At 35.4% G+C, this 144,179-nt stretch overlaps 4 protein-coding genes and 12 non-coding genes across 20 annotated transcripts; 2 read left to right on the plus strand and 14 right to left on the minus strand.

Annotated features, from left to right (window-relative positions):
- Positions 1-543: 543 nt before the first annotated feature.
- Positions 544-8,931, minus strand: LOC123528853 (protein transport protein Sec61 subunit alpha). The gene is made up of 12 exons (XM_053521669.1): positions 8,775-8,931; positions 8,352-8,419; positions 7,315-7,459; positions 6,795-6,926; positions 6,310-6,419; positions 5,941-6,094; positions 5,093-5,253; positions 4,557-4,697; positions 4,020-4,076; positions 3,356-3,547; positions 2,484-2,631; positions 544-2,048 (listed from the first exon to the last, which is right to left on the minus strand). The coding sequence occupies exons 1-12, from the start codon at positions 8,779-8,781 to the stop codon at positions 1,933-1,935; spliced, it is 1,431 nt and encodes a 476-aa protein (XP_053377644.1). The 5' UTR covers positions 8,782-8,931; the 3' UTR covers positions 544-1,932.
- Positions 8,932-13,857: 4,926 nt separating this feature from the next.
- Positions 13,858-31,249, plus strand: LOC123528538 (DNA-binding protein P3A2-like). Of its 3 annotated transcripts, XR_006681995.2 has the most exons (10): positions 13,858-13,996; positions 15,530-15,698; positions 18,216-18,330; positions 19,239-19,371; positions 20,138-20,287; positions 21,453-21,611; positions 22,942-23,226; positions 24,453-24,687; positions 26,718-27,173; positions 30,707-31,249. XR_006681995.2 is itself a non-coding variant. In XM_045308304.2 (9 exons), the coding sequence occupies exons 2-9, from the start codon at positions 15,548-15,550 to the stop codon at positions 27,008-27,010; spliced, it is 1,521 nt and encodes a 506-aa protein (XP_045164239.1). In that variant the 5' UTR covers positions 13,858-13,996; positions 15,530-15,547; the 3' UTR covers positions 27,011-31,249. The 3 variants fall into 3 exon arrangements, 2 of the variants coding, with proteins under 2 accessions (XP_045164239.1, XP_045164240.1); XM_045308304.2 differs by having other exon boundaries at positions 26,718-31,249; XM_045308305.2 differs by lacking the exon at positions 13,858-13,996 and adding an exon at positions 14,200-14,377 and having other exon boundaries at positions 26,718-31,249.
- Positions 31,250-34,332: 3,083 nt separating this feature from the next.
- Positions 34,333-34,404, minus strand: Trnam-cau (transfer RNA methionine (anticodon CAU)). The gene has a single exon. It is a non-coding gene; the product is annotated as a tRNA-Met (tRNA).
- Positions 34,405-34,811: 407 nt separating this feature from the next.
- On the minus strand, positions 34,812-34,883 carry Trnam-cau (transfer RNA methionine (anticodon CAU)). Its single transcript has one exon. It is a non-coding gene; the product is annotated as a tRNA-Met (tRNA).
- A 927-nt stretch (positions 34,884-35,810) lies between these two features.
- On the minus strand, positions 35,811-35,882 carry Trnam-cau (transfer RNA methionine (anticodon CAU)). Its single transcript has one exon. It is a non-coding gene; the product is annotated as a tRNA-Met (tRNA).
- A 523-nt stretch (positions 35,883-36,405) lies between these two features.
- Trnam-cau (transfer RNA methionine (anticodon CAU)) lies at positions 36,406-36,477 on the minus strand. The gene has a single exon. It is a non-coding gene; the product is annotated as a tRNA-Met (tRNA).
- A 422-nt stretch (positions 36,478-36,899) lies between these two features.
- Trnam-cau (transfer RNA methionine (anticodon CAU)) lies at positions 36,900-36,971 on the minus strand. Its single transcript has one exon. It is a non-coding gene; the product is annotated as a tRNA-Met (tRNA).
- A 927-nt stretch (positions 36,972-37,898) lies between these two features.
- Trnam-cau (transfer RNA methionine (anticodon CAU)) lies at positions 37,899-37,970 on the minus strand. The gene has a single exon. It is a non-coding gene; the product is annotated as a tRNA-Met (tRNA).
- Positions 37,971-38,492: 522 nt separating this feature from the next.
- On the minus strand, positions 38,493-38,564 carry Trnam-cau (transfer RNA methionine (anticodon CAU)). The gene has a single exon. It is a non-coding gene; the product is annotated as a tRNA-Met (tRNA).
- Positions 38,565-38,986: 422 nt separating this feature from the next.
- Trnam-cau (transfer RNA methionine (anticodon CAU)) lies at positions 38,987-39,058 on the minus strand. Its single transcript has one exon. It is a non-coding gene; the product is annotated as a tRNA-Met (tRNA).
- Positions 39,059-39,986: 928 nt separating this feature from the next.
- Trnam-cau (transfer RNA methionine (anticodon CAU)) lies at positions 39,987-40,058 on the minus strand. The gene has a single exon. It is a non-coding gene; the product is annotated as a tRNA-Met (tRNA).
- Positions 40,059-40,584: 526 nt separating this feature from the next.
- Trnam-cau (transfer RNA methionine (anticodon CAU)) lies at positions 40,585-40,656 on the minus strand. The gene has a single exon. It is a non-coding gene; the product is annotated as a tRNA-Met (tRNA).
- A 415-nt stretch (positions 40,657-41,071) lies between these two features.
- Positions 41,072-41,143, minus strand: Trnam-cau (transfer RNA methionine (anticodon CAU)). Its single transcript has one exon. It is a non-coding gene; the product is annotated as a tRNA-Met (tRNA).
- A 925-nt stretch (positions 41,144-42,068) lies between these two features.
- Positions 42,069-42,140, minus strand: Trnam-cau (transfer RNA methionine (anticodon CAU)). Its single transcript has one exon. It is a non-coding gene; the product is annotated as a tRNA-Met (tRNA).
- Positions 42,141-51,295: 9,155 nt separating this feature from the next.
- Positions 51,296-61,642, plus strand: LOC123528931 (uncharacterized). Of its 3 annotated transcripts, none has more exons than XM_045309008.2 (2): positions 51,296-51,425; positions 56,372-61,642. In XM_045309008.2, the coding sequence occupies exon 2, from the start codon at positions 57,039-57,041 to the stop codon at positions 59,442-59,444; it is 2,406 nt and encodes an 801-aa protein (XP_045164943.2). In that variant the 5' UTR covers positions 51,296-51,425; positions 56,372-57,038; the 3' UTR covers positions 59,445-61,642. The 3 variants fall into 3 exon arrangements, with proteins under 3 accessions (XP_045164943.2, XP_045164945.2, XP_045164944.2); XM_045309010.2 differs by lacking the exon at positions 51,296-51,425 and adding an exon at positions 51,519-51,670; XM_045309009.2 differs by lacking the exon at positions 51,296-51,425 and adding an exon at positions 56,135-56,250.
- Positions 61,643-77,580: 15,938 nt separating this feature from the next.
- Positions 77,581-121,453, minus strand: LOC123528936 (zinc finger protein 277-like). The gene is made up of 12 exons (XM_045309017.2): positions 121,424-121,453; positions 112,671-112,899; positions 108,371-108,456; positions 107,242-107,318; positions 104,192-104,283; positions 101,309-101,373; positions 100,262-100,307; positions 99,445-99,577; positions 97,307-97,386; positions 86,261-86,453; positions 85,385-85,509; positions 77,581-77,904 (listed from the first exon to the last, which is right to left on the minus strand). The coding sequence occupies exons 1-12, from the start codon at positions 121,443-121,445 to the stop codon at positions 77,739-77,741; spliced, it is 1,314 nt and encodes a 437-aa protein (XP_045164952.2). The 5' UTR covers positions 121,446-121,453; the 3' UTR covers positions 77,581-77,738.
- Between the last annotated feature and the right edge of the window lie 22,726 nt (positions 121,454-144,179).

A 144,179-nucleotide genomic window follows, 5' to 3' on the forward strand; every position in this document is an offset into this window, starting at 1 on the left:
CGGGGACAGCGGGTCCCCCAGACGACATCCACGGTGAATATGGTACCAATCTGAAAGATGACCGTTTATAATAACACAGAATTGAGTATCATTCTAGAAAAGCTCAATCCACTTGATAAAATATTCACCAAAATTAAATAATTTCAGAGTTTTATACATGTATGACCATGACAGAGAGTCAAAAGCGGTAGCAAAATCCAGTAGTAAAAGCATGCCAGGTATATTATTTTTTTCTGTAAAGTACATTATGGCATAGATTAACCTTATGTTGTCTCCTATATACCTGCCTGGTAAAAAGCCTGTCTGGTCTTCACTAATCAATTTATGTAACACTAGTTTTAAACGTTGGGCAATACTTGCGGATGCAATTTTATACTATACATTCAATAGTGATATTGGACGCCAATTTTTTATATATTGTTTGTCTTTATTTCCTTTTGGAATACAGGTGATGACCCCTTGTTTTAAAGTGACTGATAGTTCACCTGTACCAAAAGCATGGTTTACTGACTAATACATATAGAGTTAATAACAAGATAATAGTTTATTTTAACAATTTTATTTAATTTTTTTTCACTAATATTGTATAAAACCAGTACCATTTTCAGGACTTTATTACACGATAAAACATTTACCTATACACGAAACATTTACTGAACTGCTGTTAACAGATAAACACATTCTAATAAATATATCTGTTTCATCTTTTCAACTATCTCTTGATAAACATCTAAACCTACTGACTACTATAAATGACCAAAGATCAATTTAACCTGTCAAATTCGACAGTGCCCCTTAGGGACTAAAAGGGGTTTCATGACAGGAAAACAATGATTGTGAACCAGATCTGTCAATGAGTTTTTGAATGTATTACCGACTTCAAAGACTGCTAAGGGCCATTTAAAAAGCAGTATTTCCTCTTAATTTGGATTTGGGGTAAAATGTCAACAGTTGCGAAAATTTATGACTTAATACTTGTCAAACACTTGATAAAAGATAAAATCTGTAACCATTTAAGAAATGTTGACTAGATTTATCTTGTGATAGCAAATTCACAATGAATTTTCTGTGATCTTCATGATCAGCCTACATTTGTCACACTTTTGATTCAAATCAATATAGGTACTTCCTTGTCATAAACATTAGGAAAATAAATAGCACAAATAAATGGAATGAAAACATCTTCATAAAGTTTTCTTGACAATCTAAATGTGTTTTAACAATGGCAATAAATAGTCATTTCGCATTCTGAGGTGGTTTCAAAGTGAATATATTCTTAAAAATTTCTGAACAGTGTAAATTCAATTCATTACATTTGGCAATTAGCTGTCTTTCATAATAAATTCATATATACATATACTCTAATTCTCAATTTAAAACATTCATGAGTGTGTGTAAATGATGCTGGAAATTGTGACATAAACATCCATTCTGCCAATCAACATAAATGATTTCATTACCATAGATTTATCAGTACAATTTAATTTTGCAGCTACTCCCATTAAAAGGAATCTCCAAAGTTATTCGGCAAAATATTCATTTGCCCGGTTAACCCTCCATTGTGGACTCAAATTTCTGCTAAATCACTTTTAATTCAGTCCTTATTGTAGAGAAATGCAAACTTACACCATGTAGTTGAATATACTGAAGAAACGTTGTACAGTATTTTACATGCTCAATGTGGATACAAGGACAAAATGGTCTATTTATAGATGCATATAATGAGAAATAACCAAAAATTTATAGAGTAATGAAAACACTGGCATTAATTCATACACCGACAACCTTATCAACACCATTCTGTAAAACATTTTTTCTAACAACCAGCCAAGCCTTTTCAAGATGAAGACATATTCCTCAGATACACAAACATCTGCAATTTCTACACAATTTCCGCATGTATACTGCACATATTTTCTACAACTGTCATGTTTAAAAGAGAAGGGTGCTCATTCCTCCCATTTCACTCTGTTCTTTCACAAAGATTTCGAAGTATTGGTAGATGATGGTTACAGCCAGTAAAATTCCTGTACCACTGCCAATAGCACCTGAAAATAGTAGAACAAGAAATGTCTTTAGTTGCCCATTCATCATACATCTCAAGTCTCCTCTCTGTTTTTAGCTCAAAATCAAACTAGTACTTAGGAGTAATTTACAAATATATATTTTCAGATTTCTTTCACAGCTTTGTTTCAGGCAAAAAAAAAATCCCCGGTTTATAACTACTGTTCTAATAAACTTCCTGATCCTCAAGACCGATTTGTTTTTCTTGAAGAATATGTTGACTTTCAAGAAACACGTGTCAAAAATAATACAATTTCAAACAAATTCTTAAGCTCTTGACTGAATAGGGAAAAGCCTCCCAATTCAGCCATCAAGACCGGTGCAATTTCGGATTCACAAAACAGATCTTTTTTTGTACATTTTATTATTATCATAGCATTTTTTTCAAGAAATTTCACTCATTTACGTAAATTACATACCCATAAAGTCAGCCATGACAGAGAGAGCTCCTATACAAAGACCACCAAAAGCTGCAGCAGTAGGGATATAACGATTCAACTCTTTGATCATTGAGGTTTCTCTGTGACCCCTCATCACCATCTGCTGATCTTTGAGCTGTTTTGCTACCTGAAATTAAACATAAAATGTTTAAATATATAAAAACTTGAGATCTTTACACATAAAAATTTAATGCCCAAGTTTAAACTGCATGTTTCAGGTATATTGTTTAAGAATATGTATGTTTTTGAAAATCTTTAGTAAAATGATGTTGCTCAACTCCTATCTAAGATATATGTTCAAAATGAATACCTATGAATTCAAAAGTGGACAAAGATGGCCATAAATGTTGAGCAAAATTCACAAAAAGTTGTTTGTTTTTTTTATGCTAGTATATGAAACACGAAGTTCAGAACAGATGTTTTTCTTGAAAAAATTACCTTTTTTCTCTCTATTTTTAAGAAGGACATCCTTTTCCTTTAGTTATTAAAACTGCCATACATTTTTAACAGCCAAAAACAGTATATGAAAATTATGAAACTCTATATAGATCGGATGGTCTGTTTACGAAAAACAACTGAATCACAAAGCCAGGGAAAGGATTTAACATTTAACGCCGTTTTAAACAGTTTTAGTTATGTAACCAGAATCAGTTTTCCTGGATTCAGTACCAGTACTGGTTCGTTCTCTGCATGTAACTGGCAACTGCCCACATGACTGGTGGATAATGACTATTAACTTCAGACAAATTTTCAGGGAAATACTATATGCCACATTCAAAACTCTAGATCTGTTGATTACCTACTGAGCTTATCAGATGGGCATGTTTTTTTAACTAAAACAAAGTACTTACATCCTTTGCACTGGAACCGGACACTTCAATCCAGGTCTTTGAGAAGAATGCACAAGATCCCAACATAAATATGATATAGAGTACAGCGTGTATAGGATCTTCTGCTACATGTCCTAACGTTTCCGGAGGTGACAAATAGTAACAAAGACCACCAACAGGGTAAGATCTTGCTGGGCCTCCACTGTTTACATCCTGTAAATATAATACAAACATTTATACTCCCCGAGCTTCTGTACCACAAGACAGTTTTCTGTTCTTTTTGTTGTGTTTTTGAGTCATACCAACTGAGTTTACATCATATAGCAGGTTTCCTACTTAATAGTACAGGAAGACTATAGCTTGCAAGCCTTGCATTATTTCAGACATGGAAGGGCACATGATAAGAACGACCGGCATTCCAAAAGCCAGCTGGAGGACTGGTTCAGGAGAAATTTTGATTACCACAACACAACAGTTTAGGGCAGTTCGAACCATGGTGATTCATGCGAAGTTTCCTAGCAATCAAAACATATTCAACAATGCAAGAGCAAAAAGAATATTTATCGTTTCAAATAGTTTCATACTTTAAACCTTGATAAATACAAGCCGAGGCCTAAAGCCAGCTATTTGCAAAGCAAATATAAAGCTTCAACTATTAAAGCATATATGAACAATAGATACTTACAGCCCAAACTCCTAACAAGTTTATGAAGAAATTTCCATGGAATTTTGTGGCTAACATCTGAAAAGAAAAATTTATATGTTAATATACTACAGACAAATAACAGAACTGACTGCATAAACCATCTTGGTGCCTTAATGTGGCTAAATCCTTTTTTTGCAATGTATGAAACAAAATAGGAGTATATCCAAACAAATTATTTCGAATATCTAAAGTTAGATTATGTTTAACTAGTGTTTTTTCTCAATAGTATTTAAGATACACAAAGGTGTTCAGTCAACTTAAGATGGTTTCCCTGAATTCTTTACCTGTAGGTACTGACTTGTTCTCTGCAAGTAACTGACAACTTCTCTTTAGGACTAAGAGTTGAGGAAAAATGACTTCAGACAAACTACCGGTATGCTCTGTCAAATCGTCATTAAAAACATATAAAGCTCAGGGATTCAATCTTCAGCCTATCTATTCATAGCCTTGTACTTTACCCAGTACTGCTAATGAATAAAATTTCAAAATTTTCATCATATAAAGAATCTATCTTACCTGTGAAATAACGTATAAGTTTGAGACAAGTGCACTCTGTAGAATAATTGGTATGTTTGATGTATAGAACAGTTTGATAGGGTACGAGCTGTACTGTCCACGGTAGCGAGCTGATTTGATTGGAAGATCCACACGGAATCCCTACAACACAAAAGAAATGCATCTTTGAGTAAATTCAACTTTGTTTATTCATGAGCATTGCATAAAGCAGTAATTAATCCATGTTCAATGTAGTATTTCTTCAACATCCCTTTTCTTACCTAAAGGGATAGTAAAGTCAAATGGCTTTTTATTTCACTTTCATTAACATTTTTGCATTCTGGCTTTACCAGCACATATAACTTAACATATTTTATTTCAATTCCAAACACCCTGGTATAATAGTTGTCTCTAAATCAACTTTCAACCTGTATAAAGAGGTTTTCAACAAATAAATGCATCTTAAAGTTTGACTCAATACAAAGTTTTCAGTATCGATTCTTCTCAACAATCACTCTTACCACAACAAAAAAAGGACGAAATGGGTAAGACTTTACCTGGAAGTATATGACGACCCCAAACACAAACACTGTAGCAAGAAGGTTCATCAAGTTGGGCAGGTTCTGTCTGTAGAAAGCCTCTCTTAAACCTCGGACCTTGTCTTGCTTGGTTGCCAACAGATGGAACAATGCTATGATGGCTCCTTCGAACTCCGTTCCTGAAAAATTCAATTCATGAAGACTTGATGCTCAACTGGACTACCTCATTGTTGTATGAAATACACCATTCATTGTAAACCTTAGTTTTGAAAAAAATAGTCAAACATAAATTTACCAACTGCTTTAATTTTTTTTGTTTTTATCAGGTTTAACGTCACCAAACAAAGTTATGTCACACTGTTGCCCTTTTGTTTGAGAAAAAACAAGCACAATTCTGGTTCTAATCAGCACAATCATTTATGTTTTGAAGATTTTTGTATTTGAACTGTGGAAATATTTTTCTTTTAAATAACCTTTTAGATCGTTTTCTGGTAGTCAGACTGGCAAAACATTTAATTTTTAACTGTTGATTCACTAAATCATATTGGAAGTGAATGCAAAGCACCATAATCGCAGAAAATCTCATTGCCACATGCAGATACTATGAAATCATCAATTCAAATCATTGGATTCTGTGGACGAGTCAATCTGATTTCTGTGGTTTTTTTCAGTAGTGAAGTGGTTGTTTTTTAATTGTAATATAGCTATTTTATAATTGTGAAGAAGCCTTATCTGCCTTTGCTATATAGTGAAAAAGCTCTGCATTGTACCAAAATGCAGTATTATAAAGAATCAAATTGTTTTAAACATTACAGAAACCCAGAGAAAATGATGACTCGGCATATATATTGAAATGAATGACCTACCTCTTCCTGTGTTAACTGTTGCAGGACTAAATGCTTTCCAGACAATGGTCTCACAGATGTTTGTAGCTATAAACAGTGAGATACCAGAGCCTAGACCGTAACCTTTTTGTAACAGTTCATCTAACAGCAACACGATCAATCCTGCCACAAACAACTGCAATATAGAATTGTATTAATGTATTAAAAACCTGGTGTTAAAATATACATTTCAAGACTTGCAATTTTCTAACCATACCATGAAATCTTTTTTGCCAGCAAAAAATATCACGACAGGAATTCATGGATTTAAAATTTTGATCTTGAAATTAATAAAATCTACCATTTAACACAAAAATTCCACCTCTTCGGAATTAAATTAAAACTATCTACCTGAATGATGATGAGAAGACAGACACCAGCTCCAACCTCTGCTGGGTCTCCATACATGCCAGTCATCACATATACAATAGACTGACCAACTGTGATCACCATACCAAACACTGAAAATAAGATATTTTTTGTATTTTCTGTATTTGCAATGTATAGGCATCTTAGCAACATTTTTATCAGATAGTATGGGGTCATTTAAATATAATGTAGCTACTTAAGACGATATCCTTTACGACAAGCAAGGGAATAAAAAAATATGAACAACCCAATTCACGTCGAAGCAAGCAACTTAAAGTAGCGCTCTACATATATGGTTAAACCTCTTTACAACACCTCTACATACATCTCTAGTGAATACTTTCCTACAACAGAAGATATTTTATTTCCCATTAAATCTAAGTTTAAGTCAATTAACTTCTTAAGAGCAACAGCATTTTTATAACACATTTTGGCCATTCCACTAGCATTATACTATTTATACTTACATTTCTGTGCACCATTGAAGAGAGCTCTGTCTTTTGGGGTATCGCCAACTTCAATAATTTTAGCACCAGCAAGCAACTGCATGATAAGCCCTGATGTTACGATAGGAGAGATACCAAGCTCCATCAATGTTCCTAAACAAGAAAATAAAATCCATTAATAGTGGGAATGCAATTTCAATGTTTTGACAAAAACAGAAGTTTTTGTGTGTCCATGAACTTCAAAATGGACTGGAATTTTAATGGTTTGTTGGGATTATATTTTTCGGATTTATCAAACAATAAAATCCAAGAAAACTAGTCCCAAACAAATACTGATGATTTTACAGTGATTGACTTGGACCGTGAAGAAATGTACAGTATATATTAATGTTTCAAGTCAACATATCACATAAATTTAATATATACTATTATTATCAAGCCTAAGATTTTAACAAACCACACAAAATCTTGTTTTCTAACAAGCCAAAGGGTCTAGAGTACTTGCAAAGGCTCAACTTAAATTTAAAAGAATATGTATTACCTCTACTTGAAGCAAGGATAACTCTCTGCCAGTAGAAAGGATCTGCTGAGTCCGAGGACATGATACCAAACAACGGTATCTGACAACATACCAGGAAAATAAATAAAGTTATAGCTGTCCATAATACTTTCTCTCTGAACTGGATCTGAAATCAGATTATATATAATTCAATACCATTGAACTTTTAAAGCAAACAAAGTGTATTAAGTTTTACCTCCTTAATATATATGATATTGAGTTTTTTTTCAGCTTTTCACTTTATCCTGTAGGGTGTAGGTCAAAACATGCCCAAACCAAAAAGTACCTTGGAGACATTTAGTGTCCGTTGTTATGTGAATAATTTTTATTCAAAAGACATTCCCAATAAAAAACCTTGAAAGAACATTAAAAGTTACAGCGAAGTGAGCAGAAATTAAACTTTTCTTATTGTTTCTTTACTGCGCATGACAGAAATGGTTGAAGCACTGTTCAATGAAAGGAGTGTTCCAATTATTTCCCGTCTATGTAACTGTATACATTACTGCCTCTTGTCAGCCACTTAAAAAGATTTTTAACTGTTGCATTTCAAAATCAGTTTCTGCCTTAAAACACATATTACATATTCTGCCTTTCAGAAGTTAAGAGAGTTTGGCGAATATGAACATATATAAATTTTAATCCCTGTTAGTGTAATATTCAATTTCATTGAATATAGGTAACTTTCTTCACATACAATGTTATCATATTAGATGATGTTTTTTTATTGATTAAATCTTCTTCACCCTACTTTGAAATTACTGGAGTATGTTTCCTCATTAAACTTAAAGTTGTTAAGGTATACATACTTCACAAATTATCACCATAACAGATTTAACACATTTAATAGGGAATGATTTCAAAACATATATGCTTTAAATTTAATATTCTTGTATGTTTCTATGTATAATGTTAGCATTATCAGTCATAAATTGTGCACCAAAACATATACCCTACAATTTCTGATCGTGATACAGTATCAAGTGAATATTATGACCTTATGTATTGAAAATCCATTATACCTTTCTGTCTGGTTTAGCGATTTCTGGCAGCACTGCACAGAATGGCTTGATAAACTCTAAAAATTTGACTGAAATGAAAAGAATTGGTTTTCCATCACAACCTCATCAATAAAGTAATGTTAAACAATACTGAAATATGAATCAACATTCATTTTTTCGATGTATCATCTTGTGTTAACATAAAATAAACCTTAGAATTTTTTTGTCGTAGTATTGAACCACTATTAAACATACAAATCAATATTCTGATCTGATGATCTTGCTGAATTTTCATTCAAAATCTACAATTTACTGTCACCCCACCCACTTGATTCTCCAAGGTAAATGGCCGACGTGGCACCCGGTGCATTTGAAACTGTCATTCAAAAGCAAATTTATTGAAAAAAACATGCAAATACTGACTTAAATAAATAAAATACTTACTTCCCATCTTGTTAATAGGGGTTTACCCCTTATTCAATTAAATTTTCAGTCACAAACTTAGCTAAAACTTATTGTGCTTGTCCTGCCGGCAGTGTAGACGGAAGTGTCTCTTTTGAAGGAAAGATCACGTGACCAAATACGTGTAAGCCGAAAATGAAAAAGATAGTTGTTTTTTTTTTTGTAAATATATGCTTAGTAGAAGCACCCTATATAAAAACTTTCAACATATGGGATGTATTTTACAATTTTATATAAATTATACAAAAAATAAAATAACCACGCTGGACAAGAGTTGCATTAAGTTATAAAATTAATTGTAAACGAATTTCATGCAGCTACAATTACCTCCCTTCGTTAAGACATACATGCTCTACATGCATGTTTGTTTAATAATCTTACCATATATTTATGTCTACAGCACATATTTTAACCATACTAAAAGGCAAAAACTATAAGCTGTTCATAAAAGTGTACATTTGACCTACTTGGCTATGTTTTCAAGAAGAATTAATAAACATCTAGTCTAGCTACATCTACTGTGTACTGCCCAACAATCAATTCTGATTATAATTTGGAGGCGCTTGTCTGGGACAGATTGTTAAAAGATGAGTAAGCTCATTAGGTGCAAAGTTAAAAAGAACTACAATAGAATTTATTTTTAAAAATATAATAAGGGAATTTTTGATGCGGCGTTGTTCAAGGGATTGCCAGTTGAGATCTTAAAAAAAATTAAGCATTTAGGTAACACTGCTTGTTTGACCATAGTTGTTACATACGTATCGAGCTGCAGATCGTTGTACACGTATCTATTGATTCTTTCATGTTCCAAATATTTTAAATGTTTATGTTTGTTTTGTTTTTGTGTTGTTGTTGTTTTTTTTGGGGAAAAAATGAGAACAGAAATGAGGATAAAAAAATTCACTTTAGTTGGCCAAAATATATAAGATGGATGAGCGATCCTACATTTTTACTTGCTATGACAGTACTAACTGGTTATGTCCATTCCAAATGACGCCTGTATCTGTCTTGGGAAATACGAAAAAAATGAAAATAAAATCCGCGCAGGAAAAAGTTATGATATTCATAACGTCTTTTTCATAACAAAACGCAATATAGAAATACATTTAATTCTTTTTCACATATGAAGACTTTCACATATGAAGACCGGCGTAAACATGGAACCGTTTTACTAAAGTATATTTTATTAGATCATCAACTGTTAAAGGAGCGGGACAAGAATTTTGTTACGTGCTGTTTCATCAAAAACTATATTCTGTATCATGTTCAACCTTTATACGTATGGTGTCCATACAAGAATACATTCCCAATACACATACACATAAAAAACGGTATCATGATTAATGTTCTTTTAGAAGACCTTGTGATCCTGAACAAATAAATACATTCACTTGTGACAAATCAAACAAGAGGATTTTTCTGTAAAATTCGATGTTTACAAACTTATGAGTGAATTCGTGAACAAGCTTGACAGAACTTACGAATGTAATTCATTACAACTGAGATTTTTCTGATTTGATTTTGATTTTGCAGCTCACCAACACAGTGCAGGTTATATGGCTCTAAACAAGACAAAAAGTTACGACTTCAAACCTTGTTCAACTGGAAATAAAAAATATGTGGCATGTAATCAAAAATTTTATACATGGTAGAATCACAGAGATACGACAAAGCAGAGTGGGGACCCTGTTAGTAGTCTCTTACGATCATATAAGGGTAAGACAATGATTCCAAATCTTTTCATACGCAGTTTGTCCCAGAACTACATGAAACTTGATTTTCGTAGGAATCTTAGCAAAAACTAATGATCTTCTAATGTGATGTGCTGATCCTAATATATTCAGAGAACACCGCGGATCAGACTCGAAAATATGCGGAACAATCAGTCACCGTAGTTTGATAATATTATATAGGTGGGAGTGGGGAGGTGTGAAGAGGCGAGACGTTAGTCGAGTGTCCATATTTATCTTGCTGACTCCACATATTTCCGTTGGAGGTAGAGGCGTGGGCACTAACAAATTCAATAACTGATTTGTTTTACTGACCACTTAATTTTTAGCCAAAGCCGACATGAAAATCTACCGAGCCTTCAAAGAAATATACGGAGGCACAATGTGACCACCTTTTTACCGATAAAAATTCTATAATCTTGTGGGTGACAAAAAGTAACGCAATGAGGATTCCGGTGGTACATTTTTTATTGTGAAAAGGACAGCCGTAAGCTAATTAGATTTCTGTCCAATTACCGTATCACAGTTATTGTATATTATTCATGTAATGACTTGAACAAATAAAATATGTTTAAACCAACAACCAAGAGGTCCAGATGCTGCCCCGCTGCCCAATTATAAACCCGCAGTATGGTACAGATTTTGACACTTTTATTCCACAAATCGTCGCCAGTTCTCTTATAAGGAAAATTCATATTTTATTAAAACAATGGTGCCAGTGAGTTTTGTTGTTGTTGTTGCTTTTCCAAACAAGTTTTTTTTGTTGCTGTTGCGGGGGGCGTGGGGAGGGATACATTACTGGCACAATGTCTCGAAAAGCACTCAGTGTGAATTTACTAGATGAAAATTAAAACTGAGAAGTAACAGAATAACATACTGAGATTTGCTGATTGTTTAGGGAACATAGGTACTTAACCATTGTTGCGAGTTCCATTGCACAATCGGCCTAATAATATACTAGTATAAATATACTGGCCATTCTTTATATTGTTCCTGTACGAATGCTAAAATAAAATAACGAGAGTTGAGACGGGTCTTCTTTTCATTTTGCAATGTCTTAACAATGTGAATGTTTTGTTCAAAATTTCTGAGTGAACTATTTTGCCCCATACTGATCATCAATAATATTATCAAAATCATTACGACCTAACCCGCAAACGCAGGATTGAATTTCTTTGTTACCAATGGATCTTGTTCGGCTTATCTTGGCCTTTCTTGGGTCGGCATTTTTCTCTTTCATAATTATGAATAACTTTGTTTAATATGTTGTTGTCATTCTTTTAAAAACATCATTAATAATTTATTAGGTAGTGTAATAAAGCGAATTTGAAAGGATTAATATGCTTGATTAAACATTATAGAGTGCAACATTTCCATAATTTTTTACTTCAAATTAACTCAGTTTTATTTTGTTGTAATGAGCAATTAATGCCGCTGAAGAAGTCATAGGCGTAGTACCCTAGCTGGTTGCCGGCGTGTACTGATAGTCCACCACTTTACGTAGCAGTATAGGGGCAGGTAATTCAGACTAGCGGGGCAACGGAGGGGGCTGGGTTCGCCTCAACTTTGAGAATGGTGCAGTGTATGCTTTGCGAATTCCCAACTCCCCTTCCCCGAGTTTTGGCAAAAAAATCTGATTTTAAAAGTCTATTGTTTTCGCAGAAATAATAATAAAGGGGGTAAAGCCAATTTGAAAGAGCATTTTGATCTAGAGGTAAGGATTTTATACGACGATTATTGTTACGAACGGCTGTTTCTGGTTATCCATTTTTTGTGTGAAAATATGTGCTTAATTAAGGTAGTTCTGCACTTTTGGATCGAAATTTTTTCTACAATGTAGAAATTGATTAAACTCTGATTTTTCAAAACTTCAGAATATACATAGAAAATTCAGCAAATAAAAAAGATAGGGCCGTGTGCTTGATTTTTTGCTAGACTGATTTGAAAAGTTTGAACCTCACGCAATATTTCGTAATGGGAGTCAATGAGAAAATCATAACTTTCATAACATTTTCGCGAACAGAAATTTTTCTACAATGTAGATTTTGATGAAACTTCTCATAGTTTTAAATAAACACATGGTCTATGATTTGGTGAAATAAAATGTACAGGTCCGTGTGCTTATTTTTGAGATATTGGACCATAATTAAAGTAAACCGGACGTTTCACGCTAATTTTAAGACATTATTTTGAATTTTTAACGTATCATATGTTTCAATATCATATTTTGACTTTAGAAATATATCAATAGTGCTATTGTAATAAATTCTAACACGATCCGCAGCAGTTGCTATATAAACATATAGCGAAATCGCCTATACATGAATCTACGATAAAATATAGCTCTTCCATTCCGCCCTACGACTGTAACACGACTGAGATTCTACTCTGCTTCCGTTATATACCGACTAAATACTCGACTTTTTCAGTGTTATGTAGTAGTAACAAAAAGTACATCAAATTTTCTGAAACAAACAATATCTAACTGATGAATTTATTTGTTTATATTTTACCGTAAGAATATGTTTCAGCCCGGTAAGTTTCAACTTCAACACCAGTGCATCTATGTCTGGTCGTGTGTGTAGTTTACAATTTCTGCGTTGTAGGCACCACAAATGTCAACTAGATTCTACTTTGACAGTAAATAAATTATAATTAATTTTCCAATCTTCCAGACTCAAGTTTTTACGTGTTTATATGCCGCCGCAATGTTCTGGCGTGTATGTTTCAGTGCCATCATGTAGGTGACGTGTACTATTTTTAGAAACTGCATATATAAACCTTGAATTATTTACCTCTGATTTCTATATCCGACCTTTGATGTTATTGAAAATAACATTTTCACGGCAATAACTACTTAATACTTTAATTAAAATTTACTGAATATCGGAAAATTCCGTTTGATGCAACGCTTTCCAATCGTGGGGAGGTTTTTATAATAGCATATGGCAAGCCGAATGACAATCGCGCTAAAATGTAGTGCTGTAAAATGCGAAGAATTTACGTGGTTAGAATCGAAATAATAAATATGTTCCAATAATTTTATCAGTTAATAAAATATGGGCAATCGTTCGGATGCGAATATTAAATCACTCGTGCTACGCACTCGTGATTTAATTATTACGCATCCGAACTCCTGCCCATATTTTATTAACTGATAAAATATAGGCACATATTTATTATTTCTTAATTTACCAACAGGTTTCGATTAAATCATAAAATTATTTTCATTTCCGTACGCCGAATACAGGTTTTATTCTACGTTTTCCGGGTAAATGACGTTACGCCATCACTTCCGGTTTATCAAATGTGCAGAATTACTTTAAATTTACGCGCGCTTTTAAAAAGGTCACGATCCATTTCGCGCATGCGCACATGACACACAAAGACTGTATACATGTAGAAAATGGCTGCAGAGTTTCAACTTGAAAATTTCGGCCGATTTCTAAAGCTTATGGGACCGTTAAGAATTTGGTAGGGCATAGTTTTGATAAGAATCATAACTGATTACATATGAACGACTTGATCTGCACCGGTTCTACTTTCGTTTAGTGGGACTCCACTGCGCAAGTCCCAGGCAGGCGGGACGCGCGCAGGTCCAAGCGCAGCCGCAAAACCTGGGACGTTTGCTGCGCATGTATGCAGTTGTAGCAGCGGCTGCTAATTACGCGCGCAAATGTCATTAATGTAGAAATGTTTTAAAAGCATTATAACATTAATTTCAACAAAATGGCTACATAATTTACTTTGAAAGGTCATTTTATCAATGTATTCAAGATGGCGCATTGATAGACGGAGTTCTGTCCCCTTAAGTCTGGAAGATGAGAAAAGCCAACATAATAAATCAATTCACATGTATCTTTCACAATTTTATTTTCATATCTAACGCATTTTGTTTTATATTACTTAATTAAAAAGGATGTTCTTCATTGACATTGGAATCTTCAGAAACAAATATAGAATTTATAAATATCCATAGCAACTGTATATATATTTTCCTGTTTGATCCAACTTTCATGTAACAAGGTTATATTCCTTGATAGAATTTTCTATAAATATAAGACAATACCATTGAGACCATACATCTTTTGAAAGAACTACGAGGGTGGTTATAGGATTTTTTCGAATTCTCTGAATATCTTGATTAATTTCAAATTTCTCATCAAAACAGATTTTGATTGGTATTTTTCATTGTAAATTTTGGACACGCGTAAAAACGTAAAAATCCAAATTTTTGGTTTTAGTTTTTGATGGAGTGTTATAAAAATTTATAAAGCAAACATTTTGTAAACATTCTATTTTGTAAACTTCTATTGACATTGTGACTTTGCCCAACAGGAAAAATTACCTTTTGCATGGCCATAGACTTTACATTCTTAAAGATATTCTGAAAACTTAAAAACAGTGGCGGCCATATATATATAATGACATATATTTTATAACTTCATTTTGAAAAATAAATCCAATTCACAAAACCTATAGTTAGAATTAGGTGAATACAGTACTTATAGAACATTTCATACAACTATGGCAGCTATGCTTGTTTGTTTATCATTGTCTATAACACTCCATCTTCAAGAACACAATATCATATGAACTCCTTTTTTCCCCCGTAACATAGATGTTATGTTTTTAACAACTGCCCCGACCTCCCAGTTATGATCAGAAATTGATTGTTGGGAGTATCCTCGTAGATGTAGATGTAAATGTCAGTAACTTTATTTTTTTCAGGTTCATTCATTAACTATTTTTGAAAAACCATGGTTTACTGTATATTGTAATGTATTAAATAATCATTATTTGTACTGACAAATTTCTCCCAGACAAACTTCAGCCAGAGTTTGAATGGATTTGGGGATTTTTCCTTCTTGGTAGTGTACATGTTCTTGAAATCTATACAATTTAAGCAAGTTTGTTCTATAATGTTTAATTTTTCAGTGTTATTGAATCAGCTACTATCAGGCAATACTTTAACTTGGGTCATATTTCTGTTTAATAAATTTATAGATCTTCATACAAGAGAAGATGGATTCTACAGTACCAGTTACTGTGAACACGGCTCATGAGATGATGAGTGATCTCAGTGAGCCGAGTTCTCCAGAAAGTGAGATGTATGACACGTCGGAGCTACTTGGTAGTGTCAGTGATGATGTAACCAATCAGCTCGCAGCTGCAGGTAATATACACTTTTCTTGCCTCAACAAGGATATTCCAGTAGAAGATCACCTTATTTTTTCCCTAGTGAAAAGATGATTTTATATTATACAATATATCTTTTAAAAGTTTGCAATGGTACACAAGAAAAATGATCTTACATGTCTGCCTGTGTCAGACAGGTGTGTAAGATCCATATAGTCTTACTTGCTTGGATTATCACGATTTGCTTGTTATACGCCCGAAGGGACGTATTATGTTATGACGCCGGTGTCCGTCCGTCTGTCCATCCGTCCGCCCATCCGTCCGAGCTCACATTTTGCATACTTAGGTGGCTATAGGAACAATAGGTAACTGCACTTTTTCTTTGATGTCATTCACTCCGGCTTTTATGTGGCTATTTTTCTCTTACGTGGCTAAAAGAACAATAGAGAGAACAAAAGAGTAGCCACATAAATATCCATATGTAGGAACGTCTGTTAGTCTGTCTGTCCGTTAGCAATTTCGTGTCCGCTCTGTAACTCTTGAACCCCCTGAAGGATTTCAAAGAAACTTGACACAAATGTTCACCACACGGAGACAACGTGCAGAGCGCTTGTTTCAAGGTTAAGGTCACACGTAGGGGTGAAAGGTCATATGAGTGTGTTTCGTGTCCGCTCTGTAACTCTTGAACTGCTTGAAGGATTTCAAAGAAACTTGGCACAAATGTTCACCACATTGAGACGACATGCAGAGCGCTTGTTTCGGATGATCACAAATGTTCACCACACTGAGACGACGTGCAGAGCGCTTGTTTCGGATGACTAGCTTGAAGGTCAAGGTCACACTTAGGAGTGAAAGGTCAAATATGACTTTGCTGTGTCCGCTCTGTAACTCTTGAACTGCTTGAAGGATTTCAAAGAAACTTGGCACAAATGTTCACCACACTGAGGCAACGTGCAGAGCGCATGTTTTGGATGACTCACTTCAAGGTCAAGGTCACACTTAGGGGTCAAAGGTCATATATGACTGCTTTGTGTATATTGCTCTGCATTGCAGTGCTCCTGTTTTTATTTGGCAGATCCCTTTTTTGTTCTCTTACAATAATTACTTCCCTTTTTTGATACTATAAATAGCTTATTTTGAAACTTTTTTATTATTGGCCGTAGGGAAAAACCGAGATTACTTTTCTCTGGTAAAACATGGATGGTACATCCAATTTTTAGATGTATTTTGACATAACTTTACCTGGTAAGAATTTTTTTTGGAATTTCTTCTTTTTGTTGTTCCTGTCCTTTGGGCTTAAACAGTCAAGTTCTTTAAATTTTGCTCCCATCCTCTGGTGTAACCCTTCGGGCGAATATTGCCCGCTTGGCGGCGCTCTTGTTTTATAATCAGCTTCTAAAATTATTTACATCACTGAGCTCATCTACATCTACATTTTACTGCCCAACAATCAATACTGATTATAACTGGGAGGCGCTTTGTCTGGGACGGACTGTTAAAAGATGAGCAAGCTCATTAGGTGCAAAGTTAAAAAGAACTACAATTACTAAGATAAAAACATAGATAGAGATTAGAAAGTTACAGTTGCCAGCCTCTCAATGGATAGAATCAAACTGGGGCTGGACTGTATATGTAGTGGGAGACCATTCCTGGAACAAATTGTTCTTGGAAAAAAAGGAGTTTGAATGGTATTGCGTGTGAGATTGTGGGATCAAGTACCGGGTAGTTCAGGTTCCTTGTAGGTGTGAGGTGGTTATGGTCAACCGCAATAAGACTGTACCTTATTTTAAAAAAATATAATAAGGGAATTTTTAATGCGGCGTTGTTCAAGGGATTGCCAGTTGAGATTATTTAGCATTTGGGTGACACTGCTTGTTTGACCATAGTTGTTACATACGTATCGAGCTTCAGATGGTTGTACTTGTTCAATTTTGTATGTTAGGGATTTTTGCCAAGGGTGCCATATAGTGGAACAGTATTCAAGCTGTGGGCGGACATAGGTGTTGTAAGCTGTTTCTTTTACTTTTCGGTTGTTTGTTTTGACATTTCTTTTGGTGAATCTAAGTGAATTATTTGCTTTCGATGTGATGTTATCAATGTTTTGACCAGCTGAGATCTTTACTTAGTGTAACGCCCAGGTATTTAGCAGCTTCTGTAGTTTTTAGTGATATATTATGGAGTGTATAGTTGAAGATGATAGGTTTTTTCTTTCGAGTAATCCTCAACACCTCACACTTATCTGTAGTATGCTGAACTAGCACTGTTGTTACATGAGGCGATACTCTTGTTACGTCTCCAGTAGGGTTCGAATCCATGACCTCTTAGTGGGGCAGCTGACACCTTAAGCACTAGACCACTGCTCCATTTTCCATCAAGAAAGTTGACAGAGGTTAAAATTTATGTGATTAATACTATCTAAAACTGTTCTAGACATCAAGGTTTGATTGTTTATGACAAAGACAGTCAGTCTTGAATACATTGTATATCAGCAAAAGATTTTGTCAGTCATATATAGATAATAGCCTCACTGTCTGGTTTAATATTTTATATTCAGGTCCAGTAGGGGTAGCAGCAGCAGCAGCAGTATTATCTACAAGGAAGAGAAAACATCCACACCATTTTGAAACCAACCCAGCTAGGCGGAAAAGACAACAGACAAGATTATTGAGGTTTTAATTTAGTTTAGTTTAAACCTGTTTAGTAAATATTGATCATAGAGAAAGCTCTTACATCTTAAGTTAACTATATGCTCAGTGACTGCTCCATAGGTTTCTTGCCAGTTCTTGTACTTTGCCTTTGGTAAGGATTACTAGGATTTGAACCTGGAAATTCAGGGTCAGGAGTCTCACGCTCTACTCTACCTTCGCGCCTTTGTGTCTCACTTTTAGGTTATATTTGTATAAATTTGCAATGTTCTGGTGTACGGTTGACATAAAAAATTGATTTTAATCAAGGCCTTATGAAAGACAGGATTTTCTAGATTTGCTTTCATTTATGGTTAAGGAATTTAACACTGGTCAGTTAAAAATGGTTGCATGTCATTAATATCTTACCAGTTATTCTGTTTGGAAAAACGGTTGCTGGATGTTTTAAGTAATATCTGAAATGATTCTATATTGTTAAAGTATACCAATAAAGATTTAATTTTTCTTATTCAGAAAGAACATACAGGTACAGTGGAACTTGTACTTATGGCCACCTCTGAATACAGACCCTTAGAATAGAGGCCTGTTTCAAAATGTCTCCATTTTCTTTTTTCTTATTCGAGAGTCAATTTTCCAAGGGTGGTCTCAGCAGACAGGTTTGAATGTACAATAAAACTTTTCTGTGAAAGACCATATTTGGAGGAATCAAGAATAAGACATTATTTCCAAAAATTAATGGTTTGCATAATACTTTTTTCAACTGCCTAAATTTGCTGCAAATGTTAGAATTTAGAAGTAAAACTAGTTGTATTTAGAGGGAAGTAATTTAACTGTTGGCATGTTGCCATTAGCATAGATCTGGCTGTTCTAGTTTTAATTGTAATTATTTTTTATACAAGTCCAATTTATTGTAATTAATCCTTTTCATACAGGAAGTTGCGACACACCATTGAAGAGTATTCAACAAGAGTTGGGCAGCAAGCAGTAGTCTTATGTTGTACGCCAAATGTTAGCCAGTCCATGCAAATGTATAAAGTATTCGGCTCACAACCATTAGAAAATGTGGTAAGTTTGATATTCTGAAGTAATCAAGGTGCTAACATAATAAGTTTAATGTTCTGAAAAAAATAAGGTGCTACTATACATATTATGATGTTCTGAAGTAATTAAGGTGCTACCATACATAGTTTCATGTTCTGAAGTAATTAAGGTGCTACTACACATAGTTTCATGTTCTGAAGAAATTAAGGTGCTACTACACATAGTTTCATGTTCTGAAGTAATAAAGGTGCTACTACACATAATTTCATGTTCTGAAGAAATTAAGGTGCTGTCATACATAATTTTGTAGCAGAATTTGAAGGGATATACCTTCACATGCACATTACAATGTTAAAATTTGTAAAGGAGATAGAGATGTTTTCTGTCAAGGGGTTTTAATTACGGAGATTTTATTTCTACAATATGCTCAGATTTTAAAATCAGCAAACTCAAAAACGATGATTTCATGTAAGTTGGGAAGTACAAATGTACTTTAAGTTTCTTGTATCTTCTGTTTCTTGTAGTATACTTACCTACTCCCCCACACCCAGGTTTAGTTTCCTAGCAATGTAGATATATTGAAGGTTTAATTAGTCTTATGTTTTCAACAAGTAACGTATGATTATTCAGAGACACTACGTGGGGGCATGTTCCATGACATATCTAGTTTATCTATAGAATTACCAAGAGAAAGAAATTTCTTTCTCAGTGATTAGAGATTGAAGTGCCTAGGCATGATAAATATTGTTTGAACCAGGAATGGATTTAGTAAATAAATCAATCTTCCCAGGTTCGGAACAACAAACAGCAAATTTTACAAGACCTTGAGCAGTCACTGCAAGAACAAACGCCACCAACCCAACAAGACAACTCTGGATTACATGAGTTACCACCCCTCGTTATAGATGGGATACCGACCCAAGTAGATAAAATGACACAAGTAGGTTTCACTGGTTATGTAGACTGGATGTCAATTTATGATGGTTCACAGTCTACTGTTTATCTAATTTATTATCAATATTATCATACCGTTTTTATATAGCAATCTTCAGGGTTGCCACTTACTTTGAAAAGTCAGGGGAAAATGATTTTTTTTAATGTTGGTGAATTGTCTGGGAAATCTTGATAAAGGTCAATGAAAAATGAAATTTTAGAAAAGTCAGGGAAAAGTCGGGGGAAAATGAAATTCTGGGTCGATGTTTAAAATGTTCATTGGCTATAGCAGTCTTCAGGCAGTATTTATAAGTATTTCCAAACACAATTTGGTGTCATTGTGTATAAACATAATTTAAATGTGTTTGAATCAATTTCGTTTTTATGTTAACTTTGGAATTTTGAAGACTGAAAGGCTTTGCCACCCTTGCCTCCAGAGCAGACAGGGTGGATTGGACGTCTGTTTGGGAGGAGGCGGCCGAAAAAATATGGTGGTATTGGTCAGTGAAAAGTATGGTTTAGTCAGGGAAAAGTCAGGGAATTTCATTTTCTCAACTAAGTGGCAATCCTGAATTTTCATGAAATACAACACATGTAAAAGTGCTCTATGGCAGATATTGAAAACAATTACAAATCTAAGAATTGCTACAAGAGAAGTACAGGTATAAATAAAACAAAACAAAAACTGTCAACCATAAAAGCAAAATTATTTGTTCAGTTTGTGAAATGTTGTACAATGAATGGGTTTTAACAGATGCTTTAAAGTTACTTAGTCAATGTATTGGCCTCCCTAATTGTGATTCGGAGTGCATTCTATAGTCTGGGAGCAGTGTATGCAAAGGTCAGGCTGCCATGCATGAAGTTTTTCATAGAATTTAACTATGCTAGAGCAAAAGGAAGTTTTAGCATTTTGAAGTCTTAAAATGTTGTTTAATATATACTCTGTTTTAAGTCTGAAATTTATACTCAGATGTTAAAATGCTATTTTTTGTTGTTTTCTCTGTTGATATATAAGCACATTGTGATGAAACACCCTCTGCATCTACAGACATCTCAGCCAAATTTCAGCATCCTAAGTTTGCTTTAAGCAAAGTAATGGCAAATTGATTATTTGGTTATATTTGGTCTGTAAATTTCAGACTCTACAGATCCAACTGTTTATTAATTTTTAGGCACAGTTGAGAAATTTCATCCCAGAAATGTTAAAGTATTCAACAGGTCGAAGTAAGCCTGGCTGGGGAAGGACAGAAAGCCGTCCTGTTTGGTGGCCAAGTGATTTACCGTGGGCAAATGTACGAAGTGATGTTCGTACTGAAGAAGATAAGAAAAGGGTATGGTTCAAGTTCATATGTACCTTGCATTAATGTTTTAAACAGTTATGTTTATAATTTAGTAATCAAATATTTAGCCTTGTCCAGTGCATCCTAATCACCCTGATTGAACCTGTATCTGTTTTAAATTAACCAAACAATGCTGTGAAATCATAAATTTTTAGCTCGACTACTCACCACGGCGTCGGCGTCACACCTTGGTTAAGTTTTTTGTACCAGTCCACATTTTGACAATGTCTTTTGAGATAAAGCTTTGAAACTTTCAACACTTGTTTACCATCATCGTGGCCAGTTATAGGCAAGAGCACATAACTCCATCAAGGATTTTGGCTGAATTATTGCCCCTTTTGACTTAGAAATCATGGTTAAGTTTTTCGTACCAGTTCATATTTAGACAAAGTCTTTTGAGATAAAGCTTTGAAACTTTCAACACTTGTTTACCATCACCATGTCCACTTATAGGCAAGAGCACATAACTCCATCAAGGGTTTTGGCTGAATTATGGCCCTTTTTGACTTACAAATCTGGGTTAATATTTCGTACCAGTTCATATTTTGACAAAGTCTTTTGAGATAAAGCTTTGAAACTTTTAACACCTGTTTACCATCACCATGTCCAGTAATAGGCAAGAGTACATAACTCCATCAAGGATTTTGGCTGAATTATGGCCCCTTTTGACTTAGAAATCTTGGTTAAGTTTTTCGTACCAGTTCATATTTTTTGAGAAGTGTTTGACATATGGCTTTGAAACTTTTATCACTTGTTTAGTATAATAGTCTCTATCTGTAGGAAAGAGAACATAACTCTGTCATCTATTTTGGCTGAATTATGGCCCTTTTTGGACTTTGAAATTGGTTCTGTTTTCATACAAGTCCATGTTTTGTCAAAACTATTTAAACACTTGTTTATCATTATGATTTCCATCTGTAGGCAAGAGTACATAACTATTTTGTCTGAATTATGGCCCTTTTTGGACTTTGAAATTGGCTCATATATTGCCATTTAGTGCAAGACTTATAGAAATCAAAGTAATACAGGAACATTGTTTGTCTAATCTATTTATTTCTTTTGTCTGAATATCCGTGGAAATATTTTGACCCCATTCTTCAATCAATTCTTCGAATAGTCAAGCACGCTGTCATCAGACAGCTCTTGTTGTGCTCTTTGTGGACACATCTATCCCAAACTTAAATACTCAACAATATAATATGGCATAAAACCACAATATCATCTGCTAATGAAAAAAACATTTTGGCAGAAAGAACAAAATTTCATGCCTATTAAATTAAACATTTACAGAATCTTAACTTGAGTTGTTTTTAAAATTTAGGTACCTTGGACGGAAGCGTTGCGTCAAATTGTCAAAAACTGTTACATGCATCATGGACGCCAAGACCTGTTACAAGTTTTCAAAGATGAGCCAGTGTCAAGTGTAACAGTTCAGACGCAGCAGCCGTTTGCTGGTACCATGATGCAGACTATAAATAACCCAGACGGTTCCGTGTCAATTATACAAATAGACCCTGGACCAAACAGAGTATTAAGTCTACCAGAAATCGGTCAAAACCAAGTGGTTACACTTCCAGATGGTACACAGGCTACAGTAGTTCACGCAGTATGTATTTAGGAAAATATTCTTTTTAAATGTAAACATTTTTTGAAAGAATTCTACTATGTGGCTTTCCAGGTGAACGCAGACAATTTTATATATCTACCCACTCTATATGATCCCAGCTAATAAAAGTTATTGTTTGATTCAATTCATTTTTTGTATACACAAGTTTTTCTTGTTAATACAGGTAAATCTTTGCAATGAGATTTCATGTTTACTGTTTTTAAGGAAAATGAGGATAATACAAAATTCAAATGGTGTTGAAAAAATGGTGAAAGGAAGAAATATCTGGGCGTAGTTGGAATATAGGGAAAATCAAATCTTTTAATGATTATGTTTAATTTATTCATCACTTTGGAAAGAAATGGTATCATATTTATGCCTAGCTTCAATGAAATGGGGGCATATTGTTTTGCTCATTGTCTTTCTGTTGGTCCGTCCGTCTGTTCGTAGACCATTTGGCTTTCAGTCAATAACCAGTGAATGCTTGGTATCACAATGATGAAACTTCATAGGATGATTGCCTGTGGACAGTACAGCTGCATGGTTTTGGAGATCTTAAAGATTAAGGTCACAGTGACTTAGAGTGAAAACAGTTTCTGCTCAATATCTTAAGAATGCTTTATCCTAAGGCCGTCAAACTTCATAGGATGATTGCCTTTGGTCAGTAGATGATTCCTATTGTTTCAGGGGTCAGTAGGTCAAAAGTTAAGGTCACAGTGACCTTGAGACTGTAAATGGTTTCCGCTCAGACTACTGTCAAACTTCATTGGATGATTGCCTGTGGTCATTAGATAGATAAAATATTAGGGACTACTGTTTTAAGGGTCATAAGGTCGAAAGGGTACAGTGCCCTCTAGACTGAAAATGGTTTCAGCTCAATAATTAAAGAATGCTTTGGCTGTCAAACATCTTAAGATGTTTTTGAGGCAATTTAGTCAGAGGTGAAGGTCATAGCATAGAAAAATTACATACCTACTTGTGTCCGACAGGCATCATGTGGGGTATATGTGTTTTACGAACAGCTCTTGTTCATAAAAGACATTAACATAGTACAATATCTGCCTTTGTTATTCTCTATAGATATAGAGCCTTCTTTATGGATATTAATAGTTCTTACACAAACATTTAAATTTATGCTTTTATATGTAAAACAATTGCCTACTGGTTCCTAGATGTTCGTATGAAAACACATAATGTGTATTAGGGTACATTTTATATTTTAACAGATCCAAGACACAAGTCTCCAACAACAACAACAACAGCAACCTCAGCAGGAGGTCCAGATCTCACAGAACTTGCCACAGTTTGCTGAGATAAGTGCCAATGGTAACCAGGTGGTCAGTACACAAGAACTGAGCGTGGTCACAGGTTCTCAGCAGGCGGCTATCAGTGCACTGCAAGCATCCATCAACAGTGCAGGCCAGATCATTTTGACCGGAGCTGATGCTTCGCAACTTGGTGGTGAGTTCATACAAAGATTTGTAGAACGATCTGTATCTGAAACTCTTACCAGAGCATAGAATAAAGTCTTGCAACCACTAGATCACATGACCACTGAAACGAGATCTTATTTATCGATGATGATGGTATTTAAATGTTTTTAGCTCACCTGTCACAAAGTGATAAGGTGAGCTTTTGTGATCGCGTGGCGTCCGTCGTCCATGCGTAAACTTTTGCTTGTGACCATTCTAGAGGTCACATTTTTCATGGGATCTTTATGAAATTTTGTCAGAATGTTCATCTTGATGATATCTAGGTCAAGTTCGAAACTGGGTCACGTGCGGTCAAAAACTAGGTCAGTAGATCTAAAAATAGAAAAACCTTGTGACCTCTCTAGAGGCCATATTTTTCATGAGATCTTCATGAAAATTGGTCAGCATGTTCACCTTGATGATATCTAGGTCAAGTTCGAAACTGGGTCATGTGGGGTCAAAAACTAGGTCAGTAGGTCTAAAAATAGAAAAACCTTGTGACCTCTCTAGAGGCCATATTTTACATGAGATCTTCATGAATATTGGTCAGAATGTTCACCTTGATGATATCTAGGTCAAGTTCGAAACTGAGTCAAGTGGGGTCAAAAACTAGGTCAGTAGGTCTAAAAATAGAAAAACCTTGTGACCTCTTTAGAGGCCATATTTCTCAATGGGTCTTCATGAAAATTGGTCAGAATGTTCACCTTGATGATATCTAGATCAAGTTTGAAACTGGGTCACGTGGGGTTAAAAACTAGGTCAGTAGTTCTAAAAATAGAAAAACCTTGTGACCTCTCTAGAGGCCATATTTTTCATGAGATCTTCATGAATATTGTGCAGAATGTTCATCTTGATGATATCTAGGTCAAAATCGAAACTGGGTCACGTGGGGTCAAAAACTAGGTCAGTAGGTCTAAAAATAGAAAAACCTTGTGACCTCTCTAGAGGCAATATTTCTCAATGGATCTTCATGAAAATTGGTGAGAATGTTCAGCTTGATGATATCTAGGTCAGATTCGTAACTGGGTCATGTGCGGTGAAAAACTAGGTCAGTAGGTCGAAAAATAGAAAAACCTTGTGACCTCTCTAGAGGCCATATTTTTCATGAGATCTTCATGAAAATTGGTGAGAATGTTCACCTTGATGATATCTAGGTCAAGTTTAAAAGTGGGTCACGTGCCTTCAAAAACTAGGTCATTAGGTCAAATAATAGAAAAACCTTGTGACCTCTCTAGAGGCCATATTTTTCAATGGATCTTCATGAAAATTGGTCAGAATTTTTTATCTTGATGATATCTAGGTCAGATGTGCTCAAAAACTAGGTCACTATGTCAAATAATAGAAATAACGACGTCATACTCAGTTCAACACTTGGTCATGTGGGGATAGGTGAGCGATTCAGGACCATCATGGTCCTCTTGTATTTTATAAGCATCTGGACAAATATTAATGTAAATAACCATTTCATTAATTTATCAGGGTGATACATGATTAAAGGTGGAAACTGCCAATTGCGATTTTGTCTTTTATTAATTATTTTGTTTATATTATACTAATTTATCTCATTGTCATTGTACTCTTAAATATATTTCTCTGTTTAGACTGTTGAGATCTCTCGATCAAGTAGCTGTCGCTTTATCAACAAAACCATTTCTCTCCTTTGGTGTCCCTATTAGCTATTACATTACATTTATCTAAGTCTATGAAACTTTAAAGTACTGTGTTGCTGCTGTCAGATCAGTTTCCAGTGAAAAACCAGGGGTCAAGGGAATTGAACAGTAGATTTATGAAATTTGATCCCAATTAGCAAAGAAGCATTATTTTGCAAATCAGCAAATTCTTGTCACCACAAAATAATTATTTTGATGAAACCAAATTTTTATGCCCACAAAATACAGTAATTTCACACTGTACCATAAACATGTGAACATGGATTCAGATCAAAATCATGCAAAGCATATTTGTCAAAAAATAGGCCATATTTATACAGTATCAAGTTATTTTTATTTATTTTTGTAGGCATAATGACAGTGTTGCCTGTATCAATGTATCAACCAGTACAAACTGTTCAGCAGATACCTGCAAATTTAAATTTCCAACTACAACAACCAGCCAATCAGGCGGTGGAGATCCCCATGGTAACTGTTGCCGGGGGTGATGCAGCCTCAGCTTCATTACAAGGAGAAGATAACTCTAGTATGGAAGTGAAAGAAGAGACAAGTTTAGAAGAAGGTTCAGTAGAAGACAGTGGACAGTTGAATATGCAAGATACTGATGATACTTCTCCTTCAGAACTACAAATTTTGCCCTGAAAATACCTTTTAACGTGTGCTAAAGACCACCTTGGTCTCTAAAAGACCACATGTTTCATTTCTCATTTAAACACACATACAGCATGTTAACCTGTGAATAAAGACCACCTGCAGATGATAAAGATCATATTTTAGCTCTCTCAGTGGAGGTCTATATCAACAGGTATTACTGTAATGACCTATTTATGCTTAGAATGTTCAGAAAGACATGAATCATGGATGACTCTTGTAAGCCAGAACCTCTTTGATGTAGAAACATCTCCATGCTGTAGAATTTTCATGGTCTGGAATATGTTTCCACTGTTCAAAAAGTAATCTCTAGCCTGGAAATCTCTCAAGCACTAGTTTTTCCTTTGGCTTAGAGGCTTTTCTATATAGTTGTTCTGTACATTTTTTCAGTATTTTATCAGCAGTATCACTATTTTATGCCAATAAGCTAAGGTTACACAGAGCTCTGTAACATTACTGAAATTATGTTGAAAAATGGTGCTGTAATCTGGATCAGCCAAAAACATGTTGATTCATTCATACCAGTAAAACTAAACTTTAAATGAAGTAAAATATGCTTATATTCAGTTCTGTGAAAGTTTTAATCAGAATTTTATTTTGATATATTGTAAATTTTACAAAGTTAGGTCGTAGCTATAGAGATTTACATTATGATTATTCGTAAATGACAGGGGTCTAGCTAGGTCCAATTTTTTGGGAGAAGCTTCTCCCTCCAGCTGATTTAGGGAGAAGTGGGGAGACTTCAGGGAGAAATGGGAAGACTTTTCCTACCGCAATGCTGTTGAGTGATACAAAAGGTGGCTGTAACTTTCTTGTTTCTATATAAAAAACATTGAAGTGACCATTCATTTTCTTAGTAATAGGTCATTTCCCATACAGTGGTTATTGTTCCATTACAAAATTCTGAAAAAAAGTCGTTTTCAAAATTCAAGCCGATGCTGTTAATCTAACCCACCAATTTTTCATGATTATTTATTATTAACACTGAGCCGCCACCTCGGTGAACAATATCTCGCTCATATAAAACTGAAAGTAAACTGTGTAAACTAGAAATACATATTCAAATCAATTCATCGATGGAAGTCAATTTAACGTAGTTAATACATTACATGTCATTCTTTTATCATAGATAACAAATAGATTACAAATAATTGTGTACAAAATTCCAATTAATCGCATGGATAATCAGCAATTTCTTTATAAACGCAAAGTGTCAAAGACGCAACCGCTAATTATGCTATCGGTGTGTGTCTCTGTGTATTCAACACTCATTTAGACACCATGCAAATTGTCAAGGTAATTAGCAAATGCGGATATCAAAGAAAATCGGGCGACTTGCATTTCGCTTTGAGGTTAGTTTTGAGCGAAGTTTGAAGTTCCAAAATGCCTATTTCGCTCAAGTCGCCCACTCGCGAGAGCCCTGAATGAGATATGAATTCCAGTTGTCAGACATGTGAATTTCTTATAACATTTCATATTAGTAAAATTGAAGGCAGTGGCTAGAGAACCGGAATCCATTTCCTAGACTGCGAACTTATTCGTCCGGAACCAGTTCTCTAAGCAAAATACTGTGCATAGGCTTTGAGATTCAGTCTTTGCAAAAGCCATAAATTTTTCCATAAAAGTAGTGAACATTATTGTTTTCATAGGGACAAATTTACATGAATTATCCAAAAAAGACATAATTAGCAAAAAAAATAATCCCACACACATATGATTTTAAGGTTATTTGACAGAACAAGTGTCATGTCATCAGTATTATCATTAAATTTGAAAAATGAAGAATTTAATTTTTGTAGTCTTTTTAAGAAGTATAATGTTCTTTTTTTTCTGAGAGTCCTTTTTACATACCTTTTATCCCCAGGTAGTGGTGCAGGAAGATATCTTATTTTAACTACTGTATTCCAAATGAATTTTATCCCATCTAGTTACACAGAAATGTTTGGAAATCAGTCAGAATTTCTGCATTGATAAATCATGATTAAATCTGATATGTTTCTTATGACCAGACTGCATCAAAACTGCTACTGGATGTCAGTAAATCATATATCACTTATAATTAGTTGAGTTTTAGCATGACATCCATGGCAGATAAATTTCTCATGATTGTATACACTGAAAATTCATGTAACATGCACATTCATAAAAATAACAAAGGCTATTCCTTCAACTGCATGGATACATAAATTGTTAATGATTAAAGCCATGGTTGAAAATCATGCTAAGAACCAGTTATTCAAGATTTTTCAACACCATGATTAATCAGCACATTTCTCTAGTACAGTACCAGTAATTGTAGTGTTTAGATGTTTGTGGTAATATTTTCCCTGAATTGGCAGTTTTATTTTGCCAAACCTTTTACTGTGTACTGTTTGGGAGATTATAAGGATCCTACCTGCATGTCTGTGTAAGACAGGTTTTTCCCTACCAAAGGGACTGTGGAATGAAAAATGGAGCATTAGCGAGGTTTTTTTTATCAAAGCTGTCCGGAGGGATGGGAAAAAAGCTACCTTACACAGGCAGACATGTTAGATCATTTTTCTTGCCTATCACATTCAAAAAAGATTGTGGTGACAAATATATTTGGGTATTTCCAGCATTATTTTAGTAGTTTGTGGCAGTACTATGTGACGTCACCTATGTGCACGCTATTTTAGACAAGTTTTTTCCCTAGGGAAAGACAGGAATTGCTATCCCTGGCACGTTCTCAGACAAATGGATACTTTCCCTGCTAGGTAGGCAAGAAAAGCAATATGAATATATTTATTCTTATACATGTATGAACCAATTACTTAAAAAGAACACACTTATTTAATTTACTGTTAAATTATTGTCAGACCTATAGCCTTGTTCACCCATATCAGGTATAAAAAAATGAAATTGTTAATAATGATGTGCTGAACTGATACCAATCCTAATTGTTCAATGCTATGGAGTAATCAGTATTAAATCATAATGTTTAAATAATGTTTGTTTGCCGTAAAACCCAAATAAATAAATAAATAATGTTTGTTCATCATGTGACTCTCATAAGTTAACTTGAAACATTATTGTGCAGTTTTTAGACAGTGACATCATATTGTGTATAAGTAATTTCATGATGTTTTTTTTTCAATACATGATGTCAGAGTTACCAGCTGAAGAAATATTGGCATACCTTGTCTTAGCAGATCTTTTTTTTTTTGTCATTTTATTGTATATAAAACAAAGCTTTGGCTGATTGTAAAATACAATGTCCTTGTTTTACATGCTTTATTAAAGGGTATTTTCACACAGAAATTACAAGTGAAAAATTAAACATGGAATTTAGAAATCAGTCATTGAAGATACAGTAACTTATAAAATGGCACTTCATAGTCAATGGAATCTATTTTGGGAACCTATGACATCTGCTTTCTTTCCTTATATGGGCATTACCATATAAGGTAAATTCATGACAGTCAACTGAACTAATCGTGTTTCTCTGAACCTAGAATAAACAAAAATATATATTAAAAAAAGAATTGAAATGAAATCATGTAATTAATAATACTTTAAACATTTTCTCCGTAATTGCCATAATCTGTTATGATCATATGAGCAACGGCTGATGATGTCACTGTTCCCAGAATGGCTGCCATCATGTTATATGGGTACAAATGTACTAATCAAATAATATGCTTTTCTTTTCTTTTTTTCTTTGTTTAGATTGATGTACACAGAAAAAAGCTGTTTCTTTCAGTTTTATGCCAGAAAAGCTGTCAAGTCAATGCTTGTAGACCCATATTGCAAGTATATTCTGCCTTTGAAATTTTGAATGCAGTATTTAACATGTATTTGCAATTTCTTTCTTGATTTCAAATGCTTTCATTTTGTTATAATACATGATATCAATTATTTTTGTTATACTGTTAGTTTGATGCTTAAATAATCAATAGTTTGGTGCAGTGTGTTCTACATACAAAAATATATCAATCTGAATTTGCTGCCACAAAGGAATACAAGGTTGCATAGTACTGCATGGTAAACATTTATTGAATGGCTTGCCAATTAATAGTCAAAACTACTAGCTTTGGGTCCAAAGGACCAATAGCTAATTGTTATGACTATTGACAAGGAAGCCAGTTGATGTGTTTTATTACATGGCATAAGAAATAAATTCACAAGATTTTTTGTCAAGTTTTGACTGTTGTTGACTTGGTGTATAATAAGTCATATAATTATATTTATTATAAAACATTGCTTTGTTGACTATGTCCTTTGTTGTTTTATTAGGTTTGCTTTTTAGCTTGACTACTTAAAGATTAAGTAGAGCTATCCTACTTACCACTGTGTCGGCGTCAAACCTTGGTTAAGTTTTTCGTACCAGTCCACATTTTGAAATTTTCCACACTTGTTTATCATCACCATGTCCAGTTTTAAGCAAGAGTACGCAACTCCATCAAGGATTTTGGCTGAATTATGGCCTCTTTTAACTGACAAATCTAGTTACAGTTTTTTGTACAAGTTCATATTTTGTCTAAAGTGTTTGACATACGGCTTTGAAACTTTTATCACACGTTTATTAAAACAGTCTCTATCTGTAGGCAAGAATACATAACTCTGTTGACATGTGGCTTTGAAACTTTGAACACTTGTGTATCATCATGATTTCCATCTGTAAGCAATAGTAGGCAAGAGTATACCTCTGTCAACTATTTTGGCTGAATTATGGCCCTTTTTGGATTTGGAAATCAGTTAAATTTTTCATACCAGTCCATATTTGTCATATGGCTTTGAAACTTTGTCCACTTGTTTATCATCATAGTCTACATATGTAGGTATGACTACATAACTAGGCCAAGGACTTTAGCTCAGTCAGTTATGGCCCTTTTTATGCCCCCGAAGGGAGGCATATAGTTTTTGAACCGTCTGTCTGTCTGTCGGTCTGTCAGTCTGTCGGTCTGTCCGCAATTTTCGTGTCCGGTCCATATCTTTGTCATCGATGGATGGATTTTCAAATAACTTGGCATGAATGTGTACCACAGTAAGACGACGTGCAGTGCGCAAGACCCAGGTCCGTAGCTCAAAGGTCAAGGTCACACTTAGACGTTAAAGGATAGTGCATTGATGGGCGTGTCCGGTCCATATCTTTGTCATCGATGGATGGATTTTCAAATAACTTGGCATGAATGTGTACCACAGTAAGACGACATGCAGTGCGCAAGACCCAGGTCCGTAGCTCAAAGGTCAAGGTCACACTTAGACGTTAAAGATCATTTTACATGATAGTGCATTGATGGGCGTGTCCGGTCCATATCTTTGTCATTCATGCATGGATTTTGAAATAACTATGCATGAATGTGTGACACAGTAAGACGCTGTGTCGTGCGCAAGTCCCAGCTCCATAGGTCAAAGGTCCTAAACTCTAACATCGGCCATAACTATTCATTCAAAGTGCCATCGGGGGCATGTGTCATCCTACGGAGACAGCTCTTGTTTTGACATAGAAATTAGTAAAGTTTCGCATACCATTCCATATTTTTTCTAACGTTTTGATATAATATTATGGCTTTGAAACTTTGAACACTTGCTTACCATCATGGTCACACATTGCCATATAGTGCAAGAGTTATCCAAATCCACAAATACAGGTACATTGTCCGTCTAAAAATATTTTGACCCCATGCTTCCATCAATTCTTCAAATAGCCGAGTGCGCTGTCAACTGTCAGCTCTTGTTAGTTTTTCTTTGGAATTTTACATGGCAGTACCAGAATGGGATCAGTTTGCATGTATATGCTTCAGATTGCGCTTTATTTACTCTTACTATGTCTTTAGAAGTTTGGAAAATATGATATAAGGGATTCACAGTTCATTAAGGTAAAATTGATAATTAAATCTTCTGATGCTTTCATTTAAGCTGACCCAGTAAAAATTTGGCAAGGTTTTAATAAAGATTTATACTCTAGCATTTAATTGTCTGCAGTTTTCATTGAGCAATGGATATAATAGCTAGATAGCTTGTCAGAACTATACACCAAACAGTCACTTGGTCTGTACCATCTGGATCTAAAGATACCAGGTCAGGTGTCACGATATTCCTGCCTGTTGTTTTGCAGTAAATGCTGTTTGGCTAAAATATTGTGTTCTTTTAAAACACCTGCAGTTATTGATGTTTTAACTTCAACAAAGAAATTCAGCTCATTAGTAAAAGGAAAGATTCAGTTGTATAATGTTGTCTGAGTAAAATTTATTCATGTAAAAGTTATCAAAGTTGATAGTTTCAAAGACTTAGTTCAAAAAGTGGATTTTTACCATAACTAAAAAGTGATTTTTTACCATAACTAGCAATAAATGAAAAAATGAACTGTTTTTACAAACCACTTCTTTTGAGGTAATAATATTTCATCAAACCGTAGACTTCTCAGTCGTGTGTAATGAAACAAATTCAATGGATATACATGGGGAAGTTTAAATATCTATGAATATTTATATTTTCATGACTTGAATGAAAATGCTAAATTAAGTGAGAAGTTTACTCTTGTCAGTAAGAATGGTTAAAAATTGAATGGCTGAGAGTGAAAAAATATTTTGTCACACACAATCAGGTTTATTTAAAATCTCAAGGTATTTTATAACACTTTTCTGCTTTTTATATTTCATTCTCACTTAGAACTGATTTTATGGACTGAAAACATAATGTGAGACAGAATTTAATTTTGACTTCGTTTTGTTACCAGGCCCATTATCAGTTGACCTTGGTACCGTCCTTGTATCAAGGTCATGTCTATCTGTTTGTGTTACATTTGAAGAAAGATGAAATAAGTAATTTAAATAAAGCATGTAAATAAACGGTGTGATTTTTAAACGGAACAGCATTGCCGATTGTAAAATAATTTCACAAGCTGTGAAACTGCAATATAAGGTCATTATGTGTCTGTTGTGTTATTTATTTGACTTTGTTCGTGTCTGTAAAAAACACCTTGCATGTCGTTCATGGCTGATAGCAGAACCATTATGATCGTTTATTGTTTGAATAACATTCAGAGCAGCATCATTAGTTGGTAATAGTGATCATTTTGCTGTATGACTAAAATGACTTTTACATGTGAATGAGTGTATTATGTCAATGAAATATTGGCTCTTTACTTTAAATTTAGGTTATTGGTTGATGACCATTTGTTTCAAATTGGCTTGAACGGATTCACGGTTTTTGGACAAATTACACTCCAAGTGTAACAGTGTTCACCAGTATTATAAGTCGGACGTATTGAAATGACGTAGATTGATAAGCTGTTTTTGAAGAAAACACTGGCTTATATCCTTAAAGGAGACGGTAATAGAAAAAAAATCTAGCAGAGCGAGGTTTCGACCCTCGGACCTCTGGGTTATGGGCCCAGCACGCTTCCACTGCGCCACTCTGCTGTATTACTGTAGTTTGAAAACCAACTGACTTCAGTTTTGAAAAAAAGTCTGATGCAGTAATCCATTCATTGTTTAATGTTAAAATTTCCTTTTAAGCAGCATCACAAGACGTGTGATCATTTTGCTGTGTGATTTAATACTTTACAAACTGATTTTTACTGTGATTTTATTTCGGTCAGTGCAAAATTGCCTCTTCACCGTTGAATTAAGTTATTAACGGTTGACTTGCCTCAACAAGTTCAGAACTATTGGACAGATTACAACAATCAAATTTAAAGTATAATAATTTTCACTAGTATTTTAAGTGAGACATACGGAAACGACGATCAATGTTTTGTGTAACTTGATTACTTGTGTTTGAAGAAAACGCTGGCTATATATATATCCTTCGAAAATAGAAAAATATCTAGCAGAGCGAGGTTTCGATCCTCGGACCTCTGGGTTATGGGCCCAGCACGCTTCCACTGCGCCACTCTGCTGTATTCCTTTAAATGGAGAACATACTGAGTTTAATTTTGAAAAAAAATATCTGATGCAATAATCCGCTCATTCATTATCTTGGGCTGACAACTCGAATGGTTATATATGTATAAGTCTAGCGCGATTAGTCGTTCTTTCATTCAGTCAGCATCATTAGACATGTGACCATTTAGTTGTGTGATTGAATACTTTATAAAATGATTGACTATTTCGGTCAGTGGCGAATTGACTCTTCACTGTTGATTTCAGCTAATAATTGATGACTGGCTTCAACAGATTCAGAACTTTCGGACAAATTACACCGAATTTACATCGAATTTAAAGCAAATTATAATAATTTTCACTAGTGTTATAAGTCGGACACACGGAAACGAGGACAAATGCTTTGTGCAGCTTAATAACGTGTGTTTGAAGAAAACACTGGCTATATTACTTAAAATGAGACGATACTAGAAAAACATCTAGCAGAGCGAGGTTTCGATCCTCGGACATCTGGGTTATGGGCCCAGCACGTACGCTTCCACTGTGCCACTCTGCTGTATCACTATTGCTTGAAAACCAACTGACTTCAATTTTGAAAAAAAGTCTGATGCAGTAAATCATTCATTGTATAATGTTAAAATTTCCTTTTAAGCAGCATCATTAGACATGTGATCTTATTTTGTTGAGTTTTACATGCGAGTGACTTAAATTTCTTCATTTCAGTGCAAAACTGGCTGTTCACTGTTAATTTAAGTTATTAATTGATGACCTTTTGTTTCAAATTGGCTGAAACAGGTTCAGACTTTTTGGACAAATACATTAATCGAATATAAAGTATAACTATTTCACACATATGGAAACGACGATCAGTGTTTTGTGTAACTTGATTACTTGTGTTTGAAGAAAACCTGGCTATATATATCCTTCGAAAATAGAAAAATATCTAGCAGAGCGAGGTTTCGATCCTCGGACCTCTGGGTTATGGGCCCAGCACGCTTCCACTGCGCCACTCTGCTGTATTACTTTAAATGGAAAACCTGAGTTTAATTTTGAAAAAAAAAATGTCTGATGCAATAATTCGCTCATTCATTATCTTGGGCTGACAACTCGAACGGTTATATATGTACAAGTCTAGCACGATTAGTCGTTCTTTCATTCACGTCCTGACAATCAGTCATACCAGAATAATGAAAAGGATGCCTGGCTGAATAAGTAAATGCTTTGAAAGGTTTTACCTAACAAAAAGGTAATATTGCGAGTAATATCGGACTGAATGATACTAAAGACATTCAGGTTCGATGCCAGCTTATGTGCTTAACTGGTGACAGTAAAATTGTCATCATTGTAAAGATTTCCTTTAAAGCAGCATCATTAGACATGTGATCATTTAGCTGTGTGATTGAACACTTTATTTAAAGTATAATAATTTCCACAAGTATTATATGTCGGACACATGGAAATAACGACAAATGCTTTGTGTAGCTTGGTAACGTGTGTTTGGTTATACTACTTAAAATGGGATGATAATAGAAAAACATTTAGCAGAGCGAGGTTTCGATCCTCGGACCTCTGGGTTATGGGCCCAGCACGCTTCCACTGCGCCACTCTGCTGTACCACTATTGCCTGAAAACCAGCTGACTTCAATTTTGGAAAAAATCTGATGCAGTAATTGGTTCATTGTATAATGTTAAAATTTCCTTTTAAGCAGCATCATTAGACTTGTGATCTCATTTTGCTGTGTGATTGAATACTTTACAAAATGAGTTTTACATGGGCATGACTTTATATTTCTGTCAGTGCAAAACTGGCTCTTCACTGTTGATTTAAGTTATTAATTGATGACATTTTGTTTCAAATTGGCTTAAACAGGTTCAGAACTTCTGGACAAACTAACAGATCGAATATAAAGTATAACAATTTTCACTAGTATTCTAAGTCCGGTATATGGAAACGATGATAAATGTTTTGGGTAACTTTATTACATGTGTTTGAAGAAAATGCTGGCTGTATCCTTCGAAAATAGAAAAGTATCTATCAGAGCGAGGTTTCGATCCTCGGACCTCTGGGTTATGGGCCCAGCACGCTTCCACTGCGCCACTCTGCTGTATTCCTTTAAATGGAGAACATACTGAGTTTAATTTTGAAAAAAAAATCTGATGCAATAATCCGCTCATTCATTATCTTGGGCTGACAACTCGAATGGTTATATATGTATAAGTCTAGCGCGATTAGTCGTTCTTTCATTCAATCATCATCATTAGACATGTGACCATTTAGTTTTGTGATTGAATACTTTATAAAATGATTGACTATTTCGGTCAGTGGCGAATTGACTCTTCACTGTTGATTTCAGCTAATAATTGATGACTGGCTTCAACAGATTCAGAACTTTCGGACAAATTACACCGAATTTACATCGAATTTAAAGCAAAGTATAATAATTTTCACTAGTGTTATAAGTCGGACACACGGAAACGAGGACAAATGCTTTGTGCAGCTTAATAACGTGTGTTTGAAGAAAACACTGGCTATATTACTTAAAATGAGACGATACTAGAAAAACATCTAGCAGAGCGAGGTTTCGATCCTCGGACATCTGGGTTATGGGCCCAGCACGTACGCTTCCACTGTGCCACTCTGCTGTATCACTATTGCTTGAAAACCAACTGACTTCAATTTTGAAAAAAAGTCTGATGCAGTAAATCATTCATTGTATAATGTTAAAATTTCCTTTTAAGCAGCATCATTAGACATGTGATCTTATTTTGTTGAGTTTTACATGCGAGTGACTTAAATTTCTTCATTTCAGTGCAAAACTGGCTGTTCACTGTTAATCTAAGTTATTAATTGATGACCTTTTGTTTCAAATTGGCTGAAACAGGTTCAGACTTTTTGGACAAATTACACTAATCGAATATAAAGTATAACTATTTCACACATATGGAAACGACGATCAGTGTTTTGTGTAACTTGATTACTTGTGTTTGAAGAAAACCTGGCTATATATATCCTTCGAAAATAGAAAAATATCTAGCAGAGCGAGGTTTCGATCCTCGGACCTCTGGGTTATGGGCCCAGCACGCTTCCACTGCGCCACTCTGCTGTATTACTTTAAATGGAAACCTGAGTTTAATTTTGAAAAAAAAAATGTCTGATGCAATAATTCGCTCATTCATTATCTTGGGCTGACAACTCGAACGGTTATATATGTACAAGTCTAGCACGATTAGTCGTTCTTTCATTCACGTCCTGACAATCAGTCATACCAGAATAATGAAAAGGATGCCTGGCTGAATAAGTAAATGCTTTGAAAGGTTTTACCTAACAAAAAGGTAATATTGCGAGTAATATCGGACTGAATGATACTAAAGACATTCAGGTTCGATGCCAGCTTATGTGCTTAACTGGTGACAGTAAAATTGTCATCATTGTAAAGATTTCCTTTAAAGCAGCATCATTAGACATGTGATCATTTAGCTGTGTGATTGAACACTTTATTTAAAGTATAATAATTTCCACAAGTATTATATGTCGGACACATGGAAATAACGACAAATGCTTTGTGTAGCTTGGTAACGTGTGTTTGGTTATACTACTTAAAATGGGATGATAATAGAAAAACATTTAGCAGAGCGAGGTTTCGATCCTCGGACCTCTGGGTTATGGGCCCAGCACGCTTCCACTGCGCCACTCTGCTGTACCACTATTGCCTGAAAACCAGCTGACTTCAATTTTGGAAAAAATCTGATGCAGTAATTGGTTCATTGTATAATGTTAAAATTTCCTTTTAAGCAGCATCATTAGACTTGTGATCTCATTTTGCTGTGTGATTGAATACTTTACAAAATGAGTTTTACATGGGCATGACTTTATATTTCTGTCAGTGCAAAACTGGCTCTTCACTGTTGATTTAAGTTATTAATTGATGACATTTTGTTTCAAATTGGCTTAAACAGGTTCAGAACTTCTGGACAAACTAACAGATCGAATATAAAGTATAACAATTTTCACTAGTATTCTAAGTCCGGTATATGGAAACGATGATAAATGTTTTGGGTAACTTTATTACATGTGTTTGAAGAAAATGCTGGCTGTATCCTTCGAAAATAGAAAAGTATCTAGCAGAGCGAGGTTTCGATCCTCGGACCTCTGGGTTATGGGCCCAGCACGCTTCCACTGCGCCACTCTGCTGTATTCCTTTAAATGGAGAACATACTGAGTTTAATTTTGAAAAAAAAATCTGATGCAATAATCCGCTCATTCATTATCTTGGGCTGACAACTCGAATGGTTATATATGTATAAGTCTAGCGCGATTAGTCGTTCTTTCATTCAATCATCATCATTAGACATGTGACCATTTAGTTTTGTGATTGAATACTTTATAAAATGATTGACTATTTCGGTCAGTGGCGAATTGACTCTTCACTGTTGATTTCAGCTAATAATTGATGACTGGCTTCAACAGATTCAGAACTTTTGGACAAATTACACCGAATTTACATCGAATTTAAAGCAAAGTATAATAATTTTCACTAGTGTTATAAGTCGGACACACGGAAACGAGGACAAATGCTTTGTGCAGCTTAATAACGTGTGTTTGAATAAAACACTGGCTATATTACTTAAAATGAGACGATACTAGAAAAACATCTAGCAGAGCGAGATTTCGATCCTCGGACATCTGGGTTATGGGCCCAGCACGTACGCTTCCACTGTGCCACTCTGCTGTATCACTATTGCTTGAAAACCAACTGACTTCAGTTTTGAAAAAAAGTCTGATGCAGTAAATCATTCATTGTATAATGTTAAAATTTCCTTTTAAGCAGCATCATTAAACATGTGATCTTATTTTGTTGAGTTTTACATGCGAGTGACTTAAATTTCTTCATTTCAGTGCAAAACTGGCTGTTCACTGTTAATTTAAGTTATTAATTGATGACCTTTTGTTTCAAATTGGCTGAAACAGGTTCAGACTTTTTGGACAAATTACACTAATCGAATATAAAGTATAACTATTTTACACATATGGAAACGACGATCAATGTTTTGTGTAACTTGATTACTTGTGTTTGAAGAAAACGCTGGCTATATATATCCTTCGAAAATAGAAAAATATCTAGCAGAGCGAGGTTTCGATCCTCGGACCTCTGGGTTATGGGCCCAGCACGCTTCCACTGCGCCACTCTGCTGTATTACTTTATATGGAAAACCTACTGAGTTTAATTTTGAAAAAAAAAATGTCTGATGCAATAATTCGCTCATTCATTATCTTGGGCTGACAATTCGAACGGTTATATATGTACAAGTCTAGCACGATTAGTCGTTCTTTCATTCACGTCCTGACAATCAGTCATACCTGAATAATGAAAAGGATGCCTGGCTGAATAAGTAAATGCTTTGAAAGGTTTTACCTAACAAAAAGGTAATATTGCGAGTAATATCGGACTGAATGATACTAAAGACATTCAGGTTCGATGCCAGCTTATGTGCTTAACTGGTGACAGTAAAATTGTCATCATTGTAAAGATTTCCTTTTAAGCAGCATCATTAGACATGTGATCATTTAGCTGTGTGATTGAACACTTTATTTAAAGTATAATAATTTCCACAAGTATTATATATCGGACACACGGAAATAACGACAAATGCTTTGTGTAGCTTGGTAACGTGTGTTTGGTTATACTACTTAAAATGGGATGATAATAGAAAAACATTTAGCAGAGCGAGGTTTCGATCCTCGGACCTCTGGGTTATGGGCCCAGCACGCTTCCACTGCGCCACTCTGCTGTACCACTATTGCCTGAAAACCAGCTGACTTCAATTTTGGAAAAAATCTGATGCAGTAATTGGTTCATTGTATAATGTTAAACTTTGATTTCCTTTTAAGCAGCATCATTAGACTTGTGATCTCATTTTGCTGTGTGATTGAATACTTTACAAAATGAGTTTTACATGGGCATGACTTTATATTTCTGTCAGTGCAAAACTGGCTCTTCACTGTTGATTTAAGTTATTAATTGATGACATTTTGTTTCAAATTGGCTTAAACAGGTTCAGAACTTCTGGACAAACTAACAAATCGAATATAAAGTATAACAATTTTCAGTCCGGTATATGGAAACGATGATAAATGTTTTGGGTAACTTTATTACATGTGTTTGAAGAAAATGCTGGCTGTATCCTTCGAAAATAGAAAAGTATCTAGCAGAGCGAGGTTTCGATCCTCGGACCTCTGGGTTATGGGCCCAGCACGCTTCCACTGCGCCACTCTGCTGTATTCCTTTAAATGGAGAACATACTGAGTTTAATTTTGAAAAAAAAATCTGATGCAATAATCCGCTCATTCATTATCTTGGGCTGACAACTCGAATGGTTATATATGTATAAGTCTAGCGCGATTAGTCGTTCTTTCATTCAATCAGCATCATTAGACACGTGACCATTTAGTTGTGTGATTGAATACTTTATAAAATGATTGACTATTTCGGTCAGTGGCGAATTGACTCTTCACTGTTGATTTCAGCTAATAATTGATGACTGGCTTCAACAGGTTCAGAACTTTCGGACAAATTACACCGAATTTACATCGAATTTAAAGTATAATAATTTTCACTAGTGTTATAAGTCGGACACACGGAAACGAGGACAAATGCTTTGTGCAGCTTTATAACGTGTGTTTGAAGAAAACACTGGCTGTATTACTTAAAATGAGACGATACTAGAAAAACATCTAGCAGAGCGAAGTTTCGATCCTCGGACATCTGGGTTATGGGCCCAGCACGTACGCTTCCACTGTGCCGCTCTGCTGTATCACTATTGCTTGAAAACCAACTGACTTCAATTTTGAAAAAAAAGTCTGATGCAGTAATTCATTCATTGTATAATGTTAAAATTTCCTTTTAAGCAGCATCATTAGACCTGTGATCTTATTTTGTTGAGTTTTACATGCGAATGACTTAAATTTCTTCATTTCAGTGCAAAACTGGGCTGTTCACTGTTAATTTAAGTTATTAATTGATGACCTTTTGTTTCAAATTGCTTAAACAGGTTCAGACTTTTTGGACAAACTACACTAATCGAATATAAAGTATAACTACTTCACACATATGGAAACGACGATCAGTGTTTTGTGTAACTTGATTACTTGTGTTTGAAGAAAACGCTGGCTATATATAATCCTTCGAAAATAGAAAAATATCTAGCAGAGCGAGGTTTCGATCCTCGGACCTCTGGGTTATGGGCCCAGCACGCTTCCACTGCGCCACTCTGCTGTATTACTTTATATGGAAAACCTACTGACTTTAATTTTGAAAAAAAATGTCTGATGCAATAATTCGCTCATTCATTATCTTGGGCTGACAACTCGAACGGTTATATATGTATAAGTCTGGCGAGATTAGTCGTTCTTTCATTCACGTCCTGACAATCAGTCATACCTGAATAATGAAAAGGATACCTGGCTGAATAAGTAAATGCTTTGAAAGGTTTTACCAAACAAAAAGGTAATATTGCGAGTAATATCAAACTGAACGTCCCTAAAGACATTCAGGTTCGATGCACTTATGTTCTTTACTGGTGACAGTAAAATTATCATCATTGTATAATGTTAAGATTTCGCTAAGCAGCATCAAGACATGTGACCATTTAGTTGTGTGATTGAATACTTTATAAAACTATTGACTATTTCGGTCAGTGGCGAATTGACTCTTCACTGTTGATTTAAGCTATTAATTGATGACTTGCTTCAACAGATTCAGAACTTTCGGACAAATTACACCGAATTTACATCGAATTTAAAGTATAATAATTTCCACTAGTATTTTAAGGTATTAGGTCACTAATAGAGAACCTCCTTTTTGAAGAGTATTCAATTCCTACAATAAACCTACTTTTACTGCAATTCTTAGGGGGGCGTAGGTTCAAGCCCTACTGGGACCAATTTTTTCCCCCCTTATTTTCCTTTTTTCGAGTAAGTTTTTACTTCTTTCAAGACTTATTATTGATTTCTTGTACAAAAATGGAAAAAGATTAATCTTATAAGCGATTTCTTGGTGTTCAAAGTGAATTTACTACTAAAACAGAAGGGGTAGGGTTACACATCTTTAAAAATATTGAGTTAAACGCGGTGAAAGTTCTCTATTTTGCTTTCACTCTTAGTTTATATATTGTGGAAGAAATTTAGGTAGGTTTTACGTCTGCCCTAAGGTTATTTTCAAATGGAGTAAGCAAAATTCAAAACTGAAACACGGCATTCGACCTTATTTTTTCAATGTTGAAGTGTGAATTCTGTCCCATTAAATCTGTTTACTTGAGGCACCATAGAAAAAATGATATTGACATTTTTATTTTGTGTTTTATAATTGTTTACCAATAGTTTGATGTTTCTTTTATTAAAATTAATGATAAAATGAGTTCTCTGCAAACGTTTTGGATAGTGGCTATCACTTTGAAACTTGTCTCTACTTGAGCTTGAGGAGATTCCATAAGTTATACAAAATTTATAAAAAACGGCACGGTAAAAGTTGTTTAAAAATTGCAAAATAGTGCAAAACACGGTTACCTTTCAGAATATACCAAGCAAAGGCCATTTTGTAAACATTACTATTAGTGATCTAATACCTTAAGTCGGACACACGGAAACGAAGACAAAATGCTTTGTGCAGCTTAATAACGTGTGTTTGAAGAAAACACTGGCTATATTACTTAAAATGAGACGATACTAGAAAACATCTAGCAGAGTGAGGTTTCGATCCTCAGACATCTGGGTTATGGGCCCAGCACGTACGCTTCCATTGTGCCACTCTGCTGTATCACTATTGCTTGAAAACCAACTGACTTCAATTTTGAAAAAAAGTCTGATGCAGTAATTCGTTCATTGTATAATGTTAAAATTTCCTTTTAAGCAGCATCATTAGATATGTGATCATTTTGTTGAGTTTTACACGCGAATGACTTTCTTCATGTCAGTGCAAAACTGGCTGTTCTTTCATTCACGTCCTGAAAATATAACATCAGTCGTACCTGAATTATGAAAAGGATGCCTGGCTGAATAAGTAAATGCTTGAAAGGTTTTACCAAACAAAAGGGTAATATCGGGAGTAATATCGGACTACTTCACTGGTGACAGTAAAATTGTCATCATTGTATAATGTTAAGATTTCTTTTTAAGCAGCATCATTAGACACGTGATCATTTGGTTGTGTGATTGAATAATTTACAAAATGATTGACTATTTCGGTCAGTTGCGAATTGGCTCTTCACTCAACGGTTCATTTAAGTTATTAATTGATGACTGGCTTCAACAGGTTCGGAACTTTTAGACAAATTACACCAATCGAATTTAAGTATGATAAATTTTAGTATTATAAGTCGGACACACGGAAACGACGATAGATGTTTTGTATAGCTTAGTTACGTGTGTTTGAAGAAAACACTGCCTATATACTTAAAAGGGAATGATAATAAACATCTGGCAGAGCGAGATTTTCCTGGGTAATGGGCCCAGCACCCTTCCACTGCGCCACTCTGCTGTATTTCTATATGACTTGAATTTTGAAAAAAAAAAATCTGTCGCAATAATTTGCTCATTTATTATCTTTGACTGACTACTCTAACGCCTAGCGCAATTAGTCGTACTAGACTGACATCAGTCGTAAAGAGTAATTCAAAACAAAAATACCTCTACCATAAAATCCTCTTGAGTAGCACTTTCTTGAAAAATTTACAATATCTCTTATCCCTGACACTCACGATTGTTGAGATGAGCCTGGAGAGAAAATATCAGTGTAAGTATGAAGAAAGAAATTAACGTTATTACAGATTATTTGATCTCAACAGACTTTGTAAGTCTATACAGTCGTACCTGAATAATAAGGATGTCTGTTTGAATAAGTAAATGCATTTAAAGGTTTCTTATTATTATTATTATTATTATTATTATTATACCAGAGTTATATAGCGCCCTTTTCATGATCAATTTCACGTTTTAACCAAACAAAAGGGTAATATTGGGAGTAATATCGGACTGAACGTCGCTATAAAGACATTAAAAGAGATGAAATTTGTTTAAATGTTTATGATCATCAGTCTGTTTCCAACTGTCTTGAACAATCTTAAATCTTTTAACATTTTGGTTATAGACACAGATGCTAGTAACTAAATCCATTTTAAATGTTCTATAGTCCTGTATATGTATATACGTAGTACACAGGTGCCAGTAACTAAATCTTTTTTAATGTTCTATAGTCCTATATATGTATATACGTAGTACACAGGTGCCAGTAACTAAATCCTTTTTAATGTTCTATAGTCCTATGTATGTATATACTTAGTACTACGTATATACATATACAGGACTATAGGACATTAAAAAGGATTTAGTTACTAGCACCTGTGGTTACACTAGTCGCGGTCGATTTATAACTCTTTCAATAAGATTAAAAATACAACAGATGGAAATGAGGATGAATGTTGCTTCTGTAGCATGATGATCAGTGGATGAAGAATTTTTAGGCTGCTTCCGTTGAAAGGAAGTTAAGTGGATAAAAGGTTCAGCAGAGCGAGGTTGAATCACTCCTCAGACGTCACGGCTAGCAGTATACCCTTAATAAATAATCACAAGGATGTGTTTATAATACTAGTATTTCATGATATTCTGTGAATTACCGAAATATTAGAGTGAAATATATCTGGTATTTTCACAGTGACAAATATCAGATAGATAGTTTTCTCTGGTATAAAACTGTCAAAACATGACTAACATGAGAAAGTTCACTACTGTCTACATATGGTCTATAAACTAAAAATCTCTAAATGGAGTTAGTTTCAAGTTCTTTTGCCGTTTTATTAAAAAGTATAGTTTTATCAAAGTGCATGCAATATTTTACAATTTATTATTTTTTGAAGAAAATATCTGACGTGAACGTAGAAAAAAAACAACAAAACCTTTAACATTATGGGTATGGGAAAACTTCAGCTTTTAACCGACTTTTTAAGCAAATCTGAATTTTCAATATGAACACAGCTGCCGACCACATTAAAAAATATGACCATGAATTCTGTGAAAGAAGCTGGACCTATGGTCAATATATATATTAGGTTTTTGACTGTGCTCACTACTAAAACATTCCTATGTTACCTAAATATGGCAAAAACTTTCCGATTGTTCTTAAAAAAAAAACCCTGTCATTTCAGCAATATACACGTTTTGAACAAATTTTTTTTTTTTTTTTTTTTGATTTTTTTAAAGCTAATTAACCAATGTTTATTATTTACAATTATCTTTAATTTGAAAAAAAAAAACATCTTTCACTTATGAACATCATATCTTACATTTTCACTCGTGGTCATGCCACTCATGAAAACATTGCATATGTTATTCCCTATTTCAGCCTTACATACCCTCTATATCTTGTTGCAAAATGCGATCGAGCACTTTGAAACTATGTTTATAACGATTTTGTACGATTATACCGTGATCGATATTAGTATACTTGACAATTAGTCGAAAACAGTAGACAAAATTTTAATTCGGCACAAATATCTTTCCCTGGTTTAAGGGACAATGTGCCATATAAACAACGTTATGTTACATCATTTTCATAGCTGTGTATTTGTCACACGTCACCGTGAAAACAACGTTGTTTGAAACACCGGGCGGATCACAGCGTTAAAGACACCAGTCCTGTCAAAATGTTTATTTCTAATTATGTTATAAATATTGAGCACTCTGGGTTACTCAAACAATTAAATTCTTTCAGTTATGACATGTCATTGACAGCTCAACATTGTGTATTAATTTTGGAGTAATTATTCAAATTTTATGTATTTTGTTTATTCCTGTGTTGAGCAGCGATTAAATGATTTATTAAACATTTTTTGGAGGTAAGTGCTGATGATTTGATTTTATTTATTCACCACAGAATTGCTTCATCATCAAAACAAAATGGATTAAAACAGACTGTAATTGTTACAGGGGTTTTCAACTTTTTAGCGAGTACTTGACCTCCGCGAATTCCTAAGGATACTTGATCTGTCGAATTTACACTCATAGACCTTATGTTGACATTAACGGGTATGAGACTGCAAAAATGTAGATACGTGAGTGTTTGTCTTAACATTAAGGAGAAAGTTAGGAAAAAATAGTGTAACATGTAAATCATAACGTGGATATTGTACAAAATTTTGAGGGATATTTTTGATCACCAGCTATTACGTGAATGTCTGTTTCACGTTTTTTCCTCCTTTTTTGGCAAAAGCCAAAAACGTGAAAGGCACAGGACATTATAACATCGAATACTATTTTCATTCACAATATAAACTTCGAGAGAGACCTATAGATTGTGGGGGCGATATGAGATGTGAGAAAATGACAAGAACGGAAAGAATACAAAAGGGTGTGGACAAGTCATATATACATGTACATTATTTTGTAATATAAGTCCTTTATGATAATCGCGGTCATCTTCATACAGCAGACCATCCACGCGAAACTCGTGCTAAGAAGACTTATCTCTTTTTGGGCGATAATTTTGTCTTAAATGATAGATTTATCCCATAAACCTTGAAAATGGTAATGACTTTTCAAACGTGTGTGACACTTAAGGCGATGTTAGCAAGATTAATTTCTCAGATTAAACTAATGACATATTATATCTAAGTTAAAATCTTAACCTTTTAATGGCAAACGTTAACCAACGAAAATCTTTAATAGCCTTGTAAATGACATTAATTGCTTCACGATGTCAGTAAGTCAAATAAAATAACAATATGATACCCGTTGGCCGATTATTAGCGAAGCTGGTATCTGTGACCCATGCACCCCTCTCTCCACAAAAAGCCCAACAAAGGAACGGGGGTGGGGAGGTGGGGGGGGGGGGGGGGGGGGGGGAGGTAACACACATAAGTAAAGTTACATGGGTGTTTCTGTATAATTACTAAATACTAGAGTTCGGTAGAGCGGAATGCTCTGTACCAAAATGAAGCGATTTCAATCTCTGGGAGAGGCGAATGATTGTCGCGAAGGCATTCATCGTCCATCATTGATTCTTGTTTATAATAGGAAATTTTCGCCTACATGCGGAGAACATGTCGGCGCTGGTAAAGAATTCAGGAACACTTGTTAGGTTAATTGACTGTCTTTTCATAACTAAAAATCAAACAAACAAAATCTCTCAGTTGCACACTTTCCATCTCTAGTGTATTTTGTAACAGAGATGTACGCATTTTCACTTGATGCTGCCATTAACTTAATCAAGGTAATCAGGGTTAGCGAGTGTGAAGTTTGATACCCGGAACACGTCATACTTGCGGTTAGGGTTGTTTTGGTACCAGGAACGTGCGGTTTCGGAGCCTGACAGTTGACCTAAATGGACCCGGTTGAACAGTGATACTGAAATATATACGCCTTGTCAACTTCAAGGTGAAAACGTACAGTCTGATGACGAGGCAAAACTTTCCTGTCAGAAAAAAAATGAGAAAAATTGACTTTGTGGGAGTTCAGTGTCGTGTAGCATCAACAGCCTTTGTGATGTAGCAAAATTTTGCGAATGTTTTTCTTTCAGCTTCTATTAGCTCCTTCGTAATCATGAGTGTTCGCGACTGAAATATTTCTGTTTATTAAGAAAGAGGCCAAGTCCGAACAGAAGGCCTATTTTTCACTTTGTTCTCAGTTTTCTACCATATGTCATGGTTTCTGATACACAAAAATTGGTATCTGACACCATGTTGATCGCGCGCGTGCGTGTCTCATGCAATGGTCCCGTTATAAACTTTACAGGTGGCCAAATACAAGAATCACTTCATTATTGAACTTCTTTCATCTTCTACCGATCACCGCTAATCATTTCATGAACTATACAGTCCAAAGATCAATGTATCGAATGACCAAATTAATTCATTAACGTTCCCTTCCCTTTCAAACGTCTCCGGTCCACGGACACCGCTCTCAATTTTCACCATGACTTGGGAATTTGAGAACTAATGAATGCGTTATGGGCTATCATCACGCAGGCTTTTGCAGCGACATTACATTATAAATTAAAATAAACTTAACTTTTCATCGTACTTCACTTAGGACCACCATCATTGAATTACTGATCTTTATTGTGCAAGTCTTACTTCTTTCAGGCCAAAGTTGAGTCTCTTTGGGAAGGGACATGCATGTGAGTTAAGTCCAAAGTTTAAACCAATTTCTCACGCATTTTGAGGCTGTCGTTGGTTGCTCAACTCCATCGTGTAATAATCGACTGGGGGAATGCATAAGAACCAGGGACCGGTTTCTGGAATTGAGACGGGTTCTGTTTTATGCACTATCCTATGGGAGACAATCGAAATCCCCTTGATCAAAATCCCCTTCACTAAAAAATAACACGGTGTTACAAAATCCCCTTCATATTTTTGCAGGGGGTATCATAATCCCCTCTACGATTTTTACTTATTTCATCAAGTTCGAATACAACTATACACACTTTAAACGATATACAGACACGTTGTAAATATGTCAACGACATCCCTATAGATCTATCCACCGGGCAAAATCTGAAGTTGCAGACAACACTCGAACTCTTCTGCTCCCCCCGTGCATTCTTAAGTTGTTACGAAAAAATCATTATTCATGGTTAAGATAAAGTTACTTTGTTTGGGATATATCCAGATTAACATAAAATGACAAAGGAACGGCGGCCGTCAGTCAGTTTAGTAAACACTGGACATTCCACGGTGACAGGTCGTGTCCAGTTATGGCCATTTAGTAAATAATGGACCGCTAACAAAGTGACCATTGTAAATAACGAATTTTATATCATATTGACTTGAGCACGAATGGGTTGTTCTTGAAGATACAAAAAAAAAAAATACCCTCACTTAAAAATTTTAACACAGCCGATAGTGATTATTCAAACTTTGGTGAAGTAACATATTACTGCTTTTGGCGGTTTAACATGTTTGGTTGATATAGATTTTTGATTATGGGAGATGACCTGATACACGGGGAAAACAATATATTTACTCATGGATATAAACCCATAAAAATATTTCAAATAAGACCCTCGTAAAGTTTCAATCAAATTGTCGCAACTGCTTCCATAGAGTACTGAAACAGCTGTGCAAGACAGTGGCGCATTTCAATCGGAATCGATTCTGACGTCCCAAGTTGAAGATATTGTATAGATCTATTCAAATTTCAGTCATTGACATAATGATTTATTATTTTCATATATAGCTAACATTAAGTAATAGCGTCTTTCGATATTAGTTCAATACTTATATCATTTTTCATAATTTTCTGTGTGGCATATTCCATCCCACCAAAGCCGTTATCGATTTTTTGCCTCTATTCAAATGTACCCCGACCTGTCGGGACACTTGAGGCTCAAGCGAGAGCCTGCCACAAATGTAATTATTGATGACCAAGTTGTTTGACATCTGAAATCAATTGTACAATTTCTATAGAATAAGCTAGAATATAGACACCTTTAGTTGCAGTGACGTGTCAACAGAATGACTGGTGGGATGGATATACGTAACACCTAATGTTCTCACCGTCTCCACATTTAGAAGCAGTCTTTTCCCAAAGATTTTGCTTTTCTTTGCATCGATTTTCCAATATGCCAGGTCAAGATGGACTAGGGGTAAGCATTGGTCTTTCTGTAAAGAATAAAAAAAGAGATATATGAAGAAGTGAGAAAAAATACACAATTAATAACAAAACAAAGTTTCATATAAATTCAAAGATCTAGTAGATAATCATTATATTTTCAGTCTTGCAGTCCTAACGTTTCGTTTGGCGGCTGTAACAAAGTCATGACAACGATATCTTGATGGCGCTGTGTGCGTGCAAAGGATATTCTTTATTTATATAATTTTTTATGCACTTTTGAATGGTTTTTTTTTTTCTCAGGAAAATTTTTATTGGACGGTATACATGAAAATCATAATAGTGAATAAAAAAGTTCGAAAAAGTACCATATGACCCCAATATAAAGTTCTAGGATATAGACAGTCCTGAAAACCTGCGGTGAATGTACTTGAAATGAAAAGAAAATACAAAATGTACATAAAATTATTAGCAAAGTAAATCAATTATCGGATACATTTCTTTGTTCAAAATATTTAGTCGAATTCATTTCAAAACGGATATTAATAAATGATATCTACATAAATATTTTTTCTTAATAAATTATTTAAAAATCTTAAATACGCAATAACATCACTACCGTATTTGGAAATTTCTTATTATCGCCAGTTATTGGTTTTTCATCGCCATTGTCTGACAAATTATCGCTATACTGCTGAAAAATGACAATTTACAGCATTTGGAAAAAGTTTTTATACAATACCTTTCATTACGATGTTATATTTTTTTTCTAGTGTACGAACTCTGCGAAGCGTGTAACATTTTCAGCGGTATGTTTACCCTAAGGCAGAGAAAGCGGGTCATTATTGAAATAGTTATCTTAACCATCGGTGTGATTTAATACAGCAAATTTTGCTGTCCTTGTTGGCAGGATAAACATTTTCTTCTGCTTGGCTGTCATCTGTGTTTTTACGGTTTAAAGGTGCGTAAAATCTGCTTTGTATTTTCAACCTCTTCATGAACTGGGAACGAAGATATTAAAATATTTATGAAAGTCTGTCAGGATATGAAATTCTAGAGCTCTGTTTTTGCTCCAGGGCTAAGTGCATGTCAATTGAGAAGCACTGGATTATTCTTTTTAAACAGCATCTTTGGAATTATATTTTCTCTTTCACTGTCAGTCTTTGAAAAAAAAAAATAGGATCTTACTGGGTTTGATATACTACAGTAAGTATTATCTCCTTTTTTTGCTTTATAAAAATACAACAATGATTACGTTTCGTGACAATCTTAACTAATTAAATAATTAATTAATTGACAAACGGAAAACATTAGGACGCGTCAAAAACAAGTGGCATGGAAAATATTACATACATTATGGGACAAATGGCAAAAATGTCCTACTTAATCATAGTCATTTCTTTACTTATCTGTTGTCGCAGTGTTTAACATAAAATTTTACTTGTGTATTTTTTTGCTTTGATTTTTTTTTTGATGGAACTTCAATGAAGCTATCTCTGGGCGCGCTAAGTATATGGATATGTATATAATTATTGTGTGTGTTTTTTGTGGGATCCGGACATTTGCCCCCAGGACATTTGCCCCCAATAAAAAAGTGGACTGCTGGACATTTGCCCCTCCCAGTTGAAATGATAGATAGGACATTTGCCCCCCAGCACTTATTTCTGAAACAGATATTTGCCCCCCAATATTTTTGTCCCCTAGTGATTTTTTAGGAACTTAGTAGAAGATAATTATCATATTGTAGATAACATTGTCTTTGTTTCTTACATCTTTCTAGTAGATAATTGCCAAATGACAAGTTTGAGTGTTAAAAACATTGCACAAATTAAAAAATTATAACATTGTTATGAGCACTTTTATAACTCAGTAATAGGCTATTATTTACCTTAACACCTGAATATAATTAACATATTCATCAAATTTTTATCAATAAAATAGTTTTTTTTTTACTGAAAATTGCGTTTTAGAGTAATTTTGATAATAAAACAACATAAAACACAGTATATCTACTGGCACATAGGACAACAATATTGGGGGGCAAATGTCCATTCTAAAAATAAGAAGGTGTGGGGGGGGGGGGGGCAAATGTTCTATCTGCCATTTCAACTGGGGGGCAAATGTCCAGTAATACATTTTTTCATTGGGGGGCAAATGTCCTGGGGGGCAAATGTCCTACAATCGTTTTTTGTACAAGTATTTTGGCTGTGGGGCTAAATGTTGTTGTTTTTAAAAATCCATGGACTGGTGTGGGAAAATAATGACAATATATGAAATTAAGATTCCCACGCCTTGGTTTTGATGAAAGTACTAATTATCATATGTAATTCATGAGTGTCCATTAATAATCGTAATTAAACATTTTAAGGTCGTCTATACTGAACATTACATTTTCTTCGGTACATAATTTTTTACTCCAAGCCAGAAATCATTTTTTTTTACAACAAACAGATAAATAATATATATGTAATCAGTGCGAGCGATTAAAAAAAATATGATTTGGACTGGACTATTTACTCCAGCAATATTACGTTTGCTTTGGCTGTGTGTAGGGGTCAAGGGAGGATGGGGAGGGAGTATTTCAATTGTACTTTCCTGTGAGAAGAAAACATCGCTGTTTCGGCAGTTTAAACATGGACAGATTAATAATGCGTTATCTATATCGAAAATTTAAGCTCCCTTGGTCAGACCAGGAAGGTCTAATACGTATCAGTTGTTCCAGGTCAGACTAAACTGCATGTATTCGTAAAGGGGAGATTTAGAGCACATTCATATAAAACGACCGCTATATATATCAAATGAAATGTCACTGTCATTTAGTATGCAAATAAGATTCAATATTGACCTATTAGTCTAACTGTCGTACATACATTGTACAGGTAGTTATTTTGCATCTAATGGAGTGAACAACTTTCACTATCTCCAGTTTTCTGTATCATTTGGTATCTAATCACCAATGCACTTCGAATGCGTACAGTTGTTGATTATTTTTGTATTATTTTGTCTTTGGATATATATGTGCTAAAGTTTGTCAGATATATAATGATGTCTTTATTCTATACTTTTATCATGTGAAATTATAATAATATTTATGTTTGAAAGTGACTTATAGGCCCATTGGGCCGGGTGTAATTATTGTATAGTATAGTTTTGTATTGTCATGTAACATTATGCACAGGTCACTATAATAAAAGAATTACTTACTTACTTACTTACTTACATTATACATAAAACCAGATATTAGTAAATGGCACACCATTTATCGTGCATATGTGAAATAATTGTTGTAATAGAATAGTAATAGAAATAAGGTTATCTAACACATAATTGCAAAAATATACAGCGTACATGAAAATGTGAAAGGGCTGCCCATCGTAACACACGAAAAACACAACAATAAAAAGAGAAATAGAACAAAACAGCGCATTTTTATACGTCCGAAGGGAGCGTATTATGTTATGACGCCAGTGTCCGTCCGTCCGTTAGCAATTTCGTGTCCACTTTGTAACTTGTGAACTGCTTGAAGGATTTCGAAGAAACTTGGCACACATGTTCACCACATCGAGACGACGTGCAGAGCATATGTTTCGGATGGCTCGTTTCAAGGTCAAGGTTACACTTACGACTCAAAGGTCATACCTTCGGGCGTATATTGCTCCGCATTGCGGTGCTCTTGTTTTAGATATTAGGTACAATTTTCCTCGGCGGGTCTTGCTGTGTGACGATGGGCCAGTAATTCTACTATCCAGTTGCCCACTGGTGACCGGACGAGCATACTGGATGTTCCAACTACGCATCGGCAGATTCTTAACGACCAACACAATCGTTACGAAATAAAAAAAAATCTGATGAAAAACTTGTACATTTTGATGAAAATACTTGTATATTTTTCAAAGTTTGGTGATAAGCATTCCAAAGTTAACCCTGTCAAGGATGGTCCTATTTACTGACAAAACGATTAATTCAAGAATTTGAAAAACACGGATTTTTTGTCCTTATTCTTTGATAAATAAGCGACCATAAATCTTCAAAGATACGAAATTAATCACAACTTACACTAATTTGTCAAGCGTTAAAGAGATCGTGATTAAATTCGTTATTCTGAACGAAAGAAAATCATTGACTAAAAGTGTTTTTTTTTTAACTAAAAATAAAGCAGTTAAGGGAATTGCGGTCGAAAAGAAAACTAACTTGCCAGCTGAATCTAGATATATTCATAAAGATGGTTGAGGTCAAGGAAATTATCTAGGTCAGAACATTATAGTTCTGTATGCGATATTTCGGGTGAGTTATCCGTCAACTGCCCGGTAAGCTCAATTGATTTGAGCCCCGAGTTAGTGATAAGGTGGTCGTAGGTCTGAACATAAACTGGTTACTTAGGCCTACATCATTCCAATGACTAAGATAAAGACCGCAAGCCTACGGGGAATCGTAACACGCTGTTCTCTTACATGTAAGATTCTTAGCTAATCACTTGACGACTGAACCATTAGGGGACATGGAAGCACCATAGGGTTTAATTAATAGAGCTGCTGACATCTGAACAGAAATGTTATGGTTGGACTATTCGGCTAGCGTAGCTCTCTTCAATCAACCGTTTGGGTGGTCCCTTGGAGTTTCCTTAAAGCGAGTAAAGCTGGAGTGTCGCCTGCTCACATTAGTTGTTGTTGTTCTTAAAAATTAAAAAAAATGTCAACAGTCTGTTCTAAGAGCTTAGAAGTCGGTCGCAATGGGGAAAAACTTGACCTAGTAAGTTTCAAATTGTCGCTGTCTGCGGTGAGTCGGTCTTCTCCAGCCGCAGATATACTGCTGCAATAATAGAGAAAGTCGGACACACTTGATTCATACCGTTTTTTGAGGTTGTTTAATGATCCATGTAATAACGTTATGTGTAATACTGAAGGGAAATTGAATCACTGTGGCATATCATCATATTTTAATTTGCTTGGTAACCAAAATTATTCCGATTTTACGACTTCCAACAACAAAGCATGGTTGGTGTCTAACGTACTATGTAATAGTCATGCAGCGAACAGACGTATCTTTTATCCCGGTTCGTTTTTTATTGCCGGGACTTTCTGAAACCGCCTTTCGTAAGGGATATTTCTAATTTCACTCAAAAGTTTGTAATTCTACTCAAATTTCAACACTTCTTTGAAATGAGATATTCTTGATGAATATCGCCAGGTAACAAGTACATTACACTTTCTCTTACGTGTTTTTGATGAAGAAGGAAAAAACTTTCATTATTTGGATTGACAGTGTATGCAAGACGTAAATTTGAACGTGCGTAAATGAATTGGGTTTCCTGTATGCGGTAAGCCAATGAACATAAAACTGGCTCCGCCATCGCCACGCTAAATGCGGAAACTTTTTTTTTAGCTTAATCTATCAAAAGAGATCTGTGTAGGCTTTAATCCGTGAAACGGCTTAATCCAACGACTCCTAAGACAAAGCTATATATGTTACTTATAGTAAAACTAGGCCACGAGAGCCACGAGTAAGGATTAGTGTCAACATTGTAAGAGATCTCTAATGTGTCATACCCTACAAGCAATATCACAACAGATTTTTTGGCACTTCTTTCTCTTTATATTACATAGAAGATCAGATAATTGACTGATTTATATGATTAAATGTATACAATTTGTGCACCGGATTACAAAATACGCAAATAGACGTAACGTCGCAGTATTGTGACCTAATAAAACAGAACTACTGCTAAAAATTACACGTAGATGTCCTATTTGTCTAGGCAAACAAAGAAAATCGGATTTGGTAGCAAGGTAAATACTAATAAAACTTTGTTTTATGATATTTTTCACAGAAAAAAAAGTGTTGTATAATTTATAGTTGGTTAATGCGGATGAATTAAATTTCAATTTTCACATTTATTTTTATTTTCAGATCGATGGAATACTAGACGTATATAACACAAAAAGTTGCCTGCACAAAGGACAAATTATTTTTTTGACAAAACATAGAAACCGGGGATCACCCGCAGCAGACGACAATAAAATGTGGTCGGGCGACTGCCAAGAATTATAAATAAAACATCAATATTAATGATTACCACATTAACAATATAATTAGACAATTACAATAGAACACGTAATAAAATACGCGTTACATCTAAACGATAACCTATATATGGAATTGGATAGCATCACAAAAACCGCGATATAAGTTTAGACAAAGATCGAGCAGACGAAAGAAGTTTCCCAGCGCCTCACAAGGGGGTCTTTGCTTTAGAAATCCAAAACAAATACGAGCAGAAAAGGGAATTGTTTTGCGGAGTTAAATAAACTGTAGGTGTTACGAGCAACCCCGATGATACACTCGATAGTAATTGTGATGATAAACATCGCAAATTACTCAACTGGAAGAATAACCAGCGATCTATAACAATTGTGGGTAGATTTTCTAGTTTATAGTTTAGCCACTACAGAGTACTACCGTTTGTTATTCAAGCTGGATGTATAGTACGTATTGTGAGCGTTAAATACAATATTGTATTCCAGATTATTTTACGAGATTGTTTATATGAATATTATTATTGGAGATGTATAACTAAATGGAGATTATTGATGAAAAACAATTAACTGCTAGCGCCAGCTGTGAAGAAATACATGCTGAATGTAATGTAGTTATTGGACAATGTGAGACCGGCGTAGACACAACGGAATTGTGCGATAATCATCAGAATACAGATATGAAAGAAGAAATAGCGATTGCGAGGTCAGTGAGCACGAATGCTGAAATAAGCAACGGCGATGAAGATGATAATCCTTGTGTGAACATGTCTATAGATTACTCAAAAGAAGAATCCGATTTTAGTGATTATGGAGAGGAAAATACTCGATGTCAACTCGCAAATCAAGCAGTCAGAGCTAAGCTATTAAGCAGTGTCGCTAATCCGGCTAATGGAAGCGATTCAAAATTAAGGGTGTCAGTGTTCGATCATAGGATTATACCAAAGAAATTTATAATTCCAAAGAAAGCAGAAGTTCGTTCTTCAGTTAGTAGTGCTATGGATACGGAACGTGGTAATAAGAATTTACGACCTAAGGATTTTGGATGTGATAACATAAAGGATAATAAACGTAAAATGTCTAGTCTGTCTTATACGGTGCTAAAGGCTAGTAAACGATATAACCGTGAAAAAAGTTCGGATAAATCACCGAACAGTCCTAGTACGGAAGGTGACAATGACGTAAGAACGCGCTTTGATATTCTACTCAGGAATTTAATTGGTGATGTGAATGATATGAAAGTGGAACCATCTCATGTGACTGTTTCTAGCGGATATGAAAGTGATTATACTCAAAATCGAGAACTAGACAATAAACCTGGTAAGTCGATAAATCATACACAGCAACACGATCTAAATAAAGATAATCTCACGGGTATCATCTCTGGTGTAAAATCAGTGAATTATTTATCTGAAACTGGTGCTAATGCTCATATGAATGCATCTTTACAAGGCAGTCATGGTTTTTCGTCACTGCCCGCATTTCCGACTCAAAATCAAGAAACTACGTCAGGTACATTGCAGCGGTGTGAAACTGGGGACGTTCCCCTCGTTAACCTAGCAAAACAAGAACGAGATTCTCAGGGATTTTCTTACGCACAGAGGCACAATTATAAACTGACAAAGGTGACTAGATCAATGTATGAAATAATTCATGATCTTCAAAATGGAGAAAAAGCTACAGCAGACGGACGGAAACGTTCGAAAAAAGGGCGCCGATCATCACAAGAACAAAATTCCGGAACTGACGGAAATGCATCCGCGCGAGAAATGAGGCCGCGTGGGAGGGTGCAATCAAGTAATTCAATTTTGGATAATCAGGCTGACCAAGCGTTCGCAAATAAGCAGCTTGATGTGAACACGTCATCTATTTCGGGTGCAGTTGTAAGGTGTGTGAGACGCCCGCTGTGCAATGAATCCCAGTCCATTCAACGCAATCTCCCCCATACCGAGATCAGCAACAGATTAGTTACTTCACCCGCTAACAATAATTGTAATAAGGTTCAAAATGACTTGAGAAATCTTTTATGTGGCACGTCTGATGTGACGTCGTCAAGTGCTGACAATCATGAACATCAAGTGGATTTTAATGCGTTATCAGGTGGCAATAACACGCTGAGCAATATCTCAAGTACGGTGAACGGTCATGTAGACACTGGATTTAATCATACGGGCGTTTCAATTAGCAATGAACTTAACACGACCCAGGGTCAAAGAAGACCCACACTTAACGAACAGTTCATGAATAGACCAAAACCTGATGATCATGTTTACGAAACAATTCCAGGGGATGAAAAATTTTATGAAGAGTGGAAGAAAATGAGAGCAAATCCGAAAATTCCAAAAATAAGACGTTTCACAACAATTCCCGATCTTCCCGGGACTTTTATTCCAAAAGAACCTCCAGCACTACCTGAACGAAAATACCTCAATTCTAATGAACCTCAAAACAAGGACACAGATAATTACATTTTCATGGGTGACGTAAATTCAAATTTTCCCGCCAAAATAAACTTGAATCCCGAACGTTCCGATTCAGGCTATGCTTCAGTGGCTTCAGGCAAAATGTTGGAAAGGATTCAGTTTTATGGATATCCATACCCCCTCCCTGAAGATGGCGCGTCACAAATCGGAAGACACGATGAAACGTCGGATGGTTATTGCAGTATTGATAACCTATCGTTGCTTCGCGAGAATATCTCAGACATGTCGTTTCCGGAAATCCCGTCACGTGACTGGCGGATTTCGAACACGAACAGTTTACCGCGTCTACCACCGCAGAGAAATGACTACTTTTTAAGCCCTATGAATAAAGAGGAATATAGAAAGAATTTCTCAGAAGTGTCACGTGGACCTCACAGACAAATGTCACGTGACAAAAATTTTGAAATGGACCAAACGTTATTTGATGAACCTAAAAAACCTGTTTTCCAAGCAACTTACGTTTAAAACTTGTGGAAATCATTAACATTTCGTGAGCATTTTTGTACATGCATTTATTAGATCTATAAACAAAATGTTCAAAATTTATTTATTTCGATGGTGCTTAGGTTACAAATATTAGTTGTCAAGTCCTCTTGAACTGTCATGTATTGTACATTTAGTTGTTTTGTAATAATATAAACCTTTATTGCAAAAGGACTGTTTATGAAAACTAGCAAGTGCATTTTTTAGCCTTAATAAATTAAATACCATTTTCGCACTCTATTGAAAACTGGAAATTCTTTCATTACCATGAAATCAATTTCTAAAATAAATTCCTTTTTTCAAAATCAATCAAAGAAAATAAGGTATAAACTGCATGATGCATTAGTTTTTAATGATATTATAATGTTACAATATACTCTTGCACTGCGTCACTGAACCACAAAAATAAAATGCAGGTGCTCTTTTTTATTAAACTAAATGAAATATAGTATAACAGTACAATACAAAACACTTGCCTTACAAAATTGCGAGAATTTAAATTACTGCTATCAAATACAATAAAGGATGCTTTTATGACACAATTTGAAAGTATTGTCTAGGTAATTTTCAGCTTCACACCTGCCCCTGTATCAAACTACTCGCCGGTAGCATAACACTGAAATTTCTACATAACTTCTGTATGAAAATGTTACTTATACATGTTGTAATAAATTGTTACTATGATTTTATTATTGTCTTTTCATTTCAGTGAATTTGCTTTTTTAATGGTATAAACTAACAATAAATTATAAATGTGCAATAAAAGTCACAAGAAAGTTTACATTTTCTCCCTTAAAAGTGTGGGAAACAGAGGTGACACTTTTTACTTATACTGTCATTAAAAAAAAACTTTCGAAACAATTATAGAATAGGTATTTACTTAAAATGTCATTTAAAACAAAGCTGTTCAGCACAAGACTCATAAAATTAATAAGCATTGATTAAAACATTAAACATATCATAAATACTTTAAGCATTAATAGATTTGTTTGAAGTCTAGTACATAATTATTGTCTAGCAATTATTCTGTGGGCCTCTACGGCCAAGTGAGTAAGGTCTCTGATTTTAAATCACGTGCCCCTCACCTCTGTGGGTTCAAACCCTACTTAGGTCATCATGTGTAAAAAGCTGTCCAGCTTGCTTGCAGTGTCAAGTCAGTGGTTCAATCCATGTGCCTGTTCATGTCTGAAATTATATCCAACTTTAAGTTCTCATATGCTATGTCTAGGGCTATGTCAGTGTGTCTTTAAAATAACCCTTACCCTGCTAAATTTCTATAATGAACTTGTCCATCCTTCAATTTGGACAGTACCATTAACTGTTAAAAGGGGTGCTTACCAAAAAGATACTAACTGAATGGCGAACAGTGCAGACCATGGTCTGGTCACAAAGGCAGAATCACTTGCCGCCTACAGGCTAAGGGTTAAAACTCGGCACACAACAAAAAAGACCGAAAATATTTTGGTCATCTTTTGATGTCTGTATTTGTCTTCTAAATCTATTATGTTTTTAAATCTGCACTGAGTTTCATTTATTGATAGTGGTTGAGGACCACATTTTTGTGGTCTGTATAGCTGTGGTAATTTGAATATTTTTTCAACCTGAATTTTAAAAGCTTAAAATTTCTTTGCCTTCAGGCGGACATTGATAAACATTTACATGCATTTAACTTAACCTTGTAACCTACACCTGGTCTGTGAGCGCTTAATTTATTTCAAGAAAAATTTAAAGAAAATGACAAAAAATGACTCAGTATTATATTCACACTAATATTTTATTCAAATGCATTTCTAATAAACCACATTGTCACATATTTTACGTGCACATGCATTTAGACATTTTTAATTTATAAGAAAAAAGATTTTTAATATATAGTTACAGCCTATTAAATTCTAAATAGTGTATAATTGCAAAAAGTGAAGATGACAAGGATTTGTAACATATTTTGAGTATGTGTAAATATTAAAATCCACTAATATAGTAGCTTAACAGACATGAAATATTTATCAATCAATGTGACCATTGCACACAAAAACATTAATATATTGCCACATCAATGTACTCTACCTCTTACTGTCAGTAACTGAGTCATCAAACTGAAAAGAATTATCTAGCTGATCAAATTTTTCAACATTTTTTTTTGTCTTTCAGATCCTTTGAATAAATATGTGTCTCCTAGATGTATATTTTGATTTTTTTGTCATTAAAGACAGATTTTGCATTTACCCTTTAAGCCTATTGGCGGCAAATGATTTTGCCTTTGCGACCAGTGCAAACCAAGATCAGCCTACACATCCATGCAGGCTGATCATGGTCTGCACTGTTCACTTTTCAGTCAGTAAATTTTCAGTGAACACCCCATCGAGTAATAAGTGGTATTGCCCAACTTGAATAATGGACTAGTCCATTATAGAAATTTAGCAGGCTAATGGTTAAATAAAGCTTTCATAAAAAATTAAAAATCATATTAATAACCTTACTGACATCCAAAATTTGAAAGTAACACTGTGTAGCGTAAAAAACAATGTTTTCAATGGAGAACCTGTAATGACACTTTCACTGCTTTTGTAAAATGTTTGCATCAAACTACCGATATGAGAAAATGACAGTTTTCATGATTTCACAAAACTGTGAATATCATTCTGCAAAATCAGCCCTTTTAATGATTCTACACATACTTGTAATGCTTAACGTGTCAGAAATATTAGTTTGAACTCGGTGATAAAGCCTGAAAAAAATACTCGCAAACTGTCTTTCGCAGACGCCCCTGATAAGCGACTATATTGCACCTTTCAAGACAAAATTGACAAATCTTCTACAAATATTTATTGATCGAATTAAATTAGACAGAAAACTGGAACCAAATATTTATGTATCATTGACATATAATGATAATCCGACCTAATCCCCTCGATTACAAATAACATGAAATACAAGGATCAGTGTAAAAATGTATCCCCTGTCTGAAGTGGAATAAAAGGTTAAATTAATCCTGCTTATCCAACTGTGTATTGAGAAAAACAAAACCGCAAAAACTGGACAAAATTGAATAAATAAATCTTGCTTTATCACTGACCATGATTAAAGGGTTAGAGAAAAAGTTTGAGAAAGTTTGAAATTGAAAAATAAAACTATTCGGAAAATCGTTTGTTGTGGTTTTATGTAAGAGTCTTTTTGTAATACATTTAAATAACCAATAGCTCTCATGTATATCAGTTTCGTCTAACATCAAAGTAAACTAGAGCTACTTTTGAGAAAAGCGCATGTCTCCCACAACTGCCTAATCATCTAAACACTAAGTCAGTGTTTTTATACTATTTAGTCACAACAAATATACCTTTGAAGAGTAAAATGGCTGATTTTCAGTAATTCAAGGGCCATAATTCTGAAGTGCCTAAGCCAATTTTGCTAGTTATCGAACCTGGGAGAGGAATTATGGTCATACACATTTTGTTTAAGTTTGGTGAAGATCGGATAAAAAATGTTTGACTTGGAGTGCGGACAAGATCAATGGTTTTTGGTGCATGTTTGAGAATGAAGACTTCAGCATTTTTATGAGTCTAGGTGATTCATTAGTTATTGTCAAGGGCCATAATTCCGAAGTGTCTTAACCGATTTGGCTAGTTATCGAACTTGGCCAAGGTCTTATTTGCAAACACATTTTGTTCGAGTTTGGTGAAGATCGGATACGAAATGTTTAACTTAGAGTGCAGACAAAATTAATGGTTTTTGGTGCATGTTTGAGAATGAAGACTTCAGCATTCTTATGCATCTAGGTGATTCATAAATTATTGTCAAGGGCCATAATTCCGAAGTGTCTTGGCCGATTTAGCTATTTATCGAACTTGGCTGAGGTCTTATGGTCAAACACATTTTGTTTAAGTTTGGTGAAAATCGGATGAGAAATGTTTGACTTAGAGTGCGGACAAGCTTTGTGACAGACAGACAGACAGACAGACACACACACAGACTGGAGTAAATCAAAATGTCTCCCACACCACTGTGTGGTGGGAGACATAATAAAATACCAAATGTGTACAAACTATCTTTACAAGTGATTTTATAATCTTTCAACTCCCTAAATCCCCCCACCCTCACCCCCGTCCCCTCCCTCCCCTCCACTGTCCCCAAGACTGAATTTTTTATCAGGAAAACTGCAACATCAAATCATTACAATGAGCATATCATCTGGCACTGAGGATCAAACCCTGCCATCCCTTATCTCCATGTGGAGTTACATGGAAGCATGACCATTAAAAAACTGCTATCACATTATAAAATGATCTACACAATATAAAACAATAACTATATTCTCTGCAAGTCCCATCAATGTAGCTCAAAGTAACAAAGCGTGAGTAACGCATGAGTGATTACAGTTGTATTGCGCGTGACCCCTGACTATGGACCAATGCAAATGCGACTTTCGCTTTCAAGTTTAGCCTGTTTACTATATTTTCTTTGCTTCAAGAAAGAGCTGAAGGTTGTCTGGTTGTCAAAAACATAAGGAAATTGTCATGTACTAAGTAAGAAAAAGTAAATTCTGAAAAGAAATTCAGGAAACTGATAAGTTACTAAAATGCCATCTGAAATACTACTGAAAACATTTAAACCTAATAAAACAAGCCTGAAGACAATTATTTTTCAACTCAATTTGAACTACATGTACATCCAGTGCATTAAAACCTGATCTATCTCATCAAGTACATTAACATACTTTAGATACCACACATTCCAACAAGAAAATATATACTTGTCAAACTACCAGGTGAAGAAATACCAATACAGATAATATACCCGGCATTTACATTTGTATCTAAATTGAACCTTCATAAGTAAATAAGTTTTGAACTTATTTTTTTAATGTATGATTTACAAATTCTATTCCTTGACATGTTATTAGGAAAATAAATGAGCCTTGATGAAACTGGTTATCTAAATATATACCTGTATGAAAATAAAAATTATAGTGTAATAATTCTTAAGAAAATATGAATTTTAACATGTTAATCATAAAATGTGTATATTCCAAATGTCACTCAGAACATAAAATTGCTTTCCCATTTTTTTTTCTTTTGACAACCAAAAAATAAACCACCAACACAATCTTGTTAAAATGAACACTAGTTATCTTGTATTGTTATAAAAATGCTATATATCTAAGGTATAGGCTTTTTATCTTTATTTAAGATTCATTTAGGACAAAAAGGTCAGGGTTAGGTGAATCATATCTTACACCTCTCCCCCCACCCCCTCATCTACTACTGAAAAGAGTTCCTTCCTTTCTCATTCTTAAAATATATAAAAGACCGCCTTTCCACTGAAAGTGATTACATACCTTGTTTGTTTTTAATATAAACATTCCACCTCAAGCAAAATGCATCTTATTTTGTTCATCTGTCTGTCTATCTTATTTAGTCTTATATAAGCTTTGGTGATTTACCTTTAGTCTGCTGGCAGCAACTGATTCTACCTTTACCAGTGCAGACCAAGATCAGCCCAAACATCTGTGCAGTCTGATCATGGTCTGCACTGTTCTCTATTCAGTCAGTATATTTTCAGTGAACACCCCTTTGAATAATAACTGATACTGTCCAAATTGAGTGATGGACCAGTTCATTTCAGAAATTCAGCAGGGTCAAGGTTAAAGAAGACCCAGGATGTCCCTCTGTGCATTATTTCATGCATGAATGGACACACTGGTAGAACCACAGACCTTCCATAAGCCAGATGGATAGTTTCCTCACATGAAAGAATTCCATAACACCAAACCACAGAGAGAAATTGACTTGAAGTGATTCAGCAACAGAAGCCACTCCCTTAAAGTCACTACATCATTAGCCTTTAGCCTGATGGCAGCAAGTGATTTTGCCTTTGCGACCAGTCTGATCATGGTCTGCACTGTTTGCTATTCAGGCAGTAATTTTTCAGTGAACCCCACTTTGATTAATAAATGGTATTTGCCGGAATTGAAAGATGGTCCAGTTCATTTTAGAAATTTAGCAGGCTAAAGGTTAGACAATATTTTAGTCTCAAGAAGCTGGATGATATACAAACAATTTATTGAAAACGTTAATTCATAACTTTATCATGACATTTCAGAGTTTTAACTGACCAATCAGACCGCTGCATTTTCAAGCACCTGCCAGTTTCCACTTGGGTAAAACAAAGTTCTTTTACAATGAACATATAGTGATTTAAGAAATACACATCACACCATTTCTGAAATCAAATTAGATTTTTGACTGCACAATTGCCCCAGATGATGCTACAAACTACACAACTTTGAAGTTTCATTGAAAAATTATATGGATTTAATAACTTTATTTTAGTTTCAAGTTAGAGATTTTACATAGGGAGTCTATGATAAAGTCTGGGTAAAATGTAATCGCATTACCCAAGTGAAATTAGTATCATTCCGCAATGTTTCGGACATGTTAAAATTATGAATATCATAACTATAGAAGACACGAGAGAGAAATTCTATGTTTCATAAACAAATCTGCGGGATGATCAAATAAGCTATCAAATCCTCCAAATAGCTTGTAAAAACAGGGCACTTGAATAAATCACAGTTTGTATTGGGTTAAAGATTTATTCCTTCCGTTCAAAAAAATTTGAATACGAGTCATTATCGAATGTCTCGAATTTCAAAATTGGCGACAATAATAATTTGTCATGAAAAGATGATCACAACTGATTCATAAACAATGATACAACAGGTTATTTCTTTAAATAGATATATTTTATCGTTCATTGTGTATTTAAATTAGAAACGCGTATAAAAATTAGGAACGGCTACATCTAATCGTTCGCTCTAACCAGTTATCTTAATATTTGTTATGTAAATAGTATTAAAGTGTAAAAGGTTATATAAGAATAGAGTTTCGATGACCTAAAAATGTATTACATTAAAGATTGAGTTGCAAAAAATTTATCAGTCTGCCTTTTTTTTTGTTGGTAATATATTTTAATTCAAACATTTACAGACGTTTTTTTTTTCTCATTTGTCTGTACTGGTCTTAAACATATTCAAATAATGAAACATATAGGCTAAGCAAACAAATCTTGTAACTCTTCCCCTGTCTATCCTATGCTAACAGTTATGAAGTGGTGCTTTTTCAACCGCAAAAATTCTCAAGAAACAATTTTTTAATTCATACACATGTACTGGAAATTATGTGTATTTTTGCTGCAACATACTACATTTACTAGGCAAAACTGTTTCCAAAAAAGATCTAGTGTGCGAAATTAATCAAATAAACACTCACTTCAAAATTTTAATGACTCGAAATATTTCTAAACAAGTGAAAAAGCTGGTCTCAAGTTTTACGAAATTTAAAATCGTCGGCTCTTAAAATTCTTGAGTAAACATAACAGTGAAGTAATAAAAGCTTTTAAGATTCGCGGTTGCATCGACCTTATCAATACGGCTTCACACTTTGCCCTTAAAATCCTCTGGATCAACAGTGGCAAAATACTTCTGTCAAACTTTATCTGACTAATGATTTTATTATATCCGAAACTGCAGGCCCTCGGTGCTTTTGATGTGAAATTGAAATGCCGCATGTAATCTCCTTGATTATATATTATTGTCAACAATAAGCTAAGTATTAAAGCTTTACGTTTATGGATAAAAGATTGAAACACGACCTTATAAAAACCGTAAAGATTTTAAACAAAGGCGGTGCATTAAAAAAGGTCTTACTATTATTATATGGATTAAACACTTGAAATTATATATATATTAGGGGACAAACTTTTTGATGACATTATCAATATTGGGATAAAGGTTTTAAAAGATTGTAGCCAAAAATATACATATCAAAATTATATACCTTACTGGAAGACAAACAATCTCTTGGCACCATCAATATTTAGTTTACTAGTTTTAAGAATGTAGCCAAAAGTTTATACGTATTAAAATTATATACATTACTGTAACACAAACTTTCTTCCAACAGCACCAATATTTAGGTAATGGTTTTGGAGTTATGCATTTTTTTAACTTTAACCCTGCTAAATTTCTAAAATGGACTGGTCCATCATTCAATTTAGGTAGTACCACTTACCATTCAAACGGATGTTCACAGAAAATTTACTGACTAAACAGCTAACAGTGCAGACCATGATCAGCCTGATCTTGGTCAGGACTGGTCACAAAAGCAAAGTCACTTGGCGCTTAATTAAAATAAAAAATGTGGGCTATGTCCAAAAAGTTTTTTAGTCTTTTTTTTTTTTTAAATAAATTTCAAATCATGTTGCACTGTAAACAAGTTTTAAAGCTGCAGTTTTTATTACTCAAAGAAATGTTTGAACTGTTTGTGATATCCACCACTGCCATATTAGTAACAGAATAATATTTATTGAAATACCCCAATATGTTCACAACCTATTATCCATCATTTAGTATACCCTGAAATCACTTAATTTTGGGGTTTTGGTCAAGGTGTTTTTTTGATGGGAGCATGAATTCATCGGTTGTAAAATAAAATGCAAAATTCTTTTAAAGGATTTACACAACCAAGGATTTACTGGTTAGTGTACTGAAATTTCAATCATCAGATATATATATTTCCCCGAGTTATTGTGAAAAAAGCGTTAAAAGTGTCTGGTTGTAGGACACCAGTACACAACAATGAAATATACAAAAATTAGTCCTCCACAAATAAGAAGGATTTCACAGTATATCATTGGTATCTATTCATAACATGCAGAGTTTCAATCAGTTTGTTGACTCAAGGCTCATGTGAATCAAAATTTTCACTTATCAGCAATGATATTTATCTGTCAATACCTTAAAGAATTGGTAATAAAACGTAAATAATGGGTCCTTAAAGAACACCTGTAGTTCATTCATAAAATAAATTCAATGGCTTGAAAAACGTGATAAGACACCTCCAGTATGTAAGTATATTAGAAGTTTCTTAGAAACAAGCATGGGGGTGCTATGTATTAACCGTTTCCCTGCTAAATATCTATAATAACCCTGTCCATCTTTCGATTTCGACATTACCATTAACTGTTAAAAAAGGTGTTTACCAAAAAGATACTGACTGAATGGGGAACAGTGCAGATCATGATTAGACTGTACAGATGTGCAGGCCGATCAAGATCTACACTGGTCGCAAAGGAAAAATCAATTATGTCTAGCATGACAAGGGTTAAGTTTGATGAGGATCCATCAAAAGAATTATTTTCAGCAAAGTACTGGGCTGGAAACATTTGACAAAATCTGGGAAAGCTTAATGCAAATGACCAAGGTCAAAAAAGCTGATTTAAAGAAACGGTCAACCACAGAATATCAATGTTTGATGAAACATCGCTCTGTCGAGTACCCGCACTCACTTCAGCAATTCCTGTGGTACCCAACTGTTTTCCTTCTATTTTCTATGTCTGGATCACTTGAAACCTTGGGTAATTTAAGCATTTCACTCATCCCTCTGACCTCGAGATTTGTATTTTACTGTATTGGTATGGACAAATTTAATTTTATTCCCTACACCGTCTACTTGAAGTTAACTATGCTGGAAGTTTTATACATGTATTATATTTTGGTCCTCTGAAACTTTCTCATACAAATATGAACAAGTTTACGGCAAAATTGAACTGAAATCAGACAGAAACACAAGTGAAACGTACTTATACTAAACACTTATCAGCGTATTGATAAATATATAGGACAATTCACTTTTACGAAAACTGTGCACTCTATATCAAGTTTAAGGACCACTTCGAAGATTTTCAAACAGTTTAACAAGTTTTTAATGACAGAAAAAATGATATACTTAATATACACCCTCTTGAGGAGCCGTGCTTGGGGTCAGAACTTGGGGTATTTGTCAAATGATTATATTTCATTACAGAGCAAACATTTACGTATGTAATTGACGAGTATGGCAAAAAAAATTTGGAGTATCCTGTATCATTTTTATATCAAATATAAAACTTACAAAACATTACGAGTTTAAAGATGTTTGCACTTATCCCTGATAAAAATGCCATAAAATAATGAGGTATCGTCGTACTGAACTATTATTAGACTTGATAATATCAACTTCACATAAGGGCCTTGTTGAGTACCAATGTACTTGCAGGTTGCGTCCAGTCTACTACCCCATATATGACCTGTCAAAACATTTTTTCAATTTGTTTGGAATAATACAATGGTACAAGAAATTAATCAACATACCATATCCGATTACTTTTTTTGTTTATAAAAATAAAAACATTTTTTGACCAAGAAGCTTATTATAATTTGTCTGCTTTGATGCAATATAGAGAAGTGTTACTAAATGTTCACTTACAACATCAAATATAATATGAAGTTTCCTATAGTGCACTAGAACTACCCAAAGCCTTGCACTGGAGCAATTACAAGGATTATTTTGCAGTTCCTGTTCATTAGTGTTCAGTTCATGAGAATCCACTGTGTAACACCTTGTCATTTTTGTGGAAGGAATTCAAAATTGCCACCATCATCAAATTCCAATGCTGTTTTCTTGAAAACAAAACATGAGGAACCTGGTGGTGGGGTATATTCATGGTTAAGTTACTTAATATGATGGGTGTTGCTTTGTGCCCCTTGGGCATTTTTTTCCATTTATAGAAATCCAAAATGGCTTCCATAGAAATACTGATGTGGTCTATAAGAGCAGATGATACATGATTGCTTTCAATAAGAGTGTACCAGACTATCTGCAGACTGGGGGTAATTTGCCACTGTGTACCAGAGTCTAAAATGTCTAGCCCTGGACCTCCACGTAAAGTGTGGAAAGTCTTAGGCTAGGGAAATGTTTAAGTTCCTCTAACCAAGTTTAATCAGCTGATAATAAAAATAGTAATAAATAAATGAAATTAAATATTTATTGTATACAATTTCCGGTACAGCAACAGAAATGACATGACTCATTTGACCACACTTAGACTCCTGTAACAATACCTTAACCCTTATCATGCTGAACGTGACTGAGTCTGCCTTTGCAAATTGTGTAGATCTGTGCAGTCTGATCATGAACTGCACTGTTGACCATTCAGTCAGTATCTTTTTTGTATGCACCCCTTTTAACAGTTAATGGTACTGTCCAAACTGAAAGATGGACAAGTTCATAATAGAAATTTAGCAGGATATGGGTTAATAATGTAAATGTAAAGATATATTCTACCAGTCCACCAATACTTCGTGGGAGTACAAGAATTAACATCAACTCCATCCATTTTTCTGTCTTTAAATTCATTCAACCAAATTCCTTTTATCTCAAAGTTTTTTGTTTTTTTTCACAAATAAAAGTAACTATTGAGTTATTTGACTTCAACTATTTTTCTAGCTAAATATAGATCTAGATGGATGATATCAGGAGCATAGGTCATAACCTGTTAATATAAAGGAAAAGGTTACAATCTCTGCTCTTAAAGGTGAGGGTGAAGTCAACTATATTCATAAAGTAAAAGTATTTTGATATTTATTTCTACAAAAACAATCATCTAAAAAGGTCAGTACAAATGTAAGATGCTGTAGACCCCTACGAGTAGTGCAGGGGTGTGCCGCATGGAAGGTGAAGATAACAGTTAGGTTTTAGTGAAAACATATTTTCTTGTAAGTAGAAAAATGAAGTGAAACTGGAATGGGTGAGAGAGAAGAAAAAAAAACAATAATAAATTTTCTACATATCAGACACCATTATAGCCTAGTGGCAGAGTGTCCACTTCGAGTGTGGGAGGTCGTGGGTTCGATCCCCAACCATGTCATACCAAAGATGTGAAAAATGGTACCAGTAGCTCCCTTGCTTGGCGCTCAGCATTAAAAGGGAAACTGGCCTCTTCTCTCATACCCTCGTGATGATAGAATCCATCATGAATAAGGTGTCGAGAGTGATTAATATAAGTTGTAGAACTTGCTTCACAATTGACCTAAAATAAATTCTGTATAAATTAGACACCATGGTTGCAAAATTACCAAAAAGAAAGACAAAGTACAAGGATTTTCAACCTTTCATGTAGAAGCAACACCAGACCTTGTTTACCGAGTTACACTCAAAATTTGTTCATTCGAACTCATTGGGACCAGCAGAATTTGTTGAAGTTATCGGCACTTCGAGCCGTCAAACAAGATAAATTAAACATGAATGGCCAGGACCCCAACAAGGTGTTCAAGCAAAGGGTGATGTATGAATAATCTTAGTTCCAATGAATGAAGTCTGACTGTAATTAAAAACAAACTTATTTTAGCTTGATTGAGAAGAAAGTTCTTAATTAAGTCCCTCATAAGATCAGTCTCAGAACGCAGCCTTGCCATTGGTCAAATTCAAGAATGAGCTGCAAATCAACCAACCAGATGCTAGTATTTCGAGACAGAAGTTTAGTATCCAAACTCAGTTGTATAACCATAGGCTCAGTACTGATGAAGTGAAGAAATACACTGAGCCCTAGTGGGTTTTGAACTAGTTGGTTTTAAACTAATTTAGTTTTAAACTGAAGGGTTTTGAACAAGTAGGTTTTAAACTAGTGGGTTTTGAACTAAAACATGGTCCTGTTGACTGACCCATCACTTTAATTACTAGACTGCTTCTCTTGAATAGTATTCCTACCCTCTTAAGTGCATCATTTAATCTGCTGCAAGACAATTCTTATTAGTGAGCTGGTATTTTACAACTTGCTAAACTTACCATGACAAAACATAAAATGTGCACATTTGAAATCTTAAATAGAAAATATTTCAAAACATGCAACAGATATCGGTACATCAAGTTTGAAAACATTTCAATTTGCTGTAGCAATTTCGCTAGCTCAAGCTGTCGACAACACTTATGAATATCATATCAGTAAAAAAAATCTATTAAGTTTAAATCAAAGTATTCCGTAATTACATGGTTGGTATCTTTTGAAATCGGACCACAGTTATCAAATGTTACACATTGAAAACATTTGGTGAACAAACATATTAGTGGGTCTGTCTGTACAGAATTCAACATGTAATTACTTTCAACAGTAACAACTCAACTTAAGATGGCCATTTGACACAAAAGTAATGAATATCCAAATATGTTCGCAACAACAAAAAGCAGCGTAATTCGATACCGCAACAGATGTATTGTTCAAGCAGAAAAAGAGGGTTAAACCCACTATGTTGATGTATCTTTGCCGAAAAATTGCATTCATTGTAAGTGATCAGGTAAATTTTACGACGGTTTTAAAAAAATGTGTATTATCAGTAGAAATTATTTTAAGAAAAGAAAGAACACTTTGTTTAAATGAGACTTTCGGTAGATGTTTAAAAAGATAGCAATAAAACTTGTTGACAGAAATTGTTCGAAACTAAGATAAATCAGTATAAATGTATTCATTGACATTGTGTCATTGTTTTTAGCTTTGATAATGCATTATGTTTTGAAAGCAATCTCAATACCTAACTAGAAGATGCTTTTGTATAAAAGCGCATGTCTCCCACAATGCAAAGTTGTATAGGCAAGAGTCAATAGGGGTCAGGAGCGAAAGTCAAAGAGACACTGATGCTTGGCTGCAGTAGGGATCATCTACTTGGCATGTCCAGTCATCCCGCTAAGTTTCAACATTCTTGGCCTAGTGGTTCTCAAGTTACTGTTCAGGCTCCAGTGACCTTGACCTTGGATCAAGTGACCCCAAAATCTATAGGGGTCATCTACTCTGCATGTCCAATCATCCTACTAAGTTTAAACATTCTAGGTTAAGTGGTTCTCAAGTTACTGTCCGGAAATGATTTTACATGACCAGGCCCCTGTGACCTTGACCTTTAATAGACTGACCCAAAAATCAATAGGGGTAATCTACTCTGAAAATTGTTCAATCATCCTATGAAGTTTCAACTTTCTGGGTCAAGCGGTTCTCAAGTTATTGACTGGAAATGATTTTCCATGTTCAGGCCCCTGTGACCTTGACCTTTAATAGACTGACCCAAAAATCAATAGGGGTCATCTACTCTGCATGTTCAATCATCCTATGAAGTTTCAACATTCTGGGTCAAGTGGTTCTCAAGTTATTGACCGGAAATGGTTTTCAATGTTCAGGCCCCTGTGACCTTGACCTTTGATGGAGTGAACCCACAAACAATAGGGGCTGTCTACTCCAGCAGCCCTACCACCCTATGAAGTTTGAAGGTTCTAGGTCAAATGGTTCTCCAGTTATTGAAATGAAGTGTGACATACAGACGGACAGACAGACGGGGCAAAAGCAATATGTCTCCCCCAGAGTGGGGGAGACATAATAATTCTCAAGGCTTGTTTTTCCAGCTTATTTACTTTAAAAGCATTAATTTCCGTGGAGGACTAATATTAGCGGATTACTTTGTTGAGTCAATCCACAAAATTCAAACCCAGTTAAGCAGTAAAATTCCCACTCATTTAACCTTTACCCTACTATATTTCTAAAATGGACTAGTCCATCATTCAATTTGGACAGCACCACTTATTATTCACTGCATTTACTGACTGAATAGCGCCTGCACGGATGTGCAAGCTGATCACTGTCTGCATTGGTCGCAAAGGCAAAATCACTTGCCGCCAGCAGGCTGAAGGTTAATGTGCAAACATTGAAATACACATATCATATAATGTATCCCCAGCAAATAGCCATTTTGGCATAAACCACAAAATTTCTTGTTTTCAAAATTAAACAATAGCATGTCTCAAAATAAATTTTCAGAAAAAAAATCTACAATGGAAGCTGGAAGCAAAATAATCTTCATTTCAAGTTGGCTAGGAATAACTTTTGTTTGGGTCACTGTTATGGTATCTGTAGCAACCACATTGTGCTGCCATTAACTTGGCACATGGCACTGCAGCATATATAAATTACACAGAATTATCACATTTTATTATTCATTCCTCTAACATGCAATAAAAATACCAGTAAGAAAAAAAAATTAAAAAGCTATGTCCACATCAAACTCTCACTTACAATAATGCTAAATGTACAAACTTTGCAGAAGACCCTTCACTCTGCAAGGTTTGGACTGACCCCTGAAATAATTGTCACATGCACAAACACTGCATGGTGATCTTGTGTATGAGGTTTCATTGGAATTCCTTTAAATGTGCAGAAATAGTTTAAATTACGCCCAATTTTGTTTCAACCAACTGACAGACTGCATGGCTGACCTTAACATGACTCTTGTATATCCTCTTCAAACTTCATTTGCAGTGCTGTAACAACAGGAATTTTATATACATGCAAACTTTACATTCAAAGATCTGCAACATGTACATACAATAATGTCTAACTGCTAATGTAGTTGCTAAGACACACCAAACAAAATCAAGTTAAACTGAAAAAATGGCATTAACAGAATTATCAGCAAATATCACAGCCTGGCCATTCATTAACACAATTCATCTCAATCAATAATACAGTATATACTAGACAACGTTTGAAAATTCAAACATGAATAAATCTTAAGGCATGTTAGAAGAACTGTAACGTAATGTAACGTAATGTTTGTTTGTTTGATTTGGGTTTAACGCCGTTTTTCAACAGTATTTCAGTCATATAACGGCGGGCAGTAAACCTAACCAATGTTCCTGGATTCTGTACCAGTACAAACCTGTTCTCCGCAAGTAACTGCCAACTTCCCCACATGTATCAGAGGTGGAGGACTAATGATTTCAGACACAATGTCGTTTATCAAATAGTCACGGAGAACATACGTCCCGCCCGAGGTTCTAACAATAATTTGTTTCATTTCCAATTTAAACTTTTTCAGGGTACTTGAACCCATACCTAAATAAGTACACAAAGTAATGACCACAATTTGGCTTTCCCTTGTTCATAATATGATCAGTTTTGGTAGAAAGCCTACAAAAGATTATTTTGAGGTGTCCTTCTACAAAAGATCATTTTGAGGTGTAACTGTGAAAGAGGTCCAAGTGGATAAAAAGAAAGAAGCAGATGGACTTCTTTCGATTTACAACTTGATTTGTACAAAATTATTCTTATTTTTGTTATACATACTGAGGAAATGGACGCCACCCTCTGGTAGACACACTTTGCAAAACTCTGAATAATTTGACTTTGGTAGAGGGTTACCCAAAGAAATTTTTGTAAAATCAGTTCAATAGGAGATGCCAATATAAAACATAAAGCGGAACCATACTCATAAGTTTGAGGACAATCTAAGGAACATTCCTGCCAAGTTAAATCAAATCCTTCCAATGGTTTTAAAGAAGCTGACGTTTAAAAAAAAATGCAGAAAGATGGAAAAGTTTGACAGAGAAACAGACAAAGGTGCAGATGTACAATGTTAAATGACAACAACACACCTCAAGCACATAGTGCTCAAGTAGGCAAAAAGGAAATTTTCAATGCCCTTCAACATTATGCATATAATACAGCTGTATAGCTAATCTTTTGCAGTTCCTTCTAAAACGTAAGATTTGTCAAACTATGTGCTAATGTTGCTAAAATTTTGTGAATGGACAAATGTTTAGTGTAATTTCCAGGCAACATATGATGAAAACAAACAATACTGCGGACTGTAAAGTATTATAAAAAGTTTACACCATTTTCAACTTCTCTACATTACAGTATCTCATGCTTGCAAAAAAAAAAAGAGTTTGTAACTTAGACAAAATTAAGAGATAGCTGCCTAATTCAGCTTTTCACTTGATTAAATGTATTTACAACATCAAAAGATACCGTAGTCTGTAAAGAGAGCCAATTATCTTGAAACCAGCACAAACACACACAAATTTCACCAACATTCAAAGTATAAAATTTCAGATTTAAAACTTAAATATCAAATGCTTCTTTCAAAACCAAGCTTAAAATCGTGTTTGAAGATACCATCATCATCCTTTCCCTCTGTAATATTCCCATGTAATTACCTGATAATGAGAGCATTTTTAAAAAAAAGACCATTCGATCCAAAAACAGGTGAATTTTATTCACATTCGGTATTTTTCTTAACTAGAAAATAATATCCAAAGGGCAACAATTCAGAGCCCGTTATTTGTCATCACACTGCCCTAATTACTCAAACATTTTAACCAATTAAAAAAATGTTTCATACAAGTTAAAGTTAAAGAACCAACAATATGAGGCATGACCTCTGACCCCTTAATGTGACCTTGATCTTTGAGATAGGGAAATGTGTCCCCTGGCAATGCTCTGTTTTATTAAGGGGATAATTTCTGCCAAATTATAGAAGTTTGCACCATGCATGTCAAAGTTATGGCCCTGACAAGCTGACCTTGGAACCCTAATGGTGACCTTGACCTCTGAGATATAGGCCTGTGGTTATGTGTGACACTCTGTTTTATTGATGATAAACAGATGCCCAAAGACTACAGTTAATGTCTAAATTATGGCCTCAACAAGATCTGACATAAATTTTGACCTACTAAGTGTGACCTTGATCTCTGAGATGTCGGTCTGGGGTTCATGCAAATCATTCTATCTCATGGAAGCAAACATTCATGAAAAATAAATAATTGCTCCATGCATATCAAAATTATTGTTTGTACGAACTTGGATGGACCCAAGCACTAAGCACCATTGTGCACATACACTGAACAACTATGGCGAGCTCACTGCAAGCAAGCTAAAAAAATTACTATACAGGTGTAAAGTCCATCATAGTTCTTTTGCTATCAACATCAACTCACCCGACAGACAAAAAAACAACACTTAAAACACAAGAATCTTAACCAATCTCACAGTTTATATAAATAAGAGTAACTGAAAACTCCTGCAAGAGTTTCTCCAGCTTATAAATTTACATGCAGACCTCAGAAACTTCTTTTCTTTTGAGCACAGCACTTGCCTTTGGTTCTTTTTTAATTCACACCAAACTGTTCAGCTGACTGACAATTTAAGCAATTTAAAGGGGATGTGATGATCAAGTTGTGTTACACTCATTCAACACTGCCCAAAGGTGCAGTAGATCTGTGTTCACTTGTTCCCAGTCTTAAACACGGCAAAAAGCAAATTAGGAACCAATAATTTGTATGGATGTATTTCATTGACTGCCTGTTACACCCAGAACGCTCACCAAATTGTTTCAACAGTAACTATGGTCTTTGATATCAGACAATTAAAGGAAGATTAATAAGTCATTACACGCTAGACTATAAATCAAATTCAAATCCTGAAATTCAAATTTTATCACTTCAACTTTATTCATGCATCAATACATCAAAGGAAATAGTCTCTAATAAATTACCAAAACATCACAGTATTTAAAGACAATATTTATAAATAGAAATATGCTCCGTTGTCAATATTTCTCGAAATATTTTTGCAATTTTCACATTAAGTTGTCAAGATTTCTTTCCTAAGAGTTTCCTCAGAGAGTATTGTATCTATAACTGGAGTGTCTTCAGCTATAATATTTATGTTGCTATGGTCACCCACACTATCATCCTCATCATCCAGCTGACATAGGAGGTTGTCATTCTCATAGGTTGGAAAGTAGTATCTGAAAACAGAAAAAAAGTTCCTTTAACATGTTTGTCTTACTATATTATCAAACAACTGTTGATGAACACCAATATCTAAGAGTGCAGAACTCCATAAACACTATTTGCAGCCAGATACAGATTTATATACTGGTTTGAGACTGCTAAATTTGAACTCCATAACACATTTTATAGTCTGATCCAGATTGATATTGGTTCAAGACTGCTAAATTTAAACTGTTAAAACACCTTTTGCAGTAAGATACTGGTTAGAGACAGCTAAATTTTGACTGCTAAACACATTTTGCAGTCTGATGCAAATCAACACGTAGGCTCAAGATTACTAAAACTAGATGCCCACGTGCAACATGCTGAGCCTGCCAGCTGCCTAAAGGACTAACATTTATGATACTATCAAAAGAACTGATTGCGGCAAACATTTCTGCCACATTTTAAGCCAAAGGAAAAAAAGATTGCTCTATACTAATCAAAGTTATGGTCTGGACAAGCTCTAAAATGACCACTGACCCCTAACTGGTACCTTAACCTTTGAGATAGGAACCTAGGGTTTGCACATGACACTCTGTCTCATTAACTTAAACATTCAAGCAAAATATAAACAAGATTCCTCAATGCACGTCAAAATGATGGGCTGGACAAAATCTGACATGACTTTTGACCTCCAATTGTGACCTTGACCTTTAAGATAGGAACCTGGGGTTTGCGCATGACAGTCTGTCTCACTGAGGTTAACATTCATGCCAAATATAAACAAAATTGCTCAAAACAAGCCAAAGTTATGGTCCGGACAAACAAAGCCAGATTGACGGAGGCACACACGCACAGTGAAAAACACATGCACATACACCGAACAGCCATTTGGAGGACTATGTCTTTGCAAGTGGGCTCGATAAAAAGTACTGCGAATATAATGCAGACAGCCAGAAGGAAAATTTACTGTTTTTTAACTTCACTTCAATATCTTTACTCAACTATAATACTCCTGAAACATTAATAAAAGTAAGTACATAACAAGAGCTGTCCCTATTGGTGACAAATGCCCCATAAGCGTGCCCAAGAATGCCACAGTTGTCTGTGACCTTGACCTTAGAGTTAGGGGTCTGGATCTTGCACATGACACATTGTCTCATTATGGGGGACATTTATGCCAAGAAATTTGAAAATCTCTTCATCAATAGCAGAGTTATGGACCGGACATGGAACAGACCCTGTTAACCTTTACTTCTAAGTGTGACCTTGAGCTTGAAGCTAGGGGTCTGGGTCTTGCGCAGGACATGTCGTCTCTTTATGGTTAACATTATGTCAAGTTATTTCGAAATCCCTTTATGGATGGCAGAGTTACAGCCTGGACAAGAATATACACGGACGCACGGATGGACGGACAGTGTGATTTAAATATGCCCATCTTCGGGGGCATAAAAATTATATATATTAACTGTTCTCTAGTTTTCTTAAAAATTCAGCGTATGCAAATTTCAAGAAGGCTTTTGAAATCTGATCCATTAAATATGTATTTATATCTGCCTGCTGACGGAATATTGAGTAACGAATGTCCCAAATTATATAACTTTTGTTCATTTTTCATGCAGAACAGACAAAATCACCATCTTGTCATAATAAAACGTTTATTTTCAATTTCAAGGAACATTTTTATTGACGCCCTCTGACGATAATATAGTACAAATTTTACCCTGCAATCAACAATCGTGTTCGGACGATTATTTCATGCAATATTTCTTATTGCATAACTTAAATTTCATGCTACAATGCACAAATTACAGCCCTTTGGCAGAACATTGAATTTTCCGTCGCATTTATCTCGCTATCATTACAATAAAAAAAAATATCAAAGTTGAACGTGATGAAAAATTCACCCATAGTGTTTTGTACGACAAAGAACTTGGATCGGTAAATGAAATAATTTACTCCGTGTCATGGGGCTGTAGGAACGATCTAATGAGATAGAAATTCAATTTACCCGTTAAAAGTTTTGCATAACTGATCATTTTGAATTAGGAGAAATATATTGAAAAAGGACAATATTAGTGGAAAGTGGTAATTATAAATAGAGATAGCCTACAGCCTTTAATTTAGTATCATTAAAAAATTAAAAGAAAATCTACCAAAGCTAATTTAAGATTGTTACAACATGATGGCTCTATAACTTTACTAGTGACAATTATAATGTCACATTAAGTTTAAGGGTAAAAGTATCGAAGAAAAGCAGTTAAAATCATTATCATGAAATTAGATACATACTTCAAGGGTCATAATATTGGTTTAATTTGTTGTTGTTGAGGTTGTTGTTGTAAGAGTTTTAAGTTGCATCAACACAGTTCAGCTTAAATGGTGATAGCAGATGCAAGGTTTCAGGAATGGGGGTGCACCTTGGTAGAACCACCAACCTTCTCAAGCCAGTTGGATTATTACCTCACATGAAAACCTGATCAAAGTTTGAACCTACACTGTGAGGTGCTTGGTAAGCAATTCAATGTCAGCAACCTTAGAGGACCCCAATTTCAGTTTATATGACTTACAGTTGGAATACAATGTAAATGCTGGCATTGTTCATTAATACATTAGCACTATGAATAGAGGCAACAACATGTATTATCATAAATGTCACTAGAAGAACACAACAAAAGAAGTTGCCTTATGCAGCTCGTCAGTGTAGTTCAACTTCCAAAAATTTACTTTTTATTTCAATTACAACCTGCCATAAGCTGCCAGATCATGTCACTACCTTGCCTGGCTGCCTAGTACAGGTTTCACTGTAGTTATAAATTATACTTCTTTTACTGATAAAAGCTAAATGATTATAATCAGAAACACTCCAGTCCAGATGCTGAGAGTCTGTATTTTTTTTTATTTATTCAATAACATATTAAGTACCATTTTATGCAAATCTTACACTTTTATCCAAGTACCACACACGAGCAATATGTAAATACAATTTTAACAAAGCTATTATCAACATCAAAGAGAACTATTTATTTTATTTTGGCACGCCGTGTCTGTAATGTAATATGCACTTCACGTCTATCACAGACTGCCCATTCACTTGTCAAGTAGAAATCTTCATTTCGACATCGCCGATCGCGATCCAAGCCCTCAAAGCTGCAAGTCAAGTTTAGGAAACGTGATATCTCAGTGCGATTATACAATAGAAACTGACGAATGTCTTGACTCCGCAATAAAATTTCAGTTTTGAAAGAGAAATGTGAAAATTAATATCATAATTGGAGTGGCTGTTAGATATCTCTGTAATGTCATTTTGGTTTTTGAATTTTTATTTAAATAGAACAACTTGTTCAAGCATTCAGAATATAAATCTGTAAACTGCATGACAAAATGCAATTACGATGCAAACGCTGATAAATGGAACTTGATTTTACAAAAAATTATTCTTTACAAATCTGACAGACGTTCGCAATATTGATCAAATGTGATATATGTTTTCTTTTGAATCAAACTCTCTTTGCTTTCATCATTTTAACAAAAATATCTTTCCTATACGTTTTAATAATAAAAAAACTCATTAGTTTCTCCAAATATAGTTATAATTGATTTTTATTTGATAGAAACTGAGTGCCTATTAAAGTTAACATGACTTTGCAAAAAAAGCATGTCACTCATTTCATTGAAAAAAATATATCAGTCAGCCTACTGTTATGAAATTCTGGCTATTTCTATCTTTAAGTTTAGATATTTGAACTGCAATAAAAGGGAGGGGTAAAAATACATAGTTCTTAATATAAAAACTGTTAAATCACAACCGTTACATAGACGGTTTTCAATGCATTAATAGAAAATTTAACAAGGATAATGTGGTCTTTCAATCTTACTTTGATTTTTTTTTTGGATGGAGGTTAAGTCACAGTGACATAATTTCTAACCATATTGTGACATTTCAGTTTCTAATGTTGAAAGTAGACCGTAGTTGCCCCTCCATGCATTAATCTAAGCATGAGGCTAGGCAGATATAATCCATCCCCTCGAACATGCCAACTGGACAGGTTCCTAAAGAGATGAAGAGATGGACCTGCAGGCTGGTCTTGGTCTGCACTGGTCGTGAAGGTAAAATCACTTGCCACCAGCAGGCCAAAGAATAGAGATATAAGTCAATACAATGTGCAAACTACAGTCAATGTTTAATTTTAGACATCTGACCAGCACTCCTGCTCTGACAAGAGTTACTGAGTTCACACAGTCAAATACTACCCCTGAGAGAATTCAAACATTTTATACAGCCGATCCAGAGTTTGATCCCCCTGATCCACAGCTATACTTCTCAACCACTGAGTTTCCAGCCGATATTACATCTGACTTAAAATGCAGGAATCCAGAGTTTGACTCCCAAAAGATTACATTTTCTCTGTTATACAACCAATGTCAAAGGTTACCTGTCCCTCTCTGTTTCATGTGAGATAACTATTTTCAACAATTTTTGGAAACAAACAGGGAATAAGGACAAAATCTCCAATATTTACTGGTTGGAGATCTGAAATTTTACACATAAAATTTGTTTTGCAAAATTTACTTTAATCCTGCTAATAACCAATGTCAGCTATGCTATATCAGGACAATTATTAATAACAATGAGGAAATTAAATATGATAAACATCTTTACATCTCATAATTGTACAATTAACGTAATTTCTATTGAAAAGTTTTCACTTGACAATTACAAAACTCGAAATGCATTTATTTTGAACATCCGTTCAAAAGGTCACCAATTAACCTAATTTTCATTCACACAATATCTTTACATTCAGGAAATAGCAGGTTCCAATATATTTAGAGGATAATATACTATGTAAACAAAATTATGCTTTTCCACTAATTGAAATAACACAAAAGTTCTATACACTAAATCATAGATGCCAAAACTATATGCCAATATTCTATAATTGTTTACACAAAAGACAACACGTGTCAACTGGAGCATAATTACACTGACATGGACATAATGAGTGGCAGAAGCATGTACAACACAAGGCACAACAATAGGAAACTTCTATACATCATGTATAGTGTCAGGCTGCCTACATCTGCGGATGTAAATCAGCCTACGATTGCTATCTTTGCCCTAAAATTGCTACTATGAATAAAACCTAACCTATATAATAGTTCAGTGTATTTTTTCATTCATTTATATATTTATCCTTAATCACCTTTTTGAGGTCGCTGGAGTGGAATATCACCATTTAAATTATTTTTGATTTTTGTCGTGCCCTAGTATAGAAGATGCTGGTCAAATGACATTGTGTATATTGGTATTTTTGATATAATACACTATTGTAATAACAATCTGACATTGTTTTAAGTATAGAAGACATTGATCAAATTCACTGTCAGTGTCTGTAATTGGTGAAGAAATAAGAAATTCTGATGTTTCAGCAGAAAAAGCCGACATGTGATAAAAAGAATCTTACATTTGAGCCGTGCTATGAGAAAACCAACATAGTGGGTATGCGACCAGCATGGATCCAGACCAGCCTGCGCATCCATGCAGTCTGGTCAGGCTCCATGCTGTTCGCTTTTAAAGCCTATTGGAATTGGAGAAACTATTAGCGAACAGCATGGATCCTGACCAGACTGCGCGGATGCGCAGGCTGGTCTGGATCCATGCTGGTCGCACACCCATTATGTTGGTTTTCCCATGGCACAGCTCATTTGTATCTTTAAACATTGAATGTATTGAACTTGTTGAACACAAATAATAAAAAAAAAAATCTGGCAGAGCCTTACACTTTATTATTTCATTCAACTTGTTTACAAAATTCAATACAAAGACACTCACATTCTGTTTATTCATTAACACATCATTCACATATTTCTTCTTATTTCAATGCTGTATACCATTAAACCATTTAATTTCACTGGTATAATATTTCAGTTAAAACAGCTATTTCAGGAATTTATTTGCATTAATTTTTTCAGATTTTAACACAAAATACAAATCTATCAAAATCAATACTCAAGCAAAATTAATGGTTGATCAGTATTAGGCAGACACAATATTTCAGTGTCTATCACTTTCTTGAAATCCAAAACTATTTTAAAGGCATATCCTGTACTTTTTTTCTCTTAAATTATCATTCAAATGTTGATTCAATTCTGTTTTCTAATATCTTCCGTTCTATATAAGCTGTCATAGTAGACATTATAATCTCACTTGACTCGGCTAAGACACTGCTCAAAGAAACCTCCCACAGCACTAAATAAATTACATATACCCTGTCACCATTAAAATCTCATGACCAGTACAACTTACCTTTAATTTCATTCAAGTACTTTTGAAAGAAGAGGACCATGCTGACCTTGACTTTTTCACCTTAAACATATGTCATGACATACTTTATCATGTATGTGTGTGTGTTTGGGTTTATTGTCTTTTTCAACAATTTTTGAGTCATGTAAACGACAGTGTCTACTTGTAGCAGTGTGTGCAATGCCCAGCTATACAGAGCTGCTCACTGGAATATCATGCCGCAGACTCTTGACATCATACCCCAACCAGTCATATTATACTGACATTGGACTGATCAGTCCTAGTACTATCCTCTTAGTGCCGAGTGCCAAGCCAGGAAGCTGCTAGTACCATTTTCACGTCTTTGTTATGACACGGCCAAAGAGCAAACCCACAACCTCAACCACTCGAAGCTGCTGCTCTACTACTAGGCTACCGAGGCCGTTACACTGTATCATGAAAGGCACTAATTTTGTTTAGTATAAAACATTCATCCCTAAATATTACAGACCCTGGCAAGAAAGAGGCAGTCAAATGGAACAAACTTCAGAGGATACTTCTTACCAAGTTTGGCAAAGATTTATCTAGTGACTAACAAGAAGAAGTTTTTTAAAAGGCTTTTCTTCACAAGCTCTAACAGTCTATTAACTGGAGTCAAGCAGAACCTCTTGTAAACACATGAGAAAGCTCCACCCAAGGATGCTACAGACCAAATTTGGTGAAGATCCATTGAGGAGTTAATGAGAAGTTGTTTATTGTTTTTCTATTTTTAGCTCTGGTAGTCCTAAAAAGGGGCCAGTCAAGCAGAACTATTTGAACAACACTGAAAGAGGTCCATGAAAGGATGCTACAATGTTTGCTGAGTGTCCATGACATAGTTCATGATAACTAGTCTAGTTTAGCTCTGGTGGCCACTTAACAGAGTTAAGCGGATCCATTTAAACAAACATGAGTGGTGTTACAGGCAAAGTTTGGTGATGATCCATTAAGTAATTCTGGCAAAGTCTAAAAATGGTCACACAATCAATTTAAACAAACAGGACAGAAGTCCATACAAAGATGCTACAGGCCAAGTTTGGTGAAGATCCATGAGGTGGATCATGCGGGAATGACTTTGAATGTTTTTCTTTTTTATTTATTATGACAAGGTAATGTTTCTTTTTAATACTACACATACAGAAAAATTATTGTGTGCTAAAAAACCAACAAAAACATGTAAAACTTACTGGGGTTGATCCCAGACCAACATATCTGGGAGAACATTGGTATGGCTTGATTCATGCATGTGGTCAAAAAGAGCTGATTTTGTTTCAAACTTTTGATGACATCCTATACATATTCTCATATGAACCTGTAATAAAACATAATAGGTACAGCAAAATATGTAACTATGGCTACAATAAACATTCAATTTACATTACAATATTACTATTTAAACCTGAGTACTAAAACAGCTTACTTGGAATGAGAACAAATTTTACTTTTGTGACTTAAGTATATAATCAAGGGCCCGATGGCCAATAGGTTAACATCACTGACTCTTGATGCAAGTTTGAAACCCAAATAATGATCTTAATTTCCTTCATGTGAGGCAGTGTCTCATTTATGAGACTGAGCATTTCGAATACAGAACCTGTGGAAGATTATCATATCTCAAATCGCTTGCCCCACAACCATTTAATTTTGGATAAGGAATTCCCACCCTTTGTTTGAGATATGTCTAAAGACTTGTTGCTAAAGAGGTTTAGGAAAAAGCTCAACCTCCAGTGGGCTCATCCTAGCCAGAACTTGAGGGTTCCTTATCCGCAACTCGTGGCAGTAGTAGATTCACTTTATAAAGCTGGTTTTACCCAGTTACCCACCAATTGTGACATATCAGTACTATCCAGGTGTGCACCTGCGGTCTTCATCACTAGACCTAAACAGAGCCTGAGTGACTAAAACCCAACAAAACAAATACATCTTTCACCTTCTGTTTTCATATCTACTTTCATATGTATTGTAAGTAGAACTCAATTTTTTATTTAAGTATATCAATAAAAAATATCATGAACATTTTAGATGCCTTCAAGAGAGGTTAGCCAAAACAATTCTATAATCACCTGCCTACGTATATAGTTTATTAGCTTCACTTGCTGGTAGTAGTTTAAGTTTAACCGGAGTTTCAATTCCTGCAGATCGAAGTCATGAAGTTCCTGCATATGTAGGCGGAGCTTATCAGCATTGCTGGATGAAAATTCACAGTACAGACAGACAGCCTGACCACCTGCCTCCTCCTCCCACCCTGACCACTCACTGTAAAATACACAGTACATGATAAAAATAGAATCAAAGTCAGAGCTTTTACATGACAGTTATGTAGGCGGAGCTTATCAGCATTACTTGGTTAATATCAGTGTTACTTGATTAATATTCAAAGTACAGACATGCTTTCTCCTCACTCCCTGACCACACTCACTGAAACAAGAGGGCAATCATACGGCCCTATATCGCTCACCTGAGTACCATTGCTTTAACCAAAAACAAAAAGAAAAAATTTTTACAAGGTACAGATATGTCAAAATACACCTAAAAATTGGAGGTACCATCCATGTTTTACCACAGAAAAGTGGTCTCAGTCTTTTTCTTTACGGCCAATAATAATAAAGTTACTAAATAAGCTATATAAATAGTAACATAAAAAGGAAGTAATAAAAAAAAATATTGTAAGCGAACAAAAGAAGGCTCTGCCAAATAAAAACAAGAGCACTACAATGCAATGCAAATGCAGAGCAATATTCACATAAAACAAAGTCATATGACCTTTGACCCCTAAGTGTGACCTTGACATTGAATTTAGCCATCCGAAACATGCGCTCTGCACATCCTTTCAATGAGTGAACATTTGTGTCAGGTTTCTGTGAAATCCATCAAGGGGTTCAAGAGTTACAGAGTGGAAGGGAAGTTGCTAACCAACACACAGACAGACAGACGGACACCGAGGCGATAATATAATACGTCCCTGCGGGCATAACAAAAAGAATCAAGATCTAATGGTGATACAAGTTGTGTGCAAGTTTGGTTAAAATCAAATCATAAATGAAGCTGCTATTGTGCAGACAAGGTCAAAATAGCCAATTTTGGCCCTTTCAGGGGCCATAACTCTGGAACCCATTATGGGATCTGGCCGGTTCAAGAATGGAACCAAGATCTTTTGGTGATACAAGTTGTGTGTAAGTTTGATTAAATTCAAATAATAAATGAAGCTGCTATTGTGCAGACAAGGTCAAAATAGCTAATTCTGGCCCTATCAGGGGCCATAACTCTGGAACCCATTATGGGATCTGGCCGGTTCAAAAAAAGGAACCAAGATCTTATGGTGACACAAGTTTTGTGCAAGTTTGGTTAAAATCAAATCATAAATGAAGCTGCTATTGTGCAGACAAGGTCAAAATAGCTAATTTTGACCCCTTCAGGGGCCATAACTCTGGAATCTTGCCAGTTCCAGAAAGGAACCAAGATCTTATGGTGATACAAGTTGTGTGCAAGTTTGGTAAAAATCAAATCATAAATAAAGGTGCTATTGTGCAGACAAGGTCAAAACAGCTAATTTTGGGCCTTTCAGGGGCCATAACTCTGGAACCCATATTGGAATCTGGCCAATTCCAGAAAGAAACCAAGATCTTATGGTGATACAAGTTGTGTGCAAGTTTGGTAAAAATCAAATCATAAATGAAGCTGCTATTGTGCAGACAAGCTCAAAACAGCTAATTTGGGCCCTTTCAGGGGCCATAACTCTGGAACCCATAATGGGATCTGGCCAGTTCAATAAAGGAACCGAGATCTTATGGTGATACAAGTTGTGTGCAAGTTTGGTTAAAATAAAATCATAAATGAAACCACTATCGTGCAGACAAGAAATTGTTGACGGACGGACGGATGGACTGACGACGGACAAAGGGTGATCACAAACAAGAATATGTTAAACTAGATATGTGTTCTTAGAACACAGGTGCCCCCACTTCCTGTCACTGTACATGACTCGAGGTGAAATATTTTTTAAGGTACGTGCAACAAAAATTCAAACGGACATATGGAAGGACAGACAAACAGACAGGCGAACACAGCTGCCCCGCTTCCCAATATTTTTTTGGGGGTATAAAAACTGAATTAAAATCATACTTTTTACATGATAATTATGTAGGTGAGCTTATCAGTACATACAGAAAACCTGACCACTTGCTTCCTGTTCCCACCCGAACCTTCTCACTGTAACATACAAGAGCAGATGTTACAATTTACTTATTTATTTGGGTTTTACAGCGCACCAACTCAGTATAGGTTAAATGGCGCCAAACAGGACTACAAATTTTGGTTCCACATCTCATTTACATCGAAATAAAAACATGAGGTATGGAATCAAAATGATGTTACAATTTATTTCTGTTATTTCTGTTGCTAGAAGTAAGAAATAACTATGTAAGCACAGCTTATCAGAGGATACTATATGTTAAAATACTTAAAACCAACAATACTTTAAGTATACCGGTATTTGGAAGTAAGAGGCCCAAATGGGCCTAAGTTGCTCACCTAAAGAGGACCTTAACTATCTGACCCTTAAAGGGTCAAACACCCTAAAATTGAACAAATTTATGAGAGGACCTTATATTGCTGCTACAGACCTGGTTTGATGAAGATCCATTGAGTGGTTCTTGAGAAGCAGTCATTAAAAGGTAGTTCTACTTTTAGCCTTAGAACCCATCAAAGGGGCCAACTGCCCCCATTTGAACAAGGCAGTCTGAAAGACACCTATATCCCCCGTCATTGTTATGGATAGTGAAAGGGTTTATGGTATAGGGTGGAACCATTAACCAATCCACTTGTGACCTTGACATTAATTTTGAATTCTGCACATTGTCTCCATAAGGGAAATATTACAGCCAATTAATATTACAAGAAGGTCATGATGACCCTGGATCGCTCACCTGAGTAATATGAGCCACATGTTTTAAATGACAAACTGATGCTAAAATATAAAGAAAGTAGGTCAATAGGTCACATTCATGGTCACTGAATGTCAGTTTTAAGATCTGTATGCTTAACTGTACATGTCATTCAAATTTCAATGTTGTATCTTAAACAACAAGAAAGTAGGTCAGCAGGCCAAGGTCACAGTCAGATGACCCCTCATCACTTGGGGTCATCAGGTAATTATAATTAAACAGTCTAGGAATTATGATCTAATAATTTTTAAGTACTTTTTCCTATATAACTCATATAACAAGTGACCCCCAGGGCGGGGCCTCTTTTCACCCTAGGGGTATAATTTGAACACTCTTGTAAGAGATCCACTAATCAATGCTACACACCAAATATCAAAGGCCAAGGCCTTGAACTTCAGGACAAAAAGATTTTTTAATTAAAAATAAAAACTTGAGACCCTCAGGCAGGGCCTCTTTTCACTCCAGGGTATAATTTGAACAGTTTTGGTAGAGGACCACAAGGCAATGCAACATACCAAATATTAAAAGCCTAAGCCTTGCAGTTTCAGACAAGAAGATTTTTTTAAAAATTTCCTATAGAAGTCTATGTTAAACTTGAGATCCCCCACCGGGGCAGGGCCTCTTTTCATTCCAGGGTAATGATTTGAACAATTTTGGTAGAGGACCATAAGGCAATGCTGCATACCAAATATCAAAGGCCTAGGTCTTGTAGTTTTAGATAAGAAGATTTTTAAAGTTTTTTCATATATGTTTATGTTAACCTTGGGACCCCTGGGGCGGGGCCTCTTTTCACCCTAGGGGCATTATTTGAATAATTTTCATAGAGGACCATTAGATGTTGTCACATGCCAAATATCAAGGCTCTAGGCCCTGCAGTTTTGGACAATTTTACAAGTTTTTCCTTTCGGTTGCCATGGCAAACAGAGTTCTGCATGGAATTCAATTCTTTGAACAATTTTGAAAGTGGACCACCCAAGGATCATTCCTGTGAAGTTTGGTGTAATTCTGCCCAGTGGTTTTCAAGAAGAATTTTTTTTAGAAATTGTTGACGGACTGACGACGCACGGCGGACATTGAACGGTCACAAAAGCTCACCATAAAATGGAAGGCTCAAACCTTTGACCTTGAGATGTGACTGATCTTGAGTGAACATGGCTGACTCAGGAGTTCTGCATATTGTCTTGATGAGGTTATCATTTGACTCAAGATTCATGATTATCCTTCAAGGGGTTTAGGAGATACAGAGCAGACACAAAATTGAAGGCTCAAACCTTTGACCTCGAGTTGTGACCTTGACCTTGAACTGACATGGCTGACCCATGGGTTCTGCACAGCGTCTTGATGAGGTGATCATTTGACTCAAGTTTTATGAAAATCCTTTGAGGGGTTTAGGAGATACAGAGATACGAAATGTTACGGAAGGACGGACAGAGACTATTCCTATAACCCCCCACCACGAGTGGTGGGGGATTAACAAATTTGAGAAAGGACCTTACAATGATCTTACATACCAAGTCTGATGAAAATCCATCTAGCTATTCATTAGAAGAAGTTATTTAAATGTATTTCTAGTTTTAGCTCTAGCAGCCCCTAAAATGGGCCAAGTGTCCCCAATTGAAAAATTTGGTAAAGGGCCTTATAATAATGCTACAAATCAAGTTTGATGTTGATCCATCATGAGGTACATGAGAAGAAGTCTTTTGAAGGCATTTCTATTTTTAGTTCTTGTGGCCCTAAAAGGGACCGACTGCCCCCATTTGTATAAATTTGGGAGAGGACCTTTAATAATGATGCTTCAGACCAAGTTTGATGAAGATCCATCAAGCGGTTCATGAGTAGGAGTTTTTAAAAGGTATTTCTATTTTTTGTTCTAATAGCCCATAAAAGGGGCCAAGTGCCATCATTTGAACAAATTGAGAGAGGACCTTATAATGATGCTACAGACCAAGTTTGATGAAGATCCTTCTAGTGGTTCATGAGAAGAAGTTTTTTAAAGGTATTTCCAATTTTGGCGCAGATGCGCAGCCTGGTCTGGATCCATGCTGGTTGCAAATGCACTATGTTGGTTTTCTCATGGTGCGGCTCATTAATACTTTTCAAAAATGGTTTTGTACTTGACAAAATGATGAAAAATTTGGCAAAACAAGACTCCTAAATGCTTAAATAACAAGTCTTTTCAAATTTGACACAAAATTGAGGAAAAAGTTAAGGAAAAATATACTGCCAGCACTAAAACAGGTGTAAAACTGTCTCATACAAAAATGTATAAATGGTATCTGTATATCTATGGAAAATTAAGTCAAATGCCATAAGTCTCATCTGTGTGATAAGATAAACATGCATACTAAAAAAAAAAGAAAATATATTACAATTCTATCTGGCATATAAAAATGTCAGCAGGGCATTGCTGAGCATTCTGGCATGAATTGACATCTGTCTTCTGTGAATAAAACTGTGCACCATGGAAAACCCATGCAAATTAGGAACTTTTTTTGAACAGGCTAACAATTGTGCTTTTATTTATAAGTTGAAAATGTCTGCCATTATTCGAAGATATCTATCAGTTTTATATGTGATAAACATGTATTTTGAACATTTTAACACAAGTTTTGCTAAATTTTAATTTTATCTTCCTACGAATCTTGCCATTTCATAATCTTAGATGCATAATATTCGCCGTGCCATGAGAAAACCAACATAGTGGCTTTGCGACCAGCATGGATCCAGACCAGCCTGCGCATCCGCGCAGTCTGGTCAGGATCCATGCTGTTCGCTTTTAAAGCCTATTGGAATGGAGAAACTGTTAGCGAACAGCATGGATCCTGACCAGACTGCGCGGATGCGCAGGCTGGTCTGGATCCATGCTGGTCGCAAAGCCACTATGTTGATTTTCCCATGGCACGGTTCATTTAATCACAAAATCACAAGATAATCTTGAATAGATAAGAAATAAAAGTTTTCTCATGTAAATTTGTAAATAAACCAAGTGATAAAAGTTTTAACTGCGATTCTTATGAATGGTTCAAAAGATAACCATTTTCTCAAAGATTTTTATGAATGGTTTTACAGATAACAATTTTCACTTACTACCAGCCACTTTTTGCATGACATATCACATTAAGATACTATTACAACCTTATTAATATTCAATTGGGCAAATCAGGTATTCACAAAACACCACTTACTATCATTTTCAGTCTGAAGAAGTGTATGTCACAATTTACAAAAAAATAAATAAATAAATACAGTGGAACTCGATATCTGGAACCTACTTATCCCTAAATTTCGGCTATCTCAAAGATATTTTAAAGTCCCGACCCGAAAACACTTTCACAAAATGTCATTTTAAGTCAAAATTTGGTTATCTTGAAGTAAAAAGCTTGATCCCTTGGAGTTGGCGACACAGAGTTTTAACTGTGAAATCATAATGTTTGTGGGGGACTAAGTTTGCATGTATTTTTGTGTTTCCATCAACCCATGAAATTATATCCTAATGAACACACAATATTCTCATAAATTTTATCTTCAAAAAACTGAAATCTACAAATTCATATCTTTAACAAGAGCATTGCCATGTGTGTGCTGATGCTCATCTGATTTTTTTGTCTTTGTATAAGAGAAATATTGTTCTACTCATGACTTTCTAAGTCCAAAATGGACCATAATTCTTGCAAAAAGCAGGATGGAGTTATGGTACTTGCTGTGCAGAGTCAGCTTTTAATGGTGGATAACTGCTCTAAGTTTTAAAGCAATAGCTTTGACCATTAACGAGAAAAGTTGACCTAAACACAAAACTTAACCAAGAAATCTGATATTTTCTAAGTCCAAAAGGGCCCATAATTCTTGCAAAAAGCAGGATGGAATTAAGTTTCTAGCTGTACAGAGTCAGCTTTTGATGGCAAACAAGTGTTGCAAGTTTTAAAGCAATAGCTTTGATAGTTTAGGAGAAAAGCTGACCTAAACATAAAACTTAACCAAGAAATCTGATTTTCTAAGTCCGAAAGGGGCCATAATTCTTGCAAAAAGCAGGATGGAGTTATATTTTTTGCTGTACAGAGTCAGTTATTGATAGTGAACAAGTGTTGCAAGTTTCAAAGCAATAACCTTGATAGTTCAGGAGAAAAGTTGACCTAAACATAAAACTTAACCAAGAAATCTAATATTTTTCTAAGTCCAAAAAGGGCCATAATTCTTGCAAAAACAGCAGGATGGAGTTATGTTTCTTGCTGTACAGATTCAACTTTTGATGTTGAACAAGAGTTGCAAGTTTCAAAGCAATAGCTTTGATAGTTTAGGAGAAAAGCTGACCGAAACATAAAACTTAACCAGGCAACACCGACGTCGATCAGGTGATGACAATAACTTATAATTTTTTCCCAAAAAAATCAGATGAGCTAAAAACTAGCCATTTTGGTTAAAACCCAAAATTTTATACACATAAAACATTCATTCAGTTATAACATATAAAACAAGAGGGTCATGATAACCTTGGATCAATAACCTAAGTAATATGAGCTACATGTTTCAAATGTCAAACTGATGCAAAAATATTAAGGAAGTAGGTCAGCTATGGCCACATTCATGGTCAGTTTTAAGATCGGTGTGCTAAACTGTATATGACATCCAAATTTCAAGGCTGTATATTAAACAAGAGGGCCCTGAAGGCCCTGAATCGTTCACCTGACCTATTGACCTAAAGATCATCAAGATTAACATTCTGACCATGTTTCATTCAGATATGGTCATAAATGTGGTCTCTAAAGTGTTAACTAGCTTTTCCTTTGATTTGACCCAGTGACCTAGTTTTTTATCCCACATAACCCAGATTTGAACTTGACCTAAAGATCATCAAGATTAACATTCTGACAAAATTTCATGAAGATACAGTCTTAAATGTGGCCTCTAGAGTGTTAACTAGCCTTTCCTTTGATTTGACCTAGTGACCTAGTTTTTAACCCCAACTGACCCAGATTTGAACCTGACCTAAAGATCATCAAGATTAACATTCTGACCAAGTTTCATTAAGATATGGTCATAAATGTGGCTTCTACAGTGTTAACTAGCTTTTCCTTTGATTTGACCTGGTGACCTAGATTTTGACCCTACATGACCCAGATTCAAACTGGCCCTTAAGATCATGAAGATCAAAGTTCTGACCAAGTGTCATGAAGATACAGTCATAAATGTGGCCTCTACAGTGTTAACAAGCTTTTCCTTTGATTTGACCTGGTGACCTAGTTTTTGACCCCAGATGACCCAATATCGAACTCGTCCAAGATTTTATTGAGAGTAACATTCTGACCAAGTTTCATTAAGATTGGGCCAAAATTGTGACCTCTAGAGTGTTAACAGTCCAATTGTTGACGACAGATGGACGGACGACGACGGACACAGGGCGATCACAAAAGCTCATCTTTAAGCACTTTGTGCTCAGGTGAGCTAAAAACAAAAAAGTAGGTCAGTAGGCCAAGGTCACAGTCCAGTGACCCCTAATTACTTGGAGTTATCAGGTAGTTATGATTAAACAGTCAAGGAAATATGATCAGATACTTTTTGAAGTATTTTTTCCTATATAACTAACAAGTGGCCTCTTTTCACCCCCGAGGCATAATTTGAACAGTCATGTTAGAGAACCACTAGGCAATGCTACATACCAAATATCAAAGGGCTAGACCTTGAACTTTCAGACACAAAGATTTTTATACAGTCTAACCTGTACTAACGGTCACCTCCGATCAGCGGTCACCTCCGTTCAGCGGTCATTTTATGACGCCCCCGACCAATTTTCCTCTATTTTATCACTTTATTCAGCGGCCACCTGCTGTCCGCCTCCAGCGGCCACTGAAATTGCCTCCCCACCGCCGTATTTGACCCCTTTCAGCAGCCATTTTTCTTCCAAAACCAATTATTTGTAGGCGATAATCGCCGAAGATACCTGATTTTTAAGAAGCACGTGATTGCTAAGTTTCGCATGACTTCAACACAAGAACAACAAAATGACATGAGCTTCTCAATTAAAACTGATAACCAAAGGTGTAATCCCTTTTTTGTTATGATCAAATGGCCGGTAATTATCGGCAATTAGCGTGTCACCCCGTGTCAATTTTGTTGTTCACAGTTTGATATCGGTTAAAGATAATATTCGATAACTAGTTAGTTGCATAATATTTGTGATTTTTTTTATACTTCTGTCATCAAAATACTATTAGATTTATACGAAATTAATTGTGTTTGAAAAAAATATAAACCACTCGCTCTTTTATGGAACGTAACAGCAATCTTAGATTTTAGCGTAGACAATAAGCGCGGAGAGTAGCTTCCCTTACCAAAATGGCGAAAATTGTAAACAAACTTGTTTTGAAGTTGGAAAATTGTCTGTAACAATTTTTGTTGTAAAAAAAACATGCCGCAGTTTTAGATTGCTAAGAAGACCATTCGTATTGCGAAGGCAAATGCACGTTATTGTATCCTGGTAAAATAATAATAGAAAACCGAAAAAGAAATGGGCCTAAAGGCTAAACTGGTCAGAAGTCTGAAAAATACATATACTGGCTGCACCTCCAATCAGCGGTCACCTGGCTTAAGCGGCCAAATTGTCTGCTTCCCTGACTGGCTGCTTAAGACAGGTTAGACTGTAGTATTTTCCTATAAGTCTATGTAAAACTTGGGACCCCCTAGGGCAGGGCCTCTCTTCACCCCAGGAGCATAATTTGAACAATTTTGGTAGAGGACAACTAGGCAATGCAACATACCAAATGTCAAAAGCCTAGACCTTGCAGTTTCAGACAAGAAGATTTTTAACGTTTTTTCCTATATAAATCTATGTAAAACTTGGGACCCCCAGGGGAGGATCCTTTTTTCACCCCAGGAGCATAATTTAAACAATCTTCATAAAGGACCATTAGATGATGTCAAATGCCAAATATCGAGGCGCTATGCCTTGCGGTTTTGAACAAGAAGATTTTTTTTAAGTTTTACTTTTAGGTTGCCATGGCAACCAGAGTTCAGTGTGGAATTCAATTCCTGAACAATTTTGAAAGGGGACCACCCAAGGATCATTCCCGTGAACTTCAGTGTAAATCGGCCAAGTAGTTTTGAAAATGAAGATTTTTTTAGGAAATGTTGATGGACGCACGACGGACGATGGACATCGTGTGGTCACAAAAGCTCACCATGAGCCTTTGGCTCAGGTGAGCAAATAAAAGTGCATTAAAATTCAACCTTTGATAATACTTTTGACAAAAACTTGCTACATCAAATGCTTACCAATGATGTAAACGGGGTCCTATCGTTTACTCTAAAATAATCTCAAATAAGGTATCACTTGACTCTTCATTTAGAGAATCTAAGATACTTCTTGGAAAACAAGAGCAGTCACAGGAGACAGTGTGCTCAATTACTTCGATGCTGGATAGTGAAACAGTGAGCAAGATAAATGTACAATGTGTCGTGTCATGTTGCTAATAATGTGAAACAACTATTCTAAGTTCCACTCAAATTTATATCAGTAATAACTGAAATAGTACAAAGTGTATTGTAAACATTATTCCGATATTCTAAGTAAAAAGAGGGCACAATATCCAGACCTTGCCTTGTGTCATATGATGATGTGTGTGATGATGTGGAAAAACCATTTTTAAGTTCTAATCAAATCCATTTAGTAACAGTAGACATATGGTGAAAAAGCATAAAGCTAAAATTGAAGGGGATATAATTCATGCAATATTTGTTTCAGCGCTATTGGCCTTGTGTCTTATGATGAGGATGATGATGTGGAAAAACTATTTTAATCAAATTCATAAAGTTATTACAAAGATATAGTGAAAGTGAAGCAAATCTGTCAAGTAATAACAGAATTTGAAAGTGCTTTAAACTTTAACCAAGGTGTGGACGTGGAATGGATGATGACGCGGACACAAACCATGGGTCCAGTAGGAAAGCGCTCCATATACTTCATTTAGTCGAGCTAAAAATATTATTAGATACACATGCTTCAATTGAGGGATGGTCATACAGGTTGTGTTATGGTTGAAGTCTAAGAATAAAGAACAAGATATAAGGCATATATAAAGGGAAGTAACTTATTTTTCAGACAAATAGACAGTGTAGGATCTCTTTTCTTTCACCGTTAATGTCAAAGATATAATATAAAGGGAAGTAACTTACTCTTCAGATTCAGTTTCATCATTATCAGCTTCAATTATGTCCCTTTCTTTCTGAATCTTCTCCCAATTTTTACCAAGTTCCTAATAAAGTTTATTCAAAATTGATTACATATACCAAGTTGGATGAGAATTAGCACATCAAACAACCAACATTTTTTTCTGACAAATTCACTACTTTAGAACAAGTATATCTGCAGTACTGTTGACAGATATCTTACTTCCTATGTACAACAGATGAAATTACTGAAAGAAATACTCAAGAAAATATGAATATGTGAATATGGCAAATAAAAGTCATGACCTTGCACAAAAGAGCATTTACTCTAGGAAAGTCTTTGAATAGAATAGGGCTATTATAATAGTAGCTCGATCTGGGATGCTGTATTCGGCTCGAGTGGATATTTGCCAGATCGGATTTCAGGAGGCGCCCAAGCGCTGAGTGTGATCCATCCTTGCAAAATCCAAGAGAGCCAAATACAAAATCCCAGATCTAGCTACTGTTATAATGACCCTTTCATTATACATCTACCTTTTTGTTTGTTCTTTTGTTATTGAATGAAATCTTCAATGTTTATCGATATTAAAATGGAATTAATTGAAGATTTTATGTGCGCTCTTTATAGAACTGTGTCAGGTCATGCATATTAATGAAAATAGTGTGGCAGCATACAATACAGAAGGTACAATAAAGAATTTAAAAGGTACAATAAGGTTTCTTTTCTGCCTTTTCATATTTCCCCACACAACCTGTTTTTGACCACAACCTATTTTCAACTGCCTAGGACTTTGTATGATAAAAATCTTTACAAGCCAAATTTATCAGTAATGTTGTGATTGTTTCACTGTTTACAGCAGAGACAGAAAATGTTCGGAACCTATTCTCCTTCAGTTCTGGTACTTGGAAGTTTATATAAATTCCATTTATGTAGCAGTACCATGTTTTCATGAGGTTTTTCTTATTACTAAAAAACCTGTATGTTTCCTTGTCTACTGCCTATTCTTACTTAAACCAATATCAGTATTTATATATTTTTTGCACTAAATGTACATTGCTTAACACATGTTTACTGCCAGAATTGTGAAGCTTACTATTATTAATGCAATCATGGGGAAAAAATGTGTATTGAATGCCATTTTTTTCTTGTTTCATTCAAAATGTCCAGTGCATAAGAATATGCATGGTATCTTTAAAGTTAATATACTTAGTTAAAGAATTGGGGAAAACACAACAGACTGTTTCCTGAATGGTAAGTTTCCCCTACAGATAGTTTGTGCTCTACAGATAGTTTGTGCTACTAAGTCTATTTTTTTTGCCTTTGCAACCAAAGTTCTCTGAAGTAATTGAGCACATGTTGTGGTTCTTTAGATAATGCACTAACTTTTGTCTGCCATTTACTTCACCCTACCCCCTGTAATCTAGGTGCCAATTTAGACAAGTGTACATACAGTATATTGATCTGCCATGTTGGATTTGATGTTTGTTGCCAGACTTGATTAGTGAGTGTTCTATGTTTGCCATGTTGTAATGAAACTAGGGTAAAAGTTTAGTGCTGTTTCTTTTTGCTGGAAGGAAAATACCACCTGTGGTCGGATTTAGGTTGTAAATTTTCAGCATGACTTCCTACTAATGGCTTTCAAAATTATCATGCCAGGGATTGATCAGTAAGAAACTTTAAACTTAAATGGTATGCTTTTATAGCACTTGTGCTGATAGAAAGTTTGAGACAATAAACCAAAGATTTGGATTTGCATTTGTACAAAACTGGACAGAAAACTTGTTAAGCTGTCGAAAACTGGTTGTGTCGGGATTTAATTGTGAAGTACAAGCCGACTTTTTACAGAATTTATATAGGTATATAATAAATGTGCAGATATTTATTATAGGACATTTAAACATTGCTTACTCGAGCAACGACGGCTTCAGAACCCTGGCTCATCCGACCATTTTTCTTATAATTTTCACAATGTTTGGATCACTCAGAACTGGCAATAGTTTACACATTTTGCTCACCCACTTCAGACCTCTAGTGACCACTGTACTTTATAGTTAACTATAATTCTTGTCAAAAAAAAGTGAAGGCAAAATTTAAACAGATTTAAATCGTTATTCACATGGGTCTGAATTCAGTATAAACTTACCAAATAATTGATAATGTAGTATTTATCATATATGCGATTTTTACTGTTGATTTTTCTGTGTTGTTTTTTCCGCATGTGTTCTTTTAGCACTACTTTATCCCTAAATGTTTTCTCACAGTATAAACACTGTAAACTGAAAGTAAAACACAGATTATATTCTATCTAATTTTGAAATTTAATAATATATAACATAGGTATCAATTTAGGTAACATTTCATTTGTTTTTAAGGTTAAAATGGGAAAAAAATGTGTATTGAATGTCAGAAGGAGAAAATAACCATTTCTGAAACACTCTAAGGGATTTTTTCTACTTTCTGAATGTGAAAGTTGTAAATCAACAATTTTTTCTTGTTTCATTCAAACAGCCCGGTGCATAAGAATATGCATGGTATCTTTAAAGTTAATATACTTAGTTCAAGAATTGGGGAAAACACAACAACAGACTGTTTCTTGAATGGTAAGTTTCCCCTACAGATAGTTTGCGCTCTACAGATAGTTTGTGCTACTAATTCTATTACCTCTAAGACAACCATAACCTTTTAACATTTAGCCTGCTATTGGCAAGTGGTTTTACCTTTGTGACCAGAGCAAACTAAGATCAGCCTACACATCCATGCAGATTCATCACAGTCTGCACTGTTCACTATTCTATCAGTCAATTTTCAGTGAACATCCCTTTGAATAATAAATGGTACTGCCAAAGTTGAATGTTGGACCAGTTCATTTTAAAAATTAAGCAGGGTAAAGGTTAATAAAAGGATATGCATACTGGTCTACTAAACTGTATCATTATCACATGTTCAAATAGTTGTCATACCTGTTCAGCTTTTCTTCCAATATATCTAGGAACTCATTTGTAAATACTGAAATTATAAAACATTTATATAAGGACAAAGGCTGTTTATTAAACACATTACTGTTATATCTTTTAAAAGTAGCTGGTTATGAATTTAGTTTTTACTCTCAAGGTGACTGTAATCTTGACATTGTAAACTCGAAAATCACAAGGTCATCTGACCACAAACCACCCAATGAAGTTTCAAAGGGTTTAGGCCCAATAATTTTAGAGTAATTGATTTGAATCTGTGTTCAGCCTCATGCAAGATAATTGTGACCTTGACCTTTGACAACAAAAATAAACACAATAGGAGTCATCTTAAGACCACAGGCAATTGGTAGCTACTGTGAAATCATCAATATTCGTGGGGACTAATTTTCGTGGATTTTGTGGTTGGGTCAATGCACGAAATTTAATCCCAACGAACAAGTAAAATTTTCATTCATTTTATGTTCAAAGGTTGAAATCCACGAATTCATATCCCCACGAAATTGCCGTTTTGACCAAAACCTCGAAATTTCATGCCCACGAAAAATTAAATGATTTTACGGTATGGGCCCAAGACTTCTCCATTTATTTATTGGAGGCCATTTTTATCACCCGTTCACTGTGACCTTGACCTTCATCTTAAAGATCCCTAAAAAGTAATCATCTGATGAAGTCTGATAGCTAAACCCCGTAGAATACTTTACCGGTAATAGCCAAGTCTATTGCATTTAGTTTGTTCATGATAGGTTCAGAAATGTCAAACTATTCTCATGCCCCCCTAGCGCTGACTGGAGGGGAACTGATATCAAAGGACAGAATTTATCCCCAAAGGCTCAGATCAATATCATCACTGATTCGAAGTATTGGGATAATTTTTACAACCACCACATTGCACTTAAATACTAGCATTCTGAAGGTTAATCAAATCTCAATCTAACTAAAGTACTCAATCTTCCTAAATATGTAGTATTAATAGAAGATAATTTCAATCAGACTGAATCATATCTATAAAAAGACCATGAGACAAGAATTACATACCTAAATTATCTGGCTGCCCAACATTGAAACTATGGTCTTCTGCCATATGGTTAAACATCAAAGATCTGAAATAGGATATGCTAAAATCTGTATAGATTTTAAACAATTATGACACAAATGCTGGAATGCTGATAACATGCAGACATATTTAACACTTATCATGTGGGACACGACTGATTCTGCCTTTGCGACCAGTGTAGATCAAGAGCTGCACTGTTTGCCATTCAGTCAGTATCTTTATGGTATGCACCCCTTTAAATAGTTAATGGTACTGTACAAACTGAAAGACGGACAAGTTCAGTAATTTTAATTTTGTAGTTGTTTACAATGTTTTATTTTAGAAATTATTGTAATTCTTTTATTTTTCTAAGTCCACACAAAAAAAATTACCAGGTAGAGATACCTTAAAATACACCCAAAATAATTTAATTTGAAAGAAACATCAATGCTGCACCACAGAAAAGTGGTCTTGGTTTTTCCCTACAGTCAATTATAACAAGAGTGCCAGAATGTCACAATATACGCCCGTCACAGCAAACTTCTTTACTCTAGCACCTGTATTTGCAAATGGAATTTTAATTTTGTGGTTGTTTAGTAATCACTGTAAGTCTTTTGTTTTTCTAAGTCCACAAAAAAACTCCTTACCAGGTAGAGATACCTTAAAATACACCAAAAATTGGAAAGTAATATCTATGTTGTACCACAGAAAAGTGGTCTTGGTTTTTCCCCATGGTCAATTATAAAAAAGTTACAATATAAGTTATTTATAGTAACTTATAGTAACAACTAAGGGAAGTTAATCTTAAAAAAAAAAAATCAAAAAAAAAGATTGCAAGTCCACACAAAAATCTTTACCAGGTAGAGATTGGTCAAAATACACCTTAAAAAAGTTACAATACAAGCTATTTATAGTAACAACAAAGGGAAGTAATTCAAAAGAAGGGATCAGTGCATGACACTCTATCTCATGATGGTGTACAATTGTGCCGAGATACATCAAAATCCCTCCAAGCATGAAGAGGAAATGCTCCGGACAAAGTCATTCTTGTATCTGACCTTTGGCCTCTAAGTGTGACCTTGACCTTAGACCTAGGGACCTGGTTCTTATGTATGACACTTCGTCTCATGCTTGTGAACATTTGTGCCAAGTTATATCAAAATCCCTCAATGCATGAAGAAGAAATGCTCAAATGACAAAGTTTTCATTCTTGCATCCTTGACCTCTAAGTGTGACCTTGACCTTAGACCTAGGGATCTGGTTCTTGTGCACGACACTCTGTCTCATGATGGTGAACAATTGTGCCGAGCTACATCAAAATCCCTCCATGCATGAAGAAGATATGCGCCAGACAAAGTCATTCTTGAATTTGACCTTTGACCGCTACATCAAAATCCTTCCATGCATGAAGAAGATATGCTCCGGACAAAGCCATTCTTGTATCCTTTGACCTCTAAGTGTGACCTTGACCTTAGACCTAGGGACTGGTTCTTATGCATAACACTCCATCTCATGATGAAGAACAATTGTGCCAACTTTCATCAAAATCCCTCCATGCATGAAGAAGATATGCGCCACACAAAGTCATTCTTGAATTTGACCTTTGACATCTAAGTGTGACCTTGACCTTAGACCTAGGGACCTGGTTCTTGCGCATGACACTCCATCTCATGATGGTGAACAACTGTGCTAAGTTTCATCAAAATCCTTCTATGCATGTAGAAGATATGCTCCGGACAAAGTCTTTGGACGCCGCCTGCCCGCCCATCCGCCAGGAGCGTTCCCATAATACATCCCGTTTTTCAAACGGGCGCATAAAAAAAGAGTATGTGAAATCATTAATATTCATCAGGAACTAATTGACTTTGTGGTTGCAACAATCTATAAAATTTAATCCCATCCAACAAATAAATGAGCCGCGCCATGAGAAAACCAACATAGTGGGTTTGCGACCAGCATGGATCCAGACCAGCCTGCAAATCCGCGCCGTCTGTTCAGGATCTGTACTGTTCGCTTTTAAAGCCTGTTGCAATTAGAGAAACCGTCAGCGAACAGTATGGATCCTGACCAGACTGCGCAGATGCACAGGCTGGTCTGGATCCATGCTGGTCGCAAACCCACTGTGTTGGTTTTCTCATGGCATGGCTCATTAATTTTCTATTTGTGTAGTTTTAAATGATGACATCCACAAATTTATACTTTCCACCAAACAGACATTTTGGCCAAAACCACAAAATTTCATGCAAACAAAATTAAATGATTTCAAAGTATATCACAATTGTGATAGTTATGTACAACACTGAAAGCTTGTATGTCATAAATACCATTGTTTCATTTCATGATTTTATTATACGTTCTCAAACTGTTTCTTTTTTTTCCCCCTATTTTCTGTGAAGCTTCGTACCAAAACACATATATTCAGAGCAAAGATAGTGCCAAACATGGGTTTTCAAACCCCTTTTTCAGTAATTGTGATTATGATTTTGTGCTACCAAAATTGTTTTTGTTCTTCTAAATATTCAATGATTCCAGTTTCAATCGCTGATAGCACAAGAATTGAAGAATTTTCAGCCACAACAACATAATTTAGGTCATATGGCGACTTTCAAATTAGAGAAATAAATATACCATATCGATCTATTTCTTGCTTCCCAGACATTATTTCAAGTGCAAAAAGGTACCTCAGCAGAAACACAGACTTTCTGAATACCAGCTGGATACCCCAAGTGTGTTCTAAAGCCAAAGTGGTGAGGAGAAAATGATTCAAAGACAGCCCATGTAACCACTCAACCACAGAAGGTTTTTTTTTTCTAAAGGAACCTATCAACTCTATAGTTTTTCAAACTAGCAAACCAGACCTAAAATTTTTTCCAGAGCATACGTACCTGTTACCTGTAAAATGTTCTCTACAGAAAAGACATCCTCTACAGAATGTTTCATCTTCTCTTTCTCGCTGTTGTGTTTCCAGGACATATTCCTGAAATACTTATACATATAAACACATGTATAAATACTGTAAAATCATTTAAAGGAGTTCATCACAATATTTTGTGCGCAGCTCAATCGCGCAGCAAGCGATATCTACTGTAAAGTTCAGAATTCGCCGCCGAAAGTGCATAATTGTCGGATATGCAGTGCACTCGCGCAAAATATATCGTATGTACTGACAATATAGGTCGTACATCCATATTTTACCCTTAAAAGTGATGGTGTTTTATTGGAGGAGTAGTTGTAGGAAGTGCTCGAATTGAATACATTGTGGACAGCCAATTTGAAAGTAAACTATTTCGTCCAGTAATGATGCAGCCGACTCCAAGTCAAATAAAATTCCAGAAAATCTTAACGTAGATATATCTCCTTCAAGTTCAAATGTGACTTCCTAGAAATGTTGTTATACTTTTTGTGTCCCATTCCGCATTTCACGTAATAAGACCAGAGTTATGGCCCTTGATAGTCAAATTGTACATAAAGTGTCTAAACATTTGTGTCGCATGTACCTCAAAATTATATGTGCCAAGAGTCATGAAACCACACAAGAATTAAATTCAGCATGCGAAGTTGTGCACCAGTGCTTTTATTTGAGGTTTCACTCAATAAAAACAGATTTATGTCCCTTGACGTGGTCAAATATATACGTAAATGGGATGTGAAAGCTTGTGTAGCACGTATCTCAAAAAAGTATTTGACCTAGAGGCATGCAACCTTAAAGGAGCATTATTCCGCATGTGAGTAAGAATATTGGTTAAGGAACTGATAATAACATTGTGCAATTTGTTTTGTAAGAAAAAAAATGTTCATAATTTTTAGGTGGGTGGGGTAATGAAAAAATACTTTTGTGGGTGGAGTGAATATTTTTTAATTTTTCTTGAAAACAAGCACGGGTCGTTATTATTTTTTTGGTTTAGATTTTTTTGTCTTAGTTCTAGCTTACATAATATAAAATATGGAAAAATTCTGTCCGCTAGATTTTTCATATCATTAAGAAATACTTCGTGTTTTTCTCAGTTTCAGATACTTTCGACATCTGTCAAGAGTAATTGTTCTGAGTTAATATATCTATATGTTGACATTTTATGCATAGTTATAGTGGTGTTATAAATTCGGATGCATAAACAGTAACATCAGAGTGAAACTTCGAATAAATAATTGTTTGCAGTAGTTTTATTATGACATGTATGTACTGTTTCTTTGGACAAAAATACCGATTTGGTGTTCTTAATATACTTTGAGTATTGAAAAAAGAAGCACGGGTACCTATTATTTTTATTTTTTATTTTAACTTGTCATACATCAATCTATAAATATGCTGAGTTACAAAAAATTCTGTCCACTAGAAATAATTGTGAAAAACATCTTTAATTTCGTGGGCATGAAATTTTGTGGTTTTGGCCAAAACCACAATTTCGTGGGGATATGAATTCGTGGATTTCAACTTTTGAACATAAAATGAATGGGAATTTTTCTTGTTCGTTGGGATTAAATCTCGTGGACTGACTCAACCACGAAATCCATGAAAATTTTGTCCCCACGAATATTAATGATTTCACAGTAAACAAAGTTACACATAACTACATTGCTATTACAGTGATAAAAAGAATAATACAATAGTAAAAACACACAACCCTGCACGTATGTATCTGTTTCATTGACTTGATTTTCTTAGAATGTAATAAAGTTTTGAAAAAAACAAAACAGGGTTAAATCAGATGTTTCATTGCTGAATAAATGTAGATGTGAACATGCACAACTTCACTGTACCGGTAGCTTTAATTTGGCAAAAGATCTAAACAGAAGGGTCATGACAGCCCCAGACTGCCCACCTGAGTTTCATAGCACATTAACAATGCTTGGCAGACAGTCATCCAAGAATTATTTCTGCAAACTGACTAAGAAAACTAGCCTTTATATTCAGAGATGAATTGAAGTTTTCCATAGAGCCATACAGGGAAAACTGACAAAATGGTTATTTATTTAAGTTTTCATTACATACATACAGCATCAGCTTCGAGTGCGGGAGGTCGTGGGTTCGATCGCTAGCCTCGTCATACCAAAGAAAAGGTGGTACTAGTTGCTTCCTCACTTGATGATCAGCATTAAAAGGATAGTGCTAGGACTGGTCAGCCCAGTGTCAGTATAAATTAATGTGACTGGTTGGGGTATCATGTCACATGTCTATGTCATGATATGCGATATTAGAGTGAGTCAGCACTATAAAACTGGGCATTGTGCTCACTGCTGCAAGTAGACACGGTCGTTTATATGACCGTAACATTGTTGAAAAAGAGGCTAAATCTGAACACACACTCATACACATACATACAGGGAAAGGTGACCAAACCCTCAAGAGCCAGATGAGAAAATTGACATGATGGTTATTAAAAATTCCCCTATATACATATAGGGAAAAATGACAAGCTCTCTGATGGCAATGTCTTTAGCTGAATGAAATAATCTGATCACTCTTGGAATAGGGTCACTCAATGAATATCTTTTTAAAAATTTTCAAAATGTTTAGGCCAGCAGTTTCTGACAAAAAGTTCTTTTTAAAAAATTCCAACTTTATAATATTTGGAAGAGTGTTTGTTTGTTCTGGGTTTAGCACCATTTTTTCAACAGTATTTCATGTCAAGTAACAGCGGGCAGTTAACCTAACCACTAGCCCTGCATTTTGTACCAGTACAAACCTGTTCTCCGCAAGTACCAGCCAACTTCTCCACATGAGCCAGAGACAAAGGATGAATGATATCAAACACATTCAAAAATGTCTTTTACAAATGATCATGGAGAACATATGCTGTTTTTTTTATTTGGCCACTTATTATATAGTGATATGTTGTTTTCCGAGACTACAGAAGTTACTTATTCGCTCAATGCTACAAATATCTGTATATTTGCATATAAACAAAGACTTTGCTTGGATAAGAAACAAACTCACCAATTTTCTTTTCTGTAAGAGTTCACGTAACTGTTTGTCTTCTGGCAACACATCACTCAGCATGTAATACTGCTCTCCTGGAAAGGGGATAAAAATAGTATGTTCTAGTCTACTTCAGCTCAAATGTGACGTAAGCTTTAAAGTTATCTGGATCACTCTCAAGTCCGCTTCCTGGAAAAAACAGAACTAACACTGTCATATGAGGTCTGCCACTACTTCACTACAGCCTGAACCCACAACCTCCGGCACCTTAGCCATTAGACTACTGCTCCCTAAAAAACTGTTGTATTTGATCCTTTTTCTTTGAAATATTTCATTGGCGACTAATATTTCTAGAATGTGACGTACTCAAATCCACAAAATTTAATCCCACAAGTAAGTCGCATTTATAATTACACCATTTTTAAAATTTAAAATCTACAAATGTCAAAATAAAATAACCATTTTAGATGAGTACAGATATGTTTACCGGTATGTGATTATAATCTAATAATTACACAGTATCTGAAATTCCTGTTTTTCAAACTAAACCTAACCATTTTAAAGGTGTTTAGATAGAATTACCTGAATGTAAAATACTGAAATTATATTCAAAATAAGTCAACAAAGTTTTAAATTTTGCATTCAACTTTTGAATGAGCTTGACTTCAAATAATATTTTTTTTAATTATGAACTTTCAATATATGGACAAGCAAATGAGCATTCAAATATATGACACTTAACTGACTTCTTCACACTCATAAATCCTGTAAAGTTCCCTTTCTAGTAGATTCTGTATGTTGAATATCAGCCCTTACCACGCTGGACACAATTGGTTCTGCCTTTGCGACCAGTGTAGATCATGATCAGCCTGCACATCCATGCAGTCTGATAATGATCTGCACTGTTTGCTATTCAGCCAGTATCTTTTTGAAAAGCATCCCTTTTAACAGTTAATGGTACTGTCCAAACTGGAAGATGGACAAGTTCATTATAGAAATTTAGCAGATTCTGTATGTATATATATCAGTGATGTCCAATATAGTAAAATCTCTGTCAACAACACCTCCATGGAACAAACACCTCTGGCTTCCTCATGCACATATTTGCTCAAGCAAAGTTAACACTGTATAGAAATGGAACACTAACCTTCTTTTGTTTTTGTAGTTTGTACTTCAGTGCAGAACTCTTTCAGTGGGTGTTGTTTGAATCTTTCCTTCCAGTATAAACAATAACTATAAAGAACAAAGATCTTAAATTATTTTAAAAAAATAATGTATAGGAAAGTTGTGTTTTAACATTATTAATACACAAAAAAGAGGTTACACGTCCACCGAATAATTTCACGAGGGTGTAGCCCTAGTGAATTATTCTCACACATATAAACAATTTTGAGTGTAATAATTTAGATTCTGATATATGCCCTTTATCTAAAACAGAAGATAAAATATAGTAGGCTATTATAGTAGTCGCAACTTGACCGCGATGGTTGACCTTAGGCTGATTATTCATATCGATTATTTCACTATAGAAATAAGGAGTGCTTATGGTGGCCGTGTATATTTATTTGGAATGAGTTTGTATACCATGTTTCACGTACACACCTTTCAATAATAGGTTGTGCCTCATTATGTATTATAATACAAAGGTCAACCATCGGGGTCAAGTTGCGTCCACTATAGTAGCCCTCTTTCTTAGTCACAATAAAAACATTTTCATCGCCTGACAACGTGACGTCATTTTAACAGAAACAAGCATTATGATATTAGGATAAATGAAACAAATCTGAAACTCTCATAAGAACATAGACTGAAATCACACAAAATCTTGTGATAACCCAACAAGATTTTGTTTAACAAACTCTTTCAGCAAGAGCTGTTTAACCCTTAGCCTGCTGGAGGCAAGTGATTCTGCCTTTGCGACCAGTGCAGACCAAGATCAGCCTGCATATCAGTGCAGGCTGATCATGGTCTGCACTTTTCGCTATTCAGTCAGTAAATTTTCAGTGAACACCCCTTCAAATAATAAATGGTATTGCCCAAACTGAATGTTGGACCAGTCCAAGTTTGAAATTTATCAGGGTAAAGGTTAAATCTTTCCTTCCAGTTAGAACAAGAACTGTAAGAACACTAAGATCTATAAATACAACAGACTCCCTGAGATGCAAAGAGTGAAATCTTGCTCAATCTTGTGAAAGACAAAAAAGAACTTGTTTATCAATATCATGAATAGTAAAAATTTCTTTGCAGTTCATTTAATAAACCTCTATGTATTTAATAAATTGATCAAGGTGATTTCAGGAGAAAAATATCAGTTTCAAATCTGTTGTTAAAGGCAATGACCTCCAGATTTAGCTAAAAATAATCTTTCTTTCAAATAGAAGTTTGGTCATATTATGAACATTAGAATATTAGTTTTTGTTTCTAAAATACCTAAAAAAATTCCCAATCAAGAAAAAAAGATGATCGCGTTGGGAATCAAGCTCCGGACCGCCACGGCAATAAAGACATTTTTCCGTCGTCGTAACCAGTAGCGCTACAGCCAAATTTGTGAATTATGACTTCAAAATATAGATACTTATACTTGAGACAGTTTACCTGGAGTAAAGCGTTACAAAAGCTTTTCAATTTTCATCATAAAAAATAGTAACAAGAGCACTGCCTTGCAGGTGCTGACGCTCATCTGATTTTTTTGTATAATAGAAAAATTGTCCTACCCATGATTTTCTAAGTCCAAAATGGGCCATAATTCTTGCAAACAGCAGGATGGAGCTATGTTTCTTGATGTGACAGTGTCAGCTTATGATGGTGAACAACAATTGCAAGATTCAAAGCAATAGCTTTGATAGTTTAGGAGAAAAGTTTACCGAAATATAAAACTTAACCAATAAATCTGATATTTTCTATGTCCAAAAGGGGCCACAATTCTTGCAAAAAGCAGGACAGAGTTATGTTTCTTGCTGTAAAGGGTCAGCTTATGATGGTGAACAAGTGTTGCACGTTTTAAAGCAATAGCTTTGTTAGTTTATGAGAAAAGGTGACCTAAACATAAAACTTAACAAAGAAATCCGATTTTCTAAGTCCAAAAGGGGCAATAACTCTTGCAAAAAGAAGGACAGAGTTATGTGTCTTAATGTACAGGGTCAGCTTATGATGGTGAACAACTGTTGCAAGTTTCAAAGCAATAGCTTCAATACTTTAGGAGAAAAGTTGACCTAAACATAAAACTTAACCAAGAAATCTGATATTTTCTAAGTCCAAAAGGTGCCATAATTCTTGCAAAAAGCAGGATGGAGTTATGTTTCTTGCTGTACAGGGTCAGCTATTGATGGTGAACAAGTGTTGCAAGTTTCAAAGCAATACCTTTGATAGTTTAGGAGAAAAGCTGGCCTAAACATAAAACTTAACCAGGCAATGCCGACGCCGATCAAGTGATGACAATAACTCATCATTTTTTTTCAAAAAATCAGATGAGCTAAAAACAGCAAATTCTCATGTGTTTCCATAACATATAGTGTGTCAGTAATTAAGTTTAAAAGCCTTCTTAAGGAATATAGCATATATTTCCTGATATCTATAAAAAAAATAATTTTTAGTTGTCGAACGAGGAGGCCAGTCACTTTAATTAGTGGCAAGACTAAACAGCTAAATCTAATCCACTGGACTTTTAGAGTTTAATTTTAACCTTTAGCCTGCTGGTGGCAAGTGATTCTGCCTTTGCGACCAGTGCAGACCAAGATCAGCCTGCAAATCCATGCAGTCTGATCATGGTCTGCACTGTTCCCTATTCAGTCAGTAAATTTTCAGTGAATACCCCTTTGAATAAGAAGTGGTACTGCCCAAATTGAATGATGGACAAGTCCATTATAGAAATTCAGCAGGGTGAAGGTTAACAGAATGGTAATAATTTGCTAATTTCATGTACATTTTTACCAAAATTTAACTGTGGCAGCAGCCATGTCAGACATGCAAAAACAGGGTTGTCTCACATTTGGAAATATCTGGTTTTTATTTAGTATTAAACTGCTGAATATAAATTCTTGAAATATGCTGGGGTCTGGATTGTCAATTTTTGCAAGAAACCTGAGAAAGAACAAGAGCTGTCGGAGGACAGCAACGCTCGACTATTCAACAGCCTTGTCAATTGAATGAATACAAAAGTCGAAAAAGGGGCATAATTTTGTAAAAATGGAAAAAAGGGTTATGGAACCTTCACAGTGCTTATCAGCTCATAAAGTGAACAAGTGCATGAAGTTTCAATCCTTTCCCATAAGTGGATACTGAAATACAAGCTTACATATAAAAACTTAACCAGAAACTGCTAAGTCGAAAAAGGGGCAAAATCTTTAAAAAAAAAATGCAAAGTAGAGTTATGGGACCTACACAGTGCATGTCAGATCATGACAGTGAACAAGTGTGTAAAGTTTCAATCCATTCCCATTAGTGGGTACTGAGATACCAGCTTACATACAAAACCTTAACCAAGAATTTCTAAGTCGAAAAAGGGGCATAATTTTGTAAAAAAGCAAAATAGAGTTATGGAACCTGTGCAATGTAGGTCAGTCTATCACAGTGAATAAGTCTGTGAAGTTTCAATCCATTCCCACAAGTCGTTACTGAGATACCAGCTTACATACAAAACCTTAACCAAGAATTTCTAAGTCGAAAAAGGGGCATAATTTTGTAAAAAAGCAAAACAGAGTTATGGAACCTGTGCAACGTAGGTCAGTTTATCCAGTGAATAAGTGTGTGAAGTTTCAATCCATTCCAACAAGTGGTTACTGAGATACCAGCTTACATACAAAACCTTAACCAAGAATTTCTAAGTCGAAAAAGGGGCATAATTTTGTAAAAAAGCAAAATAGAGTTATGGAACCTGTGCAATGTAGGTCAGTTTATCACAGTGAATAAGTGTGTGAAGTTTCAATCCATTCCCACAAGTGGTTACTGAGATACCAGCTTACATACAAAACCTTAACCAAATTGGGACGCCGACGCAGACGCATGGATGAGTCCAATAGCTCTACTATTCTTTGAATAGTCGAGCTAAAAACTAAGTTTTCACCAAATTGAATATGAGTCATTTATTATGAAATTATACTAAAATGTGATGAAAGCTGTGTAACTTTCAAAATCACATTGAAAACCCGCAATTAACTGCTGCACAAACCACAATAGATTGCCGCACAAACTGGACTAAAATTTATGTGTGCAGTGTTTGTGTGTACATCAAAACTAAATATTCTTATTGAAAATAATTCTTTAACAATGAGACTTTTTTATTCTGGCTGTAATCTGTTCCTACCATCCTGGCATAATTCTCTGAAATACATGAATAGCGATTTCCCAAAAGTAAGCACTGCCAAAATATCTACAAAGCATAGTAAGTCTAAGAATTATGTTAAATATCAATCGGAATAATACCGGAAAGCAAAATATATAATACATACCTATTAAAACTGGATATTAAGTTAACATCTGCAATAACAAACTTATGTATTTCCAATAAATGTTTTAAATAGTCATCAAGTTTTTCTGTAATGTCAACTGTTTCTGCACATAGCATACATGGTAGAGTGTTCCTAGGTGAGTCACGTCCACTGTTCGGCTGGCCCAACTCAGAATCTGGGAGCAACAGCGGCTCTAATACAGGCCTCTCTGCACTTGAGAAAGATTCATCTGCAAAGATATTTAGAGTGAAAGCACGACATCCAATTTAGTTATTTATGCAAATGTTTCTGCCAAATTAAAAAAGTTGCTCTATATATTTCAAAGTTACAGTGCAAAGTAGACAAGGTTGAATGGATGCCTGACAACTCTTTTCATTACATATGGCGGAGCATACACTTTTTACAAGAGTTAACTTAACAAAGGCAGGGCTTGACATTAATGCATGTCAGACTGACTGGGACAACGGGGAAACCTCAGAGTCTGGATGAGTAATGGTTGGAAAGCAGTAACTGTTGTCTGTCGAGGCAAACAATCTCTAAACTAGAGATGTGTGTCAATAGGACACAGGTGCCCACTACTCCTGTCATTGTACCTGGTTTCATGCCTCTAGATGACCTATTTTTTAAGATAATTGCAACAAAAACTTTGATGAACTTTATGTATATTTTTCACTAAGTGAAGAACCACAAGTCTGGCCTAGCTAAGTGAAAGCCCAAAGGGAACACCTGGTGCACAACTTCACATGCTATAAAACAATCCTCTAAAGTTTTATGACTCTAGATCAAGTACATTTAGAGACACATGGGGCAAAAACTTTTATATTTTAACTATGTCAAGGGCCATAACTTTGGTCTTGCAAAGTGAAATAAAAAACAAGAGGGTCATGATGACCCTATATCGCTCACCTGCTAAACCTGGCCTTGGAATCATCAAGATAAACATTCTGATCAAATGTCTTAAAGATAGGGTCATAAACATGTCTCTAGAGTGATAACAAGTTTTTACTTTAATTTGAGCAGGTGACCTAGTTTCTGACCCCACATGACCTAGTTTCAAACTTGGCCTAGGAATCATCAAGATAAACATTTTGACCAAGTTTCATGAAGATAGGATCATAAATATGGCATCAACAGTGTTTACAAGCTTTTCTTTTTATTTGAGTGGTGACCTAGTTTTTGACCCCACATGACCTAGTTTTGAACTTTGTCTAGGAATCATAAAGATAAACATTCTGACAAAGTTTCATGAAAATAGAGTCATAAATGTGGACTCAATAGTGTTAACAAGCTTTTCCTTTTATTTGACCAGGTTACCTATTTTTTGACCCCTTATGACCCAAATTTGAACTTGGCATAGGAATCAGCAAAATAACATTCTGACTAAGTTTCATGAAGATAGGGTCATAATTATGGCCTCTAGAGTGTTAACAAGCTTTTACTTTGATTTGAGCGGGCGACCTAGTTTTTGAACCCACATGACCCAGTTTCGAACTTTGCTTAGGAATCATCAAGATAAAAATTTTACCAATTTTCACGAAGATAGGTTCAGAAATGTGGCCTCAAGAGTGTTAACAAGCTTTTCCTTTGATTTGACTAGGTGACCTAGGTTTTGACCCCATACGACCCAGTTTTAAACTTGGCATAGGAATCATCTAGATAAACATTCTAAGTTTCATGATGATAGAGTCATAAATGTGGCCTAAAGGGTGTTAACAAGCTTTCCTTTGATTTGACCTGGTGACATAGTTTTTGACCCCATATGACCCAGCTGCAAACTTGGCCTAGAGATCATCAAGATAAATATTCTGTGCAAGTTTGTATCAAATCGAAGCATAAATGAAACCTCTATATGGCTGAAAGGGCCAAAATAGAAAATTTTGCCCTTGAAACAACAACTTCAGAACCCATGATGAAATCTAGCCTGTTTTCAAAAGAAACCGAGATCTTTTTGTGACTTAAGTTGTGTGTAAGTCCGGTTAAAACCGAATGTAAAATATCACTTCTATCGTGTTCACAAGGTAAAAATTAACAAATTTTGCCTCTTTCAGGGGTAAATTAGAGGCCGCAACTCCTATGAGTTGGATCTGACAAATTCATCCTATTGTTGGTAAAAATATCTTGCAAGTTTGTGTCAAATACAACCATAAATGAAGTCTCTATATGGCTGCAAAAGCCAAAATAGCAAATTCTGGCCCTTTAAGGGGCCATAACTCTGGAACCCATAATGGGATCTAACCAGTTTTCGAAAGGAACTGAGATATTCATGCAAAACTGTATATGTCATCCAAATTTCAAGGCTGTATCTTAAAAAACAATAAAGTAGGTCAGTAGGACAAGGTCACAGTCAAGTGATCCCTAATCACTTGAGGTCATCAGGTAATTATAATTAAACAGTCTAGGAAATATCATCTGATAATTTTTGAAGTATTTTTTTCTATATAACTCATAATTGTAACAAGTGACCCCCAGAGCGGGGCCTCTTTTCACCCCAGGGACATAATTTAAATAAACTTGTTAGAAATCCACCAGGTAATGCTACATACCAAATATCAAAGGCCTAGGCCTTGAACTTCCAGACAAGAAGATCTTTATTTTGTTTTCCTATATAAGTCTATGTTAAACTTGGTGCCCCCGGGGCAGGGCCTCTTTTCACCCTAGGGATATAATTTGAACAAATTTGGTAGAGAAACACTAGGAAAGGCAACACACTTAATATCAAAAGCCTAGGCCTTGCAGTTTCAGGCAAGAAGATTTTTAAAGTTTTTTTTCTACATGTATATGTCTATGTAAAACTTGAGAACCCCCAGGGCAGGGCCTCTTTTCACCCCAGGGGCATCATCTGAACAATTTTGGTAGAGGACCATAAGGCAATGCTACATTCCAAACATCAAAGGCCTAGGTCTTGTGGTTTTAGACAAGAAGACTTTTTAAAGTTTTTTACTATATAAGTCTATGTGAAACTTGTGACCCGTGGGGCGGGACCTCTTTTCACCCCAGGGGCGCAATTTGAACAAATTTGCTAGAGGACCATAAGATGATGTCACATGCCAAATATCAAGGCTCTACGCCTTGTGGTTTTGGGCAAGAAGACTTTTAAAGTTTTTCCTTTCAGTTGCCATGGCAACCAGAGTTCTGCATGGGATTCAATTCTTTGAATAATTTTTAAAGGGGACTACCCATTCCTGTAAAGTTTGGTGTAATTCTGTCCAGTGGTTTTCAAGAAGAAGATTTTTTTGAAAATGTTGACGGACGCACAACACACGACACACGACAGACATTGAGCAGTCACAAAAAAAAAACAAGAGCTGTCGGAGGACAGCAACGCTCGACTATTCAACAGCCGTGTCGATTGAATGAATACGAAAGTCGAAAAAGGGGCATAATTTAGTAAAAAAGCAAAATAGGGCTATGGAAGCTGCATAGTGCTTATCAGCTTATGACAATGGACAATTGTGTGAAGTTTCAATCCATTCCCATTAGTGGGTACTGAGATACCAGCTTACATATAAGAATTTAACCCAAAACTCCTAAGTTGAAAAAGGGGCATAATTTTGTAAAAAAGCAAAATAAAGTTATGGGACCTGCTTTGTGCATGTCAGATTATGACAGTGAACAAGTGTGTGAAGTTTCAATCCATTCCAATTAGTGAGTACTGAGATACCAGCTTACATACAAAAACTTAACCAAAAATTTCTATGTTGAAAAAGGGGCATAATTTTGTTAAAAAGCAAAATAAAGTTATGGGACCTGCTTTGTGCATGTCAGATTATGACAGTGAACAAGTGTGTGAAGTTTCAATCCATTCCAATTAGTGAGTACTGAGATACCAGCTTACATACAAAACCATAACCAAAAAATTCTAAGTCGAAAAAGGGGCATAATTTTGTAAAAAAGCAAAAAAGAGTTATGGAACCTGTGCAGTGTAAGTCAGTTTATCACAGTAAATAAGTGTGTGAAGTTTCAATCCATTCCTGCAAGTGGTTACTGAGATACCAGCTTACATACAAAACCTTAACCAAAAATTTCTAAGTCAAAAAAGGGGCATAATTTTGTAAAAAAGCAAAATAGAGTTACGTTACCTGTGCAATGTAAGTCAGTTTATCGCAGTGAATAAGTGTGTGAAGTTTCAATCCATTGCCACAAGTGGTTGCTGAGATACCAGCTTACATACAAAAACTTAACCAAATCGAGACGCGGACGCATGGGCGAGTCCAATAGCTCTACTATTCTATGAATAGTCGAGCTAAAAACTCATGCTGGATAATATTCTTATATAATTTCATGACTGTAAGTAAAATACTTTTCAAGATATATGCAATACAAACTTTTAAGCACTTTAAATATATTTTTCACTAAGTCACAGACCTTAATGTTCTCCATTTTGGTTGAGTGAAATCCCAAACAAAACACCAGGTGCACAACTTCACATGCTATATAACAACCCCCTAATGTTTTATGACTCAAAGTCAAATACATTTTGAGATACATGTGTCAATGTAACACAAACTTGTATCCCATTTATGTGTATTTTTGACAATCAAAGGTCATAACTCTGGTCTGACTGACAAAAATCAAAAACTTCATAATTATGCTGAATAATATTCCTATGATGTTTCATGACTCTAGGTCAAATGCTTTTCGAGATATGCACCACCCAATTTTTATGCCTTTAATGTACATTTTTGACTAATTCAAGGGCCATACCTCTGGACTGGCTGAGTGATATCTCTAACAAAACCCCAGGTGCATAGTAATTTTTTGAGAGACATGCGCCACAACTTACGCCCTTTTAATGCATATTTTTGACTAATTCAAGGGCAATAACTCTGGCCTAGCTGTGTTTGATCCAAATTAAAATCCTGGTGCACAACTTCCCATGCTGAATAACAATCCTATACTTTAAGGTTTGATGACTCAGGGTCATATAAACTTTTTGAGATATGAACGACAAATTCTGACCTGACCTGACCCAACCCAACTGACAGATGGACAAGAGCAACTCTAAGAGCCACTTCATTACCAGTAATTATATGTTATAAGTTTCATATGTAACCTGAAATCATCCTAGAAACAGCAAACAGGCATTCACAACAGCTTTTAAGACATCAGTTACTGTAGTAAAACATAGGTGTTCAGTGTTTTATTGAGTAGAACAGCTGATTTTCACTAAAAACATCACAAACTATTTTCTGCTCATCGGGTAACTTCGACAGTCAAATTCATTTTGAAGGAAAACCACAGTTACAGTTTTCTATAAGAATGGTCAGCGAAGCTAAGGTATGTAAAACTATTCTTACAATTGCATTTTGACTTTATTCAACCGAAATATAAACAGAACTATATTTGATGTTGATATTTAGAAACAAGTAATATTCCCCAGTTTCCAAGCATGACCCCAAGGCTAGTGGGTGACAAATTTGCAAGACAAGATAAAACATTGTCGTGCAAATTCGACATACTCTTCAAAATTATTCGATTATATCTCCTTTAAAGGTTATTTACGGCATACAAGTGGTTTAAGTGTGTTTTTTTTACCATATCCAAGCTTTCCTAATTTTGTCCACACAGATTCTTGAAGTATGTTAACCTGAGTTGACGTCGCTAATTACGTCACTGATTTTTGCATTAAAAAGCACCTGTGCATTTAATCAGCATGCACATAATTACACCTGGGACCAATATGAATATATGACAATTAATTATCAATAGACAATAAAAATTCATGCAAAGTAAAATATATTGAATAGCATATAATAAAAAACATATCATCGTTATTTAACAATCATAGCCGAGTACTCCATATGTTTCCAGGGCTTTCGGTAGCTTCTGAAACTCAAGAGTCATTGACTCTTCAGCCTAAATTTTCAAGAGTCAAAATCAGATTTTCATGGGTCAAGCTACATGTATACTGTTATTAATGCAACTCCCACAGACTTTATCCAAAACAAGTACATTAGTCATAACAGATTTTCTTAAGCAATTCATATTTTAGTTGTCTTATTTTGCTGAATTACAGTCTGAATTACAGTCTGTACTCTCTAAAATTGAGGACTGGTGCAAGCATAATTATATGACAGCTAATGTACAAAAAACCAAAGCAATGTTTATCTCATCAAGAGGAACTAATAAAGATACTTTGAACCCATCGCCCCTTACATTCAACAATGAAACTGTCGAATATACAGAATCAGAAAAACTGTTAGGTGTACATGTCAGTAATAACTTAAGCTGGAAAGATCATATTGATAACACACTAAAGAAATGCAATTCCTTACTTTATCTTTTACAACGAATAAAATGCTACCTAGATATTCCCCAGAGAAAACTTTTCTTTAATGCTTATATTTTACCCCACTTGGATTATTGCTGCACAATTTGGGGTAATTGCAACAGGGATTCAATGGAAAAAATTACAAAATTTCAAAAAAGAGCAGCTCGAATCATCCTTGATAAATGTTTTGATTTTCCATCTGAAGATTTGTTTAAAGAGCTGAACTGGATGAAATTCAATGAACGACTGCATTATAAGAAAGCAATTTTAGTCTTTAAATCAATTAACAATCTTAGTCCATCCTATCTTCAAAGTAAATTTAAATTTGTACATAATCCTTACATTAATTTAAGATCAGAATCAAATAAATGTCTTGAAGTACCTAAACCAAACTTAGAACTGTACAGAAAATCCCTTGAATACTCGGGACCAAAAATCTGGAACACATTACCTCTTGAAGTAAAAAAAAAAAAATTCTAACAGTCTTGAGCAGTTCAAAAGATCCTATTTAACAAACTGGAAAATGAACAACATAACATATGCTTAGAATGTTGTAATCATGCTATTGTCAAATTTGTATTTGAAATCTATTTGTAAATATTGTACATAATTTTGAGGCCCACTTGGAAGATTGGGCATGCCTAATAGTGTTGCCTCAATAAATAAAGTCATTATTGCACATTGCCTGAAAAGTGGGTGGGGTTTGGTGCTTTGCATGATTTTATTCTCAGCAAATTCTTCTAAATAAGAGCTGCTTTGGCAACAGTGATCATATTTTCTCTTAAATGCAGACGTTTTATTGGCTTTTTATTCAGATTATACTAGAAACATCTTGTAAGAAATGATAAAAATGTCCGAAAATGGCGGTCTCGAAAACGAGTGACAAATACGGAAAACGAAAGTAACATTTGAAATTCTTGAAAAAATAACTGTTTTAAATTTCATTTTCTCATCTTACCACGTATAATTTCTGCTTATTTAATTTGTTTTGGCCCAAACAAAGCCTCGGCAATGATAATAAATTTGCTATAGACCGTGACGGCCGACCGGCTCATGTAATCGTATCGAGCACACAAAATAATTAACAAGTGGTACAAACACGTTAATCTAAGGCTGCATTGTTTATCAATTAACTTTTACACATTGATCAATAAACACTTTTGATAATGACAAGGCATATTGTACTAAATACAAACCGCGAGATAATCACGTGTCATTTGGCGCGTGGCGTGACTGACATCTGTCGGTAGCTAATTAACATACGACGCTCCGCCTACTGCCATATTTCCGCTTGTGTCGGCGAACAATATTGAAATTCACTGGGATTTTGATTGACAGGGGGGCAGAACTATCGGACTTGAGACGCATCAAAGTAAATTACCGCGAGTCAAGCCGACGCACGTGGCGTAATTTATGCGGGTCAAATACGAGTTTTTCTCGATTTTTGCGGGTCAAAACCCGGGACCTCGGGTCAACCGAACGCCCTGTGTTTCAGTGAAAAAAACGCCTTTGCACAATCTATTTTGTCATCAATTGTAATTTAAATATAATATAACACCATAACATATGTCAAATACATCTTATTTAAATCTTTTCATATGTTTTTATAGTGGTTTTTGGTGTCTTTCGGTATATATATATATATATACAACGCAGTCTTTTCATAACTCTTTAAAATGAAGTAAGGATTTGTTGTCTAAAATGGGTCTAGCTATGTTATGCTACTTTGACCTAAAAGGCGTATTGACCATATCGACATTAAGGATAAATCCCGTTTTCCGGTATTTCCGTAAATAGGGTCAGGGGGGCTGGCGAGATTAACCGATATAAAGACCGTGTACAATATTAGCGATTATTTTTGCCAGAAGATAAGGATTTAGGCAAGTTCTTACTTTCTCACAATGGAAATACTATTCTACGACCTCGGCAACATCTTTTTTTGCAAAAATTATCTGTTTACCTTGAAAAAATGCGAATAATTTCACACCTTCGGTATCGAGCCACGGAAGCGGCAGTGTAGAATAAAAGATAAAATTTCAAAAATAAAGTAAAATTTGAGGATATTTTTGCTACATCTTAATTACAACAATGTTTAATGATAATCTGCAATACTTTTTTTATTCATTTTCTTTGTTTAAAACTTGAAAAAAGGCTAATCTAAACACTACCGCCATGTAGCGTAATGGCCGATACCCACTTCACCGCAAAACCGGGAACGGGCGTTTATTGGTGGTTAATACCGGAAAACGGGATTTTATCCATAATGTCGATATCGAGAATAGTCCCAACTATTATCCGCTTACTCCTACTATCCGGACACTACCTTCGCACTGAACAAGCTGACGTGCGACTTTGAGGTATAGCATATCAAAAGTATTCACGATCACAAGTCACTTATAAAAGCCTGTGTTAAATACATAACAAAAAATACGAAGACATTCAATTACACGCTTTAAATTTGGTAAAAAGCTAAATTTCGTACCACTTCCCATGGAAGCTGCCATTTTGTTTAAACTCTTTACTGCTTAAAAGTTATTCATAAATCGTCATAATCTTACGTTATATATTGGTCAACTGCGAACTTAACTATAATCCTCATCACATGTTCATGCCCGTTTCAACAGCGCATGGCCATGACTGAAACTACTTCCCCACCCCATTTACAACGTTCCCCCTAAATCCTAATGCACAGTAAATGTATTCCAACGTTCTCACTCATCCCCAGTCTCCAAGATGAATAAGATCCAGGTCACCACAGAAGGTGTGGAAAAACTGCTCCATGGCCTATCCCCACATAAAGCCTCAGGACCTGATGAACTATCCCCACGCATCCTAAAAGAACTCCACCATGAAATTGCTCCTGTACTTGCCCATATATACAGGTTATCTCTCGAATCTGGCCTAGTACCCAGTGATTGGAAAAAAGCCACTGTAGCCCCCGTATTTAAAAAAGGTCTCAAGTCTAAACCTAGTAACTATCGCCCAATTTCCCTACCTTGCATTGCTTCTAAACTTCTTGAACACATTGTTGTTTCCAATCTTATGACCTATTTTGACAAGCATAAGCTACTTAGCCAGTTCCAGCACGGCTTTAGATCAGGTCACAGTTGTGAGACTCAGCTCATTAATTTCACTCAGGAACTTTACAATAACACTGAACAGGGTCAACAAACAGATGTTATTGTCATGGACTTCTCCAAGGCATTTGACAAGGTCGATCACATAAGACTAATTTATAAACTACAAAGCCTTGGTGTCAACCCACAAATTACCAATTGGGTCAAATCTTTCCTGTCCAACAGATCCCAGAAAGTCGCTGTTGATGGTCATTTTTCCAGTGAACTTCCTGTACTGTCTGGAGTTCCCCAGGGGTCTGTTCTTGGGACATGTCTCTTCCTGGTATATATCAATGACTTACCAGACTCGGTCAAATGTAACGCAAGAATGTTTGCAGATGACACCATAATATACCTAACCATCAACTCCATTTCAGATAGTGTATCTCTGCAACAAGACCTCATTAACTTAGAAATCTGGGAGAAGACATGGTCCATGGAGTTCAACCCGGACAAGTGTGAAGTCCTTAGAATCTTTAGAAAGAAAAATCCTGTGGTCTACCCCTACAAACTTCACAACATAGAGTTAAAAACTTGTGAGGCAGCTAAATACCTAGGCATAACCATTTCCAAAGATCTTAACTGGTCCAAACACATTGACAATATCACTTCCAAAGCAACTTCCACTCTTCGCTTCATACAACGGAATGTGAAAACTGACAATAAAAAGGTCAAAATTGCTCCCTATAACACCCATGTCCGCCCTCAACTTGAGTACTGTTCAAGCGTCTGGCATCCTTGGCAAAAACCCTCACTAGCAAAGTCGAAAATGTCCAAAGGTCAGCTGCTAGGTACGTCATGTACGACTACAGTTACACCAGTAGTGTTACACAAATGCTGAAAAATTTAGAATAGAATACACTCCAATATAGAAGGTTACATAACTCATTAGTAATGTTTTATAAAATAAGGATCCAGACAGTTGCAGTCGACCAATCTCATCTTATTCCAACTAGAAACCTAAATTACTTAATCCCCATGTCTCACACTCAGTACTTTTCTAACTCCTACTTCCCAAGGACCATCCGACTCTGGAACTACCTACCAACTTATGTTAAATCTAGCCCCAGTCTCAGTATCTTTAGAGAGAGGCTGGCGGTGGTCAGTATGTAATTCTATTGCCTCTGTCCCATTTTAACTGTAGCATACTCATACTGTCTTTTTTTAGCTTTTATTCTTTTAACATTGTAACATATCATTTCTTTAACAACTGTTTCTCTGACAGCGCCGCCCAGTGATAGTCGGAAATCGACGGTTGGGTTAAAGATGTAGATGAAATCTATTAATTTCTAAAGTGTCCCCTAATTAGAGCGGATCATAAAGGTCATTGAAGCAAATAAGATGGCTTTGAATGCCTTAATTGGGTCATTAATACCATTAAAAGAACGCACTCGGATTAATATATCACCTGGTGGAACTGTTTTGTGAATCAAAAAATAAACATTTCACGCGATATCTAGTATTTTAGAATCTATAAGAATATACGTTGGAACTTTAATGGACATTTCCTTTTAAAACGATGAAAGTGCATTTACAAAATATCGAAATTCGTAAGATATGAATCAAATCAAGGACTGTTGCTACACACCGAAGGAAAATACCTGACATAAATCTCTATTTGTTTTGTTTCTTATGTTTACATGCTGGATCATTTTCATATTGAAAATGTTACGATGATCGCAACAATTTTAAGATGATTATTATTATTATTGAGTACTGAATGAATTGATCCCCATTTGAGAATAATTGGATACAAAACCAAAGGCTGACCTTTGTTAATTGAACATTTGGCCTTTCCTTGCATTCTGACGGTATCAAGTCAAAACGTCCCCTAGTCAAAACGTACGTCCCCTAGTCAACCCCCAACCCCATTTTTGGTCAAAACGCACCCCCCCACATTTAGTTTAGAATTAGGTCAAAATACCCCCCCCCCCCCACCCCATAATATTTTTTGTATTATTCTTAATTCTTTTTAACTAATTCATATATAGATTTCTATGTTATTATCTTTTAAATTTGAAACTTATGGGTTATGTATTGATAATACACAAAACTGATTTATTAACACCTAAAATAATGCAATCAACACCTATCACTTGGTTGTGCATTAACTGAGATGTGGGCTGAATAGCATTAGTAGGTGCCATAAACCCATTAATCACCATTAATAAGGTGTGAACATTTGGGAAGGGAACATTATTTCTTCTATACAATCAAAATTTGTGTAGAATTAACAAAAATCCTGATCAGAGTAATAACTTTATTTATAAAACATTAATAAAACATCAGAAAAGTCACAACTGCATATTTATGCAGTATAAATAACATATCACACTATTCATTCACTGTTCTACACCAAGAAGTCAAATTCACAATATCATGAATATCATATCACAGTATTAATTCACAGTGTTTCAGCTACACTATGACATGTCAAACGTTGTTAAATTATATATGTATGTTATTATTATTTATGTTTGTTATTGTTATTCAGTGTTGTGTCATTCATATTCTAAGTGTTACCATTGTTATTCTTTATGTCGTTATTCTTATTGTAAGTTCGATATTCTTATTGTAAAAGACATTACGTTATTGTTGTTGTATATTCATTATTGTTTTTGTAAGCTTGATATTCTTATTGTATGTGGGATTTCCCGCGATATAAATAGCACATGCGATATAAATAGCACAGCGACGTTATACAAATTATACAATCACATAGCATAAAATAAGAATGACACGTTTTGTAAATAGAATCGTCAGATATTGAACAACAATGATGACTTTTACCATAAGAATATCGAACATACAATAAAAATAACGACATATACAATAACAATGTTATTACTTAGAATATGAATGACACGACATTGAATAACAATATCAAAGATACAATAAGAATAACGAAATATAGAATAACAATAATGACTTTTACCATAAGAATATCGAACATACAATAAGAATGTGGCGAGATACCTATGTTGATTTGATTTAGTAGTCACATACCTTAAGATTCGTACCTAAAATATTCGCACCACGTTTTCGACCCACCGATGAGTCGTCATAATTCAGTAGACTTAATTAAATAAACATTAATCTTTCATGAATACATAGAAGAGAGAAAGTTCTATCTACTACTACTATAAAACCAATATTTAAGGCGTTAATAATGGAAAATATACAAAGATTAGTCAAATTACGCACTTAGATGATCATTGTACTAAGGAGCTTGATTTTGTCATTATCATTGAGCGCTCATTAATTACAGTTGGGAAAAAGGTTATAAATACCAGGGCAACATCACGAAGTGATCAGAATCTGCCAAGCTACCGACTGAATAACATCGCTGAAAAATAAATAATATAATAAATTGCCAAATACTATTGGGTTCTTGACCTCCTGTCATAGTCTGGGTTCTTACTCAGAACATTGCGTTCCGTTTAAGTTCCACGACGATAGGAACTCGACATCTGGTGGTATTTAGGTAAAATCTCAATGTATGGTATTCACCTCAGGCATAGTTTGTTGTGAATCGCCATACTACAAGAGATCCCATCCACTAATTTTGAGTGCTCGTCATCAGTAAAATTGAGATAGATTGATTAGCATTAATTATTTTATATTTCACCAATCATTTTAAGAATCATTTGTTTTCCAATCATTCGGCAAGGAAGCCCATAGGAAAATTATATTATATTTAATATACTGAGCTAGACCGTGCACGCTACAAAATTTGGCGCCCAACGGTGGACAATTCATAGCTTCATATAGGCTATCTTATCCACGCTAAAAGATGGCTGAGCACACTTTTGGGTTGCCTCATCACGACGAAACCATGGTTGAAGAGGTTGAGAGGTTGAGGAGACAAAATAGGATTTTGATACTTGAACGAGAGATTTCAAAGTTACAACAAGAAATAGATAAGACCTTGAGTGATATTGGCACCTCGACCCCAATACAGAGTGATAAAAAGTAGTCTTTGAAATGATACCACCAGGTAGACCTGATGAAGGGTTATCTACGATACATAAAGGACCCTTGAAACCTAGACGTCTGTTACCAGAAACACCTACATCAGAAAATAAAGAAGAGTCATTAAAACCAGATAGATTTGTGACTGAGCGCATAAAAAAAGTTTCCCATCCACCAAAAATCGAAGATAAGGAAACTTCAGATTCAAGTGATGGAACAAAAATATCAAGCTCCAGTAAGACGACTTTGGTGAAGCCAGCCACATACGACGGGACAAGTGCATGGACAGATTATAAGGCACACTTTGATGCATGTGCTACTTTAAATGGCTGGGATGATAACAAGAAAGGCTTATATCTATCCGTATCACTACGCGGACAAGCCCAGGGAGTTTTTGGCAACCTTAATTCAAAGACCACCGATTATCATGAATTAATAAGAGCTTTAGAAGATAGGTTTTCACCGAGAAATCAAACTGAGTTGTATAGGGTCCAGTTGAGAGACAGACAACAGAAAGCTACAGAGTCTATGGCCGAACTGGGACAGGATATCCGACGTCTAGCTAACTTGGCCTATCCTAATGCCCCAGCCGACGTTCGTGAGACCCTGGCTAAGGAACAATTCATCGACGCTCTTGTGAGTTCAGAAATGCGTCTCAAGATTAAACAGGCCAGGCCTACGGATCTAAACGATGCCGTCAGACATGCGGTGGAGCTGGAGGCATTCTATCGTGCAGAAAAGAAGCAACAAGGAATTCTTAGAACTGCAGTAAATGAGGGACAGTCAAAAGATATTGAAAATCTAAAACAGGTAGTTTCAAATCTGAAAGATAGTGTAGATAGTCTGAAACGTCAAGGACAATATAATAAGCCTGAAAATAGGCCTATGCATAGACGGTTATGATCGACGAAATGCTCAACGAGGACAATACCGACATCCACCTCCTCGGCCATACAGATATGATGATAGATCAAGAAGATACTATCCTTCGAATCCAACAGTTAGAAACCCTCCTCCAAAGGATATGAGACATGACCCATATAATCAATCTAAGTCAGGCATCTCAGAAACAAGATCTGAGACAGACAAAAAGAAGGATAAGAATACCGAACACAGTTGTAAGAGGACGAGCGTGCGATCATCTGGTTTATACGTAACAGCTAGCATTAATGGGATGTCAGTTGATTGTCTGATCGATACAGGGGCCACGTTGACAATCATTTCTGAGAAGTTATGGAGTGTCATTGATCAACAATGTCCAGTTCAACCATTTGACTCCCGGATTGTATCCGCCAGTGGAAACTACTTGAATATCAAAGGAAAAACGGAGATTTCCATTTTGTTTGGTGATAAATATTGCAAAGTTGATGTTATCATTGCAGAAATCGACATAGATGTAGTACTTGGCCTAGATTTCATGCAGAATCACAATGTAAGCATAGACGTTGTCAGCAATACCATGAAACTTCATGATCAAACATTTCATATCTTCTGTTCTGGCAAGATAGGATGTTTTAGGATAGTCTTATCAGAACAAGTTGTGATACCTGCTGAAACTGAGATGATAACCAAAGGGATGGTGACTGAATCAGGTATTAAAAGGATAGGATGGGGTCTTATTGAAGTAAGTGATACATTCAGGGAGCTAGGACAGGGGATGGTCGCAAGAACTCTAGTTCGAGCAGATAAAATGGTTCCTGTAAGAATTGCTAATTTTTCGAAGCAGCCACAAACCTTCTATCCTGGGACTAATGTCGCAACTATATGCAAAATTGATTGGGTAGAAGGAGAAGGGACACACAATCATAAAAACAACATTCTCCCTGAGCACGTTCAAAATCTGTATGAACGTTCAACTTCTGGAATGGCCACCGATAAGAAGCAAAAGATCAAAGAACTTTTAACAAGATATTCACATATCTTTTCGAAATCTGACAGTGATTTAGGTAGGACTGGAATTATAAAGCATCACATCCCAACAGCCAATGCCCAGCCCATCAAACAACCAATTCGGAGGATACCAGTACATTTGCAGGATGAGGTTGAAAAACAAATTGACCAAATGCTAAAGGATGATGTGATACAACCATCAACTAGTCCATGGGCCAGTGGGATAGTTCTTGTAAAGAAGAAGGACGGATCTAGAAGGTTTTGTATTGATTATCGTCGTTTAAATGAAGCCACGATCAAGGATGCGTATCCACTCCCCAGAATTGATGAGTCCCTTGATCAGCTTGCTGGATCCTCGTGGTTTTCGTGCCTAGATCTAGCTTCTGGATACTGGCAAGTGGAGATGGCGGATGAAGATAAACACAAGACGGCGTTTGCATCAAGACAGGGTCTTTTCGATTTTAACAAGATGCCTTTTGGTCTCTGCAACTCGCCTGCCACCTTTGAGCGTTTGATGGAATATGTGTTGGCTGGTCTTCATTGGAAAATATGCCTCGTTTACCTGGATGACATTATTGTAGTTGGTAAAACCTTTCAAGATATGATCAAAAATTTACAGCAAGTTTTTGAAAGGTTTGAAGAAGCTGGACTTAAAATGAAACCCAAGAAATGTCATCTGTTTAAAAAGGAAGTCGAGTTTCTAGGACACATAATTAATGAAAATGGGGTAGGAACAGACCCAAAGAAAATCGAATGCATCAAACAGTGGCCAACACCTCACAATGTTACAGAAGTACGCTCGTTTCTTGGACTTTGTGGATACTATCGGAAATTCATCTTGGGATACTCACAGGTAGCTAGACCTCTTGTAAGATTGACAGAGAAAAATACTCGTTTTTCTTGGGATACAGATTGCGAAGAAAGTTTCAAAACTCTAAAAAATAAGTTGATCACAGCTCCGATATTGGCGCATCCAGACTTCTCTTTGCCATTCATTTTAGACACGGATGCTTGTGATTATTCTATCGGAGCAGTACTTTCACAGAAAATTGATGGACAAGAAAGAGTCGTAGCCTATGCTAGTAGAACACTTAACAAGTCGGAACGAAAATATTGTGTGACCAGAAAGGAGATGTTAGCTGTAGTATATTTTATAAAGTACTTCCGTCACTACCTTTATGGTCGTGAATTTCTGGTCAGAACAGATCACGGATCGTTACGATGGCTGATGAATTTCAAGAATCCCGAAGGTCAGGTAGCTCGCTGGTTGGAGATTTTGTCATCCTATCAAATGAAAGTAGAACATAGACCAGGAAGATTGCATGGAAACGCAGATGGCGTTAGTAGGATACCATGTCGGCAGTGTGGTTTAAGTGATCCAGAGAAAATGCAAACTATAAATACAGTTCCTATAATTGTAAATCAGGCGGCTTTCATTGGTAAAATAAACCAAAAGGTAGATACACTAGAAACGTTACAGAAACAAGATAACGACCTAAGTACAGTTATTGAATGGGTCTCTTCAAAGAAAAAGCCTCTTTTCAAGGAAATCGGAGCAGAGGGCTACACTGTAAAATCCTTGTGGAACCAGTTTGACAGACTTGAAATGAAAGATGGTCTTTTGGTGAGACATATGGAAGATACAGAAACTAAACAATCAAGATACCAGTCATTAGTGCCAAGATGTCACAGAAGAAAAGTGCTCACCTGCGCACATGACATAAGGTCGGCCGGACATTTAGGGATCAGAAAAACTCTTTCAAAGATTAGACAGAACTTTTATTGGCCAGGCATGCAAAATGATGTTCGGTTGTACGTTGCAGGATGTGAGATATGCATGAAACGCAAGGGACCTAATAAAACCAAGCAAGCCCCAATGCAGGTTGTAAGGAGTGGCTATCCTATGGAGAGGATAGCTATTGATATCCTTGGAGAGTTGCCCGAGACAGAACAAGGAAATCGTTATATTTTAGTGATAGCTGACTACTTCACTAAATGGACAGAATGCTTTCCAATGCGAAACATGGAAGCTGCTACTGTTGCCAGAATTTTAGTAGAAGAAGTTATAGCTAGGTTCGGAATACCATCACAGATACACTCAGATCAAGGCAGACAGTTTGAGGGAAAGTTATTTAAGGAGATGTGTGAGGTTTTAGGTATAGTAAAGACACGAACAACGCCATATCATCCTCAGTCAGATGGAATGGTAGAGAGGTTTAATAGAACACTAACGACGATGTTAAGTGCATTTGTAAATGAGAATCATCGAAATTGGGATGAGCAAATACCATATGTGATGATGGCGTATAGAAGTGCTGAACACGAAACAACTGGGATGAGTCCAAATATGCTTATGCTTGGTCGTGAAGTATCTACACCACTAGATTTGATATTTGAAATGCCATCAGGTATCAAACCAATACCAGATCATGAATGGGTCTGGGAATTGCGCGGAAGGTTAGAAACTGCACATAACATTGTAAGACAGAACACCGAAAAAGCAGTAAATAGGCAGAAACAATTGCATGACAAACGAAATTCATTTGAACAGTTTCAGATAGGGGATAAGGTATATGTTTATTTCCCAGTAAAGAAGGTTGGAACTTCATCTAAGTTCACATCCTTCTGGCGAGGTCCTTATACAGTGCTTGGGAAGTTATCCCAAGTTCTGTACAATATTGACTGTGGACGAAATCAGGCTCCACAAGTCATTCATTGTGATAGAGTTAGAAAATGTAAGAACCAAATCTTACTTGATGAAACAGAGATCAATTTTGATAAAAATAGTGATGATGAAGGTAGTACTGGCAGAAACTCAGATGTAGATTTACCGGGTACAGATGATATTGATAAAAATGACGATTTGACAGACATCCAGAGTAACACTAGAACTCGTAGGAAACTGGTTTGGGCTAAAGACTATGTCTTTTCTTATTTAAGGTCTAAGATGCCAAAGATAAAGACTACAGTTCGTACAAATCCACTTTTGCCCATATGTCCTGTATGTAAGACAAGCATACAGAAAAGTGAGAAGATTGAAGCTCATGTTGAAAAATGTAATAGAAGGGACGAACTAGAAAGGACATGTAAAGTCTGTAACAAAGTTATGATGAAGTATGGTATCTTAAGAAACATATGAAGTTAGTACACAAAGTAGATGGATCCGGATATATAGAGAAGAGGCATAGTGACAAAAAGGACTGGGATAAGAACCCAGATATAGAATTGGATTTTAAGGACAGTGAAAGTGAGAATGAAGAAAAATGTGATGCAAATTATAATACCAAGAATGGTAGCAAATGTTATACGGTGAGTGCTCCCGAAGATACGGAGAAAGTAGATAATAGGAAATCAGTGGATGAGAATACAGATAATGAAGATGAAAATTCAGGACAAAGGGAGGTTGAAGTTAGTATCTGTCGAAGTGATGAAGGAAGTAAGAAGAGACAGAAGATTGTTATAATTGAAGAAGGAGAGGTTAATTACGAATCAAACCTTCTATGCCCAGCAAAGCGATCATTAGCTGGTGTGGATCTTAATCTAGGAGATTATGTTGACGAGGGTCATGTAAGGCCTTCAGATATAAATATTGCTATCAATCAGAATGGTGAGATGACCATAAAAATGCTGGTAGAGAAGTAATTTGTAGTAAAAAAAAAAGTATTTGAAGAAAGTCTTAAAAATAGATATATGAAATGGCTTTGTTAGCCAGGTTTGACTTATAAGAAATGTTACAATGATAATACAAAAATGAACTTTTCTGAATACAGTTACTATAAATGCTTCAGTTTATGTTTGTGTTCCAGGTTGAAACATTAAAATAATGGTCTCATATTTATAGTGGTGTACTTTGTTCTATAAATGTTAATCAAGTTTAGTTTGACGATTGTTATATTTGTATATATCATGCGGGACGCATGAATTTGGAGGAGGGAGTAATGTGGCGAGATACCTATGTTGATTTGATTTAGTAGTCACATACCTTAAGATTCGTACCTAAAATATTCGCACCACGTTTTCGACCCACCGATGAGTCGTCATAATTCAGTAGACTTAATTAAATAAACATTAATCTTTCATGAATACATAGAAGAGAGAAAGTTCTATCTACTACTACTATAAAACCAATATTTAAGGCGTTAATAATGGAAAATATACAAAGATTAGTCAAATTACGCACTTAGATGATCATTGTACTAAGGAGCTTGATTTTGTCATTATCATTGAGCGCTCATTAATTACAGTTGGGAAAAAGGTTATAAATACCAGGGCAACATCACGAAGTGATCAGAATCTGCCAAGCTACCGACTGAATAACATCGCTGAAAAATAAATAATGTAATAAATTGCCAAATACTATTGGGTTCTTGACCTCCTGTCATAGTCTGGGTTCTTACTCAGAACATTGCGTTCCGTTTAAGTTCCACGACGATAGGAACTCGACATCTGGTGGTATTTAGGTAAAATCTCAATGTATGGTATTCACCTCAGGCATAGTTTGTTGTGAATCGCCATACTACAAGAGATCCCATCCACTAATTTTGAGTGCTCGTCGTCAGTAAAATTGAGATAGATTGATTAGCATTAATTATTTTATATTTCACCAATCATTTTAAGAATCATTTGTTTTCCAATCATTCGGCAAGGAAGCCCATAGGAAAATTATATTATATTTAATATACTGAGCTAGACCGTGCACGCTACAAGAATAACGACATATACAATAACAATGGTAAGACTTAGAATATGAATGACACGACATTGAATAACAATATCAAAGATACAATAAGAATAACGAAATATAGAATAACAATAATGACTTTTAGAATATGAATGACAAGACATTGAATAACAATAACAAACATACAATAATAATAACATACATATATAATTTAGCAACGTTTGACATGCCATACTACACAATATCAAGAAATCAAATTCACTTTTATGTTAGTTATTGTTTTTATCACAATTATTCCTCATCTTGAACTGATGTGGTTGCTCTTCTTTTTTAGCAAGGAACTTGAGACATACCCCCTGCGCGATAGCTGTAAAAGACATAAGAAACATTTATAGGAACAAAAGAGCCATTTGATACATTGGCAGACACCCCGGCGCAAGTGCCTTTTACCAATATCTACTTGTTTTTAGACTTGACTAAATATATATTTTGGTCCATGAATTTAGAAATATGAACAAAACTTGCATAAATTGAAATTTGTGGATTTTATTTTGGTTTCTGTCTTTGAAATCTGAGATCTAAGATATAATATAAATAATTTTACCTGCTCTTCTGCAACTTCATCAATGGGGTATTTGATCTTTACACAGTTCACAAATGAAATTCAGCTCAGACTCATAACGGACTGCCTGTCTGCATGCTGCTGCTGAAATACCTGCAATTAATGACTTAATGATTACTGATATTAACTAAAATTTTATTTATTCTCTCAAACAAAATAAATAAAATAATCTATATATGGGCCGTTCCACGAGAAAACCTGTATTAGTGACATGATATAGTAATTCATTGCATAATAAGTAGTAGGCAAATCAAATTCTACCATATTTTGCATTAGACAAAAGGTCAGTTATACAACCAAAAATATGCGCTCAAATTCTTTTTCAGTAATATCATGAGAAACAGTTATTATATATTCAGACGTATGATGTTTAGACGTGATATGTATAATTTGTACTTAACTTCATGTAACAAAATGCCTTCGGTGACTTACTAGCAATGTAACTCTTGAAATAGAGATGTCATGGAACGGCCCATATTTCTTTGTTATATCATTATTTCTTTTTAATTCTGGTATTTGTAAATAAATATTTATCATTTATTTCTCGTTTGTTTTAACTAATCCATTCAATATACAATACAATACAATACAAAGATTAGTAGTCCACAAAAGATACGGTGTTTACTGAAGTGTAGTAATTCAAGAAATCAGTAAAAATAATAACATGAATATAACTTACCCGTGTCACAGGTTCTGTGTTGCCGGTTGCCATGTACACGAGTCACAGGCAATGAATGGCCTGTTGACGCGTTCTGACTTTGTTCCACTTAATGCAAGGATACTCCATAATTACGTTATCTTATTTAAAGCACTGATATTTAAACAAATAACAATCCAACACACTATTCACAGAGACAGACAGTATACAACAACAACAACATTTTACACTAGGATACTAAGAAAATTAGTGGTTGAATATAATTATAGGTAGACTTTATAGCATGGAAAAAAAATGATTGAAGCGTAATTAATCAATTAAAGCAATAAAGATTAATGATGATTTTACAGTTATTTCAAATTCTTGCAAATTTCTGTTTACTTTAGTACTTAAATTGATGCAAAATTTTGGATAAAGACAAGTTTTTTCAATCAAATTAAAAGTTATTAAAACATTAATCACTGCAATGATTGTTTGCAGATTAGGATTAATAGACTGTTTGGAAACCTTCATTAATTTTAATAATTATAACTTTTTTCACATTATTTAATTGTTGTGCAATTATACTTTTAGATACCTGTTTACAAACTTCTTGAATTAAATCATTAAATTAACTTAAATAATATGTATTTACATATATAATTTTAAGGCGGGTGTTTTGAACTTTTGACCTGGTAATTTTTGGAAGGGGGGTGTTTTGACCAGAAAAGGGGGACGTTTTGACCAAAATGGGGGGTGTTTTGACTAGGGAACGTTTTGACTAACATCCCTTCTGACTTGTCTCTTTTCGTAAGGTGAAACCTCGTACGCGAGAGGATTGTTTGATAATATTTATGAAATGAATACAGTATCGAGCGCATCACTACAGTTCCGGTTTGAGCGTCTGCAAAAAGACGATGTAAGTATTTAGCCTGTTTACGCATGTAAACGTTATGTAGTATACTATTTACGTTTTTCATTGTCAATTCAAGGGAAATAATATTTCCACAATCTTATGTTACAATTGGACGGTTGACAAAACAAACAACAAAAAATGGCACGTTTGATTAGAACAATACATATTTTGACCGATTAAGTTACAATGCAGACCGTTAAGCGTGTAGTTGTATGACTATCATTGGAATAACTCAATGATTGCTCCAAACACAGAGGCTTGAGGAGGCATACAGCCCATTTGGCCCCTGGACAATGCTTTGTTATGAAAGAACTGGGGATCCCCCCCAGCCCCCCACTCCCCCATGTCAGAAATGTTCTTACTTTCTCACAATGGAAATACTATTCTACTACCTCGGCAACATTTTTTTTTCAAAAATAATCTTCGGTATTGAGCCACAGAAGCGGCAGTGTAGAATAAAAGATAAAATTTCAAAAATAAAGTAAACTCGAGGATATTTTTGCTACATCTTAATTACAACAATGTTTAATGATAATCTGCAATACTTTTGTATTAATTTTCTTTGTTTAAAACTTGAAAAAAGGATAATCTAAACACTACCGCCATGTAGCGTAATGGCCGATACCCCCCTCACCGTAAAACCGGGAACGGGCGTTTATTGGCGGTTAATACCGGAAAACGGGATTTTATCCATAATGTTGATATCAAGAAGGTCAAAGGTCAACAGGGCTTTTTCCTATCTGGTCTGTAACTCAGTAATCCATGAAGGGATTTTGATACTACTTGGCACAAATGTACCCCATAGTAGTGCATTATGCAAAACTTTTAGACCCCTATCTTAAAGGTGAAGGTCACACTTGGCAGTCAACTGTTAACATGATATGGACAAGTCACAAGGTCCATTTCATCTAGGGTCCAGAACTCTAGCTGTCATCCATCAAAGGATTTCAATCTACCTTGGTAAAATTTTCCCTATCAGACAATGTGTCATGCACAACACCCAGAACCCTAGCTTAAAGGTCAATGTCTGTCACACTTTGAGAACAAATGTAAATAGTTTTTTTTTGTTTCTTTTTCAGCCCATAACTGTCATGCAAAACAGGATTTAAATATTTCAATTTGTTGGTAAAAATATTCCCCTGCATGAAATGATGTGACATGCACAAAACGCGGACCCCTAGTTCAAATGTCAATGTCAAGGTCACACTCGGAGGTCAAAAGTAGAAAGGGCTTTTTTTCTTCCCGGTCAATAACTGGACAATCCATAAAGGGATTTTAATATTACTGGGCACAAAATTTTTAATATACCCTATAGTAAGACATGTCATACCCTACACCTAGAACACTAGCTCAGAGGTCACACTTGGAAGTCAAAATTTAAGTTTTTCCTCTCTGGGCTGTAACTCAACATTTATCCATAAAGGGATTTTAATATGACTTAGCACAAATGTTCCCTATAGTATAATACGATGAAGTGACATTTGCAACACCCATGATCAAAGTCACACTTGGCTGTCAAAAACTGGAAAACCACTTGACTTAGACCATTCATACTTCAAAGAATGACAGGGCTTAAAGAGTAGATGACCCCTATAGTTTTTGGTGTCATTCCAAGGTCGCAGGGGCCTGAGCAGGGAAAACCAATAACCCAGAAGGTTTGAACACCAACTTGAAGGATGATCGGACGTGCAGAGTAGATGACCCCTATTGTTTTTAGGGTCACTCGATCAAAGGTCAATGTCACGGGGGCCTGAACATGGAAATCAATAACTTGAGAACCACTTGGCCTAGAGTGTTGAAACTTCATAGGATAATTGGACATGCAGAGTAAATGACTCTTACTAATTTTTGGGTCACTCAATCAAAGGTCAAGGTCAAAGAGTCCAGAATTCGCCACATTTCATTTCCGATCAATAACTGGAGACCCATTTGACCCAGAACCTTCATATTTCATAGAATGATAGGACTTACAAAGTAGATGAACCCTACAGATTTTGGGGTCATTCCATCAAAGGTCAAGGTCACAAGGGACTGAACATGCAAAACCGTATCTATCAATAACTTGAGAACCACTTGACCAAGAATGTTGAAACTTCATAAGATGATTGGACATGCAGAACTGATGACCCCTATAGTTTTTGGGGTCACTCGGTGAAAGGTCAAGGGGTCTAAACATGGAAAATTGTTTCCGATCAGTAACTTAAGAATCACTAGACCAAGAATGATGAAACTTCATAAGATGACTGGACATACAGAGTATATGGTCCCTATTTGGGGTAGGTGGGTGGGGCGGGGCACTCAATCGAAGGTCAAGGTCACAGGAGCCTGAACATGGAAAACCATTTCCAATCCATAACTTGAGAACCACTTGACCAGAACACTGAACTTCATGGGATGATTGGACATGACTAGTAGATGATCCCAGGTTTGTATTGCAGTCACAGAGCTCTAGATAAGCTGCGTATTTGCGTATTTACACAATTAAAGTTGCAGAAAACCCAACTGAATTCATACAGTGTGCGTACTGAAACACAATTGAAATTCCTAATACCCAGTTTATTAAAAATAGCTTGCGTATCGCATTTTCCATATTACAGAACAGGTACGAGACTTTTACGCTAGACAACAAACTGGTTTAATATGTTATGGCAGAACAGGTTGCTGTTTCTCAGAAAAATCACAGTCTGATCGGTGAACAAACATTATTGTGACGTTTTGTAAACAAATAATTAGGCCACTTCTAGTTCTAAAAGGGGTTGTAGAAAAACATTTTTGCAGCACAAACAAACAAAATAGAAAGATATTTTGTTGTTCAACAAGGACAGTTATCTGTTGCACATATTGCAGTTAAGTTGTCACATCGTACATCATGTGGGATATTTTGGATAAATTTATCTCCGACTGCATTCAAAGTGCAAAAAAAAACCCTGATGGAACGAAAGTATCCCAGAAAACAATTAGATATCTGCTGTAAGCGTGTTTCATCCAATACAATTTAAATTACAAGAAAAAAATACCCAGTTGTTTGTGCGAGATTGGTGAAATACCAAATTGGTTTTAGCAAATACCCAATTACTTCTGAAAAGGCTGGGTAATTTTTTTTTACTCAGTTCAGATTTCCAGTACCCAATTCAGACAAAAAGTGATGGGTAAATACCCAGTTGAACCCGTTTAAGCTTATCTGGAGCTCTGTCAGTCACTAAGCTAACCATCAGTGTCTCTTTGACATTTGCACCTGTTCCCTATATTGAAATCTTGCCTATTACTACTAAGCTTTGGGGGAGACATGCGCTTTTCTACAAAAGTATCTTCATGTTCAAAAGCATCTGCAGCAGAGAAAATTAGTTGCCTTCCAGTAGGGGATTTTGTATTGCATGGCAATACTTCATTCATTTGTTATTTGTAGTTCTTTTAGATTCAATGTACTTTGATAATCATAATGAGAGTTCTGCTTAAAAAAATTAAGCCAGCGCTAGTGGGCGGGAGGGGAGCATTACACTTTTCATAATCTCGCACAATAATAGGCCAGTTAAACCTAATCTGCTATTATATCTGTGAAGAGGCCGCAAAAATGTCCCCCGTGTTTGGTCATGGTGTTGTATAAAGTCATTTGCGATCATAGTCCTGTCAGTGTGATTTTATGATAGACTTCCTTTTGAGTAAGTGCTTTGGAGCATTAAAGGTGTTTTATTATTTTTCATGAACAGACTCAGTTAAGTCACAGATCTGTTAATCATTCTAGAGGCTTCCAAATTCTATGGATTTATTTTCATGTTATCATTAGCAAGTTGTGTGATTGTATAATTGGCCTTGGTCAGATAATGACCTCGATTATTTTGGAGGTCAGAAGGTCAAAGGTAAATGTTAAATTTACCTTGAAACTGAAAGGGGTTTTGCTTCGTCAGACAAGAGCATGGGGCTTTCTGGTGAATTGAGGTATCTATCGGCCAAGTCACAGCTCGCTCCTGGTCATGCCATTTACATGTCTGAAGTATACCGGTATGCTCCGCAGTCTGATCTACAAGTTGGCGATGGTGCCAGTCTGTATTTCTTGTACATGTGAGCATTGAGCTTGTTGTACCCCCAGCGAAGCATTTTCCTCTATCCTTGGTCTCGTTAGTGCTTGATGATGGTGACTTTCTCCTTGTAACTCACAGGTTTTGTTGGTTGTTCTGACTGAGCTCCTAGCTTAGCCAGTTTGTCTGCCTCTTCATTGCCTGCAAGTTCACAATGGGATGGAATCAACTGAAGTGCTACTTTGCAGGTTATACTCAGGCTCTGCATTCTCCTGGCTGGCTGCGGAGCTTTATTGTTGATCAGAGCTTCCATAACAGACAGTGCATCTGTGAGAAAGACAACTGAGGAGCTTTCTTCTGCTGAGTCTTCAACTATTGAGATGGCCTTCATGAGTGCTTCAGTCTCTGCCTTGTAATTGTTACAGTGTTTTCCTGTGGCTGCATGTAGTGTTTCTCTCTTGCCAGATGGGTATTGAATAAAAACTCCTGCTCCTCCATCTTTGATGGCACATGTGGCTGATCCGTATGTATAGACATGAGTCCATGTTTTAGGATAGTCTTTATTGATCATAGCAAGTGTGAGACTCTTCCGAATGCCTTTGTCCTCATGCTTCCTGCGGTCAAGATGGGGAACAAGCAAGTTTCACAGTCACTGAGGACAGATCTTTCGCTAGTGGGTTTATGATGTCTTCACTACCTTGGGGAGTCGTCGGAATGTTCAGCTCAGTTTTGAACTCTCGATTGAGTTTCTTTGCCTCATGAACGAAGCTGCTACATTTTGAGCCGATTTTTGGTGTAGCCATCCAACTTGGCTTTCATGGGATGGTCTTGAAAAGACCTCAACTTCTCTGCTTGAAGCAGGACCTTTGCATGTCTCCTGTCTTGCAATGGCTGTGTGCCTGTTAGCTTCTCCATGAAGGAGATTGGTGTAGACTTTGTAGCACCTGTCATGATCCACAATGCTTGGTTTTGAACCTTTGTGTAGAGCCTGTTGGTTAGTTTTGGCAGTAGTGGACCAGGCAGTTGAGCTATACTCTAAATGGGGTGTCACTGTTCCCTGATATACTGTCTTGAGTATTTGCTCCCCACATTGCTCCAGCAAGTTTGCGCATCATGGCAAGCTTGCTACAGGCCTTCCCTTCTGCTTGACTATTGTTGGACTTCCAGGTTAGCCGTTTGTCAAAGGTCACTCCAAGGTATTTTGCCTCGTCTGCTTCAATCAGCAAAGTATTTCCCATCTTCCCTTACAGAAAAAAATGTCCTGCGATGAATATGTGTGATGAATGTGCAGCAAATATGAAGTTAACATTCAGTGAATGTAAACTTTTGCATTTGTTAAATGTTAACAGCATGTTAAATTCTCGCATGCGAATTAGGTCTGCAATGAGTATGTCTGACGAATATGCAACAAACGGATCCTTCACAGCATATTCGCTACAGGAAAAGTTTGTTGCATGTTAGTCGCAAGTTCATTGTATATTCATCAAAGGCTAGCTCTGTTAATCACACATTCTTTCCATGTTAATTTTTCGCATGCAAATGAGCTCTGCAATGAATAGTTCTGACAAATACGTAATGAATAGCTTTGGTAAATATGTAGTGCACACCACCTAAAACTCTTCTTCTCTGGTGAGCTTCTGACGAATATGTGGTGAACAGCTTAAGAAATTTGTAGCTAATAATACTTTCTACAAAAGTTTTTTAACTCTTGAAATGTCTCCAGCGAATATGCAATGATCTATTAAATTTTCTAAGTATGTACTTTCGTTACAAAGCCTCAGAAATTTTCAAAGTGTCTGCAAGGAATATGCTACGAGAACTGAAAATTTGTAAGTATCTGTGGGTAATATGAATAGAACCTGGAGAATTGTTAAAGTACATGTATCTGCAATTAATATGCAATGATCACTGTTAGCAGTTAATGTTTAACGAACACACCACAAAAACTAAGTGTCTGCGATTAATATGTAACAAACAGAAGACTTTTAGTGAATATCCAGCGAATGCATTCGTAATGTGTTAACTGCATATTCCTCAGATGCAGTGAATATCTGATGACCGCCTCTGATGAACATCACTATTCATCACAGATTAACTATATATTAGTTTGATATTCATTACAGTCATGCTTTTCTGTAAGGGGGAATCTGCTGTAATTGCCAAAACGTGTGAAAATGCCATTTAAACATATTTAACTTGTTTTATAAGTCAGTCTTTACTTTCGCAGAATTAGAATTATAAAGCTTTCATAGTAGAAATGAAGAAATGATTGACTGAAAATAATTTTGTTCCATTTTTTTTTTTTGTCTGTAAAAAATACCCAATTTTACACATAAAACTTTTTTTTTTTAAAGGAAGTCTCATTGATACTTTCAAAACACTTTCCTAGACCCAGAACATTGCTATTGGTTGTAATGCATATTATTATCAGAAAAAAAAACGTTTGAATCTGTGGTCATAGAAATAAAATGGCAACATGAACATTGCAGGTTATTGGGACAAAATAATTTCTAAAACTGCTGTCACAGCAAGAAAAATGTAAAATTTGCTTAAAAGCAAGATGAGCATTTCATATATGTATAACAAAATAATGTTTAGTTTATACTAATTTATTTTAGCTCGATTGTGATGAAAGCTTCAAGCTTATTGGAACCACTCTCGAGTCCGTTTCCTGGAAAAACCAGTACTGGTGTCATATGAGAAGTCATGGTTGTGACCCCAATAGGGCTCAAACCCACGACCCATGGGTTGAGCGGCCGACACCTTATCCACTAGACCAATGCTCCCCTTATAATGTTTGAAACTGTGGTTGTAGAAACAGCAACATGAACTTTGAATATGAAAAAATAATGTTTAAAACTATGGTTGTAGAAACAGCAACATGGACATTGCATATGAAAAAATGTTTGAAACTGTGGTTGTAGAAACAGCAACATGGACATTGCATATGAAAAAATGTTTGAAACTGTGGTTGTAGAAACAGCAACATGAACATTGCATATGAAAAAATGTTTGAAACTGTGGTTGTAGAAACAGCAACATGGACATTGCATATGAAAAAATGTTTGAAGCTGTGGTTGTAGAAACAGCAACATGAACATTGCAACATTGCATGATGAGAAATTCTAACACAACCAGCAAATAACCTACATACTTATACAGCAAAATCTATCTCGGGTTATTCTGCAATAACCCATGCGCATGCAGTGACGTCATACCATTTTTTCTAACACTTGATACTAGTATGTCATGTTAGAATTGAAATAACGATTTACAAGTTCCCAAGTAAGATTTCTCAAGAATAACCCGAGTTGTTCGTTCTTATGCGAAACAATATATCACTCATGCCTACGGCCTTCTTGATATATTCTTATGCATAAGAACTCAAAACACAGGTTATTCTACAATAAACCACGGTTGGGAACTTATTATTTCTTAAATAATGCTTCAGACTGCGGTTGTAGAATAATGTAGCAACTTGAACATTGCAAATTATTGTCACCCATTATTATGTAACTTCAATGACTTTGTGTTGACAAGAAAAGATACTAAGCTACAAATGTAATGGTTGCAATAAAATACACATGTATTCAAAAGTGGTTAATCAGAGTTTGATGATCAACTAATGCATTTTTTGGAAACTTTTCTAACTGATCATTAATTTACACTTATTTGTGTTCATCGAGTTCTTAATACACATCAGATTTTCACTGGAAGTACTTAGAACTTAAACTTTGATTTTCCTATCCTGGTTGCCCAACTAACACAGCATTATTATGCCCCCTTTCGAAGGAGGGGTATATTGTTTTGCAGATGTCGGTTGGTCTGTATGTAGGTGGGCCGATGGTCTAGTGGTAACACGCTTGACTGTCAGTCCAGAGGTCCGGGGTTCGAATCCCGGTCCTGGCACTGGAAATTTCTGAGATGCTCTTTAGTGTCTCCCACCTAACTAGAGGCCTGTACTGGTTCTTCCCAGGAAAGATGGCTTCGCGTGTATCGGTGCTATACACCGGGCATGTTAAAGAACCAGACTGTCTTTTCGCAAAGAGCTAGGCTAAGTTAGCCAGACACGTCTGTATCTAAAACGTTCTCTCTGTCTGTTCTGGGGGCTTTATCTCACTCTGTCCCTCTGGTCAGATCGCTCTGTGTCTGTACTAGTAGAGGATGAATTTCGCGCCCAGTGTGGCTGCGTCTGCTATATGTAAAGCGCCTCTGAATGTGTTTATCATGAAAAGGGCAGTATATAAATCTGGTATTATAATATAATAATAATATAGACCAATCAGTTTCCGAATGATAACTCAAGAACACTTAAGCTTAGGATCATGAAAGTTGATAGGGAGGTTGGTCATCACCAGCAGATGACCCTATTGATTTTGATCAAGGTCACAGTGACCCAGAACAGTAAAACGGTTTCTGGATGATAACTCAAGAATGCTTGGGCATTCTAAGGATCATGAAAGTTGATAGGGAAGTTGGTCATCACCAGCAGATGACCCCTATTGATTTTGAGTTCATTAGGTCAAAGTTCAAGGTCACATTGGCCAGGAACAGTTGAATGGTTTCCAGACAATAACTCAAGAACGCTTGGGCCAAGGATCATGAAAGTTGATAGAGAGGTCAATCATGACCAGCAGATGACCCCTATTGATTTTGAGGTCATAGGTCAAAGGCAGGGCTCCAGATAATTTTTTTGGCCAATGAGTATTTACTCAACATATTTTTGGTGAATGAGTAAAATGGTAAAATCTGAAATTGACTAGAAGTAATTTTACTCCTGAAAATTTATAAATGTGAAACATTTAAGTCTTTGCTTCTTTTTTTCCCTTGGCTTGCTTTTGCTTCACACTCACTACCGAATAAAATAGAATATTCAATATACCTTTAGCTATGTTTTGGGGATCAGTTTTGTTGGTTTAAAGAATGCGTAGAGTGTTTGTTCACTTATACATTCTTAGAAAGAGAAATTTTTGTTTATTCCGCACCGGAAGTTGATATTTTAAATCGACACCGCTTTAAAATACACTACCGTACCATCAATATTAATTCCCAACTATTTGATATATGCAGCCATTGAGTGTAAAAAATAGTTTAACCTAGGTTTATAGAGTACCATTCAATGCGTGTGTACATTCAATGTGGGAGAATTACATGTAATGCCGACTGTGCTCTGTTACATAAAGCATCCGGACGATTCAGATTTTGTTTACGCAAATAAAAAGTCATTGCGTGCGTTTCTGTTATTTCATATACGTTTTTATACGCTTAAAAATTATCAGACATGCGTATATGCATTATTTCAAAGCGTAATTTACGCTAATACGCATCTTATCTGGAGCCCTGCAAAGGTCAAGGGTTACATAGTGACCCAAAACAGTTAAACCATTT

Source organism: Mercenaria mercenaria, chromosome 13, assembly GCF_021730395.1.
Source record: "Mercenaria mercenaria strain notata chromosome 13, MADL_Memer_1, whole genome shotgun sequence".
Classification (NCBI taxonomy): domain Eukaryota; kingdom Metazoa; phylum Mollusca; class Bivalvia; order Venerida; family Veneridae; genus Mercenaria; species Mercenaria mercenaria.

Bases quoted from the DNA above. Each gene is read 5' to 3' on its own strand.
- LOC123528538 (XM_045308304.2), top strand. From the start codon at position 15,548: ATGGATTCTACAGTACCAGTTACTGTGAACACGGCTCATGAGATGATG. The intron at 15,699-18,215 runs GTAATATACACT...TTTTATATTCAG, and splicing joins CAATCAGCTCGCAGCTGCAG to GTCCAGTAGGGGTAGCAGCA. The intron at 20,288-21,452 runs GTAGGTTTCACT...ATTAATTTTTAG, and splicing joins AAGTAGATAAAATGACACAA to GCACAGTTGAGAAATTTCAT.
- LOC123528931 (XM_045309008.2), top strand. From the start codon at position 57,039: ATGGAGATTATTGATGAAAAACAATTAACTGCTAGCGCCAGCTGTGAA.
- LOC123528853 (XM_053521669.1), bottom strand. The intron at 6,420-6,794 runs GTAAGTATAAAT...TCTTATTTTCAG, and splicing joins CTTCAATGGTGCACAGAAAT to TGTTTGGTATGGTGATCACA. The intron at 4,077-4,556 runs GTAAGATAGATT...TTTTCTTTTCAG, and splicing joins ACTTATACGTTATTTCACAG to ATGTTAGCCACAAAATTCCA.
- LOC123528936 (XM_045309017.2), bottom strand. From the start codon at position 121,445: ATGGCAGCTTCCATGGGAAGTG. The intron at 101,374-104,191 runs GTACGTATGCTC...ATCCTATTTCAG, and splicing joins GAACATTTTACAGGTAACAG to ATCTTTGATGTTTAACCATA. The intron at 85,510-86,260 runs GTGATTATAGAA...GTTTTATTACAG, and splicing joins TAAACTATATACGTAGGCAG to GTTCATATGAGAATATGTAT.